This window comes from Phyllostomus discolor, chromosome 13 (genome assembly GCF_004126475.2).
Source record: "Phyllostomus discolor isolate MPI-MPIP mPhyDis1 chromosome 13, mPhyDis1.pri.v3, whole genome shotgun sequence".
Classification (NCBI taxonomy): Eukaryota; Metazoa; Chordata; class Mammalia; order Chiroptera; family Phyllostomidae; genus Phyllostomus; species Phyllostomus discolor.
In genome coordinates this window covers 62021503-62140852 of record NC_040915.2, presented here as the reverse complement: position 1 = coordinate 62140852, position 119350 = coordinate 62021503, and the positions used below count along the sequence as shown (strand labels likewise).

The 119350-nt window shown below is 52.1% G+C and overlaps 6 protein-coding genes, 2 long non-coding RNA genes and 1 pseudogene across 11 annotated transcripts; 4 read left to right on the top strand and 5 right to left on the bottom strand.

Moving 5' to 3' along the window:
• The first annotated feature begins 2128 nt into the window (after window positions 1-2128).
• ESS2 (ess-2 splicing factor homolog) lies at window positions 2129-11865 on the top strand. The gene is made up of 10 exons (XM_028527600.2): window positions 2129-2323; window positions 3313-3481; window positions 3574-3675; window positions 5628-5797; window positions 5909-6026; window positions 6328-6461; window positions 7218-7320; window positions 8556-8665; window positions 10671-10786; window positions 11309-11865. Exons 1-10 carry the CDS (start codon window positions 2156-2158, stop codon window positions 11586-11588), a joined length of 1470 nt encoding a protein of 489 aa, XP_028383401.1. The 5' UTR covers window positions 2129-2155; the 3' UTR covers window positions 11589-11865.
• A 1733-nt stretch (window positions 11866-13598) lies between these two features.
• On the bottom strand, window positions 13599-15082 carry LOC114509771 (testis-specific serine/threonine-protein kinase 2). The gene has a single exon (XM_028528283.1). The coding sequence runs from the start codon at window positions 14951-14953 to the stop codon at window positions 13805-13807; it is 1149 nt and encodes a 382-aa protein (XP_028384084.1). The 5' UTR covers window positions 14954-15082; the 3' UTR covers window positions 13599-13804.
• Window positions 15083-19355: 4273 nt separating this feature from the next.
• LOC114509996 (testis-specific serine/threonine-protein kinase 1-like) lies at window positions 19356-22332 on the bottom strand. Its single transcript, XM_028528643.2, has one exon. The coding sequence runs from the start codon at window positions 20656-20658 to the stop codon at window positions 19546-19548; it is 1113 nt and encodes a 370-aa protein (XP_028384444.1). The 5' UTR covers window positions 20659-22332; the 3' UTR covers window positions 19356-19545.
• A 741-nt stretch (window positions 22333-23073) lies between these two features.
• On the top strand, window positions 23074-88136 carry DGCR2 (DiGeorge syndrome critical region gene 2). The gene is given in 11 exon segments (XM_028527576.2): window positions 23074-23416; window positions 44520-44642; window positions 65980-66105; window positions 68262-68472; window positions 70141-70220; window positions 72482-72658; window positions 74202-74405; window positions 82778-82930; window positions 83801-83931; window positions 83933-84038; window positions 85463-88136. Coding segments are annotated over 11 exon segments (1647 nt in total). The 5' UTR covers window positions 23074-23337; the 3' UTR covers window positions 85720-88136.
• LOC118497984 lies at window positions 57847-62468 on the bottom strand (annotated as a pseudogene).
• On the top strand, window positions 74908-75953 carry LOC118498048. The gene is made up of 2 exons (XR_004900567.1): window positions 74908-75542; window positions 75575-75953. It is a non-coding gene; the product is annotated as an uncharacterized LOC118498048 (long non-coding RNA).
• On the bottom strand, window positions 80649-104590 carry LOC118498049. The gene is made up of 3 exons (XR_004900568.1): window positions 104580-104590; window positions 92290-92297; window positions 80649-81058 (listed from the first exon to the last, which is right to left on the bottom strand). It is a non-coding gene; the product is annotated as an uncharacterized LOC118498049 (long non-coding RNA).
• Window positions 90003-92539, bottom strand: LOC118498047 (protein FAM246A-like). The gene is made up of 2 exons (XM_036014795.1): window positions 90821-92539; window positions 90003-90452 (listed from the first exon to the last, which is right to left on the bottom strand). The coding sequence occupies exon 1, from the start codon at window positions 91661-91663 to the stop codon at window positions 90956-90958; it is 708 nt and encodes a 235-aa protein (XP_035870688.1). The 5' UTR covers window positions 91664-92539; the 3' UTR covers window positions 90003-90452; window positions 90821-90955.
• ZNF74 (zinc finger protein 74) lies at window positions 99102-112058 on the top strand. Of its 4 annotated transcripts, none has more exons than XM_036014793.1 (5): window positions 99102-99654; window positions 100054-100136; window positions 105900-106026; window positions 106493-106585; window positions 107981-112058. In XM_036014793.1, the coding sequence occupies exons 1-5, from the start codon at window positions 99621-99623 to the stop codon at window positions 109657-109659; spliced, it is 2016 nt and encodes a 671-aa protein (XP_035870686.1). In that variant the 5' UTR covers window positions 99102-99620; the 3' UTR covers window positions 109660-112058. The 4 variants fall into 4 exon arrangements, with proteins under 4 accessions (XP_035870686.1, XP_035870687.1, XP_028384514.1 ...); XM_028528713.2 differs by having other exon boundaries at window positions 99103-99654; window positions 106496-106591; window positions 107984-112058; XM_028528711.2 differs by having other exon boundaries at window positions 99103-99654; window positions 106493-106591; window positions 107984-112058.
• The last annotated feature ends 7292 nt before the right edge of the window (window positions 112059-119350 follow it).

Genomic DNA, 119350 nt, shown 5'->3' with positions numbered 1-119350 from the left:
CCTCCATCACCCTGCCCCACAGGGTGAAGGACAGAGTGAAAACATGACTTCATTTCCCCAAGTAGACCAAGTAGTGGGCCCAAGGAATCTTAACATCCCCCTTATCCGGCTTAAGGACCTTGTTCTGCCTCCTCACAGGTCCTGGAGGGAGTTTGGGAGGAGTATATGCCAAGACACAGTTCACCCATAAAAGTCACAGAAATCAGGGCTGCAGTTCTTGGTACTGTCCAAGGCTGGCCAGCTCGGTGACACCTAGCAGGCACAATGTCCCCAGCCAGGGGTGCCCTCACACTGCCGGCTGCCTCACCTCCCTGGATGCACACTTCTGGCTGTCACAAAGCCCCTTTCCCTGAATCCTGGCCTTATCCTGGCCACCTCGAAGTCTGCCTGCAGACCTCCCCTGGAGGCTGGAACACCCTCATCTTTCTGGGTTCCAGGACCCTCACCCTCCTTGTCTGAGTAGCTATTTGTCATTATGTGGGGCCACCAGGACCAGAGTTCCACCTTCAAGGGACTAGTGGCTATGCTGCTCTTTGCTTTTTCTCCTTTCTCTCTAGCTGCTCTTGGGCAGGCTCACCTCCACAGCCGGTCATTAACATAAATGTCCTTGAGGCTGAGTCTCAGGCACCCCACTCTCATCTCCATTGTCACCCTGGTTTATCTCTTCCATCTTCAGCTGCCACTTTTACATCTCCAGATCAGGCCTCTCCCCTGAGCTGGATACTTCCATCCAGCTGTCCCTTTGACTACCGCACCGGGAAGCCCACAGCTCCTCTAAGTCACCTTGTCCTGGGAAGGCAAGCTCTTCCCCTGTGCATACCAGGTACAGGAACCAGAGGGCTGCCACTCAGCCTGCCCCCTCCTCTCCCTCACCCATTAGACATAGGCCAACAGCAAGTCGACCTCACTTCCAAAAACAACCCAAGAATCTCCCCAGCTTCAATTGCACAACCTGATGAAAACCTCTGTCATCTCTCACCTTGACCGTTGCAGCCACCTCCAGTCTTGCCACCTCTGTCCACTCTGGTTTCTCTTTAGTTCATTCTCCAGAAAGTCTGCAAGTCTGAACCTGCCTCTCCCCTGCCTACAGCACTCCAAGGGCTTCCCATTGCCCCTACAGAAAAGATAAAACCCACCATGACCCACAAGGTCCTGTCCCATGCAGCCTGGCCTGACACCCTGGAGTCACCTCATACCTCACTCACTGCTCCCTGTACTCTGCATACCCAAAGGTCTTCTCCCTCCTGCAGCCAGGCCTTTGCCCATGCTTTCTTCCCTGCCCATCTGACCAATGCCTGCTCACCTTTTGGCTCTGCAGTGACATCCTGCCCAGGGACACTTCCCCTGGATGTCCCTGGGTAAGAGTCCTCGAGGAGAAGCTTTTTCTTGCTCCTGTAAACTGCAGTTCTAAGCTTGTTCGGGGAGACCTAACCAGAGTCTGTCTTCCCCATTGGACTGTCAGCTCCCTGAGGGCAGGAACCACCACCAGTGAATAAAGGAATGACTGTCTCTTGTACTAAGTCATTCTGGGGCAAAGCTTAGTTGTTTGACACAATTCACAACCTCCTTTTGGGAAGAAATGATCAATCTTCAAAAATGTTTAGGCAATTTTCTGGTTCATTTCAATGAGAATTAGCCCTCTTCTGGGAAGCCCATTCTGGCATTTAGGGACCTGATAGTTTTTAACTAGACATATCTGTATCGTAACATCGTATTTTACTTTCTTTTCGTTTGTTTTGTTAGATAACTATCAAGAAAGAATTGTCTTGGGTTCTTTTCTTACATAAAGTCTGAATAAAAGCTTTGAAACTGTATATAACCAAGTTTTCTGAAGAGTGTGTTTTTGTTAATAATGTAGAAGCACACGCAGTGATTATTTGCAAATTGGAATTGCAAGGCCTTACTCAGCGCAGGAACTTTTCACGATTAGCATCAAGGACACGTCCCTTAACTGCACCACCACAGCGCCGTCTAGTGCCCACATCCCAGATACACATAAACAGCGCGGAGCGGGAAGTAAACTACAATTCCCATCAGGATGAGGGCTTATGACGTCATTGCAGAGCGCGGGTCGGCCTTCGAAACGCGCAGCACTCCTATTGGTCAACTGTTGGAAGCGCCTGTGCTGCCAGTCCAGTCCCGCCCCTCTGACGCTATGACGCGCCTGCTGAGAGGTCCTGGGACAGTGATGGAGACGCCTAGTGCGTCTCCCGGGGCCCTGTTGCTCTCCACCGGGTCCCACCCCGGGAAGAAGCGGGCGGCAGAGGAGGCCGGGGCTGCGACGAGGAAGCAACGGGTCTTGGACGAGGAAGAGTACATAGAAGTAAGACCTCGGTGTGGGCGTCAGTGACTTTTGGGTCCATCCTCTTCCCCCTCGCCTTCGCACTGAACTCCTCTCGGGTACCTTCTCTTCACAGGTCGTGGCACTCTGGCTCCCTCGCGGAGGTGGAGCAGCCGGAGTCCTTGCCCTTGGGGTGTGGGCTCTACGAGAGTCAGATAAACGGAGTGCAGAGGGGTGCCGTTGATGGAGGAGACACTAGCAGTGTTCTCAGGGGAGAGGGGAGGCGGTTCTGTTTGCATGTGGTGGGGTTTAGGGAAGCCAGGTTTTCTATTCAAGCATCAGTAGGAGTTTGGAAGGCTAGTGACAAAGAGGACTTTCTAGGGAGCGGTAATAGCAAGTGCAAAGGCCGAGTGAGGGTCCTGGAAAGAGGCTGCGACTGTGGCACCTTGAAGTAGGTCTTAATCCTACCGCAGACAGGCGGGAGGAGGAGCTGGCACGGAGATCGGAGTCCGTTTGGTTTGGGACTGGTTAAGTTTGGGAGGCCTCTAGGTGGCATTAGTGAACAGCTGGGGGCACAGATGTGCAGCTGAGGAGCAAGGTCTGGCTGGAGGTGCAAGTTGGGGACCTAAGCTGGTGCCAGTGGTGGGATGACTGGCTGAAGTCATTCGAGTAAAGGATTTGTGTTGGAAGTAGGAGGTCACTGTTGGCATGAAGGTGGCAACACTCACATTTGTCTAGCTGGTGTGGAAGTGTGGCCAGCAAATGAGAATGAAAGTGACCAGTCAGTGAAGGCAGAGAGAAGGGCTTCGTGACAATTGAAGGAGCGCTTAGTAATGGTAGATGTTGTGGCAAGGCCGCACCTGATGTTTTCCTCATTAGAAAATGCCCGTAAGCTCTGGGGATCCTTGGGCTGGACAGAGGTTAGGGGCGGGGCTCAGCAAGGGTCCTAGGTCTTTGCGTGTGCATTGGTTGCCTGAGGTGGGGGGAACCCAGAAGGCTGCTCTGACCCTGGGTCTGATCCCTTCTGACAGGGCCTCCAGACAGTCATCCAGAGAGACTTCTTTCCTGATGTGGAAAAGCTGCAGGCACAGAAGGAATACCTGGAGGCTGAGGAGAATGGAGACTTGGAACGGATGCGCCAGATTGCCATCAAGTTTGGCTCTGCTCTGGGCAAGATGTCCCGAGAGCCCCCACCGCCCTGTAAGAGGACCCCTGTGGGTGGCAGAGACAGGAACACCTGCGGAACTGTTGCCTCAGGCTCACTCTAACCCCCATTTCCTCTCTAACCCCAGATGTGACTCCAGCCACATTTGAAACCCCTGAGGTGCACACTGCCACTGGGGTGGTGAGCCACAAGCCCCGGGGCCGTGGCCGGGGCCTGGAGGATGGTGATGGTGAGTGAGTGCCATCTTTTTGTCACATGGGTGGGATTGTCAGGAAATCTCACCCTTTGAGGGTAGTCCAGAGGCAGGTCACCCTTGTCCCTGCTGTGTCTCCATGTCTAAATGGCAGCCCTTTGGGTCAAAGAGCACTGTCTAAGAGACAGAAGATCTGGGTCCAGCTCCCAAATGCAGGGCAGTCCTCTGAGCCTCTGGTCCTCCTCTGTGGTATGGAAATCTTGTGTCCACTCTCACCGCCTGCTTACTGTGTGCCAGCCCCGGCCAGGTGGGCTTCATGGGCCTCAGAGGGCTCCTTTCCTTGCTGTCTCCTTAAGATGCCTCAGGTCCTCTGTACTTGTTTCTTATAAGTTAGCCACTTCCCTTGGATAACCGCAGAGGCCACTCCTCTTTCTCCAGGTCTCTGCTCAGATGTCACCGATTTAGGGAGCCCTTTCCTGACCTCCCAGTGTGAAGTCACACCGCCCCCGATGCTCTGTGCTTTCCTGGTTTTGTTTTCCCACCGCAGGACATAGCCCTTAAAAAGGCATTTCTGTTTTACTGTCTCTCCCCTCCACGGGAGCAGGTTCTTTGTCTTGCTTACGTTTATATACTCTGCATCTGGAACAGTTCAGGTGTGATGTGGGTTTTCCACAAATGTGTGTAGAACAAACGAATGTTTTCTTCTCGAAGACATTTACTAAGGTGTGTGTGATACATCTCAATTTTATGAGGGTGTCTTTCTAGGACATTCTGAGTGTTCTAGAACTCAGAGCATTCTGAGTGCTGTTGAACATAAGCGTTCCACATGCTACGGGACATTCTCACGGTTGTTCGGCATCCCCATCAGGAGTAGAATGTCAGTGCCCGTGCAGAAGGATGAGGTGCTATTCTATTAGGTTCTGGTCTACGGTATGATGCCCTGACACAGATGCCCTGTGTGCTTGCAGAAACATGATGTTTTCTGCTTTAAAACCCAGCTCTTCCTGCCATTAACACAGTCCCTCGCATGGTCTCCTTGGAGAGTGAGCCTCCCTTGCATATGGCACTTGAATCACAGGCAATGTGCAGATCCTATTTTCTAAATACCTCTTACTGGTCAGTAAATAAGGAATCCTTTCAGTAACCCAGTACCATCATCGCTCACAGTCATAGGGGAGGAAACCGAGGCTCAGGAAAGCAGTACTTTCTGCAGGTCCCTGAGCTGGTTGTGGCGGAGCAGAGTTTGAGTCCTCTCTGACCCTGGGTCTTGAACTTTAAGCCGCTGTGCTTTGCACAGTCTAGCGGAGAGTAGCAGGCAGTCAGGGCTGGCACTGGAGTGGAAGAAGAGGCTGTCCTCCTGACAGCCTTGCCGAGTCTGCACTGCCGAGCACGGCGCATGGGCTCCCTCTCAGTGGGGGTGCAGCTTCCGCTGGCGGCTGGGGTTGTGGCCCAGTGCCTGTGAAGCCCCATCCAGAGCACTTGCTATATGGGGTCCGTGCCTCTAGGCCCACTAGTAAGTCAGGAGGCTTAGGTGATAGTCACCCACCTGTACCACAGGTACCAGGAAGTGGGGTAGAGCCGTCGGGGTGAGGAAATCCCTGGGATGAAGAGAGAGCCTGGGCTTTGGAGGCAGGTCCTGTAGGACCAGCACAGCTTGGATGGGGAAGACCCCCTTGGTCACTGCTCTTTCTCTAACACCTGAGTGCTCCCCTTCCAGTCTATCAAGTCAGGTTGCACACTTCACTTGACATCCAGCAGGTGGGGAAAGCCCCTGAGGGCTCGCTGGGCAGTTGGGGTGGTTGATGCTATCCCCAGGTGGGGAGCTGTCTGGCAGCCTGGGCTCTCGCAGACAGACCCAGGGCCAGGTGTGAGCCTGCTAGCTCTTCTTGTAGGGCATTGTGGTTCCTGGGGCTGACAGACTGCAGAGTGGTGTTGCTGCCACTCACGGTTCTGTGTCACCCCCACCCCCCTCCCCGTACCCTGAGCAGGAGAGGCTGGAGAGGAGGAGGAGAAGGAGCCCCTGCCCAGCCTGGATGTGTTCCTGAGCCGCTACACAAGTGAGGACAATGCCTCCTTCCAGGAGATCATGGAGGTGGCCAAGGAGAAGAGCCGGGCACGCCACGCCTGGCTGTACCAGGCTGAGGAGGAGTTCGAGAAGGTGCCCTGGGGTGCAGGGGCAGAAGCACCCTCTGTTGGGTGTGGGGAGTCCCAGAGCCAGAGCACAGTCCCTGGGGGCTCTCTGACCCTTTCTTTTCCTTCTGTGATGCAGAGGCAGAAAGATAACCTCGCACTTCCGTCGGCAGAGCACCAAGCCATTGAGAGCAGCCAGGCTGGTGTGGAGACCTGGAAATACAGGGCCAAGAACTCCCTCATGTACTACCCAGAGGGTGAGCAGGCAGTGTGGGCGGGGCTGTGTGGGTCTGGCCTCCAGGGCGGGGCTGTGTTCCCTTGCATTCTGGGCCTCCGAGGGGTCCTGGTCTGTCTTGGGGCAGTTGGGCCTGTGTGTGAAGTCAGTGAGAGAGTGAGGCCCTCTCCAGGTTTGTTCGGTTCTGTGATGTGGAGCGTGAAGCAGGTTTCATGCTTCTGCTCAGTGGGGAGTGACCTGGCCTCTCTCAAGCCTTGAGCACTGGGAGGAGGTGGAGCCTACCCACCTGTCTGACACCTGCTGCCCTCTCCTTGCTCTGCCAGGCGTCCCTGATGAGGAGCAGCTGTTTAAGAAGCCCCGGCAGGTGGTGCATAAGAATACTCGCTTCCTCAGGGACCCCTTCAGCCAGGCCCTGAGTAGGTCTCAGCTGCAGCAGGCCGCTGCACTCAATGCCCAGGTGGGTGTCAGGAGCCAACAGTGGGCTGGCTGTGGGCAGAAATGACCTCTTTGATCTTGGCTATTCCTCTTATATTAGGAGCATTCTTGGGCTTGGCAGAGTTTATCCACGCAGAAGTATTTGGAGCCCCTCTGTGGCAGGGTCCCAGGTCTTCTATACACATTGGGGTGCTGTTTTGGTCAGACACATCCTGTGGGCAGAGACAAAATCACCTGCCACAAACCAGGCCAATCTGGCCAGATCTGCACCTCTGCATGAGGCCTGGCCAAGGGGTGGGAGGGGTGGGCAGGCTGGGGTGAGGGGCCTGGCCTGGCAGACGGCAGAGGTTTCTGAGCCTGAGAGTTCCCGTGTGATGGTGCCTTTGGTGGTCATGGGGTTAAAGGTGGGGAGACTGCTCTAGACGCTCCTACAGGGGCCGTATGGGAAGAGATCAGAGCACAGGCGCCCATAGTTAGCGTAGCCCCTGCAGGAGCCTGAAGACATTAGTCCCTGAAAGTCTCCCGTGTGGGGTGTGGCCGTGTGCCGCCTTGCATGGAGGAGAAGAAATGAGGGAGCTTCCTTCTTTGGAAGCCTGCTGTCACATGTCCTGAAGGTCTTTGCAGGAGCCAGGTCCTCCCTCTCTCCCCCCAAGGGGGCTGCCAGCCCCAGAGCCCCAGCTGTGCTCTTGAGGGAGGGAAGTGTTTCCACTGTGCACCCGCCCATCCGCCAGTGGGGGAGAGTGGTGCCCCCTGACACTGGCCTCTCTGCTTGTTCCAGCACAAACAGGGCAAGGTGGGCCCCGACGGCAAGGAGCTGATCCCCCAGGAGTCCCCTCGAGTTGGTGGATTTGGATTTGTCGCCACACCTTCTCCTGCCCCTGGTGAGAAATGCACCTGCTGGCAAGCTGGCCCACCTGCGGGACTGCCTGGGGGGAGGTGGGCCACTTGGTTGGCCCTGGCCACTCTTGGCACTCCCCTGGGTCTGCCGTACACTTTGTATGACTCAGAGACCCGGTGTCCCATCTGCAAGGACAGGGCTGGACTCTCCGGCAGACCCGGCTGGAGATGTGGGGGGCCTGGCCCATTTAGCTGGGTGGTCTCTGTCCCTCACCCAAAGCGGAGCGGGATAGACTGAGTTTGTCAGAACCAGGGGTTTTTTGGGACTTTGCTGGATAGACTGGCATGGTGAGCCCGCTGAGGGGCACAGGGGAGGTCTGAGGTCTGCTTTGCAGTGAGGGCGGCGTTGTCTAGTGGGCTGCCAGCAGGCACCTTCTGTGTGGAAGGCAGGTCGTCGTCTGCAGGAGGCTGGGTGCACCAAGAGGCCGTGCCTGGCCTGTGTGGGGTGGGCAAGGTAGGCCTCAGGGAGCTGCAGGATTGTGTGCCCGTCTCTCAGGCTGCCCACCTCCTGCCACCGGCCTGGGCTGGGGCTGGACATCCCCTCCATCCTGGGATGTTTCTTAGTTCTGGGTCTCGTGTTAGCAGGTGCCCCATGCTTACAAACCTAAATTTAGAGACCCTTGTAAGGAGGGGTCTCTGGGCTCCAGCCCTGTGTCTCCTCACACAGAAGGTACGAACTTTGGGGATGGTGTCCCAGTACACACACCGTCCCTGTACCCTCTTATGCACTGGCCTTTGCGCTCTGGGGAGCTGGTTGCCATGACACAGGCTGAAGCGTGTGGAGGTGCCACAGGTTTGCCCAGGGTCCTGGGAGATACAGGAGCTCTGGAAGCCCCTGAGTGTCTCTTCCCTTGGGTGGGGGTATCACTGGTGACCCCTAGGAATCTCCCCTGGCCCTGTGCTAGAACGGGGACCTTGCTGACCTCACCCAGCTTCTCCAGAGAGCCCCCTCCAAGCTAAGCTCCATGGCTGTAGGGGCCTGGGCTTGCCCTGTGTCCATAGTGGCCTTGCTGTTTCCCTCTCAGAGGGCAAAGATGTCAGGGTTCCAGAGTCCTGGGGGAGGACAGAGACCCAGCTGCCAGCCAGGTGTTTGTGAGCTGGAATGTGCACAGGAGTGGGGGCGTGGCTGTGGTGGGAGAGCGGGTCCAGCTGCACCCCTGCCTGGGTCTCCCTGCCTGGGTCGCTCCGCCTGAGGTGGCTGTGGGCTCTCTCTCTGCAGGTGTGAGCGAGTCCCCGCTGATGACCTGGGGGGAGGTTGAGAACACACCCCTGAGAGTCGAAGGATCTGAAACCCCCTACGTGGACAGGACACCGGGGCCAGCCTTCAAGGTGCGTCATGGTGAGGGGAACACAGGTGGGACCTCGGGCGGACGTGTGGTCTTGAGCACCCTTGGCTCTGTGCACAGAGGACGGCCCAGCTGCCCGTGGTCACCGCAGGGCTGACCAGTGGGCTGGGCCACGTGCCAGGCCACACACACGCTCAGGCACAGCACTTCTGAGTGGGGTCAGGACAATGAGGACAGGTGTGGGTAGATGGGTGGCTTTGTCAAGGAGGGCCTGGCAGAGTGAGGTGGCCATGCAGGACAGGGGTGTGGTGAGTATGGCTCCTTTGTGCACAGGGGACAGGCTGTTCAAAGATGACGGGTGGTCTGGGGAGCAGATCCAGAGCCCCACCGTGCTGCAGGCCTGAGGGCTAGAAAGGGTCCCAGAGCCTCAGCATTCCACACAGTGTGGTGTTTGTCCTCAGGAGGGCTGTGTGCTTGCACAGGGAGGTCTCTAGCAGAGATGGGGGTAGCCTAGGATGGTGTGGGCAAGTGGGGAGGCCGGTGCAGCCTGGCCCGGGAGGGGTGTTAGGGAGATGAGGTGCTCTGGTCTGCACACAGTTTGTGGGGAAACCGAGTCACTGGTGTGGTATGGAAGGGGGAAGAAGAGAGGCCCCCCAAAGTTGGGAGCATGCAGTCCTGTTGTCCAGGTGGGGTCACTGCCTGTACCCACTGCAGAGCACTGGGAGGTGGAGGGAGACAGAGGTTGGCGTTGTCACAGAGACAAAGGGCGCAGGGTTACACTGCTCTGACACCCCAAAGAACTGAGCTTGGAGTCTGGGATGGATGCAGAAGGCCTGCATAGGAGGCTGGGTTGGTCATCTTGAACCAGTCCCTTAATGCTGGCAGTGAAGTGCAATAGAAAAATAGATATCACTCATTGCAGCAGCAGAAATTTAGAATAACCAGGAAGAACTTAGCTTTTACAAAGAAACCACGAACTTACATCAGGAGAACACTGCCGACTCCCCTGGCCAACCCCCAGCGGGGCCGTGGGCTCTTCCCTGTGGCCTCCCCAGTATAGATGTACTGCACCTCGTGCCCCGAGGAGTTCAGAGGTGTCACGTGTCCAGACAGGACGTATGCAGAAGTTTTTGGTATTTTGGTTCTAAAATTTGTGTTGCAAAGATAACAAAAAACCTGAGAGAGGAATGACAGAGAGGAGCCAGTGTTGTCTGACACTGAAGCCATGGATGTGTCAGATGTGCCCCTGGGCCCAGAACCTACCGGTCAACAGAAAAAAAGGAAAGTTCTGAAACAAACCGCAGTCCAAGTCAGAACTTCTGGTGTGTTAGAGATGCTCACTCACATGATGCTGAGTAGTAATTTGGAAATGAAGTGAATTGAATCCTTAACCTGTATAGCAGAATGTATTCCAGAAAGTTGAATAAGTTAAATATAAAACAGTAAGCATAAAAAATTAGGAGAGAATGGTGGTCCATATTTTATCTGATTTTAAAGTAGGAAGGGCTTTGTAAACGGGAAGCAGAGGAAGTGGTGTCCAGCTTACCCTCTGTGGAAGTGACGGGCTGAAGTACAGCTGAAGGTCATTTGTGAAGTTAAAGTAACTGAAAAGGAATTTGTAGGGCATAGCATAATATAACCAGCATGGATGAAACTCCTACAAGTAAAAAGCAGCTGAACAAAACAAAACAAAACAAAAAAAGTAAGCACCTTGTCATAAAAGTAGGCCAGGGACATGTTTTGGGAAGTTCTCAAAAGAAATACAGACGGTCGATAAAGGCAGATAAGCAGAGGGCAGCAGAATAAAACAAGACCCTCTTCTTTTTTAAAGGATTGTGAGGGTCCTAACCCAGCAACGCTGTCTTTGAGAAAACCATGACTACAGGTGGGGTGGGCAGCTCACCTAGCTGGTTGGAGGCTCCCCAGGGGCTTTTAGGGGAGGTGATGTTGGGATTGTGGGGGCCATGGGAGAGGCAGCCCCTCCAGCAGCGAGGGACTGCCGGCTCAGTGGCAAGCTGGCGCAAGCCACCCACACACCTACTTTGCAGATCTTGGAGCCGGGCCGCAGGGAGCGGCTGGGGCTGAAGATGGCCAATGAGGCCGCTGCCAAGAACCGGGCCAAGAAGCAGGAGGCCTTGCGGAGAGTGACGGAGAACCTGGCCAGGTGAGGGGCGCCTGACCCCCGTAGGGGTTTCTCCATGCTCCCGCTCGGCCCCCCACCCCCCACAGTGTGGACATTCGGTCTGCAGGGCAGGCCCAAGGGTCCTTCCTCAGGTCCTGTGGCAGCTCCTCTGGTCCAGAGTGAGGCCCTGTGTGAACCAGGATGCGGAGGCCCCCTCCATCTTTTCTACAGCTCCCTCTTGGGCACATCCCAGAGAGGCACTTTGAGGCCTGTTGTCCCACTGTGAGTTCCTGTCAGCCCTGTGAAGACGGGTGTCATCATTCCCCATAGAGAAAGTGGGGGTTCACCGCAGCCCCACAGCCAAGGGCGTCAGCAGCACTCGTCCTCAGGTTGGCCGTGCTGCGGTGTGCAGGCTGCTGGCGCCCCCCCCGCCCGGGATGACCACAAGTCTCCCACGTGTCTCCCTGTGGGGCTGTGGCAGCCCCTGCTGCTGGCGGCGCCCCATCCGGCCTAATTCTATTCTTTTTTCTTTCCTGCCCTTCTCGTTCACCCCCTCCACCTCAGCCTCACCCCCAAAGGCCTGAGCCCAGCCATGTCCCCAGCCCTACAGCGCCTTGTGAGCAGGACAGCCAGCAAGTACACAGACCGGGCCCTGCGCGCCAGCTACACGCCGTCCCCAGCACGCTCAGCCCATCTCAAGACCCCGGCCGGCGGGCCCCAGACCCCGACAGGCACACCAGCGCCTGGCTCTGCCACACGCACCCCCCTCAGCCAGGACCCAGCCTCCATCACAGACAACCTGCTGCAGCTCCCTGCCCGGCGCAAAGCCTCGGACTTCTTCTAGGGCCAGGCCCGGGCTGGGCTCGTAGGAGATTCGTGGAGCCTGCAGGGCAGCTATCCACCCATCAGAGGACCTGGCCTTCTGGGGACCCAGGCCCGGGCCAAAAGCATGACTGTCCCAGGAGCCACAGAAGAAAGGTGCCATGTCACAGCCAGGCTGGCACAGGACCTGCCCCGTGGACCTTGTCGTGCACCCCAGGGCTTTGCTAGTACTTTTTTCTATGGAAACCCATGCCCATTCCTGTGTAACCAGAAGTAAAGGACGCCTAGCACAGCCTGCAGGCCGACTCTCTGTCCTGATGCCTGTGCAGTCCCTCGGCCATCCCTCGGCCTGCATCGAGGTCTCAGGATGGTGGGCCTCCTGGGGAGGCTGCCACTGTGTGGGGTGACCCTCGGAGGGCCAGAGTGTGTGGCCTTTCCTTTCACCACCTGCATTGCTTTCTGCAGCATTCCTGGGTTTAAAACCAGCTGAGCACACAGTTTGTTGGTCCCCGACTGCCCCACCCCTGCTCCAAGTTTTGTTCCTCTGACGGAGGGACAGAGCCCTTGGGAGTTCAGCCTGTAGGGTCCGCCCAGGGCTCTGGGCCCAGTTCTGCAGCCTCCCCAGCTAGGCCTGGCTGGCCTACATGGTTTGCCAGTGACAGGGCTGCATGGGTCCTTCTTGGGCATCAGGCCACACCCCTGCATGAAGTACCCAGTGGCCTCACCACAACCTCCAAGCACCTGGCTTCCAGCTCAGGTGGGGCAGGGCTATCTCCTTCTTGCCCTTATCCCCAGTGCTCCAGGCACTGCTAGCCTGAGGCTGCTGAGTCACCAGTCTCACCTGGTTACTCCCACCAGGAGCAGCCCCAGGTAATAGTATCCTGGCCATAGTGTTAAACAGTAGGGCCTGGCTCCAAGCAGACCTGACAGCGCCATTTACACCATCAGCCAGCATTTTCTCAGCAGTCTGAGGGCTTTGCTGCCCAACTCCCAGGAGGCCCAGGATCAGCTGCTTCATGTGCAGGTGAGGGGCCCAAGACCATGGCTGCTTGCCACATAGGTCTCTTCTGGTCTCAGCTGGGGTCAGATTGTGCCTTTGAGGGCTCGCTGCTCAGGGAGGCAACCTGGAATCCTCAGGCTGGAGTCCAGCTTCTAATCCAGCCAGCCCTGCCCTAGGCCGTCTTCCGGGGTACTCCTGCATCGGTCCCCTTCTGCCCTCCGGGAGTGCCAGAGTCCTCTGGAGGCCAGTGCAGGGTTGCTGCCTGGTGGGCGCCACTAGCCTGCACTCCCAGACAGTGAGTTTCTGCATGTTCCTGGGGGCCGAGTCCTGGCTGTGCCCTAGGACCCACGGAGGGGGCTGGGGGCGGGCTTAGCAGGTGAGCTTGGGCCAAGAGCTGGGACTGGAACATAAGCGTTTTGGTGCTTTTCCCAGGGAAGGGTGGCCCTGCGCCTGAGGACATCCTCAGGAAATGGGGACACAGGTCTGAGTGGGTGTGAGTGAGAAGCAGAGAGGCTGTCCAGGCAAGGCTACCCAAGGCCAGGTGCTAATGACTTCCAGCAGTTGGCTGGCTTATTGAGAGTGTGCCCTAGGGAATGACAGGTGACAAAATAGGACTCTAAGTGGGGTGATCAGGATGAGAGAGTACCAGTCAGAGGTCTCAGCTGGGGTTGCCTGCCTGGGGGGTGAGGGGGGTGCCCCAAGGGATGGGGGGGAGAGGGAGAGGAGAAGTTTGAGGAAGGACTGTCCGAGGGTGTGGCATGGGGTCAGAGTGGGCTGTGCTCTGCCTGAGGTGGAGATCCAGGCACCTGGCCAGCCCTGGAGGCGCTGGACACAGGCGAGTCACAGAGGCCAGTGGGAGCCCATTGGATGGTCTGTGGCCGAGACCTTCTCCTTGCCCACAGGGTCTCTATGTGAGTGCCTGTGCCTGAACAGGGATCCCTGGACCCCTATGCTGGAGACCCCCACACCACATGGAGGGTGGCTGGCTGAGTCCTGGAGAAAAAGACTCCTCAGGGGGCACTCTTGATGCTTGTTTACACTTCGTGGTTTATTTGGTGGTCAGTAATTAACGTCTTTGCTACTAAGTGGAAGAAAGCCAATAGAACGTAATCAAAATAGTGGTTTAATTGACAGATTTTACTTGTTCCTTGCACCTGTGCCTTCTTCAGCTCCTACCTGCCTACTTAGCTTACTTGGGCGCCACCATGCACCATGCCCTGCCCCCCGCCCTCTGTACCCTAGGTACCTGCCTTCCCCACCTCGGCTCCCAAGGCATGATGGTCTTTTGCCCTGGAGGTCTCGGCCAGCCTGTCCTCCATTTTGTCCTCATTCTCAGGCACCACCAGCATCCGGTGCTGGGTTTTAGTCCCCAGCTTGTGATCCTGCCGGTGCTCAGGCCGGTGCTCGGGACGGTGCTCCGGACGGTGCTCGGGACGGTGCTCAGGACGGTGATCAGGCCGGTGCTCGGGCCGTGAGCCTGGCCGGGTGTCCAGTTTGCAATCGGCCCGGTACTTGCCCTCACCCTCCCTCTTTAATGAGGCAGAAGACATGGCTTTTGGCTTGGGGGGCTGCAGCCAGGAGTGGCTGAGGATCTCATCGATATGCAGCCGCCGGTTGACGTCTGGTTGCAGGATGCGGTAGATGAGGTCCTTGCACTCACCCGTCAGGTTCTTAGAGCGCGGGAAGTCGATGCGGTGCTCCTTCTGGATGCGCAGCATCTTCTTGATGTCGGAATCATCATAAGGCATGGAGCCACAGACCATGATGTAGAGGATCACGCCCAGGCTCCAGATGTCGTAGACCTTGGGCTGGTAGGGGATGCCCTGCAGGACCTCGGGGGCCGCGTATGCCGCTGATCCACAGAAGGTCTTGCTGAGGGTGATGCGCCCGCTGCAGTCCCTCAGGCAGCGCTTGGAGAAACCGAAGTCAGACAGCTTGATGTTGAAGTCCTTGTCAAGGAGAAGGTTCTCACACTTGAGGTCTCGGTGGACAACATCCAGGTCATGGCAGTACTTGACGGCCGAGGACAGCTGGCGGAACATCTTGCGTGCCACATCCTCATGCAGGGCCCCCTGGCACTTGATGAACTCCAGGAGGTCACCCTGGACACCAAGCTCCATGACGATGTAGATGCGCCCATCTGAGGTCTCAAAGATCTCATAGGTCTTGATGATGGAGCGATGGTTGACAGTTGCCAGGATGTCCATTTCCCGAGGAAGGAATCTCTCCACAAAGTCAGTGGGTGTTTTTTTGCGGTCAATGATCTTGACCGCCACATTGAACTTGAGTCGCTCAGAGTAGGCTGACTTGACTTTTGCGTAGGAGCCCTTGCCAAGATTGATGCCTGCGATGTAACCCTTCTTCCTTAGGACCGCGGCATCATCCATGGTGCCAGGAGCGGCCGGTGCCTCTGCCTTCTACATCCCCTCCCCACATGGGCCAGCAGGCATCATCCTCATTTACAGTGTGGGGAGCCGTCTGACTGGGCTGGCCTGGACTTGTGGAATGCTCAGCATTATCTCCACGTGACTTCAGCCTGTGAAGTCATAAAGCCAGGCAGCCAGGAGCGGAGCCTGGACTGGGGGGGAACAGGGCCCCTAGAACCCTGAAGCCAGGCTGGCCTGATAGGAGTGCTGCTTTGCCACCCACTGGAAGGAAGCCAGCACCCAGGACTGTGGTAACCCTCCCTGTTCCTCCTCGTCATGGCTTCCCTGTCACAAGTCAGGCCCAAGATGGGGGCTGCCTGGGTCCAACTGGAGCACCAGCCCTGTGCTGATTTTCCTCTCCTGGCTGTGAGGACTGACTCTGCATTGGTTCCTGTCCCACTGGGGCCAGTTTCCTGCAGCTTCTCTGGGATATGAAGAAAACTCCATCTAGGACTTGTGTCCTCAGGACAGGCAGTGCCTGGGAAGGACTGCTCTGGTCTGGCCAAGCTGGTAGTGTTTCCAAGCTTCGTGGACAAGAGCAGCTTCTGTTTGGGGTTCAAGCTGGGTGGATCAGTGCTGCTGCTGCTGCTGCTGCTGCTGCTGCTGCGGGTGGGACATGTGAGGGCTGGAAGGGCAGGCAGGGCTCTGGGGTGCTGCGGGTCCCAGGCTGGCGGATGTGTTCCAAGGACTGGGGCGGGCCTGCAGGATGAGTTGGGCTTCAGTCAGGTAGAGGAGGAGGTGATGAGGCATCCAGGTAGGGAAGAGCCTGGGAGAGGAGAGAGCTTCTGAGAATGGTGGAGTTCCACAAACAGGACGGAGGTGGCAGAAAAGGTCGGTGAGGGCTTTTCCCTCAGTGATGGGCAGCCATTGCAGGGCACAGGGCAAGGAGAGCTGTGACCCACGTCACATTTTAAGATGGCAGCATAGAGGATGGGCTTTGGGGTGAGTGGAGGCTGGTGCCTTCGGTCAGGCAAGAGGAAGCTGGCTGAGGGCGGGTCTGGGGGCTCCAGTCAACACAGGGAGACAACAGTGTCTAGCGAGCTGGTTGGTGATTGGGCGGGGCCCTGGGCAGAGTCTGGGTGCCGGGGGTCCTGACGGTGCCAAGGCCCAGCAGCACCCAGAGCATCAACTGTAAAGAGCAAGCACCTGAGTGGGGAGGGGTCCTAAATTACATGGGTTTGGGCCTTTGTGAGGAGTGGCATGTCGTAGCTGTCGGAACCCTGGGAAAGCACCTTGCTCACATCTCTCAGGTCTCCTTTTGCCCCTGGAACTATGTGAAAACCCTTTTTCAGGGCACGTGGATGGAGTTCTGCTTTGGAAGATAAGGCCTCCTCTACACATCTCCTTAGGCACTTTGGAAGCCCTGCGGCTCACTTGTTATCTGCCACAGGCATCCTGTGCCACACCCGGGCAAGTTGTCAGGACCTGAATGCCATGTGCTCTGTGTTTCGGGGAGAGGGAGGAAGGCCTGCTTCTGTGTGGGTGTGCAGGAGCCGATGATGGAGCTGGCATGCAGAGGCTCCACCAGGTTGACAAGGGATGAGACCAGAGCGTGGCTGTAGTGGATGCACCTGGAACTGAGGGGAGCTCTCTGGGTCTGGAGGTCCTTGTGGAAGAAGGCAGGGGCAGGGCAGCCAGAGTGCAGGTATCAGGTGGGAGTGACTGTCCCCAGCGGGGTGGGCCCACAGTGGGCGACTACCCTCCAGCAACCAGGCCTCCCTGAGAGCGGCTTTCTCCCTGAGGCCCTCTTTCTTCTGGGGGCTCTTTTCAGCCTCAGTGACCCATAGCTTACTGCTCTGTGTCCCAGAAGGGGCTGGCTGTGACAATTAGCAGGCCAGGACCCACAGCTGGGTGAGGATGACCCCCCTTTCTCCTGTGCCCCGGATGTTCTGTCTGCGATGCTCCTGCATACCTTCGTTTTTGACCAACTCTACTGGCCCATCTTGTGGATTCTACGCCCTCTTACCCTGCTCTTGCCTGGATGGTGTGGCCTCTCTGGTTCTTGGACGTGGCGAAGGAGGCAGGTCTCAGCATTGTGCAGGGGCATGGGGCAGGCAGCTTTGCCCAGGATGTGCATGCTGAGGCAGGGATTCCCAGTGTGTGGGAGGCAGGAGTGTCAGATTGGACCAGGGGATGTCCAGTGGGCTCCCGAACTGCAGTCCTGTGGGTCAGAGACCTGCAGACCCTGAGAAGGGCGCCCCTGAGCTTCAGTTTCCTCCATAAATTGGGCAACTACTTGTCCGTTTGCCCCATAAGCATTTGAGGGTTGCTCCCAGGGCCTGGGGTACACTGATGAACTAGAAAGGACCCATGGCTTCCTGGTGCCCAGAGGCCAGGGAGGTTCACTGTCACTCTGATAGACTGGGGACTGGACTTGGGGAGACTGGGAGGTCTGGGAAGGCTGAGGTCTTAGGAGCCAGCCATGTGCAGGCAGACAAGGACTGCAGGTGCACGTGATGGCCTGAACGGACAATGTGTCGGAAGGACACAGGGATAGTAGGGAGCACTGTGGGTCACAGCATCCATGTTGAGGCTCTTGACCCTAAAGCCTTTGGGGGGACAGTCACTGAAGGGGCTAAGCCAGGGCTGAGTCTGGGGTTGAGCAGTTCACAGGTGTGGCCAGCATATGAGGCCACCTGGGGAGCTGTGGCTTCAGTCACTCAGGCTGCCACTCCATGCTGTGTGATTCAGGAGTTGACTGCCCTCTCTGAGCTGTCTCCCCACCTGGAAAACACACAGTAAGTGCTCCTTCCTGTGGCCCCTCCCACCCAGGCTCACCTCAGGGCTGGGCTGCAGTGAGACTCTGGGGCCCTCTTGCCCACTGCCTGCTGCCCTGAGGACAGATATGACTGAGAGGAGGAGGTTCATGAGCCTCTCCTTGGAATGTTCCCGTCTCATGTCCACTTGGCACTCTATAATTCCACTCCCAAGCCAGACAAGCTGCATGACTGGGCTCCAGGAGCCTTCAGTCTTCACCGAGAATTGGGTGGCCTGAATATGTGCCTGGGCTCTGGGCACTCACTGGCCTGCCATGGAGGAGCTCAGTGGCTGGCTGCTAAGTGCTGTTGGAGCCCCCAGAAAGCCTTGTGGAGGCCGTGACCCCTCGGCTGAGACTGGAGAGATGGACGAGGTCTGCAGGGATGCATCCACAAGCATAATTATAAGTGTGCGGGGGTGAGGGAAAAGGCTGGGAGGCCAGGAAGAGGCCAGACCTGGGAGGACCTCAATGGCCAGGCATTGGGATCCCTCTTCAGCACAGGGAGCCAGACTGGGTGCTGTGGGAGGCAATGCCAGGGCAAGGATGAGGCCTCAGTGGTGGCTGAACCATGACACACACACACACGAAGATAGGAGGACACAGTCTGTGTGACGGTGGCTATGGGGAGGGAGGAGCCAGGCAGAGTGGTGAACTAAGTTCCGGGGGAGGGTTGCAGGTCAGGTGTCACTTCCCCCAGAGGGCAGGGAGGTGGGGTTTTCCAGAGACGAGAGACAGGGGTAAGTCTGAAGGCACTGGCCCTCTTGATGTGTTAACCCTGCAGGTCCGCATGAGGCTGTCAGAGCAAGTGCAGGGCATGAAGAGAAAGGGCCATCACGGCAGAGGTGAGGACTGCATGGGAAAGGGCGGGCAGGGCCCTGCAGAGCACTGCAACTGGTGATGCTAAATGCAAGCCTACGCCCTCTGTGGGACAGATGGCTGCAGCAGCCAGGCAGGCATTGTGAGGACACTTGTCCGGTCTCCTACTCACCAGTATAGCTTGTCCACTCTGGCAAGGAGCGGCACTCCTGGGGACAGACTGGAACCAGAAGGGAACAGGGTGTGGTCAAGGCCACAGAGTTGTTGTGGGACGCACAGGCTGGAGTGTGGCCAGGCTGCCCAACAGAGCTCCCTGTTTCCTCTGGGCTGGGCAGTGCCACAGGGTGAGGTGACTCAGGGAACCAGTCAGAACTGGGAGCCGATTGGACACAGAGGAACTCCTGGTGAACAGAGCAGAAAAACTGAGTTGTCCATCAGGGTGGGGAGCTCAAGAGCCTGAGAAGCTGGTCCACCTGCCCTCTGCAGGTCCCTGCCCACCAGCAGCCTTTTGGGTCCGCCTCCCATCCCACCTGTCATCTACAAGCAGCCACCTTGCCCTCCTTGGTCCTGTCCTCTCTTTATCCCCTCCCCACCCAGCACTGCACTTGTGGCCTGCCTGTTGAAGCAGCATCTCCCTCACTCAGCTCTCTGCTCTGGTCCTGGCCCCAGGTCATGGTCAGGGTTGAGCACACTGGGATATATTTTCCAACTTGGGGTGGGATGGATCTTCTCCCTGGATGACCCCAGTCAGCTGGGGCACAGACACTCACCTTAGAGCCTGTGCTAATATAGTGATTTATTCCTTCTTTACCATGTGGGTTACCAATTCAAAGGGAGGGAAAATAAACTGATGAAAATAGTGGCTTATCTGGGACTGTCTTCCCTTCACTTGCTTGTCCCTTGACTGTTTTGGATCTCAGGCTCGAAGCTGTCACCTCCACCTCATTCCCTGCCAGCCCTGGGCCATGCAAGAAGCTCACTAGCTGTGTGTCTCTGGAGGCTTCGGGGAGCCCCCTCCTACTGTCCCCTTGTTCGGCTGCTCGCCTAACAGGGTGAGGCTGTTGGTCTCCAAAGTCCTTGACACCTGCACTTGCAGGGTCTCCTCTTTGGGTTTTGACTCCTGCTTCACTTCAGGCTGTGCCTCCTCCTGGGGCTCCAGCTTGGTGACAGAATTCTTGTCAGAGACAGGCTCAGTGGTCCTTGGGGGCTCAGTTTCCTGGGAGGTCTCCCCCTCCTCCCTGATGGCTGCAGAAAAAAGACCCCGGGCCTTAGGCTGCACCCAGCCGTGGCTGAGGATCTCGTCGATGCGCGGCCGCCGGTTGACATCTGGTTGCAGGATGCGGTGGATGAGGTCCTTGCACTCACCTGTCAGTCTCTTGGAGCGTGGGAAATCAATGCGGTGCTCCTTCTGGATGCGCAGCATCTTCTTGATGTTGGAGTCGTCATAGGGCATGGAGCCACAGACCATGATGTACAGGATCACGCCCAGGCTCCAGATGTCGTAGACCTTGGGCTGGTAGGGGATGCCCTGCAGGACCTCGGGGGCTGCGTATGCTGCTGACCCACAGAAGGTCTTGCTCAGTGTCATTCGGCCACCATCATCCCTCAGGCAGCGCTTGGAGAAACCAAAGTCAGATAGCTTGATGTTGTAGTCCTTGTCAAGAAGAAGGTTCTCACACTTGAGGTCTCGGTGGACAATGTCCATGTCGTGGCAGTACTTGACGGCTGAGGACAGCTGGTGGAACTTCTTGCGAGCGTCATCTTCCTGCAGAGCTCCCCGGGTTTTGATGAATTCAAGGAGGTCACCCTGGACCCCAAGCTCCATGACAATATAAATCTTGCCATCCGATGTCTCAAAGATCTCATAGGTCTTGATGATGAAGCGGTGGTTTAGCACAGTTAGAATCTCAATTTCCCGGGGAAGGAATTTCTCCAAGAAGTCTGGGGGGGCTTTCTTGCGGTCGATGATCTTGACCGCCACGTTGAACTTTAGGCGCTCAGAGTAAGCAGATTTGACTTTTGCATATGAGCCCTCTCCCAAATTTATTCCCATGATGTAGCCTCGTCGCTTGAGGATGGCAGCATCATCCATGGTGCCAGGAGCACCCAGTGCCTCTGAGGCTGCCCTCTACATCCTTGCAAGACATGGGCCAGCAGTGTCTTCATTTACACTATGAACAGAGTCCTCTGGGCTGGCCTTGTCTGCTGTCCCTGCCTCCTTAGAGGCCCAGGCTCTGGAGTGGAACGTTCAGCATTGTTTCCCAAGTGACTTCAGTGGGTGAAGTCACAAAGGAATCCCTGGGGAATGTGGCTCTGGCTTAAGCCACTTGAACTCAGAACCCTGGAAGGCTAGCCACTGGGCTGTAGCAGTCTGAAAGCCCACAGAGAGTGGCCTTGCACTTGGCTGGGACCAAAGGTAGCAGGGGTCCATGGGGACACCATGCCTCCAAACCAAGGACTGCTTGTTGAGCAGCAGAGCTAATTACTGCAACTCAGGAAACTCAGGGCAAGTGGTTGTCCTAGCAGGAAACAAGATGTACTCCAGTTGGGGCGGTCTGAGGGTTTAATAAGGGCATAATTTGCAAAGGTGGGAACAGAGTGTAGGAAACCCCAGTGGTAGTCACACTCCTGGAAGAAGGGAGGGATGATCACTGGAACCTGGGAAGGGTAGTGTAGCGAAGGCGATCTTGAGAAAGGCAGTGATGTTAAGGGTAGGCCACAGTGACCCCACACGCAAGGAGCTGGGCAGAAATATCCCTGATCTTTTCTCTTCAGTCCTGGAGGCCCTTGCCTGTGTCCACACAGGTGGCCTGCAGGTCATGCAGCAAGGTGAAGGGTGGAGGTGGGTCAGGAGGGGCAAAGACTCCAGGCCCGGGGGGTTACTGCCTTCAGGAAGCTGTAACTGTGCCCTCTCCTGCACAGTTTGGCTGGACTCTTCACCTCGCTGTAGTTCTTTCCTCATCCAAAACCTCACTGGCCTGCTTTTCTGACAGTGATCTGCACAGGGGACAACTGGCAGGGATTTCTGCTTTTGGCTTTGTGTTCCCCTCGTGGGGGTCTGCCCAGACCATAGCCCTGGCTGGGCTCCCAGGGCAGATCTGGGGCTGGGGCAGAAGCTGGACCTGGATCTTGCTTTGAGTGCCATCAGCTGCTGCCGGAATGCTACCTGAGGACAGTCCAAGTGGAGACATCAGCATTGGACAGGGACCAGTTTCTGCCAGCAGTGAAGCCCTCTGCTGTGACAGCCCCTTTGTCTAGCACCTGCTCAGGGCCACACTGAGAAGCAGATGCAGGTAGGTCTGGCCTAGCCTTGGGTTTAACCTTGGCCATATATGCCCAGGGAGTATGGGTGCCTTTCTCTCAGATGTCCCTGAGTGTCCCAGGCTTAAGAGACACTCAGGAGAACCATGCCTTGAGGGAGCTTGAGACGCCTACTCCTGGGGAGTGAGCCTGTGGGACTGGAGGTGGGGATGGGTCCTCACCAGCTGTAGTCCTCCCCCCTTTCTCTGCTTCTATCTTCACCCTCTTTTCCAGCCCTCACCACCCTGTGCCAGGCTTTGTGTGCACAGCTGATGGTCCTTCCTTTGGAGAGCTTGCTCCTCCTCCCTCCTGCTAAGAACACCCTGTCTGCTGGGTCCCCTCCCATGGTCACCTTGTTCCCAATAACAGGTGCAAAATCAGTAGAGCATTGTCCCCAGTGGCTTCCCTCTATGCAGATGTGGCCTGATGTGGCAGCAGCTTTGCCCAATATTCCTTTCTTTCCTTCCCCATTGTGTAGGCAGGGACCTTCCTCCAGAGCCAGCTTTACTACAGGGTCTCTCTAGAACGGGGCTTCCCTGTCAGCTCTCTTTGTATGACACTCCTTTACACAATTTCCTCATCTGTTTGAAACATTTTCAGTTGTGTATGCTGGTGAAGTCACACCTGCGTGTACCTCAGAGTACTGATCCTCCTCCCCCACTTCCTCGAAGATAGTCCGAGGCCTTCCAGTTTTCCTCACCCCTTTGGAGAGTTTCCTAAAGACCACATTAAGGCGCACTCATGGGCCGCGGACCAGATCTCGGTCTGCAAGTGTGCAAGGTGTGAAGACCCTTTGTGTCCCGTCAGTCTTCTTTCACGCACTGCCCCCTGGGCCACCCTCGGCCCCTCCTCTCCACACCTTTCGGCCCCACTGGGCCCTGCCCCTTTCTGTGTCCGTCTTCTGGAGCGTCCCACTGCCCCTCCCCCGCCGCCCTTGCCCTGCGCCCTAGGATCCTAGGCCCTTTGGGGTCCCTACCGCACAGGTATTAACTCCGAGCCCCACCTCTTTGTTTAGCCAATGGTGCACTTCACTCGTTAAGTCCCGCCCCCGCCGGACCCGCCCCTCACTGTCCCGATCTTAGGCCTCGCCCCTTTCGGGCCCTACCGCTCAGGCTCCGCCCCAGCTCCGCCAATGGTCCGCACAAACTGGGAACGCGCAGGCCCCGCCCTACCTCGGCGCTCATTGGCCGGCGCCAGTGTAGAGGGCGGGAGGCGGAGCGTCGCGAAGCAGAGCAGGACGGCAGCCATCTTGCGCGGAGCGGGAGTCGGAACCGGAGACTGCGGCCGAGAGTGCACACCAGTCCGCGGCCCAGTGCAGCCACGGCCCAGTCGGAGCCCTCTCTCGCCGCCTCTTCGTATCCGGCCCTGTCTCAGGTCCCGTCCCGGCCCGGTCCCCCGACCCTCAGCCAGGCCCGGTCTGGCCTCCCCGCGGGGTCACGCGGCCGCCCCGGGGACGATGAACGGAGGATAAATGGTGCCCAAGGCAGACAGCGGTGCCTTCCTGCTGCTCTTCCTGCTCGTGCTCACCGTCACCGAGCCGCTGCGACCAGGTGCGCGGTGCTGGGGGGCGGGGCGGTCGGTCGGGGGCGGGGCGTGCGGGGCTGGGGTAGCCCGGGACCTCCTTCCACCTGGCTGGGCCGCGTCCTCAGAGGCGGCGACATCACCCGCGCTGGACCCGCACCGCCGGGAAACCGTGAGTTTACCTGGGCTCGAGCGCCTCGTGCACCATGGAACTTTGTTCTCGAGGGGTGTTGCCTGTGGGTGCACGTCCGTGGAGCACTACATGCTTTGAGGTTGACGGAAGCGAGAGTGATGGAGTTCTCTCGCCTGGGAGCTGCGCTCTGGACGCGCCCTCGTTGCTTGTCCAGCGGCTGGGGTTAGGTTCGAGTGCTGGGGCTCGAGAGAGCATTTCGTTGAGGCACCTGGTTTCCCTTGCTCCCGCCCAGCAGTGAGTTGGTGCCAGCGTCAATCCCTGGAAACCCCTCTGCTAGAAAGCGGTAGCCGTGTTGCTTATTGTCACTCTGTGGGGTATTACATTCGAAAACTACTCTGCTCAGAGACCTGCCCTCAGGAGGTCACCGGGCATCGCGAGCGGGCCTGTCCTGGGACAGAGGCTATCGCGTTGCCCCGCAGGTGTGTCACAGTAGTAGGAGCCTGGACAGTGCCAGGTACTTAGGACTGCTCCTTGTATTTGATGATTAAATGCCTATGGAACTCTCCTTGGACTTGTGCTTCTATAAAAAAGCCTGTGGTGGGGGGTCAGAATCATGGCAGCTAGAAGGTCCTAGATAATTTTTCTCTACCTATTCCTGATGTACCCCTTCTCCTCTGAACTGCAGCAAGAAAATCAAATCCCCAAATGCAGGGCCGGTTTGTCTAACAGGGACAGGAGACACATACTGGGTCCCACAGTGCTTTTAGGAGCCTGTGACAATGTGATTTCTTTTTTATATATGTACATTTTTTTAAATTTTTTTTAGAGAGGGGAGAAGGGAGAGAGAGAGACATCAGTGTGTGGTTGCCTCTCATGTGGCCCCCACTGGGGACCTGGCCCTCAACCCAGGCATGTGCCTTGACAGAGAATGGGACTGGAGACCCTTTGGTTTGCAGCCCACGCTCAATCCACTGATTGAGAAATCAGCCAGGGCTGATTTCTTTTAAAATGAGCAGAAAAATGAAAAACCTTGTAGGTTAAAAAGAGCGAGCAATTTTTGTCATTCCACTTATTTATACATTCATTGGTTGATTCTTGTGTGTGCCCCGACCAGGGATCAAAGTGGCAATCTTGGTGTATCCGGATGACACTCTTACCAATTAAGCTAGGCTGCCGAAGTATGATTCTTAACAATTTTTTTCTTTTATTAATGCGGGAAGGGATCCATGAAGGTGTAAGTGCTCAGGTCCATCTTCTGTGAGCACTGCCAGGCCTCAGTGGGTGAAGGCAGGTTGGGAGCACGGCCATGTGCAGCCCTCCACTGCGCCCTAGCCAGGCTCCTACCCCAGACCCGCTGAACCTCTCTACTCCCCAAGGTCTGCCTGGTGGCCAGGGCCCTGGGCCCACACTCAACCCAGAGTCTCTTCAGTGATACTTCCCTGGATTCCCTGAGTAGAGCTGGTTGCTCACTGCTTTTGATGTTCTCTGGGCAGCAGGGTGACTAGTCCTGGGACAGCAGCCTTGGCAGGAATGGAAGCAAGGAAAAGGACCATCTGTCCAGGAGGGTACTGTATAGGCTCTTGGGGAGCAGAGCCAATGGACTGTGGGTTGTTGTGATTAGGTCCTTTAGAAAACATGTCTACACCTGTAGAAAGGTGAGACATCATTCTATTCTGGCTCCTGGGTCCCAGTTTTGCATATCACGTCTCTAGACCCTGAGGGGTGAAGCCATGAATCACACATGCCTATCTTCCTTGGGGTGCCTCTGGTTCCAGGTCCAGCATCTCCTGCCTGGATGATAGAGGTGATGAATGTTCCCAACTCCTTTTCTGTCTGTCCACATATCCTGCCAACTGGCCAGCAGCCATTCAACCAGCATCTCAGTGTTCAATGCCTGCCCATCACTAGGGATACTCAAGTGGAGAAAAAAAGCCCCTCCCTCTGGGAGTGCCCTTTGGACGTGGAAGGAGAGATGAGGTCTAAATTAGTCTGGTGGCAGAGATGATGACCATTTGTACCTGTGAAGCAAGGGAGGGCTTCACAGAAGACATCAAGCTTAGGTCTGAGTTGGGGCAGGGAGGCCGCCCTGGCAGAGGCAGTAAAGTTACCCTTTTCATTCCGGGACTCCCCAGAACTTCTTAGTGGCCCCCAGTGGTATCTTGCTCTGCGAAATTGGGGGATTCCTACTGGCTTCCTGACTTTGTTTGGGCGGTGAGGTCATGTCTCACTCCGGGCCAGACGTTCTTGTGTGCTCTGTGTCCTTCCAGGCAGGGGTCCACTGGCTGCCGTTCTCGAGTGGGTGCTTCTTTGGTCTTTGCCTGCATTCTTCCTGTTGCAGTCCTGTCTTAGACGCATACTTGAGTGTGAGGAGGGCACCAGACAGAACCTGTTTCCCAGGAAGGAAGGAGGGAAGCAGGGAGGCGGGTGTGGAGGGTGCCCTCTGTTTTCTGCCAGGTGAAACCCTTGAGGACAGGGACTAAGCCACCTTTGGCTGGAGCTCTCTGATGCAGGCCAAGGCATGAGTCCTTTCACAGAATGGGGGCAATGGGCAACATGAGAGTGCTGAACTTGACCTTTTGCCACAGTTTCTTTTAAATGCATGTCTGATACTGCTTGAGAGTGTGTTACATGCCAGGCGCTGTTGTATTACCAACACATGTGTTGATTACGTGAACTCACATGGTCCCTGTGAGGTAGATACTGTTAGTAGCCCTGTTTACAAACGAGGAAATTGGAATGCGGAGAGCTCATTAAGCTAAGGACTGAGATGAGCCTCAGTCCTAGAAGTCTGGCCTGACCCCATCAGGTACCTTTCTAGGGGCTTGTGTAATGTCCTGCCGTCCATATGCCCTGCCGTGGAGCCCCACATGGCTTCTGTTCTCCCGACGCACCCCAAGATTCACCAGGGAGGGATGCTGAAGCTTTTGCCATCTGAATAATCTGGTCTGAGAGAGAACCAACCCTCCCCCAAAATTCCTTTTGTGGTTAACTGACCATAATGACCAACAAAGATGTGCATTATCATGTCTACGGGGGATGTGACGAGAAAGGAAGGTTGAGGGTCTCTGCCGAAGGACAACAAATAGAGGGGCAATTAGGGGCCACTGACTGTGATACCGTGTCACTGACCCTTTATCTATACATGGAATGCAGAATCAATTGCTCACTCTACAACTGTTTTTCTATCATCAGTTACAAAAGAAAATCATGCCACAGCTCCCTCCAGGCTGCCCCCACCATATGTAGCTGAGAAAACATTCACCTTTTCTGACTTATCATGTTCTCCACTGAGGTCCCCAGCCCAATAAAAGACTTGCGCTTGGGCAGGCCTCCTGGTGAGGTAGCAGGACTGGAGCTGTGTTCCTTGGGATAAAGAGAGCCTCTCCCTACTGGGAGAGGCAAGTGACTTCTATGAGGTCACATAGCTGGTGAGCAACCCAGCTGGGATTCAGACTCAGGTGAACCGGCTCCTATTTCAGGGTTCTTTCCCCTTGGCCATTAGGGACCCTGAGGGGCCTGCTGGGCCTGCTGGGACCGGTAAGTTCTCAGTGAGCTGAGAAGTGGCCACAGTACCTTTCCTCTGGAGCAGCACACTGGTTAATGAATAGGAAGAGTGTGGGTTGTTGTTTTGGTTTTTTTTTTTGAAGATTTTATTTATTTATTTTTAGAGAAAAAGAGGGAGAGAAACATCAGTGTGTGGTTGCCTCTTGTATGCCCCCCACTGGGGGCCTCGTCCGCAACCCAGGCATGTGCCCTGACTGGGAATTGAACTGGCAACCTTTTGGCTTGTAGGCCCACGCTCAACCCACTGAGCTACACCAGCCAGGGCAAGAGTGTGGATATTTTATAAACAGAAGTGGCCGAAGCTGGAAGTAGCTGGAAAGTTGAGCCTGCACCTAGGCTACCCAGGTGCCTTCTGAGTTTGGAGCTCTTTTTTCTGCAGCCTGCCGCCCTGTAACACTGTAGACCTTGCCTGGCTAGCAGACTGGGCTTTGGGCTTTACAATTTCATTCTTTTTAGTTGGAAAGTAGTGTTACACTTTCCAACCTCACTAGTTAATTATTGTCTTAAAAAAACAACAAACATTTTGGAGTGGAAATAATCTCAAACTCACAGAAAATTTTCAAAAATACAATTAGTGCAAAGAACACTTGAGCGTCCTGTACTAGATGTACTATTGTTAGCATTTATTTTATTTGTCTTACTCCCCGTGTGTGTACTCATGCCTAGAAATGTGTGCATGCACGTGATTGCTTTCTGAACCATTTGGCAGTGAGTTGCATATGTCATGGCCCTTTCCCTCCGAACACTTTGACCACTTCAGAGAGCGGGAGGAGGCTCCTGGTATTTAATGCCCCTGGGAGATGTACAATGATGCTCCCCCTGTAACAGGTCGTCACCTTCTGTGTGCTAGGCATCGTGTCAACCACAGTTGTGGTTGAGGGCACAGGATGTGCTGTGGTTAAAGCTCCAGTTGGCCCAGGTGGCCGCTAGTCAGGGTTAGTGTTTCAGTTGGTGGTTCTCGTCTCAGGAATGAAGAGTGTGCTGTTGTTGCGCACTTTGGCAAATGCGTCTGTACCTTCTGGCTCCTCTTAGGCTGCGTCTTTGGTGTTCCTTTGGTCTAGATTGCTCTTGCCTGCAGCCTTGCTCTGCTTTCCAGGCCTAGCCCCTTGGCACTATCTTCTCCCTGCCCCTCCTGGCAGTTCTGCAGCGCTTAATGAATGCACTCATCACGGGAGGTGACCTAGTCGTGGGCCCTCCTGCACACGTGATGTCTTACCTCTATCCCTCTCCCTCTCTTTGGCGTAGGGAAACACCTAATAGATTCTGGTGTTTCCAGAGGAATCCTTCCCTCTGGTGTTTGCCAGAGGGAAGGATGGGATCATGATGTGGTTTTTATGTAACACCGATATTTTTGTTTCTGTGTGATTTACTGATAGACGTAGGAGGTTTAGCAAGACAGTCCTGCTGCTCCAAGATGGGCCACAGTCTGGGCAGGGCAAGTCCAAGGGAGGGTGTTTGGCATGTTGGCAGTGGTCGGAGTACAGCTGGCTGGGGATCCAGAGTGTCCTGGGGCTTGTAGCCATCAACCTGGGAGGAAGGAAAGCCCAGATCTGGGGTTACTTTTTACATGAGCTGTCTGAATGTAGCGAGTGGCTGTGCTGAGGTCAAGGGAAGTCCAGTACTGTGGTTTGAAAACATGGACCCGAGAGCCGCACTGCTTGGTGTCAAGTCTTGCTCTGCTACCCACTCTGTGACTTCTCTGTACCTCAGTTTCCTTATCTGTAACGTGGAGATACCTTCATAGAAATGCTGTGAGAATTAAAATGGGTAGGTATGAAGTTCAGAGAAGTGTTTGATATAAAGCAAATGCTTCATAAAGGCCAACTGTAAATGTTTTCGATGAATGGATATCGGGGCATGTAGGGACACCCCCTTAAACTGTAAGCACGACTCCTTGAGCACACACAAGGGCATATTTATCAGGAGAAGGTTCGGTTCATGTGTCATCGTCCCCCCTCCCACCCCCCACCCCGACAGTAGAGCACAGCGGCCTTCAGCGGTGTCTGATACGTAGTGCTGAATGAGTTGAGCCATTTTTGATGGTCTGGGCGGGGGTGGGGGTATTAGCTTGTGGAGAGCCACCAAACAGCCGCAGCACTTTGGACAGGGTGAGGATTGTTCATAGTGATATGTTTTGCTCTTTGTCACGTTCATGCTCTGCCCCCTGGGCCTGGTCTGGCACAGAGTGGGCACTCAGAAATCAGTCATTGAGTAAATGCACAAATGGCTATTTATATTTTGACATAAAGAGCAATAGCTCCCTTAGCCAGCAGGCCTTGCAGCTGCCCCTGGGGTGGGGGTGAGGATGAGGGCCTTGTGGTCGACTGCAAGAATGCCTATGGAGCACTTGTGTGTGGGTGGGGGTGGGTGCTACAGAAGCCAGCTGGCCTGGGCCTCACACTGTGGGGAGCTTACTTCTGCAAATATGGGTTGAGCTGAGAGGTGAGGGCAGGTGAGGGCTTTTCACAAATGTGGATCCTCACTGAAGTTCACCAGACACCTAGCCTGAGGTTTGGAGGGGCTGGGGGCTCCTGCAGTTTGGAGCCCCAGGGCCTAGTTGCCTCTCTGATGGACTTTCCTGGCACTGAGGCTTCAAGAGCAGACTGCCCCCTGCATGAGGAAGTGACCTGCCCTTTCACAGGCCATTGCCCAGTACAGGCCTTGCTTAAGAGGTGGTGGTGTGGGGGATTGCACGCACTCTCCTCTTGGCCTTCTCCCCCTCTTCTTGCCTGGTGTGGTTGTCACTTAAGTGAGCCTGGATTGGTCATCGTCCTTAGTGCCCCTGCGCTCTTCTGGTCCCTCTCTGTGGGCTGACTTCTGGATCCCTGGCAGGCAGCCATCAGTTTGATGAGCTTCTTGTCTGTCTGGCCTCAGCTGTGGATGGCTCTGTGTTAGACAGGAAGGAGCTGAGAGCAGAGCCCCGCCGGGCGTGCTGGGCCAAGACAGCGTCCAGGACTACCCTGCACTCCCACCTTGTCTCAGAAGCCTTGTTCCTTGGGGGACTTTCCTTAGGACAGAGATGTCAAACTCATTGTCAGCGGGGGTCACATCAGCCTCGCAGTTGCCTTCAAAGGACCAAATGTAGAGCTCCTTGCCCCATAATTAAGCAGTAGTTACGTTTATACAGTCCTAAAATTATATTCAGCCCTTTGAAGGCAGCCACAAGGCTGATGTGGCCCCCGGTGAAAATGAGTTTGACACCCCTGCCTTAGGAGTTCATCACTGTGGAGAGCATTGCTTGGGGCTGCCCAGGGCATTGGGCATGGGGCAGGAACTACTGCAGAGGGCATCCTGGAGGGCCAGTCAGGAGATACGAGCTTCCAGGACCCCTGTGCACTTAGGTTGACATCAGGTCTCCTGATGCAGAGTTCTTTTGAGTGTTGCTGGCCACCTCTAGGGACTACCAGTTGATTGGAATCTGTACAAAGCTTTGTCATAGGGGACAGAACAAGAGGACTAGAAGTACCTGAAAGGGCCAAGGCTTGCTTGGGGCCCAGGCTTTTGCTGCAGCCCTTAATGGTTTGCTGGCCACCCCTGGGAGGGGGAGATCAGATTTCCCTCCACCCTGTTGGTGTGAAGGGTGCGTGTGCAGAGTGTCATGGTGAGCCACAGTGAAAGCTCAGGACAGTCGGGACAGTGTTCATCACAGAGTATTTTATGTACGTGGAATTAATATGTTTTATACAGTTTTTTGATGTTTTTATTTGACAGTGTTTCGAGGATCTTTGTAAGTTACCTTAGCGACCTCATACCAAACTTTTCATTAACCAGAGGCTGCAGTTGAGTGAGATTTGCAGTGAGAGGTGGTGTAGGTGGGGGGGGGGCCCAACTCATGAAGTGCACAGACAGTACTTTCCTCAGGCTACTCCGGCACTCGTGGGTTTGTCTCATTTGAAAACTAGATCTGCAGTAACTCTAGTTTGGACTCCTGGTTTTTACATGTCTTTGTACTATAACTCAGATGTTGGTGCTTATTTACCTAAATGATTTAATTTCACCAAGGATAATTTAGAATTAGAGTGGACATTTTGGGGAACTTAGACATGAACAAGATTAATTTTGCTTTGAAGGCAGAAATGAAACCAAATCCTAAAGATCTCATGGTCTGCATTTTTTCTTTCTTTTTTTTTTTTTTCTTTCTTTTTTTTTTTTTTTGGTATGAGGAGGCCTTAATTCCAAAAATAATTAAGGTTTCAAAACATCTCCTTTGAGAGTAAAATGGGATATTTCATCCTTTAAAAAAAAAAACACTTTTTACTTTGGAAACATCTCATACCTACGGAAAAGTTGCAAGAATAGTGTGAACTTCAGCTGTGTACAGTTCACTGAAGTTCACCAGTTAACATTGGCCTCACCGCACATTTGCACAGGCTCTCGGTGTGTATTTCCTAACGGCAAGGCCATTCTTACAAACGGCACAGTTGCCGCACTTAGGAAGTTAAGCGTCGATGCAGTGCTCTCAGCCACGTCCTCACGTTGCCAGCTGCTCGTTTACAGTGCGCGTTTTCCTCAGTCCAGGATCTGATCTGGGATCATGTGTTGTATTTAATTGTCATGTGCATTTAACCTTTTAACATCTGGAACAGCTCTCTAGCTTTTTTTGTCTTTCATACCATGGACATTTTAAAGAGAACAGGCCATTTTATAGAGTATTCCTCATTCTGGGTGATCAGATTGAGTTGGTGCATTTTTGGCAGGCATCGAATCCTCCTTTGTACATGCACTGCGAGACACAGCCTGTCATTTTGTCCCAGGAGTGGCCATACTAACCTTGGTCATGGTAAGGTGGCTTCGGCTGTATTTCTGTACTGGAAAGATGCCTCTCCCCCTTTGGGATTGGCAGGGACCCAATAGGAAGATAGATAGCCTCGCCCAGTGGTTCTATGCATCTGTTCATGATTTTTGCCTGAATCAGTTACCACTGTGATGATTGTTTTTTTTTTTTTAATGTTTATTCACAACTTTTTTTAAAAAAATTATTTATTTATTTTTAGAGAGGGAAGGGAGGGAGATAGAGAGAGAAACATCAATGTGCAGTTGCTGGGGGTTATGGCCTGCAACCCAGGCATGTACCCTGGCTGGGAATCGAACCTGGGACACTTTGGTTCCCAGCCCACGCTCAATCCACTGAGCTACGCCAGCCAGGGCCATGTGGTGATTGTTAAATGGTGATTTTTCTCTTACCATTCTTTTAGTAGTAGTCTACTATAAAAAAGAGCTTTCTCTTTTTATTTTTAGGGTCAATATGGATTCATGGATTTTTCTTTTTGTTCAATGTGTTATATAGTCTGTTATTATTCATTTTGATGATTATGTTATAACTGATTTGGAAGTGGAACCCCCTTCAGACTGGCTTCTGTGTCCTTCTGACATGTCCCCATCTATTCTAAACATTCCTTATCACCAGGCTCATCTTGTGTCTGTCCCGTCCCAGGCACCTTTCCGTGGGGCACTGGTTCCTTTCAGTGGGAGGTGGTATTTAGGAACTAAGGTTTTGGTGCTAGGCGTGTTTATGGCTGTTCGGATGTGGCTCCCGCCAGAGCTTTAAGTACAGCCAGGTCTGCGCACGCACCGTCTCTGTGCGCTTGCGTCTGTGCGCGTCCTCTGCTGTAGCTTCATACTGTTTTAGTTCCGACCCGGCACCACAGGGTCTTACTAGTGTTCCCCTTTTCGTATCTGTATCTCTCCTTTTCTACAGTGATAAAACTGGCTTCCATCAACATTAGTAGATTTACTCATTTGCTTACTCCTGCGGTGCACCCAGAACACTTTCAGGAGTTGTGCACCCATTACCACTACCAACGGTGAAGTGCCGGAGTAGAATTTTGGATTTTTTTTCCAGCTCTTTTTGAATTTAGACCAATGGTGTATACTCAAAGTACTGGGTCAAAAATCTGCTTGGATTAGTTCTCTCCTAGGTAGGTTCAAAACCATACTGATTTGAAACCACTTTTATTAAATAAATAACATTGAGAGAGGTATTTATTGTAGTCTCATTTTTAAACTTCTGTTACATTACAGTAATCTGTAAGGAAACATCTCATTTTGAATAGGTTGTAATATTTTCATGAGTGAATTAAAAACATTTTTTGGAGTAGATATTTATAGTTTAACTTGTCAGCTCTCATTAGTATATATTGCTATTTGCTTAAAATATTTTTTCCAAGCCCTGGCTGGCATAGCTCAGTGGATTGAGCACCGGCTGCGAACCAAAGCATCGCAGGTTCGATTCCCAGTCAGGACACATGCCTGGGTTGCAACGGCCCCCAGCAACTGCACATTGATGTTTCTCTTTTTCTCCCTCCCTTTCTTCTCTAAAAATAAATAAATAAAATCTTTTAAAAAATATTTTTTCCAGTTTCATTTTTGTGGTAGGAAGAGAATTATGTGTCAGTAAAAAGGAAGCCCAAGTAAAATTTGTAACAATTGTATTCTTTAGATTTGGGGTATTAATAAGTACTATTAATTAATTATTTTATTTTTGTTAAGTTTAATATCTTATTAAAATTTCTTGTTCTCTCACCCAAGGATATGTTTATTGATTTGAGAGAGAGAGGAAGGAGGGAGTGGAGAAAGGGAGAGAAACATCTATTCATTGCCTCCCATACATTCCCGACTGGGAATCAAACCCACAGCCTAGGTGTGTGTCCTGACCAGGAATTGAAACCTCAGCCTTTTGGTGTACAGGACGATTCTCGATGCTCCAGTCAGGGTGATAACTGTAGTATTTTCTGATGGATTATATTAGAAATTACTTTGTAACACAAGTCCTAGATTTAATCCTAGAACAGGAAAATGACATTAATGAAATAACTAGTAGAATTTGAATAGTCTGGAATTCAGTTTATAGAAATGTACTGATATTGATTTCCTAGTTGTGACAAATGTGCCGTAGTAGGGTTACTGGGGAGACCCAAGTTAGGAGGCTCTCCCTCCTTAGCTCCCAATAGAAGAATTCAAGCAAGAGACAGTATGCACAGTGGAAATGAGATAGTAAGTTTATTTTTGAAATACACTTGAGAATGAGGCTGCAAGCGGGCACCCAGCTAGTCCAAGTGCCCATGTATAGTGGAAATGAAGTCGTAAGTTTATTTATAAAATACACTTGAGCATGAAGCTACAGGCGGGCACCTGCTAGCCTGAGTGCTCTGTCTGTTGGGATTTTAGGGGTTTTATGCTTATGGCCACTTTTTGTGTTCCCCCTCTCCTCACCTTTCCAGGGTGGGATTAATACAGTTTCAGACTTTCTTTACCAGGCAGTGGAAACCATACATACAGAACTTCAAGGGCTCCCCTCCTCCTGTGCTATCATGGTGTTTCCTGTGATTTTTGGAACACCTGGCAGTCATGTCGGACCAGACTCAGGGCTGCTGAATTAATTAGTGATACATGTCTCCCTCCCCTCCCGCCTTGGTGTACTATTTATCAGCCTAGCAGTAGTATAAGATACTAACAGGGGAAACTGGCTAACAGGCATATGGGAACTTTTCTGGGAAGTTTAAACCTAAACTTATCCCAGAATCAAAAGTTTAGTTTAAAAGTTGTTTTTGTGATAATTGAATATATTAAAATGAATCATTTTTTATTTTTAAGAGTTCTGAGATATGGTTGTCCTAGTTTTGTCATTGATTGAGATTTTTGCAAATCACTCTCTTTTAAAAAAAGATTTTATTTATTCATTTATTATTTTTTTTAGAGGGGAAGGGAGGAAGAAAGAAAGGGAGAGAAACATTTATGTGTGAAAGAAACATTGATGGGTTGCCTCTTGCACGCCCCCAACCAGTGATCTGGCCCACAACCCAGACATGTGCCCTGACCAAGAATTGAACCAGCGATCCATGGCTTTGCAGAACTCCTGGCCAGCTGACCTACATGGGTCAGGGCCCTCCTGTGGTTTTAACTGCATTTCCCAGGGAGTGGTGGTAGCAAATACTTTTTCACGCCATGGTAACTTCATTTATCTTCTTTTGAGAAGCATCTCTTCAATGCATTTACCCACTTTTATGAGGTTGTTTGCCTTTTTATTATTTATATTTATTATTGAATTGTAGAAATTCTTTGTATATTCCAGTTAAAAGTTCTTAGATATGTTGCAGATATTTTCAATGACCTACCCATTAATTTGCTTAACTGTACTTTTAAAATGTTTTATTACTTTAAATTTTTTTAACTTTTTAATTGAATTTATTGGTATGACATCAGTTATCTGCATTATTTTTTAATTTAGTACACTAACATTCACTCTCCGGTATATCATTTTTGAGCTTTGACAAGTGTGTAGAGTTATGTAATCAACCCCACAGGTAAGATACAGAACACAGGTCCGTTGCCAGTTCCCTCTTGCTGCCACTTTGTGGCCACTGCCACCCCACCTTGAGGTTCCCACCTGACAGCCACTGAGCTTTGGATGAAGTCCAGTTTATAACAATTTTTCTTTTATAGATCTTGGTGATGTATGTAAGCACTCTGTCTAACCCAATGTCTTTTGCTAGAAGTTTTATGGTCTTAGGTTTTATATTTAAGTCTTTGATGTGTTTTGAGCTAATTTTTATATCTGATATGAGGTGTGGATTGAGGTTCATTTTGGATAAGTGGGCATCATTTGATGAGAGGATGTCAGGTTGTCCCACCACCACTTGTTGAGAGGTTGCCTTTCTCTGCTGAGTGGTTTCTGCACCTCGTCAAAAAGCAGGTGGGCACGTCTGTGTTTACTCTCCGGGCTCTGTGTTCTCTTCTGCTGATCTGTGTGTCTGCAGTGAGCCCCTGGTCAGAGGTGGTTAATCTTGAAGAAATCCATTTTATCATTTTTTTTCTTTTATAGTCACGCTTTCTGTGTTCCTCTGTGAAATCTTTGCTTACCTCAATGTTGGGAAGATCAGCCTCCCTCCTGGACTCTGAGCTCCAGGAAACCTTGTGTTGGTTTTTTTTTTATTTGCTCTTTTCACTTGCCTGCAGCACAGTGCCTGACCCTCAGGAGGCGTGCAGCTGCATTTATTGAAGGAGGTAATGGCTGTGTCTTAAGGATTTAAATATAATAATAATGTATTTGATCCATTGCCTGGCACATGCAAAATGAACATTCGGGAATCTGCTTTTGCCGCAGCTGTGTTTCTCCTGAGACGCACTGGCCGCACTGTGCTGTAGCTGTCAGCAAAGGTGGTGTGGGTGTCCAGTGGACTGCCGGCAGCTGTTATGTCAGATGCGAGATAGCTGTCACTCCAGTTCCACCCTGCCCTCCTGCTCTGGTCTTAGGCCCAGGTGTGCGCCTCCGAACCCCCTCCTGCACATCAGCCTTCATAAGATATAGACACACTGCAGGTTGCTGTTACTTTTTTTGAAGTGTCATTCATTTCATAGAATTTTGGTGACCTCGCCTCTTCTTTCCAGTCACATTGTTTTCCTTGGGGCCTCTCCCTCCTCTTCAAGGATAAGTTAATTGACCAGGTCCTTCTTCCCCAAGCATCTGCCTAAGAGGAAATTAACTGGTAGGCAGGTCAGGGGTGATAAGCTAGTGTCCAGGTTGGGCAGTGTCTGAGGATAGAAGGTAGCAGCTGATGGTGGCTTTATCTCTTGGATGTAGAAAATGCGTGTTATTTATGAGAAATAAATACTGAAGTTCAGCCTTGTCACTTTGTTCAGGTGTGACGTTCTCTAGTGTCTGTCATGTGACTCTTTGGCTCATCGGAGAAAGTAGCTAACACTCCCCGTGAGCTGGTCACCTGCCTCGTCTCATGCACAGTGGTCCGATAAGCCTCCCCTCCCAGAGCGGACTGAGTGTGATTCTCTTTGTGCCCCCGGGTCTGTTTGGGAAGGGGTTTGGTGGTGATAGTGCCTGGGGAGCTACTGGCATTTAGAGAGGCATATCAAAGAACTTGTGGATGTATTTCAGACCTACACACAACAGGAGCCCTGGTCAGGTGGCTCAGTTGGTTGGAGCATCATCTCCTATACCAAAAGGTTGTGGGTTCGATTCCCAGTCAGAGCACATACCTAGGTTGCTGTTTGATCCCTGGTTGAGGCATGTGTGGGAAGCAGCCAGTTGATGTTTCTCTCTCACATCAATGTTTTTCTGTCTCTCTTTCTCTGAAATCTGTCTCTAAAATAAATACACATATCCTCAGGTGAGGATTTTAAAACACACAAAACTGTTTTTGTGCTCCTAGTGTACAGGTCCCCATTGGCAGGCAGGTGCTCCTGGTGCCCTGGGGCTTTGCATGGCTGGCCTCTGTGGAGGCACAGCAGTTCATAAGTCCTGTCTTCTGTCTTAACAAAGAGGAAATGGGTCCGAATCAGAAATTGGTACCCAGTCCTTTGAAGGAGGATGTGTTGGCCACACCCCTAATCAGAACGAAGGACATCCTGGTAAAGGTAGCATTGATTCACCCCAAATCCTGACTTGTCCTTAGCTGTGCTGGCTTTGGGGGTAGGGATCTGGGTGAGAGCACAGAGCCTGGTTTCTGGCCTCTGTTCTGCTGCTGCCAACTTGACACGGGATGTGTAGCAGGGGCTGGACTAGACGGGGGGTTCAGCAGATAGAGCAGTGTCAGGCCTTCCCTCACATTTTATTAGTAAATCTTCAGTCCTTTAGTTTTCTCTGAGCTACATGCGTCTTTACTCCCCCTTGAGCTCTGGGCCCTCGTGTGAAAGTCATGGGGCCGATTGGGCTCTGAGCTCCTTTCAGCTCGATGTTCATGTGCTGGCCACCTTCCTGCTGCAGCCCTGGTGCCTGCCAGAGCTGAGGGGTGCCCAGGCCTGCCGTTAACAGCAGCCATAACTGGGCTCTGCTTCTGAAACCCAGCGGCGGGCCATGCTGTGCAAAGCCCTGTTCTCTGGTCCCTGCCCCTGTCTTCCCTTTCCCCCTATGAGTCCCTCTGAGAGCATTTGCCTTTTCAGAGGTCCTCAAGAATTATTCCAAGGATGGAATACATGAAACTGTTCAGCAGCCAAGCACTGTTTTAGTGGATTTCTCCTTTGGGTCTTATGACCCCTCTCCCCACCCCCCTTCCCAACTCAAAAGTTAGGACAGCAGGGCAAGGATGATCACCCCCACGTTTCACTGATGAAGGAATGAAACCCAGCGAGGCTGAGTAGGTGTCATTGCTGATGTGGGGCTTCACTGTGGTCTGAGAGCTGGGACCTGTAGTTTTTCTTGGGACAGGCCATTGGGTCCTCTTTCAAGGCTGACACATTGTGCCAGGAAGTTGCAGGAGCAGGGAGGTTGCAAGCAGGCCTGCTGGGGCTGTAAAATGACAGTCACCATGAAAGGGCCAGAGGGACTACAGGGGGAGCTGCAGAAGCTGCTGAGCCAGGGCTCCTAAGAACCCACCCACGTGGAGGGAGGTGCTCCTTCACCTTGGGAAAGGGCAGATGGCATTCAGAGCACTATAGAGACGGTGAGAGATTGTAGCACAGTCTCACTTTGTTCTAGAATGACTGCCCGTGGATGGTTGCAAATGCCTGGCAGTGCTTTCCCTCACCCAGTTCGCCTTCCCAAGTCCATTCTGCGTCTGCTGCCAGTCAGTGTTCTGAGAGAATGGTCCTCCAGTGCCAGCAGCGTCCACCCCTGGGGCCATGGCGCATCCATGGAAGCCATCTGGTCCTGCAGTACCTTTAGGTCTTAAATCCTGCCTAGCCCCAGCCAAGCAGAGTGCTCCTTTCCTGCTTGGTGGCATTTGTCCAGGCCGGGCCCTTAGCCAGTAGGCCTTCCCTGTGTTCACTGGTGGTTCAGGGGCTGCCTATTCTGAGACCCAGTTTAAGCCCCTCATTCTCACCTTCTTACCTCAGGACACAGCTAACCCTTCTTCAGAAGCCTGCTTAGCAGGGATGCCCTCTGTTTGTATTTTTAGTGATTTCTGTTGTCATCAGTGGTCTCTGTCCCCTCTTGAAGGTGTCTAGAGAAGAGACCGCTGGCCCGAGTTCCATGGTGCTGGAGAGGACCCAGCGTCCTGCAGGAGCTCTTCTCCTAGAAGAGCTGTCGTGTCACTTGTACAGCAGGGCCCAGCCAGCACTTACTTTCAGATCTTTCCCTTCTGGTTCTAAGGGTTGTGTTGGTTAAATACCTCTGTCCCAGTACTGCCCTGTGCGGGGGGGGGGGGGGGGGGGGGGGGGCAGAATGAGAACCCGTGGGAACTTCCTGCCCTTCTGGGAAGCAGCTGTTAGCTCTTTCCAAGGAAGAATGCCACAACAACCTGACAGAGGCTATGCTGCCCCCTGCCCCCACCCCCCAAGCCCGCAAGCTGGGGCCTTCTGGTCCCAGGGTGGGCACTCCGGCACAGTGCAGGGGCTGTGTCTAAGGATCTCTGTCCACTAGTAGAGGCCATGGAGCGGGCTGTGGGCAGAGGGAAGAGATGAGATAGCATTCTCTTCTGTTTCTCAGCAGGAATTTTTTTCATTTCCTGAACAGTGTGACTGGACACGTGTGCTTCCGCTGTACTGTCTTCCTCTATTTCTTTGTGGGCAAATGTTAAGAAATCAATTCTGAAAACAGACAGCATACTAAATTTCACATAGTAATTTGAGACAGCTCAGTTTACATAATTCAAAAAGAGGCCAAGGCCTACTGACAAAGAACAAATAGAATCTAGAGAAAGACTGTATTGCAGAGACTTGTGAATTTCTATAGGGCATGAATCCTTTAATTCCCACACATTGCATAATTTAAAGCGGTAGTTCTTCAGGTGTGGCCAGGGGCCTGGGGAAGGGGGCTCTGTGAGGTCAAAGCTATTTCCTTAATAGCAGTTTTGACACTGAGGTGCCATTTGTCCCCCTCTCTTACTCTCTCATGGGTGCACGGTGGCATTTCCAGAGGCTGCGTGACATGTATTGACAGTTACATGGGATGTGTGCTTGGGATTCCTTTTCTCTCTCTCTCTCTCTCTTTTAAAATTGTGGTAAAATACACATAACATAAGTTTTGAGCACTTTGGACTGGGCTGGGTAGTCAGGTGGTTGGAGCGTTGTCCCAGTGCACCAAGGCTGTGTGTTTGGTCCCCTGTCAAGGCACAGACAGGAGCCAATCAGCAAACAGGTTGATAAGTGGGAAACCGATCGATGTTCCTCTCTCTCTCTCCCGGTCCCTTCCTCTCTCTCTAAGATCCATCACTGAGTACATAGAAAAAGAAACAAAAGTTACCACTTTCATCACTGTTAAGTGTCCACCTCAGTGGCGTCAGGCACATGGACGGTGTGGTGCAGCTGGCACCCAGCACTGGTTTCCAGACTGAAATTCCATCACCTCTGCCCCGCCCCTGGTGGCCTGTGTCTGCGAATTTGACTGCTCTAGGGAGGGACCTCATGTAAGTGGAGTCACATAGCATTTGTCCTTCTCCGTCTAGCTCATTTTCACCCAGCAGAACGTCCTGAAGTTTTATCCATTTTGTAGCATGTGTCAGTTTCCTTCTTTTTATGACCCAGTAATGTTGCATAGTACAGCGATGCCACATTTTGCTTATCCATTCATCCGTTGAACGCTTGGGTTGTTTCCACCCCTGGGCTGGTGTGAGTAATGCTGCCGTGGACATCAGCGCATGGGTGTGTGTGTGAGTCCCTGCTTTCAGCTCTCTCAAGCATGTACCTATGAGTGGATTGCTGAAACATAGTGACTCTGTATTTAACCTGTTGAGCACGAGCTTGGGAATCTTGTGTTTAAAAACATTTCTCAGTTTCGACTTTTAACACAGTAAATGTCCGTGTGTTTAACCCACATAAACTAAAGATCTTCTGGGTCCTCAGAAATTTTAAGTGTGTAAAGAGGTACTGGGAGCAGAAGACTTGAGGAGAGCTAATGTGATAAAGGTTCTTGTTTGGTGCTGTGGCCTTGCGCTTACATGGTGGGGGTATGGGTTATTTCAAACAGTGGCAACAGTCCGTGGGCTACAAGAGTCCGCTTCGCTCTCCCGTTTTACACCCAGGGGGCAGCCATTGCAACAGAAGGCCTGGGACAGGGGCTTTGGCAAAGCCAGTAGTGGGAAGAGGAGGTGACTGTTTTGAGCAACTTTGAGGCAGAAATTTTTCTGGATGCTTTACAAAGGGCCTCAAGAGGATACTAAGGAAGAAAGTAAAGGAATGTAGATTTACAGCTAGAGTGATGCCGATTAGAGCCATCAGAACCCCGGGCTGATGTGCTGAGCAGTTGACTGTGCATCAGTCTCCCCCACACAGTGGGAGTCCCGGGTTTACCCTACTTCGTTTACTACTCGGACCCAGCCGCCTGGGGAGTTGCCTGGCACAGAGTAGGAGCTCAGTGAATATTTTTTGAATGTGTGATTCACATGTATTAACCAGTGACTCACACACTGGATTGATTTCAGAACAGCGCCTACACTACAGGTGACTCAGGAAGGGAGAGAACCTTCCCCAGGATATCAGAGGATTGTTGTTACTGTTTTTAACATTTATACTTTTTAAGGTTCTATTTATTTACTTTTAGAGGGGAAGGAGGAGAGAGAGGGAGAGAAACATCAATGCGTGAGTGGTACATCCATCTGCTGCCTCTCGCACACCCCCACCTGGGGACCTGGACAGCAATGCAGGGCATGTGCCCTGACTGGGAAGTGGACCAGCGACCTTTTGGTTCACAGGCCAGAGTTCAGTCCACTGAGTCACACCAGCCAGGGCCAGAGGCTTGTTGATACTTTGTTGTGGACGTTAAGAGTAGAGGGAGACCTTTGAGCAGCCGTCAGACGTTTAGTGCCTGCCTTTGCTGCGTGTTGGTTACGGGGTTGAGGTTAATGTGTTATCTCTGCAGTTAAACTCTAGAACACGGGCTGGCAAACCACTGCCTGCAGCCGACCCTTATTTTTGTTCCATTTTGTTTTGCTTTTACCTGTTGCTGTATTAGCAGTGGTTGGTTTATCTTTATAGTTGAGTGATATTCCTTTGTATAACTGTACTGCACTTTGTTTATCCCCACTTACTTGTTTTGGACATTTGGATTGTTTCTGGCTTTTCGCTATCACAAATAAAATTGCTATGGACGTGTACTTTCATTATGCTTGCATAAATAACTAGGAGTGGAGTGACTGGGTCATATGGTAGGTATATAGTCAACCTTTTAGAAATGGTTGATTGTTTTCCAAGTAGCTGTAATACTTTGCATTCACATTAACAATGTAAGAGAGTTCCAGTTGCTTCACATACTTGTCCACTCTTGGTATTATCCTTTTCTTGTTTAACCACTAATAAGTATGTAATGGTATTTCATTATGGTTTTATTTCGTTTCCTTATGTGCTTATTTGCCATCTGTATAACTTCTTTGGTTAAGTGTTTATTAAAATCTTTTGCCCACTTTAAAAATTGGGTGGGTTGTTTTCTTATTGAAATATGAGAGTTCTTAGTATATTCTGGATATGAGTACTTTATCAGATATTTGATTTACAAATGTTTTCTTCCAGTATGTGACTGGTCTTTTTTTTTTTAAGGTTTTATTTATTTATTTTTAGAGAGAGGGGAAGGGAGGGAGAAAAGAGGGAGAGGAACATCAGTGTGTGGTTGCCTCTCACAAGACCCCACTTCAGGAACCTGGCGCACAACCCAGGCCTGTGCCCTGACTGGAGATCAAACTGGGGGCACTTTGGTTTGCAGGCTGGTGCTCAACCCACTGAGCCACCCCAGCCAGGGCTGATTTCATCAGGCCTTGCTTTTAATCTTTGTTAGGACTGATCAGTATTTAGTCTGGAGTTCATTTTTCCCCACTAATGACACAAAACTCTTCTGAGTAGTTGACTCAATGTCCCACAAGTTAGGAGTTTTTTCCTGACTGGCTGCAGAATAGGGATTGTTTGTGGTCCTGCTGAATTTTGGTTACTCTTACCCTTGGGTGGTAATTGCGCAGCCTGGGGTAGTTTCCTCCCGCCACACACTGATCAACACCATGCCTACTGCCCCGGGGTCCTTCTGTGCATCTCCGAAGTCTTGTCTGTTCTCTCTTTCCCTTCCTGTGATCCCACAGTGCTGCGCTGTGAGTGCTGCCTGCCTTAGTTTCCCCTAGCTGTTAGCTGCTTCCACTCGTCTCCGAGAGTCTTCCAGGTTCCCCTGGAGTCCCTCCCCCTGCTCTGTCGCCTGGAAATATTCTTCGGGCAGTAAGGCTCACTTGCGTGTTTCCTGAGTCTCAGGGAATTTCACTGCTCTTCCTTGCCTGAGGACCAGTGCCTGGAGGACTGGCGTTTTATGTATTTCATTGTTGCAGATGGGCAGTTAAGTTTATTCCTTTAACTCCACCCATTCTTCCTGTGTCATCACACTGGTGTGCAGGACTTTGCCCCTCGCACCTCAGTTTTTTCCGTGGGTTCCAAGGTTTGCCCATTTATCAGCTGCCACCTCAGTTCTGGAGTCTGCCAACTTTTTCTTGAAGGACCAGAGAGTAAATGTTTTCAGCATTGCAGGTCATACAGCCTCTGGTGTAGCCACTCACCTCTGCTGTTGTAGCTCAAAAGCAGACATAGACTATACATGTTTGTGGCTGTGTTCCAAGAAAACTTTATTAAAAATAAAAAACAGTGGGCAGGGCAAGAGTTGGCTCTTGGCCTGTAATTTACTGACCCCTGCCTCAGTTCATGACCTTTCTTGGCTATTTAATATTTTTGTCTGGTCCCCTATTTTAATTGCTTCCAGAAACTATTGCCAGTGATGTCTGCTTAAAATATAGATCTTATTACATTACTTGTCGGCTCTCTACAGCATAACAAATAAAGGTCAGAATTATCCTGCTCCCAAAGCCTCCGCAGTCTGATCCTCCTTACATTTCCAACCTCATCACCAGTGACTGCACATCCATCAATCCATACAGTGTAACTGGCGTGTTCTGCTGCCCTGTGGTATTTCCTTAAGTCCGGCCGTCTCTGGGTTGCTCTTCCCTTCCTGCTGTGTCATATGTGCCTCTGAAACTGTCCGCCTGCCTGGGGAACCCTGTTCACACCCCACCATCTTTAAGAAGCAGCCTAGTCTCACAGGTGGAGGCAGTCTCCATCACATTGTTTGAGCGTCCCTGTGGTGGTGACCTGCTTTTGCGCTTTGTTAGAAACCCAAGTATGTGTGTTTGTCCGTGTATGTGTGTGGAGTGTATGTGTATCTACTCTGTCGACCCAGAATCCCTCAGGAGAGAGAGGTGTGCCCTCTTGTTTCTGTCTCCCTGCAGTGCAGCACAGACTGACAACGGAGCAGAAATGTGGCAGTGTGTGTGTTGGAGTTTGAGCACGAAGGGCAAGGTCTTGGGGGAATGTGATGCTCTGGGGACCTGTGGCATTTAGGGCACAGCTCTTGGCTCATCCTTGGGGCATGCGTGCCTGAAGAGGCGGGCTGTCGGCAGGCTGCTTGGTATCCAGCTCACACTCATGGGATCCGGGCAGCGGCAGGACCGAGCTGTGGCAGCTGGCCACTCCAGGTCTCCACTGCTACTGCCGCTTCCTCAATGGCCTCTTGCCCTTTGGTTTCACAGAGCTGTGGTGCAACCCTGGGCAGTTTGCCTGTCGCAGCGGCACCATCCAGTGCATCCCCCTCCCCTGGCAGTGTGACGGCTGGGTGACTTGTGAGGATGAGAGCGACGAAGCCGACTGTCCAGGTGAGTGTGTCGGGTAGGCAGAAGCACGTGGCCCCTTCGTCCCATTGGGAGATGGTGTCATCCAGCACCCCACGCTATATCCATGCACTGGAAGGTTATTTTGAGTACCTCATCCTCTCTCTTTCTCTGTATTTTTAAAAAAGGTGCCCAACACAGGTAGATCTCAGGACTTGTGAGATGGCAGGGTCAGGGCTGTGGTGAAGAACGAGGGGCACCCGTGATGCCATGTTTCGAGAGGTGACACTGGCCCTGAGAGCAGCACCCTGAAGTGTGGTGGCCTCTTGCTTCCCTCTTGCCCGACTTTGGATGTGGGTGCCTTTGAGACATGGCTGGAACCCTGATGAGGGTCGTTTAGACCTTGGCTCTCCCTCCATCCTGCTCACTCAGTCACTAGTCACCTTGCACTGGGGGTTCTCTCCTGATGATGCACGTTTTGTAAAGACGGGGAATGCCATAGATGTCTGAGTCGGTGTTCCAGCTGGTTTCTGGTCCAGTGCCCTCAAAGAGGCTAACACACCCATGAGTAATGGCGTGCACTGCATCCCTGGCTCTCGGCTTGGGTTGTAGTGTCTCGAGTGCACTCCGGCATGTGTGTGAGACAGGCGCACTTGTGCATTCTAATGTGTTTAAGACCCAGGTGGTTCTGATAAAGGCCCTAAGAGGAAGGTGCGTCTTACTCCAGTGTGAGAATCTCAAACCTGTACTCTTCGGCCTTGCATTCAGATTTCTTCTCAATCTGGCCTTGTCTTTTTGCCAAAACAGTTTGTTGCTGTTTTCCCCTCAATGACTCAGCTAGGCTGTTTCCTGTGCTCACCCCATGAATAATTTCCTAGCCACATGCTTTGTTTATGCCTTCCTCCTTTCTCCTTCCTCGGAATCCCCTTTTCTGTTTCTGCATGGACAGACCCGGCTCACCCTTCGAGGCTTGACTGGGTGGTTCCACAACAAGCAGGCGTCTCTAGGCCCGCTGGCTGTAGGGCAGCCTCTGCCAGCACCTGCCCTGTCTCTCCGACAGCCCGTAGAGCTGCTGGTAATTCTTACCGTCACTTGTGCCCATGCTTGGTCTCCCTTTCCAGACTGAGCCTCCCTCAGGGCAGGAGACCAGTCCTCTTCCTCAGGGGGACCTGGCCTAGGACAGGCTTCTTTGCAGCGTTCAGCCAGTGAAAGGAGTGCTGTAGTTCCTGTAGGCCAGGTGCTGAAGAAAGCTGACAAACTCCAGCCAGGGGATCAGGAGGCCTGTCCAGTGGAATTTCACAGCTGAGCTTGGGATAATGCATTGGGGGGTGGGGGGGTCCCAAAATAAGAAATAGAGGTGATCTCTTCGGACTGTATTTGCCTGTGAAGAGGACCCCTATGAAAGGACCCCTTTTAATCATCATCCCTGTGCCTGTTCTTCCTTCGCCGGATGTGCATGTCTGTAGTGGAGGTGTCTGCCTTTCCAAATGAGAGTCAGGATGACGGTGGCTGGGTTAGGAGCTTCCGGGATAGTCCTGTGTCTGGGAATCTACCTGGCTATTCCTTGGGTCACCGCCGAGAGCATGACCTTCCCAGTACTTGAGACGTGAGTACTAGGTGTTGGGTAGCCTGGCGAGGAACCGGTGATGGTGCCTGGGAGCGCCACCTGTGCTGACTTGCGGGATGAAACTTCTTATCTAGCCTCCTGCAGAATTTTCTGAACAAAGAATCACATGGTTCCTGGCTTGCTTTAAAATGGAAGCATGGCTTACCTGCTGTTTTCAGAGCGTCTTTGGCTTAGCTTTTAAGGTTGTGTGTGGTAACTGCCCTGCTATAGATACTGAAGACAATGGTGAGCGCCCTCCTGGTTCAACCTGCTCATCTCTCTATGCACTGTGGACTTGCTGAAGGCAGGGGCCCATTCGATTTCTCCTGTGGTCATGTGGTTGGTACAGAGGGTTACAGGTCACTTAATTTAAGTGTTGACTTGAAGTTAGGTAGGTTCCTGTGTCTTCTCCCCAAACAGAAAAATAAAGTCTGACCTATAGGAGCCCAGAGTTGTGAGTAGATGGCGTGTTTTAGGCACCGACCATTGAGGGTGTGATGACAATGATGGTGTGCGCAAACTCACTGAGGCCGAGGAGGGTCTGCTGTACCGGAGGAGGGGGGAGGACACCCGGAGGAGGGGTGGGGAGGCTGAGGGCCTGCGGAATGTCCCGCTACTCCGGCTTTCCCCTCGACTCAGGGGACTGTGCCTGGCTTGTGTAGTGCCCCACCGAGATCCAGGTGGGGTGGCAGGATGATTTCCGATTGTTTCAGGGTTGGGATTTTGAGGAATTTATCAAAGTATACAAAGAATAATATTTGTTTCTCACTTCCCTGAGTTAATAACTGCTGAAATTTTGTCATAGTTGTCAAATTTTGTCTTTGTAGTTTATTTTAAAAGAAATTAATTTTTAAAGCATCATAGATATGCCCTGGCCAGTGTGGCTCAGTTGATTGGGCACCATTCCGCAGGGAGAGGGGTCCCCAATTTGATTCCTGGTCAGGGCACATGCCCAGGTAGCAGCTTCCGTGCCAGGACAAAGTGTGTGCAAGGGGTGGCCGATCAGTATTTCTCTCTCTCACCGATGCTTCTCTCCCTCTCTTGCTCCCTCCTTTTCTCTCCCTCTAAAAATAACTAAATAAAATCTTTTTTTTTAAAAAAAAACACATAGATATAGGTTAAGTAGTCATTAACCTATATGGGGGGGGGTTGGACAGGAAGTTAGTTAATAATCACTTTCACTGTGGCCTTCCTGTCTGTAGGGCGAGTTTAAGTAAACCTGTAGGAAGCCCCAGCCATGGTTGGTCAGTTTGCTTTTGAACATGTACTTCAGGACTTCTGGAGTGAACATGAGATTATCTCATTGCCCTGCTAAAATTATAATAAAAAGAAACCACACGGTTAAAGAGAATGGGAAAAGATGGAACAGTAGATCAGTAATTTCAGCGTGGTTTTGAAGATAGAAAATGGGTGGTATGCTAGATACAGTCTGGGCATTCAGCACATTCCCTGCCTTTCGGGCTGGAAGGCTGGAGGTGTAACACTCAGACCCCCTGCCAGTAGGCTGCTGGATACCATTTAGCCCACGAGATCATCCCCATGAAATTTGGAAGGTAGAAGAGAGATAGAAGAACCCTTCCCCTGGCAGTGGAGTGGATGGCATGGGCTCAGACCATGGTGAGTGAGCGCAGCGGCTCCCACACCCCCCACTGGCCGGCCATCTCAGGGCCGCTGCGGTCTGGCAGCGGCTCTCTGCGGCCCCCTCACCTGTGGACAGAAACAGCAGCTTCCTGATTGTCCCACTGCAGCTGCAGAGGTTAAACAGGCAGAGGTGGCCCACTTCACTTCTCTGCTTTCACTAAAAGCTAGTGCTAGTCCTTTGTGTTTGAAATAGCCAGCATGGTTTCTGTTCTAACTGAACCATCTCTGATATAAATGGGAACTAACAGAGGTTGTGTAAAATTTTTAATGGAGAAAAATTCACAGCTTTAGTAAGAGTCATTAAAGAAGACTTGAATAAACAGAGACAGGATGTTCTTGCTTAGGAAGACTCAGTGTGGTAGCTGTCTGTTCCTACATTGATCTGTGGGCTTAGTGCATCCCCATAGGGTTTGGGGAAATGTGACAAGTCAGTTCAAAAATGTTTGGAAGAATTATGTCCTCACGTTGTTAGCGCACTTGGAAGAAGAGTGAGGAGCGAGCACTTGCCTTAACGGTTTCAAGGCTTACTTGCAGTTGGATCAGGGTAGCACGAATTGGCCAGTGGGACAGAAGAGCTGCCAGAAACAGACCCGAGAAACTTGATGTGCGCGGCAGAGATGGAATTACATGTCACTGGGCGAAGGTCAGACTGCGCAGTGTGGAGTGCTGTGACAGTCGGGAGGGAGGAAATGAGGTTCCTAATGTACAACGTACCGAAAGTCAGTTTCAGGTTAATTAGGAAAAACTTCTAGAAGATAATATAGAAGCATCCCTAAGATCTTCCCTTTATCAAAAAGTAGCAATAAAGAATGTGAATACACAAGCCACGGAGTGGGAAGATGTTTACAACATTTATAGCCTATCCAGGACTATAATTCAGCACGTATAAATAACTCCTGCAAGTAGACAGGAGACAGGCATGTCACAGAAGAATTGGCAGGAGTGGTGATTAAACATGGAAAGATACTCAACCTCATTAGTATTCTAAGACTAAGTGAGATGCACCACTTCATGGATACTTAGATTGGCAAAAATTACGATGTCTGACGAAACCAAGTGTTAGGAGAGGGTGTGGATGGCTTAGAAATCTCACCTGCTGCTGGTGAGGATAAATGGATACAAAAAAGGGCATGAACTTGCAAAGCATCACAGTCACATATTCTCTGATCCTGGGTTTCCACTTGGGGACACGAGAGAAATTCTTGCAGCACCGCTCATACAGATGTACATCTTGGAACAACCCAGTGTCCTCATTCACATGCTGGCGTATTGGGAACCCAAACAGCAAGGTAATATCAGGTTCTTGCAGCAACATGGATGCATCTTAAAAACAATATAAGTGACAAAGGAGGTTTGCCAAAAAGTACATATAGCATAAACATAAGCAAAACTCACCGTTATCTTATTTACAGATACATACATGTATGGTGAACTGAAAGGAAAAAAGGTAAAACACTGATAACACAAAATTTGCACTCCTGGTCCCTCCCTGGTGGGGAGACAGAGGAGTAAGACTGGAAGAGGCAAGCTTGTAGTCAGTCCTCAGCTGACGTCTGAGTTCTTAAGTCAGGTGGGGGTGGGCTTTCGCAACTGTTTTATTATTAGGCTTTATTTCTTCATGTATGTTCTTTGGAATATATCAGATATTATACAGCCTTTTTTTTTTTTTTTAAGAAAAACCCATAGATGGGAAAGTGAAACCGACTTAGCATAGCAAAGAAACTGCATCCTTGGGCTTCCTTAAGAGAAAGAACACGAGGGAATGGCCTGCTTGACAAGCAGATCCCCTGAAAGACTTGGAAGTTCCCAGTGCCGCTGCTGGCGGGCTCTGGGGTGGACATAGAATAGGAGTGGTGGAATTCTCTTCCACCATCCACCTCCCTTCTGCACTCATCAGCCAGACGACTTCTCCCACCAGTAGACCTGAAGTTTACTTTCCAGACCCTACTGTCCCGTATCGAGCACCTGAACTGTGGCCATTTCGAATTAAGGTGTGCTACAAGTGTCAAATATACATCTGATATTAAAGACTGAGTTTTAAAAAGGTGAGGTGTCTTGTTAATACTCTTTTATATTGATTATATGTTGAAATTACAGTAGTTTGAATATACTGGGTTAAATGAAATGAAAATTCATCTTCTGTTGAAATGTGACTTGCATGGTATTTCCATTAGACAGCACCTGGGCTTACAGTTAACAAAATAGGAGACATCAGGCCCAGCAGAGGGGAGCCACGGAGGTGGAAAACAGAGGGATTAAGATAAATTCCCTATGGGGGCAAGTGAGAACCACAGCCATCTCTTCCACCCTGCCCCCCAATTGCTGGCACCCAGGTGTTTCCTCAGGCAGGGGATTGAAGGGGTCTCGCCTGGAGAAATGCCTGGAGAAATTCGCATGTCCTGGAAGAGGTGTAAGAGGTGTCAACATAATGGAGGGTTCTGGTCCCCACCTTGAGGCTCGCCTAACCCTACCAACACCTGGTCTTTAGTGCTCACAGAGCCTCTGGGAAGCTGGACCACCTTCCTCCTAAGCATGAGAGGCAGCCAGTGTCCTAGACTGGAAGAAATCATCCATGGGATGCTCCCCAGATTCTGGGCAAAGCTTTGTAGACCAAAAGGGCCAGAACAGAGTGGCCTGGGGTGGCCAGCTCTGCTGCATGTAAAGTCGTGGTTAAATGCAAGGGCCTGGAACCAAGATGCTGGGGCTGGTACCCCCGCCTCCACTGGCTGTGGCCCTGTGGGCAGGTTGCTTTGTGAACTTCACTGTCCTCATCTGTAAGATGAGGAAAACAATAGTGTCTACCTTCTAGGGCTGTTGTGAGGCTCGGTAGCATGATACACAGACAGTTCTTGGAACAGAGCATGGCACAGAATACTGCCTCAATACATATTAGCAGCTATTCTTATTTTATAGTTCAGGGAATAAAAGTAGACTTTAAAAAATATATTCTGACATCAGCAAAATGGCAATCTAGGAAACTCCAAGTCCTCATTCCCCTACAAATACATTTTAAAAAGGCAACTAGAGCCATGGCTGGTGTGGCTCAGTGGATTGAGTGCTGGCCTGCATACAGAGAGGTCACCAGTTCGATTCTCAGTCAGGGTACATGCCTGGGTTCTAGGCCAAGTCCTGGGTGGGCTGTGTGTGTGAGAGGCAACTGATCAATATTTCTCTTCCTCTGTCTCCCTCCCTTCCCCCTCTAAAAATAAATAAATAAAATATTTAAGAAAAATTTTAAAAAGCAACTAGAGACTGGCTACAGTAACTATAGAAGCTCTAGAAATAGTCAAAGGTCTACATGTAGGGGTGTCTGACCTTTTGGTGTCTCTGGGCCACACTGGAAGAAGAGTTGTCTTGGGCCACACATTAAAGGCACAAACACTGACAAACACTATGGGGGAAAAAAGATTTTAAGTAAATTTATGATTTGGTGTTGGGCCGCCTTCATAGCCATCCTGGGTGGTGGGTTGGACACCCAACCACAGGAGCACCCAGTCAAGAAAAAGCCACATTCAAAAATGGTAGGAAATTTTGTAGCATCAGCTCACCTTGGCCCCACTCCTCCCCACCTGGCACACAGGTCTGAAGGAAGCAGTGGCCCGATCCCTGATTGCCTGCCTGCAACAGGAGGGAGGGGTTGGGCAGACTTGACTTGAAACATGTTAACCTGTCTGGAGGTGGCCTGAGCCACTGATTGCCCTGTGTGACTCAGAGCTCAAGCCGGGAAACCAGCGTAGCTCAGATTTCAGGCTGTGAAAAGCAGGGGAAACAATTCAGGAAACAATTCAGGAAGCCTTGCAGAGGTGGATGGGGGGAGGGACCACAGAGTTTCAGATGCCTGGGACAAAGGACTAATGGTGGAGGAATACAAGAGAATATCTAAGGCCTTGAGAAGCTGGCTGGCACTGTCTGGGAAATTAAGACATTTAAAGCAGTTAGGTATATTTAGGAATCAAAAAAGTTCACACTTAGGCCCAGATAAGAGGCAAGTGCAGAAAAGACATGAGAAGACTCTAGGCTCAGAACAAGCCGTGCTAATTGGTGAAGGTCTTCCCCAGTGCAAGGCTAGTCAGCGAACACTAGGAGAGATGACTCTTCCCTCCCATGCGTACTTCTCAACAACAGCAAAGTCACGACATGAAGCCAAACACCTGGCCCACTTAAAGGAATAAAATTAAGTAGCAAAAACTATCCCTGACATACAAAGGCTTTAAAACTATATTGAATGGGCTCAAAGGGCTAAAGAAAAATACAGAAAAACTAAAGGTAACTGGAAAACAGTATATAGAGAAAATGAGAATACCAGTGAGGAGAAAGAAATTATTAGAAGGAACCAGACAAATACTATAATGGAATTGAAAAATTCACTAGTGGGGTTCAACAGGCACAAGAAAGACTAAATGAATGTTTTTTTAAAAAGTTTTTTAGAATGGATTTTTCTTAGATGGGGAGAGAAACATCAGTTTGTTACCCCATTTATGTATTCATTCATTGGTTCTTCTGACGTGCGCCCTGACCTCGGAACCACAGCATTGGCGTATCAGGGTGACACTAACTGGCTGAGCTACCTGGCCACAGCCAGAACTAAGTGAACTTGAAAACAAGACATTTGAAAGTACGTATTTTGCCGTGTATAACATGCACTTTTTGCCCAGTTTTTTTAGGGAAAAATAAGGATGCGCATTTATACATGGGCATAATGATTACATACTGTGAGTATAATAATCCTGGGTGTGATGCACACAGAAACATAGGTGCACATTATACATGGCAAAATACAGCATGTTACCAAACAAAAAGGGAGTTCATCTGCCTGCCACCACAAAAGCTCCACTGAGGCAGGTGCTGGCATAAAAGGTGCTGTGTGATCTGGGGGAAGGGCAGACTCCCCATCTCAAAGTCCATCTCCTCAGCAAGGCCAAGACAAAAGCCAGTGTCCAGAATTCCTACTCCAGTTTATTTTTTAAGATTTTGTTTATTCATTTTTTGAGAGAAAGGGGAAGGTAGGGAGAAAAAGGAGAGAAACATCAATTTGTGAAAGGAACACTGATAAGCTGCCTCTCCTGCGTGCCCCAGCTGGGGATCAGGCTAGCGACCCAGCCATTGTGCCCTGACTGAGAATCGAACCAGTGACCCTGCATTGCAGGATGATGCCCAACCAACTGAGCCACACCATCCAGGGCCCTGCTCCGACTTAAAATACAGTCCTTTGAAGCCCACAGGCAGTCGTGTGGTCATCCAGGTGGCCTCACATGTTCCCAGCTGCTGTCTGTTTCAGACTCCCTCCTGTGTAAGAGCTGCTGGGGCCACAAGGTCGCACGCTATGGTAAGAGAAGGGTACGCTCAGCAAAAAGGAGACAGACTCCCTCCCGGGGGCCATGGGCCATGGAAAGAGAACAGGCGAGTCCACCATCAGAGTGCAGGTCACAAGCCAGCTAGCCAGGAGCAGGAGAGAGCAGGAGTTTCTTTGTTCCCCTAGGACTGTATTAACTTGGGTGTGGGACTGGCCAGTTGCTCTCAAAATGACCAATCAACTTCCCAAACTTTCCCTTGCTTTGTGTGGGTCCACCTCCCACCCCATCCCTTCTTTCCCCAGGCTAGACTGACAGGTTGCTTTGGTCCAGCACTGCCCCCTGCCACCATTTTGACTTCTGTGGTGCATGTGCCTGTCTTTCCCTGGTCCCACCCCCAATCTGATAGGTAGGAGAGGGCTTTTCACTTGTTCAGTGTAAGTACCTCCCCTTGCCGCCATCCTGGCCACAGGGGAGTCCAGCGCCCCTATGGCCTCCCCACAGTAACAATTAGTCTTTGGAACAAAATGAACAGAAAGGTGAGCAGAGCCTTGGGGACTTAGAGGCTCACCCAACAGCAGAGGAATACACATTTTTTTCCTCCAGTGCACATCAAACATTTCTCAGGATAGACCATATATTGGGCTACAAAGCAAATCTTAAATTTAAAAGCAACTCTAAATTTAAAAGAGTTAAATCATACAAAGTATGGCTTTTAATCACAATAGAATGAAACTGGAAATCAGAAGGAAACTAGAAAACTCATAAGTACATGGAATTTCACCAACACACTCGTAAGAAGTTACTGTCAAGAAATCACAAAGCAAATTAGAAAATATCTTGACAAATGAAAATTAAAACACAACATAGCAAAACTAATGGGATGCACAGAAAACAACACTGAGAGAGAAATGTATCGTTGTAAATGCTTAAATTTTAAAAAGAAAGATTTCAGATCTACAGCTTAACTTTACACTTTAAGGAACTAGACAAAGAAAACTAAACCCAGAGGTAGCAGAAGATGGAGGAAGGAAAACAGTTGAGAAGAAATCAGTAAAATCAAAGATCAACAAAATTGACAAACCTTTAGCTAGATTGACTAAAGAAAGAACATCCAGATAAGTTGGGACATTACTGACAGTTTTGTAAAAATAAAAAGGATTATAAAAATACTCTGAGGAACTGTGTAGCAACACATTGGATAACCTAGACAAAATGGACAAATTCCTAGGAACAGGACCTGCCAAAGGGAAATTAAAGGCCAGTATCCCGTGAACACTGATGCAAAAATCCTGGACAGTACGCGCAAACAGAATTTAAGAGCACATTGAAAGGATTATACCCCATGACCAAATGCACTGGTTCTTGTAATACAAGGATGGTCCAACAAACTCAAATCAATATATATACCACACTAAAGAAATAACAGATTATTAGGGTTGAGGGGGACACCACACGACCATCTAAATGCAGAAAAAGCATTTGTCAGAATTGAACATTCTTTCATGGCACCAACCCCAAGCCCAGGCTCTCTGACCTGTGCTTCTGACTGACCAGCTGTAGGTTGGAGGTTCCAAAGATCCCCTGCTTATGATCAGTTAATTTGTCAGAATGGCTCACGGAAATCAGGAAAACGCCTTTTCTGATTTCTAGATTACTGACTTACCACAAAGAATGTTAGCGAGTATGTATCAACAGCTGGATAAAGAGATGGACAGGGTGAGGTCCCGACCAGAGGAGTTCTGCTGGTGAGGAGCCAGGGGCCACACTGGCACTTGCAAGGTTAGGCTCCTCAGAGGGGAAGGGCTGGGCAGTCCTGTGTTCTTAGGGAGGCTCCATTACATAGTGGTTTTTAGAATATTCACAGAGTTGTATAGCTATCACCACAATTAATTTTAGAACATCATTGTCACCCCAAAATGATGAGCAAGCACGCTCCATTTCTTGCCAAGCCTAAGCCCGGGGCAACCACTAATCTGCCTTGGTTCCTGGATTTGCCTCTTCTCTGCATTTCACAGAAATGAAGTCACACACCATGTGGTCTTTCAGGTCTGGCTTCTTTCACTTAGCATAATGTTTTTAAGGTTCACCCATGCCATTTTCTCTTTGTTTTACTTTTATTTAAACCTATTATGTACTTTTAAATAAAAACTTGTATGTGGCTTGTTAGTCTTTCAACTTTTAACAGCTTTATTGGTATAATTTCTGTACCACAAGATTCACTGGTTTTGAAAGTGTGCAAGTCAGTGATTTTCGATAAATGAACCGAATTCTGCAGCTATCCACCACGGGAATTTTAGGACACTCGTCACCCTCAGAAGTTCCCTGTGTCCATTTGCAGTTACTCCCTGTTCCCTCCCCAACTCCCAGTGACCTACTCATCTGTTTTCTGTCTCTTACAGAATTGCTTTTCTGGACACTTCATATAAAATGAATCATATAATTTGTGTTCTTTTGTTTCTGGCTTCTTTCACTTAGCATAATGTTTCTGAGGTTCATCCGTGCATCAGAAGTCTGTTCCTTTTCTTCACCAAATATTCCCTTCTTTGGATCACATCACATTTCATTTAACCATTCATTGTTTGCCGGGTATTTCTGTTGCTTCCCCTTGTGGATAAAGCAGCGTGAACATTAGTGTACATGTTTTTGACAGGACATACGATTTCGTTTCTCCTGGGCAAATATGGAGGAGTTAGATACTCTGGGTCACGTTGTAAATTTATGTTTAACTTTTTAAGAAACTGCCAGTTAAGATCTCCTTAGCAGGACCTCTGTCCTAATTCCCCTCCAGTTGTAGATCTATCACAGATTCTGCTGGAGTCGCTTTGTACCCTTCTCTCATGGAGGCCTCTGACTACACCGGTCAGGGCAAGCTGGCAGGGCCTGCTGCCCACCATCCTGGCAGAGGGCAAGTCCCTGCACCGTCAGCACGGGAGAATCCGACTTCTCCCTGTGTCTCTCTCTTTTCCGGTTTCCTGTTTTGGGTCATTCCCTCATTTAAGCGGCTTACTGCCTCCTTTGATTCCTTCTGCAGAAAAGGAACACAGGAGACAAAAGTTTTCGATTCCTTGTTTGAAAATGCCTTTATTTTCCCCTCACATGTGATAGGTTGGGCAGAATTTTAGACCTATAAGCTAGAAATTCTTTTCCCCTATAGGTTGAAGATCTTCCTCCATCTTTTACAGGCTCCCAACACTGTTGATGGTTCTTTGAAGGCACGTAACCTGTTTCTTTCTCCCTGGAAATTGTATTTTTGGTACATGTGCTGGCCACTAAGTGTACCTTTTATTTTGGAAACGCATGCCTTTCAGCTTAGGGAAAGAAACCACTAGTGTTTTGTTTTGTGTTGTTTTTTTTTTTTCTTTTCTCCTCCATATATTTAGTCTCTGTTTCTAGAATTCCTCTTATTGGAAGTTGCAGCTCTGACACTAATGTTCAGGTTTTTTAGTCTCTCTGGTTTGCCATCTCGTCGTCTTTTTATTTTACTTTTAGGAAGTTTCTACTTGCGCCACATCTTTTAAGGAGCTTTTATTTTTGCTTTCATGTTTGCATTTATTTTTAAGAGAGCTTTTTCTTTGGGGGTGTTGTCTTGTTCTGTGGGTATAATATAGTCTCGCTTTGAGGATGTTAATGGTGTGTTTGTTTAACTTTTCGTCTATCTGTACTCGTTTCTTACGAGCTGTTTTCCTTCGTGGCCTTGGTCTCTATTTATCTCATTTGAAGACTCTCCTTAGGTGGGTGGTCCTGGCCTGTCTGCTGCATAGGGCAGAGCGCCTTGAAGCTCCCTGGTCTCCCTGGAGGGTGAATCAACTGGACTGTCTGCACCAGGGATCTCCTCCCCGTTTGGACCTTTTTCTTGGGCTGCCAGATTTTCCCATAAAGAAATGTTCATTCTGCTTGAAGGCTTGGGTTCTGGGAGCTTAGCAGAGAAGGAGCTGGGAGTCTACCCTCCTCCCTTCCCTAAATGCAGAACGCTGGCTTTCAGCTGAACTTGCCCCACAACCCAGCAACACCTGGGTTTTACCCGTTTTACCTTCTCATCAGTAACTTGCCCTTTCGCTAGAGTGGGGAGAAGGGAGAGTCACCTGACCATATCAAGTGCAGAGGATGGGGTCTGGGTCTGGGTGTGTCAGCTGTCTTCTCCCCTGCATTTTAATGTGAGAAATCTCAGATCTACAGAAAAGCTATAAGAATAGTACGATGAATGCTCACACAGCCTTTACCTGCATTCACCAGCTGATAGCATTTTGCCACAATTGCTTTCTCTACATAGGTTTTTTTCCTGAACCCGTTGAGAGTGTGTTACTGATAGGATGTTTTACAAGCAGTCTTACAACATCTATCGTCTAAGAACGAGAACAGGCCCATAACAATCACAATACACTTCCACATGGAGAAAAAAACTCACTACACTGTCGTATTATAGATATATCCCATATTGAAATTTTTTAAAGTGTGCCCAAAAAATGTTTTTTATAGGCTCTGGTTTTTGTTTTGTTTCTTTAAAACCACGATTTATTCAGATGTGACATGTCATATGTTCTTGCCATCTCGCTTTGTTCTTTAATCAAGAAGTGTCCTGGCTTTTTTTTTTTTCTTTTAATTGATCATACATGTATGTCACTGACATATTTGAAGAGTCCAGGCCAGTTTTATAGAGTGTCTTTCATTTTTGACTTGTCTATTTACTCATGATTAATTTGGTTGAGGCTTTTTTTTTTAAACATCACAGATGGGATTTTTTACCTGTCACCATTAAATGTGTGAAATTTAAGCAGATTCTTGGACTGGGGGCTCATCTCCATCAGCTCGTTCACCTTTAGCGCCCACCTTGCCCCCAGCAGCTCTCCCACAACCTCGACCTTCGTCACGAAGCTCTGAGAGTTTTCCAGTTCAAATTTGGGCTGCTTCAGCATTTTGCCTTTTCTAACAAAGACGTTCTGGAGCGGGTGAGCAGATTGGCAGTCCTCTTCTCTGCATTTTCCAGTGTCTGGAGCCGGTTTGCTGACCACTTCTTTCAGGTCATCTGTGCCTCTGAGGCCGTGATTTCTGTGATCTTCTGGATCTGGCGGACCAGTGGATGCCGAGCATAAGAGGTCTTCTGAATCTGATTGTTGTGTTTTTAGTAAAACCAGCACAGAATAAATAGATGACGTAAGTAGCCATCATAGTCTTGACATCAGCATGCGCTTCCTTCCATCGTGCTGCCAGGTTTTGTTGTTGTTTTCTTAAATTCTCACCCGAGGGTGTGTTTATTGGTTTTTAGAGAGAAAGGAAGGGGAAGAAAGAGAGATATCAATCAGTTGCCTCCCATATGTGCCCTAGCCAGGGATCAAACCCACAGCCTTTTGGTATATGGGACGACACTCCAACCAACTCAGCCACTGGCCAAGGCGGATCTTCCATTTTTTGACCACGGAGCACATTTTGTCATGGGTATGATCCGTGCCATGGAAATGAGTCAGATAGTTTTTGCCCAGCACATCCTCAGTAATCAGCGGGAGCTTTCTAAGTGCAGCTTCATCACTCTGCACATCAGCCCTTGAGACCATCTGATGTGATTCTGGTTCCTTGAGTTCTCCTGACTTGTGTTTTTCCAGTACTTCTTATATTGAACATAGCTGGTGCTTTCACATCACACCAGTCTTCCTTAGAAAATGGGTCAGCCACTTTCTTCTTGGCTCCCCTTTTGCCACCTTTTGTAAGGTGCTTGTTCTTGCCCAACCTCCACGGTGGTGCTTCAGAGTGAGACTTTTTAAGCAGGTCACAAAGTATCCCGTCAGGGGACACATGAGGTCGGTTTGTCCCGTTATTGGTGATGTTAAATTTGATCACTTGGTTGAGCTAATGTATGCCTTCCTTAGTGTAAATGTTTTTTCTCCTTTCGAAATGAAGAACAGTCTGTGAAATAAGTACTGAATAAATCTAGCATGGTATCCTAGGTGTTGTCAAACAACCTTAATCCCAGGTGTTTTATTGATTATTTGTAGTAAATGATATTACCTACAAAGAGCTTTCCTGTTTCATGGCACTACAAGATGTTCCAGGCTCCCCTTGTACTTTTGCTCCAGGCCTGGAGGTGGCCATTTTTCTAAGGAGGCCTGTTCCTTTTAGTGAGGGATGGTATTTAGAAACCAAGATCTGAGTGTTAGCTGTGCTCATAGTTACTTGGGTATCTTTGCTTCTAGGCACTTTCATTGGGTATAACTAGAAAACCTTTTTTAAAAACATTAAATTCATACTTAGCAATACCTCTGATTCCGATTCTAATCCGCACTAGAGTTCTGCCTCTCCTCCCTCCGTCTCATGTTTCTGTCTCTCTTTCCCATAGTAACAAGCCTGGTTTCCAGCGTCCTCTATGTCTGTACTCATTTGGCCAGTCCTAAAATATACATTAAAAAATTCTGGAATTACTACTCCTGTACTACTACCAAGAACAAATCTGCTAGGTAAAGGCCAGGACTTCTTTTCATTTCTTTATGTCGTTAGGCTATTTCCCATGGAGGGTGTGTAGTCTGTTCTCTAGTCAAAAGTCATTAAGATTCATCCTCTTTTCTTTTGTTGGATTATATTAACATTTGATTGTCTTTGTACCCAGTTTTAGGACTGTCTCCTCATCCTGTTATTTTAATTTACTTTAACTTTGGTTTTTAAATATAAATGCATATACCATCAAATACACCTCTTTACAGTCTACAATCTCATGGCAAGATTCAAAAATCATAACTATGTAAAAGCATGTTCTTAGAAGTTCTATTTCCTATCCCTTTTCTCTGTTACCTCTCGCTTCCTATAGGTATTTTGAATAGTTTCTGGCTTTCCTGAGTTTTTAGTTTTGCTTTTTAAAAAATTATCACAAAAATAAGAAAATATGTGTATTTTACTTCTTTTTTTGTCCCTTTCTTAAACAGGTATTTTACAGTGTATACTCTCTGTGCTGTGATTTTTTTTCCTTTTTTAATTTAACAAAATGCTATTGAAGTCACTCTATTAATTCATAGGATCTTTTAAATTATTTTTTACAGCTATATTGTACTCCGTCTTATGGCTAATCATACTTTGACCAGTATTCTGTGTATGGGCTCATTGCTTTGCAGTTAAGTATAATGCCACAATAAATAGCCTTGTGCATATGTATATCCCACCCCCCAAATTGTTGGAGATGCATCTTCATTGTAAATTCTTAAATGTTAAATTGCCGGGTCAGTGCATGTGTACTTTTGCTGAATATTACCAGATTCCTTATTTTTCCACTTTCAAAGCTATTGGCCTAGGATTTAGCTTTCTGGGCTCAAATAAGTTTAGAGTGATACTCACTTCTAAAATAAAACAATTTTGAGACTGACAAATACTAAAAACTTTAGAATAGGATACTAGGACAGCAGCATAAACAGGCATTGTCCCCAGGCAAATTACAAGGGGTAGCTACCTCTACGCTAATTACCACTTTGTCCTCTGTTTTCCAGTTTTTAGAACTTTGTCATCCTGTTCCACATTCTGTTTGTCTTGGGGACTATGTGCCTTTTAAAAAGTCCTGTTACTGTTGTTTTAATGAGTTTCAGGAGAGACTAGAGGTTAATAAATATGTTTTTTTCAGTATGATATCTTTAACTAGAAGCTTCAATTTTCAGAAGTTTTCAGATCTGGACAGACTCATAAAGTTGCCCTGCCCTTTTGTAGGAAGGTGTGGTCTTATAAAAGAAAGTAAAGCAAGAAAGAAGATGGCCAGGGTCCAGGAAACAGGGTCCCGGGACAGGAGGACAGCGAACGACCGGCCCGGGACCCCGGCCACCCTCTGGCACAGACGGCAGCCTGTTCGCTCTGGTGCTCGAAGGCAGGGCATGAGAGGGGCTTTCTGAAAACAGCGGAGCGGGAGACTCTGATGCAGTGTTTTTTGAGTGTTTAACATTTGTATTGCTACCCTTTGTTATCTACTATATAGCAGCTAAAAAAATTAATGGTAGCTATACAGGAAACCAAGTAAATTTTAAAATTGATGCAAATATCAACTGAGGGGAAAGGAAAGTTGTTAGAGACTTAAAATAACCTTAGTATCCTATTTGGCTTACAAGTGAAGATAGAGTATTACATTAGTCTGCTGGCTTAAACTATGAAATTGGTTCTCCCCTGTCGGGAAGGAAGGTAAGAGCGTGTGTGAGCTAAGCCGTTACCCACGGGAACACGAGTCAGCAGGCGCGTCAGTAGAGATAAAGGGGGACAGCTGGCTCTGGGAAACAGGTTAGGGCGGGGGGCGGGGGCTGGGATGAGGGTGAGGGTGAGCAGGGCTTTCTGTTTAATCTTGTGACGAACATGGGTGGGAATTGAGACCTGGGGTAAGGTATTCTACCCTCGTCAGTCTGCTGCCATATCTCGGTTGGCAGTTGAGACCCAAGGCCACAGCTTGAGTGTCATAGAACTATCCGGTGGCTTCAGGTCTTGTCAGGGGCAGTGACAGAAGATAAGCCACTCCCTCTCTGAACTTATGCGGGAGACATTTATAGAAGGGAGGCAGGCTTCGGAGCTTACAGGGCTGACTTTCTGCAGTGATTCTCTCTGTTGTATTATGTATGCATGTCCCCGTGGGGAGTAAAGTGGGAGAACGAAAGTGCTCATATTGGTGTTTCAGAAACACAGGTCTCAAAACTCTGACAGAACAGAAACAGAGATGGCGGCCCCTGGGCCAGCACCCCTGGAGCCTCAGCAGTGCTCTCACTAGCAAGGCCACCGTGGCCCTAGCTGGGAGGGGAAAGCGTCAGTTTAAAGAACAGGTATGACATATGGAAATACCATTAGGGATTTCGTATTTTTAGGCTCTTTCATGTTAGAAATCCTGTCTTGGTAAGCAAGTGTTGTTTGACTTACCAAGTAACATCTGGTTTTAGGCCATGATTCTAAACCTGTTCGGATGTCAGGGAGGGAAGTGACGTGTGTTCTGACAGCCTGGAGTGCTGGAGAGGCTCTAGTCCTCTGCCCTCTTTGGACAAGTCCTAGAAACGCAAATCAGAATCACGTTTTGTCTTTTATTTGCATGCCACTCCCTGCCTGGACTTAGTTTCCCTATTGGACTTGAGGTTCTTGAGCAGCCCCCACCTTTCCCTCGAGCTGTGTGCTGGGGAAGCAGAAAGCCTGGTCCCCCAGTGGAGCTGAAAGCCAGGAGAAGAGGTGGGTGCCCAGGGAGTCAGGTGGAGATGGGCTTCAGGTGGCCAAGCCATGAGGCAGCGGCTCAGGACCTGTGGACTTGGAGGAAGAGGGCTGCTTACCTCCCGGTGTTCCACTTCTGCTCTCAGGCCGGTCTCCTAACGCTGTGAGCCTGCTCTCCCGCCGGTGAAGCATTTCCCTTTCCTCCTCTCCTGCAGCAGCAGGTCAGCCATGTTGGCTTCTCGTTGCTTCACATATCCTTCTGTGGGCTCCCACTCAGTCGTGGCTGGAGCTGCTCTGAAGTCCTGGTGAGGACATCTGAAGAGAGAAGAGCCCCTGTGGCAGGACTTCGTGCGTGGGCTTGGGGTTGGGTTACGCACTTGGACTCGGCTGTCCCAGCCCCGTTCCCAATCACAGCCAGTTGCTGGATGGAAGAGGAGGGCTGAGGAGGGTGTGTCATATTGCTGAGGGGCAACAGGATCATCCACTGTTGTTCCCTGCCCACTGCTGTGTTCCCTGTGCCTGGGGCAGCGCCTGGCACGCCGAGGTGAAGAGGGACGGTGCAAGAGGGAAGGCTGCTTGGAGTGTGCAGAGCTGCATGGGAATCGGCTCGGCCATGAGAGCTGCCCACCCTCCAGCTGGCCTTAGTGGTGAAACGCTGTCTGGGTCTCAGAAGCAAATTCTCCATGATCAGAGGTGGTCGTCGGGATCTCTAAGTGTGCTAATCCTTGCTCTGCCTCCTCCCCAGCTGCCCCCAGCTCCTGCTCCTCCAGCACACGTGGAAACCCCTTGTCTGTCATCAGCACCATCTCCTTGGCCAAACCCTTCCGCTTGCTGACAAAGGCCTGTGTGCTGGCGGGTTTTCTCAGCAGCATGTAAGGGGCACCTAGTAAGTGAGTGGTGAGTTGGTCGATGTGGACCTTGGGACAGGAAGAGGAGTGACGGAAAAGAGAAGGGATCCAAATTACCCCCAAAGCGCAGAGAAGCCTGCTTAGTCAAACTAACTTCTTCCATCACCCCAGGCCCTCTTCCGTTAACTGTCTCAGCAGTGGCCGCTCACCCACATGCTGCAGATGGCTTCTCCCTTGAAGAGTCGAAATCCAGGCCACCTGGCACGCTCAGTACCCACATTACTCCGCAGAGTACTCTCTTACCTTTCTTTCTCTTGCCCCTCTGTCCTACATTGGTGGGTTTTCACCCGGTGTGCCACAATAATTTTTAAAACATGCAGTACCTGACTATTTAGTCAAGGACACTGACCTCTTTTCCCTTAGATTGTCAAATAAAAATGACAACAGTCACTACAACAATGGCCATTCTGTGTGAATGAATCAAAATCACACTTTTTTTGGTCAGGTTGGCAGAAAATCTATTTTTGTGTGCACCACAGATTTTTGGCAATCAGTCTGTGTGTCGTGGGATGAAAAAGGTCGGGAGTCATTGTTCTGGGTCCCTGCGGGTCTCTGCAAGCACTGTGGCCTGTCCCAGACAGAGGCTGTTCTCGGTCTGGGAGAGAGGCCAAGATGCAAAGTGGAATCACAGGTCTTGCTCATTTGAGTAGACAGGAGGGAGATGTGAAATGTAGGCGTAGCTTCTGCTACACCCAAGCTTGCCCTCAAGCCTGTCCCAGACATGCCTACCTGTGCCCAAGCTGTGCCCTCTGCTGGGAAGCCCTTCTGTCCACCTCCCTCATCCAAGTCCACCCTCCCTCGAAGGCCAGTGTGGACCTCCCTGATCCTCCGCCTGCCTGGGGGAAGCGGCGAGAGGGCTTTGTGGTGCTGTCCCTGTGCCTGAGTTGTCCGTCTCTGCCTGGAGCAGTGTGCTCAGCAGGTGTGCATGGGGCACTCCAGTCCTAGAGAGAGGGTGTCACTGGCCCCTGGGGCTAGGCGATGGACCAGAGCAGCTGCAGCCTCAGGCACCTTCCGCAGGGGAAGCAGCAAATGAGGTGGTTGTGTTGGTGGTGAGGTGGCTCCAAAAGCCTTAAAGATGCTTCTCCTCTGGGGTCTTTGCTTTATGTTGAGCTTATCTCAGGCAGGGGTAGAACATTATATATGTTAGAATGATTCACAATCAAATAGCACCTGATTCCCATCACGTGGCCTGAGATGAAGCTGGAAGTACTCTCCTGAATACTTAGCGGGGTGAGAACCACATCCGGGAGGGCTCACAGCATAGCTGCCCAGGTCTCAGAAGGAAATATCGAGGCACAAACATTTCTGTACAAGTAATTCCTTCGAGGAGTAATGGAAGAATGCAAACAACCCAAACTTTTTTTTAACTATTGCCACATTTTTTTAAAGATTTTATTTATTTAATTTTAGATAGATGAGAAGGGAAGGAGAAGGAGAGAGATAAAAACATCACTGTGTGGTTGCTTCTCATGCGCCCCCTACTAGGGGCCTGGCCTGCAACCCAGGCATGTGCCCTGACTGGGAATAGAACTGGCAACCCTCTGATTCGCAGGCCCATGCTCAATTCACTGGGCTATGGCAGCCAGGGCTATTTATAGTCTTAAGCTTACAAAGCAAACCCTAAAATAGAATATTTGATGTGATCCCAATATTTTTGAAGATTTATGTAAGAAAAAAGAGACTGAAGGGCGGACCTGACATAGAAATGGTTAATATGTTTTTTCTTTTCAAACCTGCATATTTTATTTCACATTGAATAATTGTTATATTATGAGAAAAAATAGATTATTTATTAAATAAAAGCAGTTATTAGAGTCTGTGATACTAGCAGAACCAGATGGCTAGCGAAGCTTTAGTCAGTGGGGCTAATTGCCAGCCACAGAGTCAGGGAAGTGGGTTTATGGGACACCGCCCTACCCTGCAGCCCCTTGCCCTTAATCACCATGGTCCCCCATGCCACGCCACGTCCCTTGCCAAGCCAAATCACACCTTTGTATCCTTTGCCTCAGGCCAGCCGTGCACACGGAGGGCTCCAATGTCCGTGGTTCTGTCCATGTGTAGCCGCGCAGACCCAGTTTGTCACTGTCTGCACCAGGTAGCCTTCACTGTGCACCAAGGTGGCCTCATGCAGGCAGAGCGGGAAGGAGGGTGGCTCAGGAGGGACATTGCCTCTGGCTGTTCCCTACACAGGGGGTTGGAGAAGCCCAGAGAGAGGCTGGAAGAACGGCCCTACAAGTTACTCTTAAACCACAGTACATAAGACTGGAATTCTTTCTCGTCTTCAGCTTTCTGCTAACACTGCCAACCGTGCCTTAAGGCCTGCTGCACACAGGGCCTATGCCAGGCGCAGGGAGCCCTACAGCAGTGTACCGAGGCCCAGTGCCGAGAGGGTCACACACAACAGTTCTCCCTTCGTGCTCATGGGAGGCTCCCAGGCAGTCTGGGGCAGGAGGGCAGCCAAGGGTCTGGGAGAAACCTCCGTGCGGCCTAGAGCTCCTGAGGGAGGTTCAGCAGGAACGGCTGCCCCTGTGATGTGCCAGCAGCAGCCTGTTAGAGACTGCACTGGGGGGAAGACCTCATTTCACAGTACCAGTAAAAAAATGAAGACTGCCAAGGGGTAGTTTTAAGACGTGTGTGGCCAATTTGATGCAAACAGCAATGTTTCGTTGAGCTCTTAAGAAAACCTGAATAAGGGGCGTATGTGTCGCACCCACGTCTGGTCCTCTAGACCTTGAGTAGTCTGACTGTGCTGCTGCAGGAGCAGTGCTCACAGCCACTTCTCTTTTTGCTTCCAGAAGTGACCGGGGATTCACGTCCTTACCATGGAAAGGAGGCTGTGGATTCGAGGCAGGGGCGGGCCCGAAGTGGCGACCCCACGCATTTCCACGCAGTGAATGTGGCGCAGCCTGTTCGCTTCAGCAGTAAGTTGCAGACCTGCCCTGTCGGTGACTAAAGCCCCACAACCCCATGCAGCCCCTGGCTCTCCCAGTGCCCCTTGGCTGTGCAAAGGTCGTGTGTGGGGTGAGGTCTTTAAAACAGCCCTTCAAGGAGTTCGGGCATCCTTCTCCTTTGCTAAGAGGCTGTTCCATGAGCCACCCAAGGCTATCCAGGCCAAGAATGGGGAGGCCTTGATGCCAGCCTTGGCTCCCGCGCCAGGCTGCTTATTTTCACAAGACAGCTGCCTTTCAGAGCAGGGCTGCAGAGCCCTTCCGTAGATGGAAACAGGCTCCAAGAAACTAGGTACAGCTGGTACCGTGGGAAGGCTCTAGCAGTGTTTATAAACATTTTTTTTTTAAGTGACTGTTCACAGATTCCCTATGACATTAAGATTTTAAAGGAACAGAACAAGATTGAGGAAAGTTGGAAAGCAGAAAAACCACAGCCAACAGACATGCGTAGGCATAATGGCATGCGTAGGCATGATGCCATGGGTGATAGGTATGAGGAGCAGCAACTCACCAGGACAGGAGGAACTGACGTGACATGTGACGCTGCGCCTGGGTGCTGGGTGGTCCTGTCGCTCCTGACCACACAGACGCTCAGTGCTGGGGAAGTTTGACACGTGTAGCTGAGAACTCCGGGGTTCTCGTAGGGGTGAGATACAGGCTTGGCAAGGGAGGAGATGGCCCCTGACAGGCCACACAGCCAGCGGGGCAGCCCGTGGAAGCATGACCCTCAGCCCCGTGCACTTTCTGTCATCACTTACTGCTTTCTTCTGAATAGGTAATGCTCACCTGGGGAATAATTCCACAGAGTTCAACAGGCAAATAAAGATGTTCCCTCTCTCAGTTGCCCCCACTCATTGGTTTCTGTGCCTAGGGGACTTCCTCTGGACTCATCCCACAATGTGGGTGAGGAGGCAAAACAGAACCCCAAGCTGACACTCACCAGCTGAGGTGCTTGGCCTCTGCACACCTCGGTGTCCCCACCTGTAACCCGGAGACAGGATGGCGCCCACGTGTGGGGGCTGTGGCAGGTTACACACATCGTGGTGGTAGGGGCTTAGCAAGCATGCAGTAAGAGACCTGGTGATCCCCCTGTACTCACATGGCCACACACCTCCCCTTCCCCTGCTCCACGGTCCTGAGGGCTGGCTCCCGTCTCCGGCCAAGGCCTCCCAGTGTGCTCCGCCGCACGTGAGCAGGCCCTCCCGCTGTCTGCACTGCAGCCGTGCTGGGGTGTGCCTTGTGGGCTCGGGGGGCCAGGGGTACCTGGGTACCTTTCCTTTCCTGTCGTCTCAGTTCCATTGTTCGTAAGTCACACACACATGCTCTAAGTAATAGAAACATGAGCTTTAAGAAGTTTTACTAGTTCCACATAATGTAGCTACATCAAAAAAATTGTATTTTATTAACTGGCTTTGTTTAAAAAAAAATGGTTACTCTTTGTCTGTACTCAGAGTTAGGAGGTAGGTACCCCACCACTCGAAGGTTACAGATCCTGGAGGACAGGTTGTCGCCCTTATCCACGGCCAGCCGTGTGGCGTGGAGCCTTGCTGACCCCGGGGATGGGTCCGCCTGACAGCTGGGCTTACCCACTGTGGACCCGCCGGGACCTTGTTTTCTCATCTGTGGGAGGCAGGAGTTGGTCTGCAATCACAGTGGCCCCTCCAACTCTGATCTCCTGAGCTCCCGTGTTAGCAGAGTACAGGCTGGCACCCGTGTGAAGGGAAAAGGTGGGCGGAGGAGCGGACTCAGAGAGCCAGCGTTGGGGCAGTGAGGGCGGTGTGGGCAGGGAGCTGGTGCAGGCTGTCCTGCCACCTGGTCAGCCAGATTTCATCAGAGGATGAAATCTGCTTTACCAAAGGGATTCGGCAGCCAGTCTTTACTGCCAAGCAAATTAAAGACCTCATGGAAATGGGAGGATCCACTGGATGTACTTGGGCCTTTGCTTACATCTGTATCTTAGAGAAACAAGAATTCCACCTAGTGTGTGGTCTTAGAGGCAGAGCTTTTCCTCTTGAGCCTCAGTTTCCCCATGTCTCTAGAGGGATTTCTGAGCAGCATGTATAATTGTGTTTTGGAGTGAGGATCCTAATTTTGGGGGTCAACTCCCCTCTGTCCTTCATGTTTCCTAGGGAAGTGCCCGACAGGGTGGCACCACTATGAAGGCACGGCCAGCTGTTACAGGGTCTACCTGAGTGGGGAGAACTACTGGGACGCTGTGCAGACCTGCCAGCGTGTCAATGGCTCCCTCGCCACCTTCTCCACCGACCAGGAGCTGCGCTTCGTCCTGGCTCAGGAATGGGACCAGCCAGAGCGGAGTTTTGCCTGGCAGGACCAGCACAAGTAAGTCCTGGGTTTCCATGACTTACTTGCCAGCCCCCTGGGTGGGGACTGAGGGGCTTGAGGGTCAGACCATTGCCCACCAGGCACATGGCCTCTTGGTCTCTGTGGCAGCATCCGGCAAATGGGGGAAGAGCAGCTCCACCCCCTGGAAACAGAGAGCCCCAGGGGTGTGGAGTGGGCGTTGAGGTGGGGTGGGAGGTCTTGGGAGGGAAGAGATGGGCTGCCACCTTGTGTCACTTTGGGCCAGTCCCTTTTGTTGGTCCTCCTCTGTAGGTTCAGCTGCTGCTGCTCACCTGCAAGGGGACCCGGCCCACGTCAAGAGGGGCTATTCAGTGCGGGCCCAGCACAGGGCGTGCACAGGTGGGCAGTAGTCCCTGCTGAGAAGGAGGGCTCTGCCAGGCCCTCTGCTCAGTGCTTTCCATGGGCTCACTCGTTCAGTCCTCCTGGAAATCACGGAGGCCAGTGGGCGAGAAGGCAGAGGCTGGTGTGCCAGCACGTGACTGTGGGCGCACACTCGCTGGGCTCCCGCCCAGTCTGGCTCCAGAGCCAGGCCCTTGACCCCCAGGCTTTGCAGCACTGAGGAACAGTGTGGGAACTGGCCAGCTGCCTGCATCTCCCAGCCCTTGGGTCATGGGGGCAGGCCTGTGCAAGGCCTGTGGTGTCCGGCCTGCTGCTGCCCAGTGCACACCGCTGGGGGCAGGTGTGAGTCACAGGGGTCCCAGACCCTGCAACCCCAGCGATGGCCCAGGCTGCCCTGCCACCTCAGGAACGAGGTGACCGAGTCAGGTGAACATAGCCTTCTTTTTAAGACCAGAGTTGGGCTTGGGCTCTACCGTCATAGCCACGACGACATTGGCAAACTATGAGACCATGCTGTTTTTTCTTCTGCAGCCACAAAGTGAGAAAAATAACTCCTAGCTCATAGGGTGGTTGTAAGTTTATGACAAACCGGGAGGGCTCGGCCCCATGAGTAGGGAAGTCCTCCGTCTCCTCAAGGTGGGCATGGGTGTGGCAGTAGGCTGAAGGGGCAGAGTGGTACCCTGCCAGGGCCCCCCCAATGGCAATGGACCTGCCAAAGGCTGAGGTGAGGGTCACACACCCACAGGTGGCTGTGGCAGTCAACCAGGTCCGTGTGCATGGGGCCCTCAGTGCTCCAAGGTGTGCTCAGCAGCAGCCCAGGGCCTGGGCGAGCCGGGTCCGAGCAGGTGACCCAGCAGGAGGCCATGAGCCAGCTTTCACCCCACTGCAGTGTGTACTTACAGGGCTTTCGTTTTTGTCGAGATTAATTCACGTACCGTGAAATTCACTCTGTTCAAGGGTGCCATTCTCCCTTCAGTGGGTTCACAGAGCTGTGCTCCCGGGACTCTGTGTCCGCCCCGATTAAGGTCGGCCCTGCCTAAAACGTGAAAGCTTTATCGGATCAGTGTGAATGAGGACGGTCTTGGTGGGAGTCACTCAAGATAAAATTTTTTCTAACCTGTGAGTTCATTCTTTAGCATTTTAATGTATTTTATTAAAATGAAGTATCAAAAACTTTTAAACATTGTTAGCACTGTAGAAGTTCAGTACTGTCGTGATCAGTGTAGCTATTGACGTACACTCGTGCCCTGTCAGTGGCCGCTGCGCTGCTGCCGTGCTGAGGTGCGCCGCCTTTCTGCCCTCTTGCAGGTTGTGGGTTGGCTACCAGTATGTCATCACCGGCCAGAACCACTCCTTAGAGGGTCACTGGGAAGTGGCAGCCTTCAAAGGTAAGGCTTTGTGATTTTTCAGAGCATTGTTGAGTTTGAAATCAGGGTCTACCATCCCAAATGGGGTGTGCTACTAGGGTCCCCTCTCCTCCCTCCACCCCTCTCATCGGTGGTGGCCGGCCTGTAGGGGTACCTGGTTCAGGGGGCACAGAGAGGAATGGGCCGCACGTCACGGAGAGGGCTGTGATGATGGGCAGGCACCCCAGGGTCAGGCCCCTCTTCACGCTGAGTTCTCTCTGGACCCCTTGGTTGGCCAGATTTCTAGACCAACCAGCCTCCTTTATAGTTGAGGACTTAAATTAGGGCATAAAGAGGAGTGTACAGAGTACGCAGCTGGAATGTGCCAGGGAGGGAAGAACAAGCTTTCTAAGGCCAGTGAAGTTCAGAAATCCAAAACTCAGAAGGAAAGCTGTCAGGTAGCTAACATTAAAACAGTGGAATCTGTAGGGGCCCTCCCTGTCTCCTCTCATACCTCCCACCCTCTCAGACGCATCCAGAATCTCCTCTCTTGTTGCCAGATTGCAGCCACCAGACCTAGTGTCACTCACCTACATTACTGCAGCCCCTGCCACCAGCCTGGCCTCCTTGCTGCCACCCCCCCCCCCACCCTCCCCCATCTCCTCACATGGCTGCCTGAGGGTCCTCTACTCCTCTGTCTCCGGCTGTTCATGACTCTCCTCCCACAAAGGCACTGTCCTCACGGAGGCCCTCAGTCCTTTCCCTCTGCTCTCCCCTTCCATCACTCGCCTGGCTCTCCTCTTCAGCCGCAGGGATGCCTGATCTTCCCACAGGTCACACTGTTCCCACTGCAGCCCTCCCTGGGCCACTGCTGCCCACAGTGCAGGAGGAAGCAGCATAGCCAGGCCTGCCCTGCCTGGCACCTGGGGCCCGTCTGGGGATTGGGTGGAGCCTGCTGTGCCAGGTGGCCCAGACAGGGATTTCTGGCGAACCCCTGCTTCCCTTAGCAAGTGTGCAGCTGTGATGGGCAGGGGTGGGCACCAGGCTTTTCTGAGCAGAAGGGGTGTTGCAGTGCTGCCGGCAGTGACCCGCTGCTCCATGGTACCCACCTCCCTGGAGGGCGGCAAGTGCTAGGGAAGCCTGGCCGGGATTTTTCCTGGCTCCCCCAGGGCTGTCTCTTCCCTTGCCACATTGCTGTCATAAATCTGAGCTATGCCGTGGCTAGGGCTGAATGCAGGGCCCCTTGATCCCTAGCAAAGCAGCGAGCCTGTGGATAGTGTGAGAACCCCAATCCAAGCAGTGTCAGGAATGTCAGTGTGCCCCTCTGCCTGCGTTCTCTGCTCTGAGGCTTGCCTTCACCTCCGTGCTCCAGCTTGCTTTTTGCTGAAGCAGCCCTGACTTTCCGATGTGTGTGCTTCACTTACTCTGCTGTTCGGCATCTGTCTCCACCATTTATACTCCTCACTCAAATATCAGCTCCACAAGGCAAGCTGTTGCTGCCCAGTGCACCCCAAGCGCCTGTTACAGGTCTGGAGCTTGCCTGCCAGTATTTGTTCGGTCCGGAGGGAGAATGACCAGGAGGCTGTGTTAGATTCTTGGGACTTAGAAAAGAGGCTCAGAGGTTCATACCCTCCACCCCAACACCCCTGCACCCCCACCCTGGCTGCAAGGTGGTTTTTGATGACCTGATTCCCAGTTTGCAAGGCAGCGGCTAAGTGGGTGACAGAGAGGCTCCCTGGGGCTGGGAGTGGATCCCAGGGAGCGAGCGCTTCCCAGAAGTTCACCTGGCCAGCTGGTGGCTCTTGGTGGGTGTCAGAGCCACGGTTCTGCCTAAATGAATGCATTTGTGGCAGACACAGTGAGCTTCTTGAGTCCTTTGTAACGGTTGATACTCTGTGGTGAGGGAGAATGTTTCCCCCCCCTTCCCCTACTTATTTATGTTCATTTTATCCGTATGGACTCATACACTCCCATTACTGTGTTACAACCCATTACTTCACCCTTCGTGTGGTTGCTGTACCTTTAAACATCCCCGGCCAAGCGCAGTCCTCCTCTGGCTCTCAGTGTATGGTTTGCCTGTGTGCTCGCCTCCCTGACTCCACAGGGGCGTGGCCTCTGTTGGCCCGGTGCCCACAACCGTGCTCAGCGAAACTGAAGGAGACTAGAAGTGAACTTTGTTTGGTGGTCTTTGAGCTCTCTGATTGATGGTCCCATTTAGGGGGACCTTGGTCCCCTCGAAGACTGCCTGTGGTTGGGATGTTGACATTATGTTGAAATGGCCCTCCCTTTTGTCTCCGCCACAGGTTCCTCAAAGGTGTTCCTGCCCCCAGACCCCAAGCTCACCTTGGCCATGTCTGAAAGCGACAGCGTGCTCTGTGCCCAGCTCCACTGCTTCCACTTCCCCACCCTCCGCCACCACGACTTGCACAGCTGGCATGCAGAGAACTGCTACGAGAAGTCTTCATTTCTTTGTAAAAGAAGTAAGCCACCTTGACCATGACTCCCTTAGTGAGCTGTAAGGAATGGTGCTTCCTGTGAGAACGTGGTCTTCTGATTTCTGATCTTTGGTGTCGACCTTGAGTGGACCTGCCCGTTTTATAGCAGGCAGCCGCCGCGCTGTGCCTGGCTCACAACTTCCTCTGGGGGCGATAAGGTGCCTTGAGGGTGAGGGCTGGGGCCTGGGCTGGGACCCAAGGCTGGTATGAGCCTTTCTGGCCTGCTCCTTAGTTCTGTGACCTGAACAACGGTTATGCCTCCTCACTCTTTCTTCTCTGGTCTAGCAGAGAACAATGTTACGTGAGTTTCCTGTCCTGGAGTTTCCTGGCTGCATGAATTGTGTAGGTTTGACTCCAGTCTTCAGTGAGGCATGGACCAACAGTTGTGGGGTTTCTGAAGAGTATTTGCAGGCGTCCCTGCCCTATTTAGAGACTAGAGCCGACCTCCTTTTCATGTCCCTTTGTGTTTTACTGAACATGCATCCCTTTGGAAACCACCTCTGCCTCATCTTAGCTCCTTTTCCAGGCATCTGCCACATCTGCCAGCTCGAGGCTCCAAGTTCTCAGCTCCCTCCCACCTCTGGCACAGTCATTCCTCATTCCTCTAACTCCAGTCCAGGTCAGCTCTGCACAGTATACTGATTGTGTCTCAGTGGTGGACTGAGTGGACCATCCTCCCAAGTAGTACCAGCATGAGTACTGCTTGGGCGACTCATTCAAGAATATTCTGATTTTGTCCTGACTAGTGTGGCTCAGTTGGTTGGGCATCATCCTGCAAAAACGAAAGGTCACTGTTTTGACTCCTGGTCAGGACACATTCTGGGCTGCAGGTTTGGTCCCTGGTCAGGATGTGTATGAGAGGCAACCGATGGATGTTCCTCTCTCTCTCCCCCTCCCTTCTCCCTTCTCTATAAATAAATAAATTAAAAAAAATTTGAAGACACATTTTGATTTTTAAACAGTTAATACATGCAAGCAGCTACATCTTAGAACTGAGGAACTCACAAAAGTAAACTGCTTAACCCTGACTGGTGCAGATCAGTGGGTTGGGCCCTGTCCTGCAAACTGAGGTCACTGGTTTGATTCCCAGTCAGGGCACATGCCTGGGTTGTGGGCCAGGTCCCTGATTGGGGGTGTGCGAGAGGCAACTGATTGGATGTTTCCCTTCTTTCTCCCTTTCCTCTCTCTAAAAATAAATTAAAATATTTTTTTTGTTTTTTTAAGTAAACTGCCCAGGCACCTTAAAAGCAGACCCTTCCATGTGCTTTCCCCTGGCATCTGGTGTTCTGCTCCGTCCTGGCCTGGCTGTCCTGGCTGTCCAGGCTCATGGCCAGGGGTGCCCTGGCAGGTGTGCTTCGGCCTAGCAGAGTGCTGCAGTGACCTCCCTGGAACAGCCACTAATGGGAGGGCTTTCTGGCTGACCGTGCCAGCTCCTCTGTTGTCCCGTTTGTGGGGTGAGTCAGAGCTGGTCCTGCTGGTGACACGTGTTTGTGTGTGTTTGTGTGTGTGTGCGCGTGTGCCACTGCAGGTCAAACGTGTGTCGACATCAAGGACAACGTGGTGGATGAAGGGCTCTACTTCACCCCCAAGGGCGACGACCCATGTCTGAGCTGCACCTGCCATCGCGGGGAGCCGGAGATGTGCGTGGCTGCCCTCTGCGAACGGCCGCAGGGCTGCCAGCAGTACCGCAAGGACCCCAAGGAGTGCTGCAAGTTCATGTGCCTGGACCCAGGTGAGACGGATGGTGGGTCACAAGTCAGCCTCCCCATGCAGGGCCAGAGGCTGCATGACCTGTCGCTTCCTCGGTGGCGGGGACTTGTGAGAGCTCACGGCACACAGTATAGCCAGAGTAGCGGCATTTGCACATGAAGCTGTCTCACCGGCTGTGATGGGCAAATACTGCAGTGAGCACATGTTTCTCTCTCACAACCTGCCCTCCGCTAACTGCTGCCTTGCAGGTGGGCTCTCTAGCCACAGGTGTCATTCATTCACTGATGAACTTGAGTGTGGCTGTGTGTTCCCGAGTCAACTGTACTGATGTCTTCAGGCCTGTCTTTCTTTTCTCACTTTAAGACTAAGAGCAAGACTTCCAACCTGTGTCCCCATTTGAGTCCTTTCTGTTCTCAGTATGGTGATTTGGTAGATAATGACAGTTTTCATTGCTTATAGTCACCGTCAGTTTTTACTGTTAGAATCTGTGAGAAAAATAATAAATCATTACTCTCATTTTCTTGATAAAAACCCCCACTAGGTGGCGCTTTGCGGGTGGGCACTATGCAGCCATGTAGTCTCTGAGTGATATTCCTTACACTTCCAAAAACAGCAGTGAGTGGGGCTTGTGCTCTGCGGGGGCATTAGGACGCATCAGACTTCATGCAGGGTGCTGGGTGGTTCTCCACACCAGCGCAGTTGGCGTCTCTGTATGAATTCATGATCCCAGGAGAAATGTAAAAAGCATGAATTTGGTTTTTCTTGGCTGCCACAGTACAAGAGTGGGCAGAGACTGGAAGGCCCTGGACTCACAGACTCGACAGAAAAGCAGCGTGGGTGGGGTCCCTGTGGAAGAGGGGCTGGGTCAGTAAGACACGGAGCTGGCACAGGAGGGCCACAACCAGAACTCTTCCCGAGTGGAGAGTCGTCTGTGCCCTCGCACACGAGGAAGGCCGCTGGCAAAAGGGCAGGGCAGCATCAGGCTGCCTCGGGCTCAGCAGAAGGGGGTGCCCCCATCAAAGGCACACAGCTGGCTGCGGAGAGGGCAGGGGCCGTGTAGGACCGGGCATATATTGTATAAGCACATGTGGCCTGGGGAGCTCTTCCATCTCTGAGGACCCCTGAGCAGGGCCCTCAGGGCATCTGGCCAGGCCCAGAGGTGCTGCAGGCCACTCCCCTGTGTAGCCAGAGCAGCTCAGCCAGGGCCCGACCCTGCCCCTTGCTTCGGCCTTATTTCTGCAGGCTCCTGACAGCCTCCCCAGTCGAGTGCCTCCGCCTGGGAAGTGCCTGCACTGCCCCAAGGGTAGGGGTGCTGCCACCACACCCAACACTGGGGACACTGGGACAGTGTCCATTTTAACAAAGTAGGAGTGTCTGCTCTCACTTCTCTGTCCAGAGTTGTACAGGATATCAGGGGCAGTACCAGAAAACAGAAACGAGTCCAGATCAGGAAGGAAGAGAGGAAGTGACCTCTCTTTGTAGACAACATGATTGCCTGCATGGACAGTCCCAGAGGATCTGCAGGGAACCAGTAGCTGTATTTAGCAGGGTGTCCAGGTATAAGGCCAATGTACAAAAACCCGTTGTGTTCACATATGCAGGATGGGGCAAAAGCAGGTTTACAGTTGTGGGTGTGTAAAACACATTTTATTCTTGCGTTATTACTAATATTTCATACAAACATTTGTAACCACTTTTTGTCCTACCCTCTTCTACCTGTGAACAGTTGGAAATCAAAATTTTAAAAAGAGTATCATTTACAATAGCACCAAAAAGCATGAAATACTTTCATACAAATCTTACAAAGTATGTGCACTATCTCTATGCTAAACAATAAAACACTGATGACCAAAATCAAAGATGTAAATAAGAGAAATATTCCACAGTCTTGGATCAGAAGACTCGGTGTCATTAGGAGGTGAAGTCTCCCCAAGTCATCTGTAGGTTCAGTGCCGTCCCAACCAAAATGCCAGCGTGCTTTTTGTAGGCATTAACAAGTTGATTCCTTTGCTTTCCCATGTAAATCTAAGAATTAGAATGGCTAAGCATTTTTTAAAGATTTTATTTATTTTTAGAGAGAGGAGAAATAGAGGGAGAGAAACATCAATGTGTGGTAGCCTCTTGTGTGCCCCCTACTGGGTACCTGGCCCACAACCCAGACATGTGCCCTGACTGGGAATCAGACTGGTGACCCTTTTTTTCCCAGTGCGGTGCTCGATCCATTGAGCCACACTAGTCAGGGCACCAAGCGTTTTGTTTGTTTGTTGTTTGTTTGTTTGTTTTGTTTTGCTTTTTAGATTTTATTTATTTTAAAGAGACAGGAAGGAGAGGGAAATTTCAACATGCCTGAGATACATCTATTGGTTGCCTCTTGCACGCCCCCTGCTGGGGATCCCACCTGCAACCTAGGCTTGTGCTCTGGCTGGGAATCGAACCTGTGGCATTTTGGTTCATAGGCCTGTGCTCAATCTGCTGAGCCACAACAACCAGGGCAGCCAAACAGTGTTTTTAAAAGAACAAGGCTGCCCTGGCTGGTATAGCTTAGTGGATTGAGCACAGGCTGAGAACCAAGAGGTCACCAGGCCAATTCCCAGTCAGGGCACATACCTCGGTTGCAGCCCAAGTCCCTAGTGGGAGGTGCATGAGAGGCAACCATACATTGATGTTTCTCTCCCTCTCTTTCTCTCTAAAAATAAATAAAATCTTTAAAAACAAAGCAAAACAAGGTTGGTTTCATGGTATCTGGTTTAAAATTACTATACAATCATAGTAATCAAAATAGTGTGGTATTCACAAAAGAATGGATACGTAGATCAGTGAGACAGAACAAAGAGTGTAGAAGTGTTGCTACACTTACACAGTCAGTTTTTATCTGACAGGTACACAGACAACGTTTTTAGATATGACATCAAAAGTATGGCCCTCAAAAGAAAAACTGATAAATTAAACTTCAGTAAAACTGAACATTTTTATTCTTTGAAAGATATTTAAGGAAATAAAAAGATAAGCCACTAAAGAAAAATATTTGCAAAACCCAAATCAGGCGAAGGGTATTGTGTTCAGAGTATATAAACGAACTCTTAAAAACTCAGTAATAAGAAAACAAGTTACCCGCCGGGGGCTCCCGGTCAAGATGGCAGGTAAGAAGATGCAGTGCTCCTGTGCTCCCGCAGCCGCGTCACAACTACACATAAACTGCGGAATAACCATCATGGGGAACTGCCTGAAACCTGATGGCACAGAAGTCCCATTACTAGGGATTTAAAGAAGCCGTGTCAAGACTGGCAGGAGGGGCAGAGACAACTGAACGGACGACTTCCAGAGCCGTGTGTGGCAGTTAAAAATTGGGATGCCTCAGCTTTGGAGGTTTTCCCGAGGAGCAAGGGTTCCCGCCCCATACCAGGCTCCCTAGCCCAGTGTTCTAGTGCCGGAGAGAGAAGTCCCCATAAGTGCTGGCTGTGAAAGCCAGCGGGGACTGTGGCCGAGTGAGGTGGAGGGCTTCTGGAGTCCCTGGCATTCCTCTGCAGGAGCTCACACAGACTGACTTTGACTCTGTATTCTGAGCTCCAGCACTGGGGCAGGAGTTCAGAAGGTGCTGGGGATAAATGGGGACAAAATGAATTGTCTGGTTTGGGGGCAGGGACTGGAGGGCAGCTTTCTCCCAGACAGAAGTGCTGGCAGATGCTGTTGTTCCTTTGCTGTGCCCTCCCCACACAGAGCTAGCAGGCTAATGCCAGTCTGAGTCTCCATCGACCAGGCCAACACAGTGCAGCCCATCCTGGGAACCCCCTGAGACCCTACCCTGTCCAACTTTCGGGCCCATCCACGCCATTCTTATAAATGGCTTGTCCCACCCACGGCTTTTCCATATAAATGGCCTGTCTCAGTTCATTGCTAAAATCTCAAAGATCCACACAAGACAAGCAAGCAGCTTCTGGCTTCAGCATGCTTTGTGCCTCTTGCTAAGCAGCCCGAAGTTCAGCATTAGCAGCATCCAGCCTCAGTTCCCATCTTGGCCCCTCCCAGGCACCTCTGGGCCCAACACAAGTGGCAGCCATCTGCATATCATTTTGTAGCTTATGTTGGGTGGCGCTGGGCAGGGATACCTCGACCTGTACTTCCCAGGAAGCCCCAGAGCCAGCAAACCCAGTAGGTAGCTTTAGTCAGAGCACCACCCAGCCACCTGCACGAACAACACATTTAAGTGAGTTCTGCTCTGTGAGGTTGGCCCTTGCACTGGTTGCGGCCAGTCCTCATGGCCTGGGGGTAAATCCATCCCATTGACGTGCCAACAGTCATTAAGGCTCAACTACAGTGGATGCATACAGCCCACATGGGGGTGAGGGGGTGTATCTGAAGTGCCTCTGCTTGGGTGACCTGGGAGAATGCACCTCTGGGCCCTACAGCACAACTGCTACATAAGGCTGCTCTGCCAAGACTGGGAGAGGGAGCAGCTCTGCCTACCACACAGAAACAAACACAGGCTGCCAAAATGGGGGAGACAAAGAAGCATCTCAAATAAAAGAACAGAATAAAACTCCAGGAAAAGGACAAGCAAAATGGAGACAAGCCATCTACCAGATGCATAGTTCAAAACACTGGTTATAAGGAGGTGGAATGAACTTAGGCGAAGAGCAGATGAACTTAGTGAGAACTTCAACAAACATAGAGAAAGAAAATACAAGAGTCAGAAAAGCAGAGTATAATAACTGAAATGAAGCCTGCGTTACAGGAAACCAAGAGTAGAGTAGATGAAGCAGAGGATCATGTTAGTGATTAGGAAGATAAAGAAGCAGAAATGCCCAATTGGAAAAGAAAAAATTTCAAAAAAAAATGGGAATAGTTTAAGGAGCCTCTGGGACAACTTCGAGTATACCAACATTCACATCATGAGTGTGCCAGGAGACAGAGAGCAAGGAATTAAAAACCTACTGGAAAAAATAATGTCAGAAAACTTTCCTACCCTGGTGACGGAAATAGACACACAAGTCCAGGAAGCACAGACAGTCTCAAACAAGATGAACCCAAAGAGGCCCACACCAAGACACATCATAATTAAAATGCCAAAGGTTAAAGACAAAAAGGAATTTTTTTATTGATTTTAGAGAAAAATCAACTTGTAACCTGGTATATAAGGACACTAACCAACTGTGCCACCTGGCCGGGGCCTCAAAGAGAAAATACTAAAAGCAGCAAGAGAAAAACAGTTATTTACAAGGAAGGTTCCTTAAGATTTTCAGCTGTTTCTCAACAGAAACTTTGCAGGCCAGAAGGAATTGGCATGAAATATTCAAAGTGATGAAAAGCAAGGACCTACAGCCAAGATTACGCTACCCAACAAAGCTTATTTAGAATCATAGGACAGATAAAGAGCTTTCCAGACAAGAAAAAGGTAACGAAGTTCATCACCTCCAAAACAGTGTAACGAGAAATGTTAGCGTCTTCTTGAAGAAGGGGGGAAAAGGATTAAAAGTATGAGTAATAAAATGCCAATAAATACATATCTATCAATAATTATTTCAAATGCAAATAGGTTAAATGCCCTAATCAAAAGACATGGTCACTGAATGGATAATAAAATAAGACCCTTACATATGTTGTCTGTCAGAGAGTCATTTCAGACAGAAAGACACACGCAGACTGAAATTAAAGAGGTGGGAAAAGATACTTTATAAAACTGGAAATGAAAAAAAAAGGCTAGGGTAGCAATACTTACACCAGACAAAATAGACTTTAAAACGAGACAAAGAAGGACCTAGCAGTTCCACTTCTTCGTGTTTATTCAAAGAAACCAAAAGCACTAAATGGAAAGACATGTGCATCCATATGTTTACTGCAGCATTATTTACAATAGCCAAGATATGGAAACGGCATACCTGTCTGGCGTGGATGAGTGGATAAAGAGGTGGCGTGTGGATACAGTGGGGTGTGGCTCACCCATAAAAGACAGAATGAAGTCTTGCATCTGCAGCCACATGGATGGACCTGGGAGTATTGTGCCGAGTGAAGTAAGTCAGGGAGAGACTAGTGCCGCGTGGTTTCATTTGTATGTGGCATCTAAAAAGGAAATAACAAGCAGAACAGACGGACTCGTAGATACAGAGAAGATTTTGACGTCAGATGGGAGGGAGTTGGGGAATGGGTAAACAGGTGAGGGGATTACAAATACAAATCGGGAGCTGCAGAACAGTCATGGGAAATGTGAAGTATAGCACAGGGAACATGGTCAACAATATTGTAAAAACGGGTGTCGGGTGGAGACTAGATTTACCAAGGTGATCACTCTGCAAGTTACGTGAATGTCTAATCACTGGGTTGTATACCTGGAACCAATATAATGTACGTCAACAAGTTGAAAAGTAAATATTTCAAAAATGAAAACAACCTACCCTCTTAAAAATGGGCATAGTATTTAAAATGACACCTCACCAAAGAAAATACAAGTCGGCAGCCAAGCAGCTGAAAGGATGTTCAGCAGAGGTCATTAGGGAACCAGTGTGCCCATGCTGGCTCCATGGCTCATGGGCGCTCGAACTGCGCATGACCGCTTCCTGTTGCAAGGGTGCCCCGCTGGGCAGCAGCCTGTAGCAGAGCACACGTTAGGGTCCAGGAGACGGGCCTCTGATTCCTCCTAAACTTGTGCCCCATCTGCTGTCTCCAGAGATTTGGAGCTGGCTCCAAGTCAAAGTTCAATGACACTGTGGAGCTCTTCACATCCAGTCTGGGGAGGAGTCACCCCCAGGTGACTTAGACATCAGACCAACCGTCAGGCCTGGTGGACTCGGGCACCTTTAGTTCCAACAACGTCCACCCTAGTAGGACGTGTTGTCTGTGGATTCGAGAGCTCCATGAAAGGACCGGCCACGTTATGGGTCACAGGAACCCCTGGGCTGGCCTCTGGCTGCTTGGAAAGGGCTCTCTCCTTCGTGTCTGACTGCACATGGTTGGTTCTAGGACATGCCTCTTCCTGGTGACCACTGTAGAAAGATGATCAAGGACCTTGACCGTGTCCTGGGGTTTGTTTTGGAACTAATGAAGAGTTAGTTATTGCAAAGGGGCTGCTATGTGAGGTGCCTCACTGGCATCACTGAGCCAGCTGCCAGCTAACAGACATGTCAGCAGCCCCCAGGCTGGCGGGCTTCCTCCCGGGGCAGGGATGAAGTGTTCCCTTGAAACTGGGAGAGGATTAAAGGCCTCACAAAAAAGGTGATAGGTGAGAGGATGTATCCTTTCCATGTGCTCACTTCTAAAGTGTCACCAATAAGGCAGCTTTGGAGGAAGCTCTCTGGCCCTGGGAGTGCAGGGCAGGGGTGAGCTCTAGCCACCTGCACTGGCACAGAGCAGGCTGGGATGGTGAGAGTGACAGGAGGGCCCTGGGAGCCTGGCCTCTCACACTTGGGGCCTATGTTGGCTGTGAAGTATAGTTGGGGACCTGCCCGTGTGGCTGTCGCAGAGGTGAGACTTTACAGTCCTCAGCCCTTCCACCCATGCAGAGGTTTCCTGCTTCCAAGGGCTCTGAGTCACTTCTCCCCACAGTGCCTCCTGCGTGTGCCCTCTGTGGGGACAGGTATTCCAGGACCTCTTCCTGGCTCCCAGTACTCTGTGACTTGGTGCTAGTGGCCCATCTCACCTAGGTGCAAGGACCTGGCCCTGGCTGTCACATCTAAACACCTGGCCAGCACACGTGCTCTTCCTTCACACCTCGTCCTGTGAGCATCGTGGCTCAGCAGTGTCATGGTGAGCACCTGAGAAACCCCACTGAGCAGCGGGGCAAGGCAAGGTGTCTCCACCTCGGCACTGTTGACATTTGGGGCCAAATCCCCTGCTGTGGGGCTGGCTTGTGCACAGCAGGGTGTTGAGTGTGTCCCCGGCCGGCCTCTACCTACCAGGTACCAGTAGTACCTCGGCACACACCTTTCCCTCCAACCCCTGCCTCCCAGTGATCAAAAGTGTCTCTAGACATCGTCAAATGTCCCGGGGGGAGGGGGGTACAGAGTTGCCCTGGAAAATGCTCTCAGAAATGCCGGTCCTGGAACATGGCTTCCTTGCTCACCAGGCTTCCTGGGCATTTGCATGCAGCAGGTATCAGAGAGCTGCTGCTCTTGAAGGAAGGTATTTGGTCACCCAACACAGACGGGCTGGGGGAGGCCAGGCCCCTCTCTGACACTTGCACCAGGTGGAGGAGCACGTCTCCCATGTCGCATTAGAAAAGGTTTCCTAGCCCACAATCTGCTTCTCTTCTGCCCTGTTACCGCGGTATCTTCGGCCCTTTTGTCTCTGCCGGGATGAGGTTGAGTCGGCCGTGGGGTGCCTTGTCCTCGTGGCGCCGTGGTGGAGGGCCGTGACTTCTCATGGCACAGAGCACCTGAGAGCAACGGGTTTCTTCTCTAACAGATGGGAATAGCCTGTTCGACTCCATGGCCAGCGGGATGCGCCTCATTGTGAGCTGCATCTCCTCCTTCCTCATCCTGTCCCTGCTGCTTTTCATGGTCCACCGGCTGCGCCAGAGGCGCCGGGAACGCATCGAGTCCCTGATTGGAGCAAACCGTGAGTGCCCCAGCCCCTGCTGTGACGGTCACAGTGCAGGCCTGCCCGTGGCTGTGTCCCCAGGGGTGATGGGGACACAGGAAGCAGGAAGGGGCAGGGAGGAAGGGGAGGACACAATAGAGGGTGCCAAAAGGCGTCCCTGTCCCACCCACCCACCTGCTCCTGGGCTGAGGGCACACCTGGGGCACAAGAGCAGCTCTTTGCAGGCTCCAAAATCAGAGGCCATGGGCACATGGAGGAAGGGCGTAACCTCCAGTGCCAGCCAGCTCCAGGCTCTCCTCCCACGAGAGAATAGCAGATGCTTGTGGCCATAGGCAACTTAGTGCATCTCAGCCCCCTCAGTCCAATTTGCCTGCAGCGACTTAGGCCCCCAGAAGAACTTCTGAAATCACCCTGTGTCTCAGTGAGCCAGCCCGGGCTCCCTGGTCCTGTGTGGGGCGGACAGGAGAGTTCAGAATGGAGGTGGCAGGAATGCTGGGCGAGCTCACCAGCTTCAGTTAGGGGCCTTGGCACCTCCCAGGGAACCCGGGTCAGGTCTGAAGTTGTGGGCTGACAGGTTTTTCCTGAGACCTTCCTCAGTTCTCACTGAGCTGCAGGCTGGGCAGAACTCCAAGGCAGTCATGGATTAGACACCCAGAAACATGTCAGAGCCAAGGAGTGTGGCGAGGGCTGGAGCACAGCAGGCAGGCCCGTTGCCTGCGGGTGACGGGCAGGGAGGAACTGGTGGGAGGGGCCTGGGCAAGTTCAGGGCTGTCATGTGGGCTGCCAGGCACAGAGGTGCGACAGTCGGGGTGGCTGCACCCTGGACCTGGGGGAGGGGGGCATCGAGTGACATGACCCTGTTGCTTGTTTCTGGCTTCCGCTGCCCAGTGCACCACTTCAACCTTGGCCGGAGGATCCCCGGCTTTGATTACGGCCCAGATGGGTTCGGCACAGGCCTCACGCCGCTACACCTTTCTGATGACGGAGAAGGCGGGACTTTCCACTTCCACGACCCTCCGCCCCCCCTACACTGCGTACAAGTACCCAGACATTGACCAGCCCGATGACCCACCGCCACCCTATGAGGCCTCCATCAACCCCGACAGCATGTTCTACGACCCTGCAGGTGCTTCCCCCACAGGGAGAGGGGGCAGCCTGTCGCCAGCCACCTGGCCTGTGGGGCCTGAGGCCCAGGGGTCCTCCCCAGTGCACAGGGCTGTGAACCCCACCTCTTCCAGCCTTCTGTTGCTCTCTCTGGTTTTCCCCTTAAAGCGAACTGCCACTTGTCGGTGAACAAGCGCTTCCCAGGGTTGCATGTGCAGGTGACCGCTGACAGTGGTCACGCTGTCCCTTGCGTCTTTCCCGGGAACACCTATTAGCAAACGGCCCTCGGGAGGGAAGGAGAGCCATAAGACCCAGTCCTGGCTCTGGAGAGCTGGGGACCAGGCATGGGCCCCCTGGGGGCAGGGCTGGCCCAGAGCCAAGCAAGAGGCTGCAAAGACACAAGCACACATGTGGTGAGCTGAAGAGACACCACGTGACAGCCCCTGGTGTCCTGAGGCAGCTCTGTGACACAGGAAGGGACACTGGCTCTGTGATGTCGAGCCGGTTCCTTGAGCACATTCCCCCCGGGCTGTGCAGCAAAGAGGGGATTGCAGCTGCCTCACCCACTGCCTGGCTTGTCCCCGCCCCGTGTGGGCAGTGCAGATGCCCCGCCCTTTCCGAGTCTGTCACTCCCTGTAACACACACACACCCTGCCATACATCGCAGGCAGTATCCCGCCCCGGGGCAGCTGGATCTTTGCATGCCCGCACAGCACAGCAGGATGGCATTTTGGGGCCAGCGTTGCTGTGGTCTTCGTCCTGTTTGTTCATTTGGTCAGCTAGTACTGCCCTGGAGGGTGTGGGCAGGGGAAATCTGGTTTTGACCTCAAGACATTGTCACCATCTGCTGTCAGGAAGACACGGGTAGAACAAGCTTCCTGCCAGGGATGCTACTAGGGGCACAGGTGCTCCACACACCAGAGGACAGAATGGTCCCGTGGGGGACAGCCGGGAGAGGGACACACAGTGGGCCCCGGGCCCTGAGCTCGAAGAGAGCCTGTGGTGCCGAGGAGCAGGCTTTCCCAGGTGAGCGGGCTCCTGCAGATGCCGCAGGCGAGAGCTCTATGCAGCCCCTGCACCGTGTGCAGGGCTACCTGCTCCAGGCCAATCACGCTGTTGAGCTCTTGTCCCCATATTCCCACTGAATAACTCCCTGATGCTATATGAGCCCTGATTCAGCCCCCACCAAGTCTGAGAGGACTTTCTCAGCCCTGCTTTTGTTCTCCGGACTCAGTCGAAGTGTGTGCCCCCACCACACACCGCCGGTCCCCTGCACCTTGCACCTCAACAGCCCGCATCTGTGATGAGGGTGAGGGGTGGGCACAGCAGAGCTGTAGCCTCAGTGGGACCGTTCAGGCAAGAGAAGCGTCCCCCAGCCTGGATCCCTGCCTTCTTCCCTTATGTCAGGCCCCCTGCCTGCTAACACACCTCTGTGTCCTCCTGCAGACGACGATGCCTTCGAGCCAGCAGAGGCCAGCCTGCCGACCCCAGGGGATGGCAGTGGCGAAGGCACATCGCCCCGGTGCCTGGAGCAGCCTCTGCCCACCACAGGGCTCTCCCTGGCAGACCTGGAAGACTCAGCTGACAGCAGCAGCACCCTGCTTGTGCCTCCTGACCCTGCCCAGAGCGGGACCCCCCCAGCCACAGAGTCACTGCCAGGGGGTGGCAGCCACAGCCGAGGTTCCCTCAACACCGTGGTGTAGTGGGTGCCCAGCCCACGGCCCCGAGAGGCACGGAGCACCTGTTTGCTGTCAGGAAAACTGGTTTCGAGGGGCACTTGGAGGGTCCTGCGTGAGCCTGGACTTGGCGGCACTGCTGCGCCCCCGGGGGTGTGCGTGTGCACTCAGAGACTGCGCCAGCCTCCCCGGGGGAGCAGGCGCCTACACCGAGTCTCCTTGAGGGCTTCAGAACATGCGTAGTTTTGGGGCTCTGTCTTTTTCTTTTTAAACAGCAGAAGAATGACAAAGTTTGTTCATACCACCCATTTCGGAAGTAGGGAACAAAGAGGCACTGTGGGCCTAAGCAGGGGCCAGACCACCCCGAGCTTTGGTGGGCGTGCTCACCACAGCTCTCGTCCAGAGGAGCCTGCCACCCCGCCCCCGAGCCCCAGAGCTGCCGCCATGGTGTGCCTCGCTGGCCACTGCTCAGGAAGGCACTTTGGGGCACTGGTGCGGCATGTGGGCTGTCGGGGTTGTGTGGGCAGTGGGTCTGCTGCTGAGCAGGCGGCTCTGGAGGTGCTACAGTGGCTGCACTGGGGGGTGGTCCCCCCACAGGTCCAGCTTGATATTGAGGGTGACCCTGTCCAGGCTGGAGGCTGACCTGGGACTCTCGTCCCAAGACCCTAAGAAGGAGAGCTTGGAAGGAGGCCGAAATCTCCACTCTGTCTTTCCAGCTGGGCTCTGCAAAACCCAGTGCTGTGCCAGAAAGCCCCACCCCTAGTCCTTTGGATTTCTCCCCAACATCGCTGTGCATGGCCCCCAGGAGGCGGCTCTGGATCCAGGCTAAGGCCGTTAGCCTTGCATGAGCGCCCTGGCCCTGGGTCCTCCACTGGGGCTTGGGGCTAAGCCAGCTCCTCTCTTTTACCTTCTGGAGCCCCCCTCCTGTTAAATTTGCCCCCGGGCCTGGCCTGCCCCCACCCCACTTTTTTGTGCCATAAAGGGTTGTTTCTTTGGCAGGGGTGGCTGATACTCGAGTCCTAGCCTGTGTCCACCTCTTGAAAGTCCACTTCTTGCATGCCACCACCACTGCTAGAGCCGTGCCCGGTGCCCAGTGGCTGCATGCCACCTACCTGTCCTCAGCAGCACAGGGTGCTGGGTGCCCTGCCCAGGGGCCTTTTGATTGAGGGACCCTGTTGCCTACTCCTGGGCAGTGGTCTTGTCTCCTGACACCAGGCTTTTAGTGTTTCTGAGGTTTGGAGATTAAGCGGGTTCTGTGCGATTTTTCAGCACATTCATATCTTTTCTATGTTGAATGTCGAGGTCTTTTTGTGTGTGCGTGTATCTGTGTGTGCACGTGTGTGTCCAAGTGTCTGCAGCTGGTGGTGGTACCTGGGAACTTGGTCCTCGACTTCCCGGGCCAGCCGTGGCCACATGGGTGGCACCGGGGCTGGGTCGGGGCCTCTTCCAGCCTTTCCAGACCAGCACGCAGCAAGGGAGAGCTGGCTTGCGGTGGGTGCTGCTGGGGTGGCAGACCTGGGAGGCACAGTTCAGCCCTGGGCACGTGCTCACACTTCAGTCGGAAGGCCCGTTTTGTTCTTCCAGTATGGAATGGGTTCCAGGGTTGCCCAGCAGGCCAGCTGGAGGTGTGAGTTTTGTCACTGAACTCCCTGTCCTTGGGCTCAGCCCATAGGAGGCAGATGGCATCCTGGGCACATGTGCCCACACCAGCTGCCAGAAACGAAGCAGGGAGTGTGTGGTGCCATCAGCATGTGCTGTGGGCCTTGGTGCTGGGTGAGGGTCCTGTGCGGGCCCCCTTTGAAGTGACCACCCTAATGGAGCCCCGTAGGGTCTGGCCCCCAAGCACAGGGTCCCTCTTGCCCAGGCCCCAACTGTGTGTACTAGACAAGGTGGCTGGTACTAGATGTGTGGAACTGGGGGACTTCCTTTGCGAACCGAGGGACTGCTGGGGACAGGCGTGGAGAAGGTGCTAAGGAGAAGGTGGCCTGAAGCAGACCATGGGGGCTGCAGAGGGTGGGCGTGCCTCTGGACTGGCCAGGGCTCTGTCCAAGGGTGTCCGGCCCACTGGCATCCTCAGGCCGCGCAGAAGGCTGCCTGCTGCCTGGTGTCCCCAGGAGCGGAGCTCTGCTGGAAGGCAGTTGTGAGAGCATCCAGGGGAAACCCGTGGTCCGCCCGACTGACCTTTGGCTTCCTGTCTAGTCACCACCGTTGGTGAGATCTGGTTGTGTTCCATGGTCCAACCCTGGCTGAGACTTGTGTCCTTGTGAGAGGCGGTTTTTCCGCCCCGTGCACACTGGGCCTCCAGAGGGCCGGGCCAAGGTCTTGGGAGGGGCCTCCTCCCCCGGGATCTGACCCGCCTGGTGGGAGTGAGGGTCAAATCTGTACATTGTCTCAATGCCTGTTTTTTATGTTTTCCTTTCTCTAAGGGTTTTTAGTTTGGGTTTTTGTGTTTGTTTATTTGTTTTTGTGGGGTTTTTTTTTTTTTTTTGGTTGGGTTGGCACTAATCCTTAAGATGCTGTGAGAACCATTTCATCCAAATGCCAAATAAATTTGTGTTCTGGAAGAGGAAGAGTCAGTCATTGGCATGGCCTGTGTTGGGGGCGGGAGGCTCTGGCCAAGTTGGGAACAAGGCACAGGTGTGAGGATGGGGGGCGGGGTGGGAGGGGGCCACCTGAGGATGCCAGGGCGGGGCTTGGGACTCTGAGACCCCTCTGTCCCTTTTTCCTCAGGCAGTGTTCCTGTCAGTAATTTCCCAGTGTGTGATGCGGGGCACCCAGGGGACTCGGCCTTGGGCAGGTCCTCGTGCTCACCTTCCTGACCCAACCTCCTGGCCAGAGCGCTGCGAGCCAGGATGGGGGGAGGACCAGGGTTATGAAAGGACCAGTGGGTCCCTTGGTGGGAATGGGAGATTCAAGGCGGTGGCCCCTCCTTCCTGTACACATCTGTGGGATGACAGTCTGTCCTGGGCACCCTGGGCGGTGTCAGCACCGTGGACAGCTCCACGCTGCCCGGTTTGGCAGCCCGGGTTTCCCACTGTGGGGGGAGCCCCGCCCTCTGAGGACTGGAGAAGGTCCCGGTCACGCTCATGCGGGGTGGGGGGGACACTGGCACTGGGTGTGCAGCTTTCTAGACAATGTCACCCTCTCTGTGGCCCGCACTGAGGCGAGAAGAAAGTAGAAGAGAGTACCAGAGCCCCACCTTGCAGGAGAGCGAGCTGAGGCTGACCGACGCCTGGGGTCCGCTCCACAGCTGCAGAGGAAGGGCAGTGCCCCCACCCGGGCTGTGCTTCCCACAGACCCGTTGGGTGGGGTGGCCCTCGGGAGGGGGCCCTGTAAAGAGCTCCGTAGCACACGAGGTCCGCAGGGGGAGCCAGTTGGAGGGCGTCCGGTCTTGGGGTATCTCACACCCACAGTGAAGAAGAGATCTTCCACCCTCCCCATTCCAGCCCCTCATGTCAAGGACATTAGGACCCAAGGTGCCTTCCCCCTTGAATTTCTGTCCTTGGTGGTGGCCGCGCCATGTCCTTCCTGGTCCCCAGCCACCATCTCCTTATGGGCATTTTTATAGTTCTCACTTCTGGGATGGTTACTTGGTGGGCTGTTGGGGGGGGGGTCTCTAAAGCCTTAGCTCCCAGAAAAGCTGGTGATTGTTGCTGGCACATGGCCCTGGGGAGCCTGGAGCTCCTTTTCCCCTGCTGTTGCCCCCGCCTGGGCGCCACCCCTCTAACCCACTGCGAGAGCCCACAGAATCTAGCCACGCCCCTAGCCCACCTGGCTGATAAATATACAGCCGCCTGACCGGGCCCTGGGCTAGGCCCCCAGGCTCACAGGGAATTTTCTTTGCTGCAGCAGCCTCTAGGGGGGCACAGGGTCTGGGCCTTGTCCCACACCACACCCCTTGTCTGGCCCCAGACCCTCTCACTTGGGGCTTTCCTGGGCCTGGGGCTCCATCTGTGGCTCTGGCAGGGACCCTAGAATTCAGACTTGACCTTGTTCCTGCAATAAACAGTACACACAGTGACCTCGGCTTCACATGGCCAGAGATGGGAGTGTGGGGGTGGGGGTGAGAACACACGGCCTCTCCCACAGACCTGGGATTCTCAAACCCACAGAGGCCTTAATGTGCCTGTTCGTACAAGGGGGAGACCCCCGCGTGACCCTCCACCCCTACCCCACCCCAGCAGGTCTCAGAACCCCCAGATCTGTCTCGGAGGAAGAAGGTGCCCCCATTCCCAACCTATACATTATGTCTGAACCCCCTGGTCAGATGAAAGGAAAAGAGCAAGTTCTAAAAGCACCACCTGCTAAAGCCTAAGATTACACATTTTATTTCAAAGACGAGCTGGCGCCCACCCCGAGTCACTGTGAGCGGTGAAAGGAAGACCCCAGGCAGTTTCCTGCAGGCCAGGAAGGCAGAAGCGCTGGCCCCAGAACCCACTGCAGGCTGCCCTGGGGGGTGGGTCCTGGTGATGGAGACAGCTGGTGAAACTGCACCCTGTGGCACTCTGGGAGGTCAAGCTGTGGAGTCCGAGTGCACACGACACTTTCTGAAGAGACACTGCTGTCCAGGTAACTGCCTGTGGCAGAACTAAGTGAAGGGGTCGGTGTCCAAAGCAAAGCCAAGAGTGCATGCAAGTGGAGCTGTCGACCAGATGTGGCTGTGCCCCGCCACGCTGTCCTCTGGGAGGCTGGGTCTGGCGGGCAGCAGAGTGAAGCTGGCTGGTCAGGCTGCTGTCCAGCTGGTGGCCTGTGGACTGTGGCTGTACATCAGGGTGACACTGGTCTGAGTGATACTGTGTTCAGGTGACAATGTTCCAGCAGCCCACCTCTCCCAGGTGTGTGCTGCTTGCTGTGTGGGTCATACTTCTTATCTCAGTGTATGGAGGCCCTGCCTCCTCCCCAAGACTCTTAAAGAAATACGAACCTGCAACCCCTCCTCCTAGCCCAGGAGTCCTACCTGCTACAAGCCCTCGGCTCTCCCCAGAAGCTGGCATACGCCGAGACCAGATCTTCCCCCACCTCTAAGGCCAAAAGGGGCTCCACGCCCCTTCCAGGTGGGATTCCATCTCCAGAAGTGACCGCTGCGCAGAGCCATCCGCACTCCCCTGACGCCATCCGACCGCCACACCCGAAGCCGCAGTGCCAGCAGGCAGCGTCGGAGGACCCTTCCTCTCCGAGCTAGTTCCACGAGGGGGCAGATCTGTCCATTCGCCCCTCTGGCCAGTGGCGCCTCCAGCTTGGCCCATCCTCTGGGCGGCCGCCCTCAATCCCCGCCAACCTGTGAGGCCCCGGGGGGCACCGGCGTCTTCTTGAGGTTCTTCCGGGCAGGGGCCCGGTTCGCGCCGCCATTGGCGGGGCCGTCCGAGGAGTCGTCAGTGGGCCTGGTGGCCGCGGCCAGGGCATTCACCGTGCCGAGCGCCCGCAGCAGGCTGGGGCCTCGGGGTGCGGCGCGAGGCTCACGGCGAGCTGGCGGCTGCTGGGGCGGGGCGGGCAGCAGTGCGCGCAGGGCCTCCAGCTCTGCCCGCAGCTCCCTGCGCAGCGCTTCCAGCCCAGCACCCAGCTCGGCACGCACGGCCGCCAGGCCCTCCTGCAGCCGCCGCTCGCTCACCTCCAGGACACCGGCTGGGTAGGTGGCCCCGATGCGTGGCTCCCCGCACACCGAGCACACAGAGCCTCGGCTGCGCGTACCCTCCTGCTCCCCGGCCCCCGCCTCTCTGGCCCCTGCCCCAGCCGCTGCTCCCGCACGCTCCACCAGCCGCAGCAGGCGGGGAGCATCGGTCCGTGCCTCCGCCTCAGGCCGGAGCTGGCCACGCAGGCGAGCCAGGCGGCCCGGGGCGCGGGCTTCTTCAGGTACCGGCCCATTGGGCTGAGGTCCCAGGTCCCGCCGGCGGTCCATGCCGCGCCGCATTGCCGTGCTCGCGCCGTATGTGCTGCGAGCCTGGGCCCACGAGCGTCCGGACTCCGCCGCCATGCATGCGTGCTGTTGCCGCCACCACAGGCTCCATCAGCGCCCGGCTGGGCCGGGAGCCCCAATCCGCAGCCTAGCGACCGCTGGGGCCCGGGCAACACGCGGTGGCGAGGACCCTCGGGAAGGCTGTGGGAACATCCGAGGCCTCGAGGGAGCCTGCCTGGGGCCGGGAGAACCCCGGCAAGGCCCAGACCCCAAGGGGCCCTGGGAGGGGCAGCGGCGCAGGCGACTGTGTTGAACTTGTCTGCAGGGATGACTTGCTGGTGGGTCCCAACGAAGGGCCTGGACCAGCTTCTGGGCAGAGGTGACGGGAACCAAGCTCACACCCTCTACCTCACAGTCAGGGGAAAGCAAGTGTGGTCATGCACCCAGCAGCCCTCCTACAGGCTGAGGCCACCTCTTTCCATATCATAGTCCAGGCCACTGTTACCTCCCTGCTCCGTCCCCACAGTCCGCACCCAGCGCAGGAATCCTCATCACCGGCACTTCCATTCAATTCAAGCTCTTCTGTGGTTTCCATTGCTGTCCGTGGTGCCCTGCGCTCAGGAGGGGCTGGAGGTCGCAGCCCATCTCCCACTGTGGGGCCACATCTTTTTTAACCTCCTCTAACCTGACAAGCTACTACACACCTCTGTGTCTTTGCTTAGGCCGGTTCTCCTGCCTAGAACGCCCTGCACCCCCACTTGCCTGGTGGACCTCATTCATCCTGCTTCTACATGCCTGCCTTCCTTGACCACCCCACACTGACTAGGTGGTCATCAGGCACCTCACCCCAGCACCCCTCACATTGGGTTTAAGTGGCCTTCTGTTCTCTGTCCACCTGGATCCACGGAAGGGTCCCTGAGCACGGGCTGGGCCACGTGGTACTCAGTGCCGCTAATCGTGCTGAATGCTGGATGAAGGAGTAGATGGTTGGAGGAGTCTAGGGTGAGGGTCCTCTGTGAAGCCGGCCTCCTCGCCCCCTCCCCCACCCACCCAGGGAAACCTGTGTGCTTGCTCCCTCCACCTGGCCTTTGAGGCCCTTACAGCCATCCGTGCTGCCTTTTCTGTCCCTGCTACTTTTTGTGGGAGCCCCTCTCCATGCACCCTGTCCTTTCTCACCCCCGTGCCTGGCACCTTCCCATAATCAGTGCTGCCCATGACAGGGCTGGGGCAGTGCAACTGTGGGCCCCTCTGGAGGACAGTATTCCCACCCCGCATGTTGTTCTCACTGCACCCCAGAGGCTAGTTAAGGCTCTGGGTGCCATGGGGCCTCCCCAGCAATCATGGAGAGGGAGGGCCTGGCATGGCTCCAGGCTGGGCTGGGATCCCAGGGCCCATAGGGGCCCAGCCTTATTCAGCTCCGTGGTGGTATGGGGCGGAGGCAGACGGATCCTGTGGGCCCAGTTCACTGGCAGACCTGGCCCCAGCCCCTGTAAAGAGGCCTATGTCCCCTCTATTTGTTAGTTGATTCACTCATTTGTTCGCTGCGGCCCGTCTCTCTGGAAGGTGCAGGGGAGGGGACAACTTGGCCCTCCATCAATCCCTCCGACCGCCCTGTTCCTGCTGAGTCACCTGGCCTGCTGGGACCTCCAGCGTCTGGTTCTGCGTGGATCCCTGGAGCCTCATTAACCATCCCCTGCTCCCTCCCCCAGTAATTAAAATACTGCTGGCAAAAGAGCCCTCGATCCCCACCCCAGGCTGCGGAGCCAGGCTGTGTGCCCCGTGGGCTCTGCCCTCTCTGAGCTCAAGCGGGGTCGTCGTCTGTGAAATGAAGGAGTCCCCTAAGATCCCCAGAAGGGGGTCGACCAGGAGGCCGAGAGTGTGGGTGAGAGTCTGGGAGAGGCTCCAGAGGTGCTGACCAGCAGATGAGGCTGAGAGTCAGGAGGGGCGAGGTTAGGCTGCCAGGGCCCTTGGAAGTTGGCAAAGAGGCCTTGCAGTCTCTGGCTGTGAGGCTGATGGGGGGACTGGGGGTGGGGCATGGGTGATGGGAACAAAGCCTCTGCAGTAAGGAGCTCAGGTTCCCGCGGGGCTGGAGGCTTGTGGTGGAGGGTCCCAAAGCCACAAGTGTAGAGAAGGCATTGCACAGGAGCAAGTACAGAGTTGGGAGGGCTGCCAAGGTATGGGTAAGGGGGAAACGGACAGGTGTGGTTAACATGACCCTGACTGAGCCCCTGAGGTCAAGTGCAATCAGGATGGAGAGAGAAGTAAGTTGTGACCTGGTCCGAGCTTCAACGGTGGAAGGGCAGGGGCAGAAGCTGAGGCCTGGAGGCGAGGGGGTGGGTAGGGGAGCCCTCCTCCGGGCTGGCTGGCTAGAGCTGATGTAGGTGTGGTTCCCCTGGGGCAAGAAGCAGGGACAGAACTGCTTTCAGGGTCCTCCTCGGAGCTTCTCACAGCCCAGTGGGTCCCTGCACGGAGGAGCTGACTGGGGCCCAGCTCCTTGCCAGTTTCACTCCCCCTCTTTGTTCCCAGGGCCAGGGCCCAGGCCGGCGGGGGGGCTGGGGAGGCTGGTTGTGAGAAGCCATTAGCACCCAGGACTGTCCCCAGCCTGTCCCCGTGCATTCAGGCCATTAGGGCCTTGCCATCCATTAGCTCATTAACAGTGGGGGCCTCAGCAGGGCAGAGGAGAGAAAGCCCTGGGGAGAAGAGGGGCTTAACTGCTGTCGCTCTTGCACTCCATGGGCCATTAAACCCTGGCTGCCACCTGAAGGGGTTCTACTTCCAGAACCTGAGAGCACTTGGGAGCCAGAAGAGGGTTCAGTAGGCAAAGCCAGGCAGGCTTTGCATGTTAAAAGGCTCTGGTGGCCTCAGAAGGGGCAGGGGAGCAACTGGTGGTCCTCTAAGAAGCGGGCAGATGGAGGTGTGGGTGAGGTCCCTGAAGCTGGCGAGGCAGCACCTGGCAGCGTCTGTGTGAGAAGCAGGCACACAGGGGCCTGAGGGATAAGCTAGATGAGACCTCTGTGCAGGTCACAGATTCTCAGACCTGCCTCTGAGGGGGACCCCCGGGGGAGCAGGGGCAGGGCCTGCCCTGAGCAATCGGCCACCAGGGTGGGGTAGGGGTTAGTCTTGGATCTGGTGCTGGAAGGGTTGGTGTGGGCTGAGGGTCTGGGGTGGGGGCTGCCGCTCTCCCTTCTGGTCTGGACCCTGACCCTCAGCACAGACGCCCAAGTACACGCCCCCACCCATCCGCCACTGCAACTGTGCCACTCACTCCAGGGGACGGACTGGCTGGGCCTTTGGAGGGTGAGTGAATGAGGCCGGCTTGGCCAGGGCACAGACCCTGCTCGCAGGGCACTTAGGAAGGGAAGACTGTCCTGCCGTTTGTGTCCCCGAAGTGCAGGCCGCAGGGCAGGGCCTCAGCCAACTCAGCCACAAGGTTCTTGCTCAGGACTCAGTTCTGGGCTAGTTCTTCCTGTCCTACCTCTGACCACCCTGTTGCCTCCCCTCAGTTTTCCTGCCTATCAGACCCCAGGATGAGCCTGCTGGCCAGGAGATGATAAGGGTGGGTGGCAGAGGTGATGCAGGCTGGGAGGACAGGCAGTGGACGGAGGCCTGTGACCTAAAGGGCAGGTCTGTTGACTCTGGAAGGGCCTGAGCTGCAGATGGCCAGTCTTCTAAAGGAGGGGCCAGGGAGGGGAAGTGACTGACTCTAGGTCTTATTGCAAGGTCCAGGGCTTCCTGTGGGGGCTGGACTCCGGCACACCGTGCCCCTGAGCAGCCCCACCCACCAGGCCCTGCAACCGTGCGCTGGCCTCCTGGAGACTCTGGTATCTAGGTGTTCCCTGGGGACTGTCCTGGGGCAGGTGGCTTCTGTGTGAGGGCAACTCATTGCCTAGTAATGGCCTTGCCTGACATCAGAAATGAGCTCATTACCTGATGATGACCTTGTTTTCCTGGTCCTGGCATCAGCAGCCCTAGAATGTCTGGCCTGGGGAGGATCTGACCAGTCTGGGCCATGGCTCCTAACCTGCCCCAGATGGGCATCAGGCCTTCCAGCCTCTGTGTGCGTGCCCTGAGGGCCCAGACTGGCTTCCGGTGGAGCCAGAAGCTAGCCCTCTAACCAGTCTCTGCCTCATGCTCTCGCTCACAGAGGGGGCAAGAGAGCGTCTGTGTGGGGAGGGCTGCCTTAGAGGGACATGCCTGGCCCACACAGGGGTCCTCAGGGCTCCCCTCCTCCAGCCAGCTGGACTGGTCTCATGTCAAGGCCGTCCACACGACCACTGGCACCTGGGTTGACAGCATCCTATCGTTCTCCGGGTGAGGTTGGGAGGAGAGTCCTTGAGGGCCTAGTCAGCCTGCCCCATTAGGGTCCCCTCCACCTCCCTGTGGCCAAAGGTCACTGCTCTGTTCCCTTCTTTGATCTCTTAGCAGCACCGAGGCAGCTGGCATCCTTCCTGGTTCTGTGTCCCATGCTGCCCCTCTCCACTAGGTCACCACACCCTCACCTGCCTCACTTCTCCAGGCCTCGGGTTCACCCTTGCCCTTTCAAAGCAAGCCTGTTACACCTGTCGGATCAGGGCCTGGGCCAGATAACGCAGTTCCTTAAGCATCGCCCTGGTGCACCAGGATTGTGAGTTTGATCCCCAGTTAGGGCATGTATAAGAATCAACTAATGAATGCATAAATAAGAACAACAAGGCAATGTTTCTCTCTCTCTCTCTCTCCCCCCCTCCCTCCCTTCTTCTCTCTCTCTAAAAAGCTGACAAAGCTTATTAAACTTATGTTACAATTACTTTATACTTCAGTTCCCCCACTGAAATTTCTTTCATTACAGAGATTTAGCATCTTTATTTCAGGCTAAGGAATAAGAAATGGAACCACAGATTCAAATCTGAAGCAAACTATTTCTGAAGAATTTTCCCACAGAATAGTAGAAAAAGTCAAACCAGATGACATTTTGTGTCCCCCAGATGAAGCCTCGGGTTTTAGCAGCTACAGGGAGATTCTCATCGGCGAATCCACCAATTTGAGTGGAATCACATCCTGTGTGGTCTTTTGTGACTGGCTGCCTTCACTTAGTATAATGTTTTCAAGGTTCATCCAGGTTGTAGCAGGTGTCAGTACTTTATTTCTTTTTATTGGTGGATAACATTTTGTTGGATATTCCACATTTTATTTACGCATTAAGCATTTGATGGACGTGTGGGTCATTTCCACTTTTTGGCTGTTATGAACAATGCTGCTGTGAACGTTCATGCACAGCTTTTGGGTGGGCACATGTTTTCATTTATCTTAGATATATTCCTAGGAGTGGAATGAGGGTCATATGATAATTCGATTTTTAACCTTTTGAGGAACTGCCCGACTGTTTTCCAAAGCATTTGAATTATTTTATATTCCCACCAGCAGTGGATGAGGGATCCCATTTTTCCACATCCTTGCCACACGTGGCATTATCTCTCTTTTTGATTGCAAGCATTCCAGAAGGTGTGAGGTGGTACCTCCTTGTAGTTTTGTGCACTTCCCTGCTAGCTAATGATGCTGAGCTTCTTTTCATGCAAATTCATCTTTGTACCACTTTTCCTGACTGTGCCCTAGATTTAATCCTTGCCTACAGGTCATTTCTTAATTTTGGCACCCTTGGCTATCTGGGAAGGCTGAGAATTTTCAAACCCAGCAGTTCTGGCTTCTTTTTATTTGAAAGTAGATTTATCTCCTCTCCTATTTTACTGTGAGCAGCAAGAAGCCAGAAGGCACCTTTCACACAGGCAGGAACTTTTCTCAGTTGTATCACCTGCTTCTTTAGGTACATTTTCCACTTTCCATGTTACTGTGGGTGGCCGTGTTGCTAAACTGTCTGCCACAATTTAACAAGGATTTCCTTCTCTCTTGTTTCTTAAAACAACCTTCTCCCTTCCCTTTATATTTTTTAGATTTTGTTTATTTATTTTTAAGAAAGAGAGGAAGGAAGAAAGAAAAAGAGAGAGACACCAATTTGAGAGAGAAACATCAATCGGTTGCCTCTTGTACATGCCCCAACCAGGGATGGAACCCAAAACCCAGGAAGGTCCCCTGACCAGGAATTGAACTGGTGACCCTTTGCTTTGCGGGACGACACCCAACCAACTAACGGAGTGATGCCGACCACTGCTCCCTTTCCTTTGAGCGCTTAATCAAAGCCTCCTCAAAGACCATTAAACTTCTCATAGATCCTTCAGAGGGATTTACGCTTTCGCTACCACTTTTCTCAAAGTCCTTCTTGACTCTGACCTTTTCTGGTTCCAAAGAAAGCTTCTCCCACATTTGACTTTTCATTTTCGTAGAATCCTATTTCCAAGGACTGGAATTAGTTATCTGCATTAATTACATATACTACTTTTATCTGTATTGCTGTACAACAAATGACCACTAAATTAGTGACTTAGAACAACAATAAACTTGGTTATTGTATACCACGTCTGAGTATCCTGTGTTGTCCTGGCTCAACCTACCTCATAAGGTTGCTGCGGAGATGTCACTGGGGACTGGAGCATCCACTTCCAAGATCACTGTGGGTGGCAAATCTGCAGTTTCTTGCCAGGCGAACCTCTCTTCAGATTACTGGAGTTTCCTTAGGATGTGGTGTTGGCTTCCCCAAGAGGAAGTGATCCAGAAGGGCAAGGCTGAAGCTGCAGCCAATGTCTTCATGACCCAGCTTCACGATTCACGTACCAGCATTTCCACAATATCCTTTTTGTCACACAAGTCAGTCATATTCATTGTGGGAGATGCTACACAAGGGTGCCCATACGGGGAGACAAAATTTATAGGAGGCAGTACTGGAGGTTAGCCACCACGGCAGGGGAGGCTTGGACACAGCTGTGGTGTGCTGATGCTGGTTGTGCAGAGTTTGTGGCCAAAACTGAGCCTGGGGTCCGGGTGGCAGTATTAGAGCACTGTGTCAGGTTGGGCCACTACCCAGACCCTGAGGGTGGACGGAGGTCAGGCTCACACCTGGTTTGAGAGCAAAGCTGGAGCTTTACCTTCTCCTCCCCGCTACCCTCACCGGGGTCCCCAAGTGCCTCTCGCCAGAAGGGGCAGGGTCCCTAGGCAGGCCGCTGGAAAACCCTCTGACGGCCTACCCACCACCTCTAGCATCCGTAGAGGCAGAGACCTCTGCCTTTCTGCAAAAAATGGAAGTAGACCAGAGCCAACCTGACTCCATTGGAGACACCCACACACTGATAGGACAATTCCACGTTCCTGGGCACTCTCCTCTGGATACCCCTCCAATTAGACAAGCAGCGGCCAAGCACGCACCCACAGACTGACAACCACAACCCCAGCCTCCAAGGTACTGCCACGGAGCCGGACCGGGGGATCGGGAGGTGGGGCGGGGCCAGAGTGCACGGTTTTTGGCCCTGGAACTACATTTCCCAGAAGGATGTGCCAGACGCTCGTCGGCGTCGGGACGTAAGAGCAGCCCAGGTGCCCCATGCTCTCTGGGAAATGGAGTACGCTGCCTGCGCGGCGCAAAGGCTCAGGGGAATAGTAGTTTGCGTCTGACCTGCGCAGGCGCACTTTCCCACGGCGGCCGCTGGGCTGCTCCTTTGTTGTGGTAGTTGTTCTTTTGTAAGCGGTCGGTCGGCTCGGTAGCGTATCCCTCCGTCCGTCTGTCGGTCTGTCTGTCCGCTCCGGAGCCTGTGTGCTGGTTGCGCTCCGCGCCCGCAGGATCTGGGTGCTTCGGGTTGCCGAGCCCCAGGCCTGCCTCGCCCCGCGCGCAGTCCCCGGGAGGAGTGTGACAGGCTGCGTGGGGCGCGGCGATGGGGCGTGCGCGCAGCCTAGGTTGCGGAGCTCCTGCTGAGCTTGCCTGGTCCCGACCTCGGCGAGGCGCAGGACCAGTGTGACCGTGCAGCCGGGAGTGCACGCGCATCCCTGCGGGGCTCCCCTACAGGCCGCTTTCCTTGAGCCCCAGGAGCAGGACCCGCTCTTTGGGCCTGGCCTGGGGCCCAGGAGGTTGCAGAGGTGCCCACGCCTCCGGGGAACGCCGCCAAGACCCGCCATGGAGACCCCTGCCCGGAAGCCCCAGGAGACAGGTACAATCGGTTTTTAGTCAGTGGATCTGTGGGTTTGCAATTGAGATTGACGCTCAAGAGAGGTCGGGCTAGTTTCCCAGGAGCACCAGCAGAATCAGGCCTCCTGCCTCTTCACTGTGCATAACCATTTATTTGTTCCCACTGTCTTGAACATGCTTTGAGAGGACGGAAATGGCTGTGTTTTTCCTTATTAATTGGAGGTCTGACACTGAGTGGCAGAATTAGCCCCTGATGATGTATAAGATTGTGCCAGATATTGGTGCTCACTCCCCACTCCATCTGAGGGGGCAGTTCCTGACCCTTCTGATTCTCCCGGGTGCCAGGGGTGGGTGATTTTCAGCTCAGTCAATGCACCTGATGGTTATAGCTGAACAGCCCGCCCTTATTTCTCCTCCTCAGCTCTGTCCTCGCAGGACCCTGCTCCTCCCAAAGGGAATCCAGAGAATAAATTGGGCCAGGTTTTCCTGGAAGCCAGATCTGAGGTGAGTGGTGTCTTTTCTTCCTTCTAAACATCTTGTTCTTTATGACGAGGGTTGACAGCTTCCTTCCCCTGCCCAGGATCTTCAGTCATCCAAGGCTGTGCTCCCCCTTACCCCTCCCAACCCGTTTGGGGGCCTACCCTCCTGCCCTCAGAAAGCCCTGTGCTTGGGGAACAGCTCCAGTTGAAGAGAGTCCAGGTGATGCCCCTGGGGTGGCCTGAACATGAATGTCCCTTCCAGCCCCATTCAGTTCAATGGTCGGGTCAGGTGTCCAGGACCTGTGTGCCTGCACTGTGCCAGGAGCTCCGAAGAGTGATTTTAGTGGAACTCCTGCAAGTAGGTCACCCAAGATTACTTCGTTTGTCTCCACTTGAAGACCCAGGTGCTGTTTGTGGCGGCTGGTCCTTGTTTGGGGAGGGTTTCTGATGTAGCAGCCAGTATGGAACAGCTAAAGGAAGGGCTGTGTTGCAGTGCCAGGGTAAGAGTAGGGTAGGGGTTTGTCTCTTTGTGCTGTGCCTCTGTACTGGGCCCCTGGCCTGGGGCCTGCATAGAAAGCCTGGAGTTTTAGAGGGGCGGGGGGCGCTCAGCAAGGAATTGACCCCGGGGCCACGTCTTCAGCAAAGCAGGGCCCAGGTCCCCTCCTTTCACAGAGGGGGTTGGTTCCACTGCTGAGACGGCCCCTGCCCATCACAGTGTTTAGGAGGGCCGGTTGGTAAGGAGAGTGTGGGGTAGCCCCCTCAGCTTTCTTTTGATTAGTGTTTATAGGGCATATATGTCCCTATTCTTTCACTTTTTAAATCTCTGTCTTTGTATTTAAAGCGGGTTTCTGTGGCCGGCATATAGTTGGGTCTTACTTTTTTTTTCTTTTTTTAAATATATTTTATTGATTAATCTATTACAGTTGTCCCATTTTCCCCCTTTCACTCCCCTCCACACCCCCTTCCACCCCCATTCCCCTGCTTTAGTTCATGTCCATGGGTCGTACATATAAGTTCTTTGGCTTCTACATTTCCCATACTATTCTTTTCCTCCCCCTATTTTCTACCTACCATCTATGCTACTTATTCTCTGTGCCTTTTCCCCCCTCTCCTCCTCCCACTCCCCTGTTGATAACCCTCCATGTGATCCCCATTTCAGTGTTTCTGTTCCTATTCTAGTTGTTTGCTTAGTTTGTTTTTGTTTTTGTTTTAGGTGTGGTTGTTAATGATTGTGTTTGCTATCATTTTACTGTTCCTATTTTTAATCTTTTTTTCTTTAGATAAATCCCTTGAACATTTCATATAATAAGGACTTGGTGATGATGAACTCCTTTAACTTGACCTTATCTAAGAAGCACTTTTTCTGCCCTTCCATTCTAAATGAAAGCTTTGCTGGATAGAGCAATCTGGGATGTAGGTCCTTGCCTTTCATGGCTTGGAATACTTCTTTCCGGCCCCTTCTTGCCTGCAAGATCTCTTTTGAGAAATCAGCTGACAGTCATATGGAAACTCCTTTGTAGGTAACTGTCTCCTTTTCTCTTGCTGCTTCTAGGATTCTCTCCTTATCTTTAATCTGGAGTAATTTAATTATGATGTGCCATGGTGAGTTCCTGCTTAGGTCCAACATCTTTGGGACTCTCTGAGCTTCCTGGACTTCCTGGAAGTCTATTTCCTTTGCCAGAATGGGGAAGTTTTCCTTTATTATTTGTTCAAATAACTTTTCCACTTGTTGCTCTTCCTCTTCCCCTTCTGGTACCCCTATAATTCAGATGTTGGAACGTTTAAAGATGTCCTGGAGGTTCCTAAGCCTCTCCTCATTTTTTTGAATTCTTGTTTCTTCATTCTTTTCTGTTTGGTTGTTTCTTTCTTCCTTCTGGTCCACACCGTTGATTTGAGTCCCAGTTTCCTTCCCATATAACTATTTGGTTCCCTGTACATTTTCCTTTATTTAACTTAGCATAGCCTTCATTCTTTCATCTAATTTGCAACCAAATCCAACCAATTCTGTGAGCATCCTGATTACCAGTGTTTTGAACTGTGTGTCTGATAGGTTGGTTATTTCTTCAGAGCTTAGTTGTATTTTTTTCTGGAGCTTTGATCTGTTCTTTCATTTCGGCCATTTTTTTTTTTTCGTCTTGATGTGCCCATTACCTAGGGAGGGGCGGAGCCTTAGGTGTTCTCCAGGTCAGGGTAACCCACTTCACACTGTGATACTGTTTGTGGGGGAGGGGTCCAAGAGGGAATGGTGCCAGCTTGCTCCGATCTCTGCGGGATTTCAGTCACTTCCCCTGCTTCCCCCAAGCAAACTGGGCCTTTCTGGTGCTGATTCCTGCGTGGGTGGGCTTGTGCACATTGTAGGATCCTGTAGGTCTCTCCAGTGAGTTCTCCTGTGAGGTTGGGAGTTTCTCCCGCTGCCTCAACCCCCACAGGCGTTTTCAATCAGTGGTTTGATGCTTTATTTCCCTGTGTTGGGGCCCTGGGTTGTGTGGTCTGCCCTGCTCCCCAGTTATTCCTCTGGTTTATCTGTGCTCGAATGTGGGACCGCCCACCCCGACAGCTGCTGTCTAGCCTGAGTCCCCTCCGCTGTAGTCCTCTCCACCCCTCCTACCGGTCTGGGTGAGTGTTTCTTCTTTAACGCCTTGGTTGTTGGACTTGCATACAGTTTGGTTTTCTGTCAGTTCTGGTTGGTTTTTGTTTTTAAATTGTTGTTGTCCTTCTTTTGGTTGTGCAAGGAGGCACAGTGCATCTACCTGCGCTTCCATCTTGGCCGGAAGTCTGGGTCTTGCTTTTTAAATTCAATTTGACTATCTCTAATTTTTCATTGGAGTTTGAACATTCATATTTCATTTTATTATCGGTATGGCTGGATTGGTTTACATCTGCCATTTTGCTGTTTGTTTTCTATGTTTTATAAGTCTTTTTAATTACTTTTTTTAAAATTTCCTTAAATTTTTTCTCTTAAAATTTTTTTTCAGCTGCAGTTGATACTCAGTATTGTTGTATATGAGGTTCGGAGGTACAGCATAGTGATGTGACATTTATATAATGTAAGAAGTATGCCCGCTATAGGTCCAGTCCCCACCTGGCACCAACCTGGTTATTACAGTATTATTGCCTGTATTCCTTATGCTGTGGTTGACATTCTGAGACAGTTTTGTAACTGCCAGTTGTATTTCTTCCTCCCTTTTCCACCTAGCCCTCCCACCTCCCATGTGGCAAACCTCAGTCTGTTCCCTGTATCCATGAGTCTGCATCTGAAACTAATGCAGAGTAATATTGAATGTAAACATATTTTTAAGTGAAATAGTGGTATTTGTCTTTCTCTGACTGACTTACTGATAATGCACTTAGCACAACGCCCTCTAGGTCCATCCGCGCTGGTGTGGGCGGCAAGATTTCATGCTTTCTCACGGCCGAGCAGCATCCCGCTGTGCACACGCACCTCGTCTTCTTTGTCTAACGGTCTGTCGACGGGCGCTTGGGCTGCGTCCTTATCCTGGCGGTTGTAAACAGTGCTGCAGTGAACATAGGGGTGCATATGTCTTTTCAAATTAGTGTTTTGGATTTCTTCAGATGAATACCCAAAAGTAGAATTGCTGGGTCGTAAGGTAGTTGTGGTTTTAATTTTCTGAGGAACCTCCATACTGTTTTCCCCAGTGGCTGCACCAATTTACAATCCCACCAACAGTGCATGAGGGCTCCCTGTCCTTCACATCCTCACCAACACTTGTTTGTTGATTTATTGATGACAGCCGTTCTGACAGGTGTGAGGTAATATCTCATTGTGGTTTTAATTTATCTTACCCTGAAGATTAGTGATGTTGAGCATCTTTTTGTATGTCGGTTGACCATCTGTATGTCCTCTTTGGAGAAATGTCCATTCAGGTCCTCTGCCCATTTTTTAATTGGATTGTTTGGGGGAGGGGTTTGGTGTTAAGTTCTTTATAAGTTTGGATATTAACCCCTTATTGGCTGTATCACTGACAGATATCTTCTCCCAATCAGTAGGTTTTCTTTGCTGTGCAGAACCTTTTTGGTTTGATGTAGTCCCATTTGTTTATTTTTCCCCTGCCTGAGAATATATATTAAAAAAAAATATTATTAAGAGCAACGTCAGAGAGTTTACTGCCTATATTTTCTTCTAAGAGTTTTCAGGTTTCAGGTGTTACAATTAAGTCTGTAATCCACTTTGAGTTAATCCTGTACATGGTGTAAGAAAGTTGTCTAGCTTCATTTTTTGCATGTATCTTTCCAGTTTTCCCAGACCCATTTACTGAACAGATTGTCTGTGCCCCATCGTGCATTCTTGCCTCCTTTGTGATAGATTATCAACCGTACAGCCACGGGTTTATTTCTAGGCTCTCCATTCTGTTCCATTGATCCATGTGTTGGTTTTTCTGTCAGTACCACGCTTGCTTTGATTACTATATAGCTTTGTAGTATAAATTGATACCAGGTAGTGTGATACCTCCAAGTTTATTCTTTTTTTTTTTAAGGATAGGGCATTTTGCAGATTACCTTATTCGTTTGTTTATTTATTTAGAGGGGAAGGGTGGGAGGAAGAGAGGGAAAGAAACATGGATGCAGGAGAGAAACGTTGCTTGCTTGCCTCGCGCACACACCCTGACTGACCGGGGACCGAACCTGCAGCCCAGGCGTGTGCCCCAATGGGGAACGAGCCGCTGGTCCTGATGGAAGCAGGTGGTCTTTCGCTTTGTGGGACAACGCCCAACCGAGTCACACCAGTTGGGGCCAGACTTATTCTTTCTCAACATTGTTTTGGCTATTCGGGGTTGTTTTATGTCTTTTTTTTATTCTGTTTCTCCCTTAATGCCGTCATTTGGGGATAAACAAATACTCTTTTAATAGTTTAATAGACTCTCGCTTCCTCTGACTTTATTAGCTTGTTTTTCCTGTGCTGCCTGGGAAGAGCCCTGGCGGGCCCTGAGAGCTCATTGCTGGCGGCGTGGGACGCAGGGTGGGCTTTCCGCATACGGGGTGGGGAGACTGTTGGGGTGGGGAGACTGTCGGGCGACAGCCTGGTGGCTCCGGAGTGGGTGAGGTGCCCCAGGCGGCAGAAGAGCCTAGGAATTGAGGGCAGAAGTACAAAGGCCGTCATTTGGGGCATTTGTGACGCTTGGAACCTGAGTGACCAGATGGGAGGAGGGGTCACCCTGCAGTCTGCGGCCAGCCCTGGAGGAAGGGCCAGCACTGGAGGAAGGCGGGAGCAGGTTGGGGTGGGATCAGGCCTGGGGAGGGTGGAGGGGCAGGAGCCCTGCTGGGAGGGAGGGGCGGGCAGGCAGGAAGGGTGCGAAATGGCTCCACTCTGTCTCTCAGGCACAGAACTTGGTGAGGAGCGCAGCGTTTCCTTCCTTGGGCTGCTAATGGCTTACTGTCTAGGGCCAAGTCCTTCTGCAGCGGTGAGGTTCCAGCAGGGCTTCTGGGTTCTTTGTGTCACCCTTTCAAGTTTTCTATAAGTCTGACATTCTCGACCCTGGTGACACAGCATCTCACCCAGAACCCACCACAGCAGCTTCCCGTCCCCCGAGGCCTGCACACACGGGCTGCCCGGTTAGCCGGGCCCTCCTGGCTCGGAAGGCCAGGTCCAGATGGTGGTTCCAGGCCCAGCCGTGGTGTGTACATCGGGGCTGCACGACAGATGGCATCTACACACCCCCTTCCACGCTCGGGAGATGGTCACCAGGGTTAACCCTTAATACCGTGGAAGCTCGAACGCCGTCGGAGTCACCGCAGTCCCGGGTGACTGAGAACACGCATGTCATCCCAGGAATCGGTGACTTTCAAGGATGTGGCCGTAGACTTCACCCAGGAGGAGTGGGGCCAGCTAGACTCCCCACAGAGGGCCCTGTACCGAGACGTGATGCTGGAGAACTACCAGAACCTCCTCGCCCTGGGTAAGATGGCTCCCCGAGGCTCGGAGCCTGCGGTCGGGCATCCCGCCACACGCAGGTATTACCGAGCCTCCCTTCAGCACCCGCACTGACAGGTGCCGGGCTCCGCAGGGCGTGGGGGCGTGGTCTCTGGGCCCCAGCCCCTTGCGGCAGGGCTCTGCAGTGCCACTGGCATCCTCGCCTGGAGGTGCAGCCAGTCACAGGGCGAGCCGGAGCGGGAGGGTGGATGGGGTCCTGGAAGCCCTGCCTGCCCTGCAGCTTTCCAAGGGAGTCGGAGATGGGGGTGTGTCCATGTCTGTGGGTTTCTCAGAGCGCCTGCCTCAGTTTGGGTTCCCGTTCTGAGACTCCCATCCTCGGGGATGGCACACACCTCTCGGTGCCAGCCCGCACCGCCCCGGGGCTGCACTGTCCTCTCTGCCGGTTCTGGAGAGCGTGAGCACACAGGGCCATGCCGCCGCCTCCCCACAAGCAGGGCCTCCGGTCTGCAAGCCGGACGTGATCTCTCATCTGGAACGAGGCGAAGAGCCATGGCAGGTGCCCAGGAAAGTCCCCGGAGGGGCTCGTCCAGGTGAGAGGGGGTGCAGTGGGAGCACGTGGAGCCCCCGCCCCAGCGTTCCTCCCACCACCCCATGTGGCCCTCCCTCCACAGCCCGCTTTCCTTCCACAGCCCCCTGCCCCAGCTCCATCTGCACCTGCTCAGTGCCCCGCTAGACCCCTCCCCCCTGCCGTCCTTCTTCAACACAGCCTGGAGCACTGGCCGTGTGCCAGGAGCGGTGCTGGGAACTCGGCTGGAGAACAGCCAAAGACATCTGCCTTCTGTTGGCGGAGACAGGAGTAGCTCCTGCATGTGTAGGGATATTGAACAAGCGGTGCTGTCAGGTGGCACCGGTGGAGCAGATGGAAAGTGAAGCGGCATGGGGCCGGAGTGTGTGGCCCTGGGGTCGGCCTGCTCACTGAGGAAAGGGCGGGGGCCGCCTGAGGATGGGGAGAGACGGGGAGACAGTTCACAGAGGGGGGGTTCACAGAGGGGGCTCCGAGGAAGACATCCCTTCCAGGAAGGAAAGCTGGCAGAGGCTTATTTAGCTTGTAAAAAGATGTGTGTACATCTCAGGGGCAGAGAATGCATTTATAGACTTCCTTTTCCCCTTCAAACAAGGGACACTTAAAATTAATTATCCTTTTGGACTTGTTTGTCCCGGCCGGCACTGACCGGGCTCTGACACACAACAGTCTCTTGGTTGGTGTTTCAGCAGGTCTATCATGTCCACGAGCCCTTCTCATTTCCTAGCCCCCCTGCTCTTTTCAGAATCCCCTTCAGGGGTTCCTTTCCCTGTTTTTCTCATCTTCCCTTATTGCCAGCTTATTTGCCTCTCTGCTTTCAAGCTCCCTCGCTCTGTTAGTTGTTTCTCCCCCCCCTCCCCCTCCCCCTCCCCTTCCCTCCCTCTCTCTCTCTCTTTCTCTTTTTTTAAAGAGAGGGAGAGAAACATCAGTGATACATGGTTGCCTCCCATGCACCCTCTACTGGGAACCTGACCTGTAACCGAGGCACGTACCCTGACTGGAAATCAAACCAGTGACCCTTTGGTTCACAGGCCAGTGCTCAATCCACTGAGCCACACCAGCCAGGGTGCTCTCTCTCTCTTTTTTTTTTTTTAAGATTTTATTTATTTAATTTTAGAGAGAGGGGAAGGAGGGAGAAAGAGAGGGAGAGAAACACCAGTGTGTGGTTGCCTCATATGCACCCCCTACTGGGGACCTGGCCCACAACCCAGGCTTGTGCCCTGACTGGGAATTGAACCGGCGACCCTTTGGTTTGCAGATCAGCACTCAGTCCACTGAGCCGCTCCAGGCGCTGCTCTCTTTTCTGTGCTCCTCTACCCCTCCGAGTCAGATCTCTAGTCTGCATTCCAGGGCCTCGCCCCTGCCCACTCACAGAACACTGTATTTCCTCTTCTCACAGAATGGGAGCCCAGGCTGGAGGTGAAGGAGGAGTCATGTCAGCAGCAGGACCCCTACAAAGGAGAGCCATCCCAGGAGCCGGTTGTGGAGGGGCCGGCAAGGTCCGGTCTCCACAGCCCCAGTCCAGGCATCGGGCGGACCTGGGAGGGCCCCGTGGCTGCTCTGTCTCGAGGCGAGACTGTGCTCTGGAGGCGCACACCCGGCAGCTGTGGGGAGGTTCCCACGGAGGAGCGCTGGCAGGGACACGAGGCATCAGAGGAGGCTGTTCCCCTCAGGTGCACCCTCTTGGCCCAGCAGAGCAGAGGAACTCCCGTTCCTGCGGAGGGGGAGCCTCCCGACACACACGCGGGGAGTCTGCAGTCAGGCGAGGCTGTAGCCCAGCAGCAGAGAACGTGCGCAGGGAGAAGCGATTGGGAGTCCAGTGAACAGGGACAGCCTCCCCCCGTGGACCGGTGTCAGGGGGCCAGCCACGGGGAGGGCCTGTTTGTGTGCGGCCAGTGTGGGAAGGCCTTCCGCCAGAGCTCGTCCCTCGCCCTGCACCAGCGCTGGCACGCCCGGGAGAAGGCCTACCGGTGCAACGCGTGCGGCAAGGCCTTCACCTGGAGGACCAACCTCGTGGAGCACCAGAGGATCCACACGGGCGAGAAGCCCTTCCTCTGCGGCGAGTGCGGGAAGGCCTTCAGCTGCCACTCGTCCCTGAACGTGCACCACCGCATCCACACGGGCGAGCGGCCCTACAAGTGCAACGCCTGCGAGAAGGCCTTCAGCTGCAGCTCGCTGCTGAACATGCACCTCCGGGTCCACACCGGGGAGAAGCCCTACAAGTGCGGCGAGTGCGGGAAGGCCTTCAACCAGCGGACACACCTGACGCGGCACCACCGGATCCACACGGGGGAGAAGCCGTACAAGTGTGATGAGTGTGGGAAGGCCTTCACTTGCCACTCGTCCCTGACCGTGCACGAGAAAATCCACAATGGAGACAAGCCATTTAAATGCAGCGACTGTGCAAAGGCCTTCAACAACCGCTCACGCCTCACCCTCCACCAGAGGATTCACACCGGAGAGAAGCCCTTTAAGTGCAGTGACTGCGGGAAGGGCTTCAGCTGCCACTCCTACCTGGTCGTGCACCAGCGCATCCACAGCGGCGAGAAGCCCTTCAAGTGCAATGAGTGCGGGAAGGCCTTCAGCTCCCACTCCTACCTCATCGTGCACCAGCGGATCCACACTGGCGAGAAGCCCTTCGACTGCAGCCGGTGCTGGAAGGCCTTCAGCTGCCACTCGTCCCTCATCGTGCACCAGCGGATCCACACCGGAGAGAAGCCCTATAAATGCAGCCAGTGCGGCAAGGCGTTCAGCCAGAATCACTGTCTCATCAAACACCAGAAAATCCACTCCGGGGAGAAGTCTTTTAAATGTAATGAATGCGGCGAAATGTTCAGCTGGAGCGCCCACCTCACCGAGCACCAGAGGACGCACAGAGAGGAGAAGCCCTTCACCGTCCAGTTCAACAAGCACTTGCTGGGCACATACTACGTTCCCAGCAGCCTGCTGGACGCGAGTGGCATGGGTGTGAGCGGCATGGACCCCATAAACTCGCTGGACGTGGCCGAGCTCCTCTGTGTGGTTCAGCCCTCGGCCAGCAGGAGCTTCCCCTTGGGCGGCAAACCTGGAGATTAACACCGTGTGCTTGTCACCCGGCCTCTCCAGGGTGACCGGGGAGAGCACGCGGGTTCGTAGGCACGTGCTGCAACAGACACCCTCTTAACAGTGGTCGTCCCTCCCCAGGAAGGGACGCACTGCAGGACAGGAGAGTCGAGGGCCAGCTGAGGACGTGCCGTGGTCCTGTGTCCTTTGACGGGCGTGGAAGTCGCTGGCCAGGGGATAGGTCTGTCCTGCAGGTGAAAAGGTGTGTCAGCCATTGTGTCCTCAGACAGGTTCCTGGCATGGTCTCCATCAGGAGTTCCATGTGGGAGCTGGTATGGTTAGAATAATACGAAGAAGTATTAACAACCAACATTATGAACAGTATTCCCTCCAAGCGAACGTTACTGTATTCCTGGAGGGGAGAGTAACCTTGGCTGATTGGAGTTTGGGAGAGAGCGGGTTTCCTGGACTCACCTCACTTAAGTGGCTCTACTACACGGTCATTTGTTAGAGGCGGCCCCAATGTCACAGAAGCACAGACTGGCGTCAGAGTAGCCAGGTACTGACATGCAGGCATCACGCCTGGCCATCCGGGCCTTGGTGGAAGGTCGTGAGCGCACAGGCATGGCCTGGCACGTGCGGGGAAGGCGGGCGCAGTGTCGGGAGAGGTGTGTCGAGGAGCGTAGCTGCACCCCAAGCTGAGGCTGCCTGGAGGGTCTCCCCACACACCAAGTAACTCAGCTCATCTGTGCCCGCCCCCCCCCCCCAGGGCGAAGCGCCTCCACAGAGACCGTCCCTGCTCCCTGCGGGCAGGAAGGTGGCGTTCACCTGGAAGTCTCGTCGTTTCTACTCAGTTCTAAGCAAGTACAAGATGCCTTCTCAGTGATAATGCTTTACATTTGTACAGAGCACTATAGTTTATGAAATGCTTTTTAGTATACTTTTTAAATGGAGGCTAAATAACCACATTTCAGAAAATGTAGAACAAAGGAGAGAAAACATCCATAATGCTTAATAAAATAAAACTGCATTTTGCACTTTGATATTTTATTTCTGCTTTTTTTCATGTTGCATTTTTACATCACTTTAAACACAGTAGATAATATCACTTTAATCTTTTTCCCCCACTCAGCTGCATAGAAGGACTTTCCCCCAGTGACTGCCTTGTCCTTGGAGACTCGCTCCACGTGGGAGCGCAGTGCTCTGTCACATGCTGTTTTGTTGGACGTTGAGGCTATTTGCTCGTGCGCTACTGGTGTAATCATCCTTCACGGCGCATCTCTGCACTGTACTTCGTCAGCATTTTCTGAGAGTCGGTTTCTAGAGGTGGAGATTTCAAGGTAAAGGAAATGAATTGCATAAGGAATCATCTCAGGATGTTTTGGCTGTGTGTTTGAAGAGTGATGTCCTTCCATTGTAAGAAACCAGTCCGCGGCGCTGGCCAGGTGGGGCGCCCCTGCTCGTCCAGCCCGGGCACAGGCGCCGTCCAAAGCTGAGTGTCCAGGCGGCCTTTGCTCAGGCCGTGGGCATGACACAGCGATGACCCCGGGCTTCTGCCATTTTGCCGCCTCCCTCCGGAGCGTCTGGGAGCCGGCCTGCCGTTACGTGGTCCCCGGGGCCACACCACGTCAGTCATGGGCCCTTCTGCGCGCACGATGGGCCGAGCATGCACATTTTCTCTCTCTGTGGCTGCATTTTTTATGTACAAAGGTTTTCAAGCTCTGTTTAATAAGATCTATTTGATTTTTTCCCTTTATATTTTTCTTTGGCTCTTAGAAAGCCTCTTAAGTCCTTTTCTATTTCCATATTTTATATTTAACTCTTAAATCCTCCGCCTATTTGGGATGTGAAATTGAAGGTGCCTGCATCATTCTTGAATTACTTTCCTCACCATTTATAGACCTGTCTTTCCTGTTATTGTAGCTCCACAATTCATGTTGATATGTGGTAGACCCAGGACTGCTTTTTAATAGTTTTTTAAAAGTTGTGTCTGTTTTTCCAGGTGAACCAGGAATCATTTTCTCAGAACTTCTTCATTCCCCTGCTGATCTCACTGGGATTTTGATTAGAATTGACTAGTTCATGAAAAATTAAGTTCCTTATAATAATGTCTTCACATCAAAAAATGTGATAGATAACTGTTCATTCAAATCTACCTCTAACCATCAGAAAAGTTTTACAGCTTTCTTCATAAATGTTCTTATACTTATTCTTAAGTTCATTCTAATTTTGTGGGGTTTGGAAATTGGGTCTTTCTGTTAGAAGATTTATAGGACCCCTGGTGATTGTATGTGTCTCCTCATGCATTTATGTTGTACCCAGTAACGTTACTGAGTTGTTCTAAGGTCTCTAACAGCTTCTCAGTTTATTGGGTTTTCTAGGTAAACAGTCACAGCAGCTGGAAATAAAAAGCTTGACTCTCCTTTCTATATCGATGCCTTTTATTTCATTTTTTGGGGGGTGTGGGTCAAACCATTTTATTGGGAGCCTTCCAGAGAGGGTGGAAGGGCTGGGTGGATGGATCTGATGTCCTCTGCCCAGCCAGGATCTCACTGCCCCAGCTTCAAAGCTGTGGAAAAAGCTACTTCATTTCTTTTCTTTATTTTAAAGATTTCATTTTATTTATTTTTAGACAGAGGGGAAGGGAGGAAGAAAGAGAGGGAGAAACATCAATGTGTGGTTGCCTCTCATGCACCCCCCACTGGGGACCTGGCCTGCAACCCTGGCATGTGCCCTGACTGGGAATCAAACCAGTGACCCTTTGGTTCTCAGGCCACTGTGCCACACCAGCCAGGACAGCTATTTCATTTCTTGTTAAAAGGCAACATTGGCCAGCACTTACAGAGCATCACTCAGTGTTGCTGGCAGTGGTCATCTGTGGTAGACATGTGTCCATCTCAAAACACTTTGGCCTCTAAAGCTCGGTTGCAGCTGGGTGGCCACACAGCCCCGTTCTGACCCATGAAGCTCCGGTGGAAGCCTGCTGGAAACCTTGAAACAGTCTTTGCTTTCCTGGTGGGAAAACGGCTCCTTCCTCCTCCCCTTCTCCTTCCTGCCTGGAACTCAGATGTAATGCCCAGAGGCGTGGCAGCCATCTTGCAACTATGAGACAACTGAGGACAAAAGCCACACATAGTGAAATGGAAAAACAAGGACCCTAGGCCTTGGATGAAATTTTCAAGCAGCTGTTACAGCCACCAACAGCTCCCTGGGTTCTTGCTGTGTGAGGAGAACAAACAGCGCTCCTCACAGGGGGTTTACACCTCACGGCTGCAGCCTCTGGGACTTCATTCCAACTGCAAGGGAGACGGAGCTAGTGTTTCGCTGTCGGGAAAATGCCAGCCATCGCCATAACTGACTGTTGATCACATTAATAAACTGTCTTTGTAGGCCTTGTTTGCTAAAGCTTCAAAACATCAGGATTTGATGCTGAATTTGACCAAACACCTTCCTGGCACGCCTCAGAAATGGTTATGTGGGTTTCCTTCCTTGGTATGGAAACAGAGTTGGGCATGTAAAGGGATTTTCTAACATACCATCTTTGTGTTATTGGAATAAACCCCACTCAGCAACGGTGCATCAGTGTTTACCACGTATGCACTCACTTTTCTGGAGCGGGGGTGTCACGGCAGACTTGCCCAGCAGTGAGCCCATGATTTCACTCTGGTTCGACCTGGAAATAAACCACCTGTGACTGTACCCGGGAGGAAGGGTCATGCCACCCCCTCAGTGGCTGGGCTTCGTGGATAGGATTGTTCTTCCCATTTGCTCCCGTTTACTAAATAAATAAGTGGGGTGGGGGCTCCCCCAGAGCACGGCACAGTGGCTGGGAAGACCCCTAACATACAGGGCATCCACACACAGATGCACCAGAGGCAGCCACTTCCTAGACGACGGGCCAGGACAGACTTTTATCCAAGTCACTGAAATGACAGACATTACTTTGCAGTCAGGACAATTAACCTATCACTCTTCCTATGCTGCTCCAGAATGACACTGTCATTCCTGTCCTGCCCGGAGCTGTGACTGGCTGAAGCAAGAGGGAGGAGCCAGGCCCACTGCCAGGGTTCTGGGACACGGCAGCAAACCTAGTTTCCTGCCAGTTTGCCTCCAGGAAGGTTGTGCCAGACAGAGGGAGCCACAGGCAGAGACTAGAAGGTGAGAGGAGGGCAGTGGGCCTGCCTCTTGCTTCCTTTCCCCCGAGCAGCCGCAGAGGGCAGAACGGGGCTTCCTGGAATCTGTGGCACTCTGCCTCGTCCAGAGGTCCAAGCTTCTGTGTGCTGGTTAGGATGGGGTGAGGGCTGAGGTTTGGGTGAGGTTTGGGAGGTTAGGAAAGATGGGGAGGACCCGGGTGTCTAGAGATTAGGGTAGGAGCTAGGGCTGGGATTAGGATGGGCTATTTCTTGAGCCGTGAGCACCTGCCGGCGTGAGAAAAAAGTGGGGCCATGCCTGTGAGTGCTGGTCCGTCCGGTGGAACGGCACGACCCCTTCGCAGCCCAGCGGGCCCTGGATCCTAACTTGAGGACCACAGAGCGGCGGGCCAGTCTGCACTTCTCAGCAGAAAGGTCACGCAGAGCCTGGGTCACTTAGGCACCAAGCCACCTGGCGCCCTTTCCGTGTTCTAATTGCATCGGCTGCCCAATAAAGCTTTAAATGTCCACTTGAGTTCAGTTGGAGATGTCTCTGCTTCAATTTCCTCCTCTTGTAGAATCGTTCTGGGGGTGGCTTTGTTGGGGGTCCTCTCCCGCTGCTCAAGGTAGGCGCTTCTTCCTGCAGGGAGTCCAGTCAGTGGGGTCAGGGTGAGGCCACCTCACAGCCATTACTTCTGACGGCTTTTGGGGGCCCTGGACCGAAGCCAGGAGCAGAGACTCCCTGGAGCGTGTGTATCCCCAGCAGCACCAGGAGGGCCCATAGTCCCTGTTGGTCTATTTCACTGGGATCCCAAGCTGCTCACAGCACATCAGGGTCCCCAAACCACCTCAGGCTTGATGATTCACTGGAAGGATTCACAGGACTCCGAACAGCTGCAGCTTATTGCCCTCCAAAGACACAGACTCGAGTGTGCAAAGGAGGAAGAAGCTACAGCAGGCCACATCCAGGAGAGAACAGGCACGGGCCCAGGTGTCCCCTCCCTGTGGAGGTGCACGCACAGGGTCACGTGAACTCCCAGCAACAGTGTCTGAGGTGAGCACAGAGCCCCGACCAGAGGGGCTTGCCACGCCTCAGTGGCCAGGGTTTTCACTGGGGGGCTCACCCCAAGGGTTGCGGCCCCCCTGTGACCAGCCCCAGCCTCTCAGACTCCAGCCCTCACTTCCCCCTCCCACCCCAGAGCGAAAAGAGGTGTTCACAATAAATCACCATCTTAAACAAGACTCAGCTGGTCACACTGGTGCACGGAGCCCAAGGCCTCAGGCACACGAGCACTCTTACCTGGAGAGCAGCTCGGAGGCTCAGAGGTGACCTGGAAACAGGCCTGTCTTTGGCATGCATGTGGTTTGAGCACCCAGGCCTGTTGAGTCCATCACTTCCTGCCCCCATGTCCTTTGCCCTCGAGGAGGGCCCAGTGACAAGCATTTCAGGCCACTTTTCCTAAGTGTCAGTGCCACTGAACACCTTATGCATTTTCACTTATGCTGCAAAGCAGAATCTCAACACAGCAGAGATCGGGGCAGCGGTGCCAGTTGCAAAGGCGTTTAGGCCAGGGAGGGTCCAAATGAGCCATCTGTTCTTGAGTATGGACCTCAGCATGTCCCCTGGCTCCTGGTGGTCTTCACACAACCACCAACCAAGGGTCCCGTGTTGCATAGGGCATCTGTCTTCCCCTGAATGTCCTATGCAATGGGGGTCACTCCTGGTTGAAACATGCAGCCAACACGCAGAGGAGAAGACCTTCCTCTCACCCCTTATGCTGATAAGGGGGACCCCAATCTTGTACTCTTCCCCCCAAAGTGGCTCAGGTTATGAATCATAACAAAGGCCCAGTAGGGACCTGCAGAGGGAACACAGCTCAGCACCACTCACAGGCAAAGCCGTCCTGGAAGTGGGGAACCAGTTCACTCACCACAGGCCGAAAGCTTGTGCTCTGTGACCATGAGCAAGAGAAGAAGGATCTCAGAAGACGACAGTCCCTCCCTGGCCCCGTAGCTTGGTTGGAGCATCGTCCCAACATGCAAAGGTTGAGGGTTTGATCCCTGGTAAGGGCACACCTAAGAATCAACCAATGAATGCATAAGTAAGTGGAATAATAAGTCAATCTCTCTCTCTCTCTCTCTCTCTCTCTCTCTCTCTCTCTCTCTCTCTCTCTATATATATATATATATATATATATATATAACTTAAAAGAAAAACTTTCCCTTTTATTATTGGCTTTGCCAAATTGGATGCTGAGGACTTTCCCAAGTCATTAAAAATATTCATGTGACTCAATGTATATTAAAACAGGGGTTTGAAGGGTGGAACCCATTACTCACAGAAGGGTGCTTATCCCCACTCTGTCTCCATTTAACAGCTCAGTTTGGCCTGTCTTTCAATTCAGAAATGACAAGTGGCAGCTTAGGGTGAATTCCTGCAACTTTAACCAGTGGCCCCTGAAGGCCCCACCCCTAACAAACTGAAATGATGAAGGCCATTCAATCTCCCAGGGGCCAATATTCTGTTGTTATAACTTGGCTAATATATTTGTCTAATATATTCTACGCAGAGCTCATTGCAACAGCCTCTCAGTCTCTACTCACATTCACTTTTCTTTTTCAGTTTTTTTTTTTTAAGATTTATTTATTTGTGTTTAGACAGAGCGGAAGGGAGGGAGAAGAGGGGAAGAAGGAGAGAAGCATCAATGTGTGGTTGCCTCTTGTGTGCCACCTACTGGGGACCTGGCTACAACACAGGCATGTGCCCTGACTGGGAATTGAACCTGTGACCCTCTGTTTTGCAGGCCAGCATTCAATCCGCTGAGCCACACCAGCCAGGGCTCAGTTGTTTTTCTTTAGTTCATATTATGTATTTTCATTCTGATAAAATATGGATAACATAAAATTTACATTTTAACCATTTAAAAACATACAACTCGTCAGAATTAAATGTGTTTGTGTTGTTATGCACCTCTCAGCACTATGGTTTCAGAACTTTCTCATCTTGCAAAACTGAAGTTTTGTGCCTACGAAGCACTCACTCCCCATTCTGCTCACTCCTGGGCTCTACCATCTCCACTCTACTTTCTTTTCTTTAAAAAAAAAAAAAAAAACACTTTATTCACTTATTTTTAGAGAGAGGGGAAGGGAGGGAGAAAAAGAGGGAGAGAAACATCAATGTGTGGTTGCCTCTCACACACCCCCTACTGGGGACCTGGCCCCACAACCCAGGCATGTGCCCTGACTGGGAATCAAACCAGCGACCCCTTGATTCACAGGCTGGCACTCAATCCACTGAGCCACACCAGCCAGGGCTCCGTTCTACTTTCTATCTCTAGGAATTTGTGCCTGGCTTCTTTCACTTAGCATAATGCGCTCTCGGTTCACCCATGTTGTAGCCTGGGTCAGAATTCCCTTCCTTTCTGTGGCCTATCACATTCACTCTTTAAACATTTTTTTCCAATCCTCAACTGAGATGTTTATTGGTTTTAGAGAGAGAAAAAGGGACAGACAGAGAGAAACACTGACATGAGAAACATCGATTTGTCGCCTTCCATACGTACTCTACCCAGGGATCGAACTCACAACCTAGGTATGTGCTCTGACCGGGAATTGAGCCCACAGTCTTTGGTGTACAGGTTGGTGCTCCAACCAATTGGGCCACCCAGCCAGGTCCGCATTCAGTCTTGAAGGAGCACTGTCAGGGCACTCCATTAGTTCACTGCCCGAGGCTGGCACACCCCTGTGCCCACAGGATCTTGAATGGAGATTCGGTGGTCATTTTTGCCCAGAGCACAGAGAGGGAATGGGCTGTGGTCCCACATAAGGTAGAAGCTCTGTGCCTCAGTGAAATTCCTACATGGCAACTGGTCCACATACACCCATAGGGATCAGGGTCCACTGGTGTCTCAGGTTATATAGCACCCACATCAGGCAGATGTTATCATTCAGCCTTCTGGCTTTTCTCACCTGTGTATGTCTACTTTGGGGAATAATCTAGGCCTTGGACATCGCATCCCCCATGGTGGGGGGGGGGGGGTGGCATCTGACAGCAGGAGAACTGTATCAGCTGTGCTGTCACCCACGCTTACTCAGGGGCTTCACTATGCTGCCACATCCAACCACTAGATGGCACCATTGTTCCATTTCCACCCGGTTAACAAGCGGTTCTGAAGTGTTGAAGGCAGTACTATTGAGCTGTTGTTCTAGATACACTGTGTCCACCACAGGAGGCGCGCATGCATTCAGGGTGCCTACTGTTAGGTCTCTTGATTCATGCTAACATGCCTGTCAGACTATTAATAAAAAGCCACTGGAAGCAACCAAAATGCCTTTCAGTAGGTGAATGGATAGTAAACTGTGGTACATCAAGACAGCAGAAGATCCCCTGGCTAGTGTGGCTCAGTGGATTGAGCGTGGGTCTGTGAAGTAAAGGTTCACTGGTTCGATTCCCAGTCAGGGCACATGCCTGGGTTGTGGGCCAGGTCCCTGGTGGGGGGGGGGCACATGAGAGGCAACCACACACTGATGTTTCTCTCCGTCTCTTCCTCCCCTCTTCCCCTCTGTCTAAAAATAAATTTTAAAAATCTTTTTTAAAAAAGAGTGGACCCTGATGTAAACTATGGACTTTGGGTGACTGTCGTGTGTCACCGTAGGCTCACGGACTGTAATGCACGTCCCATTCGGTGGGGGATGTCAATAGTGGGGAAGCTGGGGGGCAGGGAGTATACGGGGGCTCTATACCCTCCACTCAGTGTTGCGATGAACCTAAAACTGTTCTAAAAAAATAAAATCTATTTTTCTAAAATAATGTAAACCAAAGTGGGAAGGAAAAGACTCTGAAAAAAATTGACCAGGAAAATATGAACTCTAGTTGGCTATGGTATAATGAAAATTGAAGGGCTAAAGTTTGTGCTTTGTCTTCCTTTTAAACCACATTCTACCACTTAGCTTTGGCCTTGGTCTTGGAAGACCAAGAAAGCTGAACACCTGGTTCAACACCATTGCAGGTGTCCTTGAACTCCTGAGTAAAAGTTCCACGTTGTGAGAGATTAGCGTTGACTCTGAGCAGGTGAGCCCTCTCAGTAACGCTCTCAGGTTGTCAATGGAAGTTTCTGTTAATACTAGAATATTCACTTTCACAAATAAGTGAACATTAAAATTTAATTTGAAGTGGAAGAAATGAGCTGCTGGAAGGTCTCACATGAGGATGTATACAGCAGCCAACTTTTGGGACGATCGAGTCTCCAACAGCAGCCTCCTCGACTGCCCCGGCGCCCCCCGCTGTTGATCGACAACCACAGATATACATTTCCCTGACTCAGATCGACAGCTGCCTCCAGGTCCAGAGGTCAGCCCAAGGTCATCACAGACCTAATTCAGCTATTGATCTCCCTCTGACCAACTTCTTTTTGTCATTGTAGTTGTGTTAAAATACACAGAAGAGCCCTGGCAGGGTAGGTCAGTTGGTTAGAGCATCGCCCCAATTGGCCAAGGTTGCAGGTTCGATCCTTGGTCAGGGCACATACAAGAATCAACCAATGGCCCTGGCTGGGTGACTGGTTGGAGCATTGCCCATGCATCAAATGGTTGCA

Coding starts and splice junctions, on each gene's coding strand:
- LOC114509771 (XM_028528283.1), bottom strand. CDS start 14,953: ATGGATGATGCCGCGGTCCTAAGGAAGAAGGGTTACATCGCAGGCATC.
- ZNF74 (XM_028528711.2), top strand. CDS start 99,621: ATGGAGACCCCTGCCCGGAAGCCCCAGGAGACAG. Junction 99,655..100,053: donor CCGGAAGCCCCAGGAGACAG/GTACAATCGGTT, acceptor TCTCCTCCTCAG/CTCTGTCCTCGCAGGACCCT. Junction 106,027..106,492: donor CCAGAACCTCCTCGCCCTGG/GTAAGATGGCTC, acceptor CCTCCCCACAAG/CAGGGCCTCCGGTCTGCAAG.
- LOC118498047 (XM_036014795.1), bottom strand. CDS start 91,663: ATGGCGGCGGAGTCCGGACGCTCGTGGGCCCAGGCTCGCAGCACATAC.
- ESS2 (XM_028527600.2), top strand. CDS start 2,156: ATGACGCGCCTGCTGAGAGGTCCTGGGACAGTGATGGAGACGCCTAGT. Junction 6,462..7,217: donor CCGCTGCACTCAATGCCCAG/GTGGGTGTCAGG, acceptor TGCTTGTTCCAG/CACAAACAGGGCAAGGTGGG. Junction 10,787..11,308: donor GTGACGGAGAACCTGGCCAG/GTGAGGGGCGCC, acceptor CCTCCACCTCAG/CCTCACCCCCAAAGGCCTGA.
- LOC114509996 (XM_028528643.2), bottom strand. CDS start 20,658: ATGGATGATGCTGCCATCCTCAAGCGACGAGGCTACATCATGGGAATA.